Below are 144,179 nucleotides of genomic sequence, written 5' to 3'. Positions count from 1 at the left end.
CCCACGGGGGACCTAGGCGTAACGCTTGTTTATAAGCATTGTCTTGATATGAAAAGCCATGTTCCTTTATCCCATTGTCAAATGTGCGGTTTTGGAGAGGTGTACACTATTTTTTTAAGGTTGTTTTGATGATATGAAAGCAAATAACTATGCAAGACCTAGACCCTCAGGTTCTAGCCTGTTATTTAGAAGATGATTACTACTTGGATGTTGTAATCATTCCCTTCACAGAAATTTTCAAAAATTTAGTTAGTTTGAAAAATTTAACTTTCAACAGTTTGTTTCTCTTAACGAGACAAAGATATTTTGTGTGAATAAAATCGCTAAGCATGTGGTACTTTGTCTCTGTCGTGGTTGCATGGCTTTGACCTGAGGTGTACTTTCAATTGAAACTTAAATCTTTGTTTGTGTGTGCCAGCTGATTTTACCTGTGATATTTTACCCCAGGATCACCCAAACAAGTCAAAATTCGTGGTGAAACTAATGGTTGGGGAAAGGTGGGGAAACATTTCTTGAAGTTAAATGGATTTTATTTCCAAAATAAATATGGGGGATAAGGAAGGCCAGGACGATCAAAAAACGCTTCAGATCTGGCGGTGAAATGACTCAAGAAAAGGTGAAGGAGGAACACAAAATCTTGTCTTCTCTAATAATAAATGCTAGCGTTTGTGTGTTTCACCTCCATAACTCCAAAACCATGCAACCTAGCAGCCCAAAACTTTGTACGCATACGAAGGGAACTCCAAGGGAGTGCATGAATGAAAACTGGATTTTTGGGTAAATTTAAACACGACATGCATGGAGGTTTTATGACTGTACACCCCTTTTGAAGATAATTAACTCATCTCATCATGAAAAAACAAAAACAGGCTTATTCTTGGTCAGTCCACTCTCTCTCCTTGGGGTCTTAATCTGCCATTTGTCTCGGCTGATTCAAAAATGCCTTGGTGATTTTCCATGATGACCTCTCATGGACTAATTAAAGTATATAATCAAAATCTGTCTTCAGATTTGAGGATCGTAGCTGGTGTACTAAAAATCTGGAGTGAAATCTGAAAATTTTAAGAACGTACCGATTCTTATAACTTAGCGTATATCTTGCTTATCACAAAGCAAATGCTCCTTCCTTCATATTTACACAAGAAAATGGAAAATTGCCAAAGCATGAAATTTAACTTTCTACTGTTCTGACAATTCTATTGAGTGAAGGAATATAACATTAAGGAATGTGCCCAAAGTGTAACTTCATTGTGTGCAACAAAAATAATTAAGCAGGTGAAGGCCACTGCAGTGGGCATGGTGACCACTGCTCGGTTCTCCGTGGGGGCATCCCTGGAGTTGGGAAGGCAAAATAAATTAGAGGTTTAGAATGAGTAAAGCAACGGGACAAGTGAACTACAAGTTCAAGAGATAATTGAAAAATGTTTTCAGTGGCTACAAATAGATGAATCTCCACACCACAACAGGATGGCCCAGAGGTACGCACACTCACCCCAAGCAGTGCCGTGTATATTGAGAGTCTGACCAACTGAAATACTGGCGCCATGTTGCATACCTAACTTCGCGCGCTGGCACTGCGAGATGTATGTCAGCTGTGGCAATCCTGTAGTTCTGTGACGAGGGAATCGATGTTATTACTGTTTGGTCGCAGATTTAATGAGGAACAACTAATTCAAGTTAAAGTGACGTGTTGTTTGTTATTGGAATAATAAACTCTGCAAGCGGCGTCATTTATTCACACGAATTGTTTGCCTGTCGCGGCACACGATTTATTGTCAGCTGCATACAGCATACTGATAAATTTTATTTCTCTTGGCATGAAATTGTAATTTGATAAAATGGAGCTTGTATACTAGTTTTCATCTGTTATCTGGAAACGTAACATACAATCAGCATTCGGTGAGTTAGACTTGATATGCAACTTCTCAAGTTAAACGACAGAGCCCATCTGCTTAATGCTGTGATTGTTCTGGTTATCCCCACAATGCCTCCACTCTTCTTCCCGGTGCCATTCAGCCATTTTTGACTGTGATCGGGATCCACCTGGTTGAACTTTCGGTCTGATTCCTTCACTACAAAGTTTCCATTCTGGAATTCCTGAAGGACTTCTGGTGGAAGGTGGTTCATTTCTGTCAAGTAAACGCGGTTCCCCATCGAGCATAATGAGTGTGATCATACCTGAAGAAGAAAGGGAGCATCCTTCGGAAGGCATACATGTGCAGGTCCCATATACCATCACGTTGTGCTCTGATAAACATCAAGAGGATGCTCACCATATCCATATATCGCCACCAGCAATATTGCAACATATGCCACCATATATTGCACTTTTCAACTTCCTCTATTGCTTAATCCTATAGGCTGGGCTCATTTATTACTGTATTGGGCTAAATTATGGCGGCCATCTTGGAATTCAAGATGGCGCACAAACCAAACTTGTCGTAACTGAGGTAACATTATATCTGGAATCCTCAGCATCACAAACATGGGTATTGTCACAATTTTTAACCTCCTGTGATACATATAAGCCGAGCTATAGTGCAAAATATGGAAAAAATGGCGGCCATTTTGTTATTTTGGGAATTTGAGGGTCAAAACCCTGCAGAAAGAGGCAGGGGATCAGTCAAAGCGAAAGACAACACATTAAAGAAAGGTACCATCCATTTGTCACCGAAAGCAAATATGGATTTTTTTTATTTCAAAGTGCTGTGAGCAGGATATCTCAAAAATGTGTGGATGGATTTGGACGACATTTGGTGGACATGCTGGGTGTGTGACAGGGACGAGTCGATTAGATTTTGGTGCAGATCCGGATACAAGAATTTTAAAAGTGATTCTTCATTGTTGAGAGATGGGGACAAAATCGATACATGGCATGATATTTCACAAAGTTGTAGACGTATTTTGACAAAACTTGGTGGATAAATTGGTTAGGTGACAAGAACAAGCTGATTAGATTTTGGTTCAGGTCCTGATGCAGATCTGGCTGTCAGTCGGATACAAAACGTAAACTGTTCGGCCTTGCGGATGTATGCGTTCTACCGAGTGACATTCTCGTTATTACCTGCCTCATAATTTGTACATATGTAATACAGTATTTTCAAACTCCCTCGTTCACCCTCTTAGCCTCCACATTTATACATAATAAATGTATGGCCCCACAGGAGGTGGGTAGGGATAGAGACATAGTTTAGCATGATCTTTACCAAATGCAAAAATTATGTCCCAAGCACCCACAAATGACTTCCAGAATGGAAGTAGAGGCCTGGTCCAAGTCGGCAAGATGGACAGCCAAATGAAAGATCTCATCATGGTATGAATGCTGTCGATGTACTTTTGTGTGTCTTGTGGGGTCTTCTTACTCAAACATCCAAGTCTCTGGCTGAACAAAGCTGCAAAGATACCTGTGGAATGAAATGTTAAATAACCAAAGTTGTCTGCCCATCACAACAGGAAAACAAACTTCATTTGAACATTCATGATATGGTGTTGTACTACTGTAATGGAGGTAGAGTCTTCAGAATTCATTTTACAGGTGTGAACACCCATGAAGGTGAACCTAGACCTGATTACAAATGAACTTTTGGATGTTTTACAAATATGATGCAACATCCGTAGCCCACGTACCACCATATGGGTGTCACTGCAGTGATTCTAGCCAAAATATTCTGGGCCTGCAATACAATGAAGAAGAAGAAGGTATCAAAACTATGACTAAACAACAACAATTGCCCAAAGTGAAAAAATAGGGCTGTGCTATTACAGCATTACAACTCTATTCCACTCAAATTTTCTTCGACTGAGGGACTGTCATGTCACAGGTAAAAATGGTTTACAAATGCAAGTTGTTTATTTGGAAAAGTTGTGTTTGGAAATATTTTAAACCTCTGACATATGTTCCTTTGAATAACTAAGCAGCTGGGATGCATTGCAGCAAAACATCAAAATATAATCCTTGACTTTCGAAATAATGTAATCTGCCCCAGAATGCTGCGCACATGCACATAAATCCCGAACAATCGGGGTCAGCAGGGCAGCCGAACGTATATCCTGTGTGCGTGGCAAGGATTGTTACCTAAAATGGCTCATAAAGCTTCTAAAAGAAGTGAAAAATACTCGTAAACATACCAGTGAAAAGGGGGTGTGCCTCTTAACAACAAAAGAGTTGGAGAACCTGCTGTACTCGCCTAAAAAGGTAATCCCGATGCTGCATGGATCGGTGCAAAGCCCGAAGGTTCGTACACAAGTGAGTTCTACCCAAACCTTTGACCACCACTGCCAGTGAGTGGACTTTTAACCTTGCGAGATTGCCTCATGTGAACATGGCAGGCTTGGTGATATATTTAATGGAGTGTGCAATCGGAAAGACGATGCCATCATTGATCATTACATCACCAACATTCAGGGAGACTTCCCAGAGGGAGACACCAAATCTGGTCCGGTTGCTTTTTAACACCAATGGGAAAATCATATCTGGAGCTTGGCAATGCACAGGGTAAGTTTAAAATGATGATATTTACTATTCTGTCAAACTTTGACAAAAGGAAGCAAGTTACAAAACATGTTTGGCTGCTTACTTCCTTTTTTTTATTAGAAATCAGTTATGTGCTGGTACTTGCATTTGACATGGCAGTTAAAGCTAAAATAAGAATCGTATTAAACAATCTCTGTGCCAGTGCATGCCACTTGCCTCCGTGATGTGATTGGGCTACTTAACTCATTTTTCTCAGGTAGGTTATTTGCTTCCTTTTGTCGAAGTTGGGTCATATTACGGTAATCATGTTTTTAGTAGGTGGGGTGGGAGTGGGAGCCGTATGGGATGTGAGGGTCCTTATAAATACATATATTTTTTGTTTGGTTCCGGGGCCACACTATAAATTATAGAGAGCTTCGTAAGCGAACCTCAATGCCAATTGCATGTACATGTAAATCCATTCAAAATTTCACTTTCATTTCAAATTTCACAAAAAAAAAAATTCAAATTTTTCCCCATTCCCTTGGGAACAAAATTTCATGTTGTCATTTCAAATGTCCCTTCCATGATCCGCCATCTTGTCCCTTCCATGATCCGCCAACTTATCCCTTCCATGATCCGCCATCTTGCTCACGTGATCTTGCTTTGGTCTGGCGCGACCGATAAATTATGTTCACCGGGTGATTAGAATCAATATATATATATGTATATATATATATATATATATATATATATAAATGAATTCATTTATTCATTTATTGTTCATTGTTCGCTTTTTCATAAAAGCATCTTGCTCACGTGATCTTGCTTTGGTCTGGCGCGACCGATAAATTAATTATTTTCACCTGGTGATTAAAATTATTTTCACCTCGTGATTAAAATCAATAAACAAGTACACATACATTCAAAGTACACCGCCCCCATGCCAAATAATGAAATATCCTACAGCGCGGCATTGCCGGGGCGCCTCCGGCGCCCGGCAATACCGCAGTGCACCTCATAGAGGCTGCATTGGGAGGGAGAGGTGTTCGCTAATTGATTGATTAATTGTATAATTAAAATCAATAAAAGATTATCAGAAAATATTTCCTTCATCAATTGGCTAATAGCTTAACTAAACCACTAGTGCTTCATCCGAAGATGTATCTTTTAGAAATTTAATGAAACAAGTCATTAATAAAAAATTAAATAATTACTTGATTAATCAATAAATAATTAATCAATTAATCAATAAATAATTAATCGATTAAATGATTAATCAATAAATCAAAAATATCCTTGAAAGCCACATCACTTGGTCACTGTCATGTCCAAATATTAGCTTCCCAGCTCAAAAGGTTCCTGAGATATTGGCCAGATGAGAAAGAAAATAAATAAATGATTAATAATGAAAATAAATAAATAATAATCATTAAAAAATTAAATTATCAATCAATTCGGTCACAGAACACATAAACCACCACCATTTCATCAGAATCTGTAACTGATTTTTTTTTTTTTTTTTTTAGTAATTAATCGAATAATTAATCGATTAATTGATTAATTGATTAATCAATAAATCAAAAATATCCTTGATAGCCACATCAATTGGTCACTCATGTCCAAATATTAGCTTCCGAGCTCAAAAGGTGGCTGAGATATTGGCCAAATGAGAAAGAAAATAAATAAATGATTGATAATGGCAATAAATAAATAATTATCATAAAAAAATTAAATTATTAATCAATTCGGTCAGAGAACACATGAACCACCACCATTTCATCAGAATCTGTAAATTAAAAAAAAAAAAAATGTAGTCATTAATTGAATAATTAAATAATTAATTGATTAATTGATTAATTAATAAATCAAAAACAGCCTTTGCAGCCAAATCACCTGGTCATTGGCATGTCTAAATATCAGCTTCCTAACTCAAAAGGTGCCTGAGTTAATGGTCAGAAGAGAAAGGAAATTTGATTAATTAAATAAGTACTTTATTAAACGCTAATAATTAAATAACTCCTCAATTAATTGATTATTCAAAAAAACAAAAAATACAGTTTTTGACAAAGGACTTGCTCACTACTGTGCCGAAATTTCAGCTTCCTAGCTCAAATCCACTTTTTTGAGGTGAGTTTTGTCTTCTTTCCTGGAAGTCCTTGGTGTCCTTGCGTTTTATACCTATCCTGCCTCCCCCCAGGCCCTCTGCCTCCCACACATCTCCCGATGTCTCTGCCCTCAAATGTTGTGTTTGTGTGCTTCCTCCCCTTCTCTCCCCATCTTGTCGACCGCTCCCCTTTTTTGTTTGCTTGTTTGTTTGATTTGTTTGTTTGATAAATGTTAGCTCTTTCACGAGCCTCGACTCTGTATCCCAAAAAAAAAAAAAGGCTAACTGAGATATCGTCCGGACAAACAAACAAGAAAACAACCAAGAAAACAAACAACCAGAGTGAAAACTGAGTACTCTCTTTCAGCGTGCGTCACTGCCGAGCCCCCTTCGGTGCCCGGCAATGACGATTTGCAATGCCTGGAGATGGCATAGGAAAGGAGCGGTGTACAATTACAATACAGTACTGCACAGAACGGATTTTGAATTTGAAACCGCTCATCATTTATGCCAGCTACACCGACTTCTTTTTTCCACCAGCTACACCGGCTTCATTTAAGCCAGGTACATCGATTTCAGTACGTACCTGCCAGTCGGACCTACGTACCTGGTCAGGTAGACTAGAAGTCCAGACTATAGTCTGCATTCTGCAGTAGGTATGTCCTGCATTCTATCCCAATCTATCCATTCAATAAAATTAATTTTAATTTTAATTCGAAGCCCAAGATCAAACAACCTAGCCGAGCTAGGCCTTGGCCTACAGATGTTTGTGAGGGCTGCGTACTCGATCGACTGACCATTGTGGACGAAGCTCTCACTCTACGCAATGCGTATTCATATTACTATATTTTTGTACCTATTGGTGAAAGGAGAAGCATTTGTCTGTGTGTGTGATTGTGTTATATCCACTGCCGCCGCTCACTTGAACAAAAAGGAAGTTGTACAAACCAGACACTGCTCCTCCACGGATATATCCGTGAGTCCGATTTGCATTTAGGAACAGAACAATTCTCGTTAACCATCTTGAAATTGCCACTCTTTTGTCTAAATGCTGAAACTTATGGGATGGGTAAAAGACGATTTGAATCACTGATTTCGTGCGAGCAACATCAAGTTAAAAGTGCCCTTCGAGCAGAACTGAGTCACTGAAAACGCACACACAGCGCATGCGCAAAGGCTTCGTTGGCATCCATACGTCATTTCGAAAGTTACGTATCGTCAGTGTAAATTCTCGACATTTTTTACTCCAATTAAGCTTACGCCATCCAAAAGGGCTAGAAATCAACTACAGGGTGATTGAAAAGTAACTCCCTATTTTATAATATTTAGAAATTATTTATTTATTGTAATATTTATCTCACATTTTTAGTGTTTGTTACTTAATGTATGAGAATTTAATCTGTATTGGTTTTTGTTCAGATTATTTTTTGTTTGAAATTCGGAAGCCCTACAAACACTGTGTGGTCATTCCACACCACACCGTTACCTTGGGCCGATATTGCGTTTTTTCAGAAATAACACGAGGATCTTCTCCTGCCCAGTAATAGCAGTTGTGACGGTTCACAAACCCACCGATGTGAAATACCGCTTCATCAGACCAGAGGATATTTTTTAAGAGATCAGACCAATTTTCATACCAAGCCAGCATCACCTCCCCAAACTCCATGCGAATGTCGCAGTCTTCAGCAGAGAGTGCTTGACAGTAGTGCGGCTTCCAAGCATGCCATTTAAGCTCCTTTTTGAGCACAGTTCGTACTGTGTGAAAGGAGAGCCCACTTTCCCTTGCTGCTTGTCGAATTGACTTTCTTGGGCTATGTGTAAACATTTCTTGAACTGCTTGCACTGTCTCCGGGTCACTGGACTTGGAAGGGCGACCGCTTCTTCGAGTATCAGAAACAGATCCTGTAGCCATGAGTTTTGCATGACAATTCTTGATCGTCTTTGCCTCAACTTGAGCATGTGCTCCTTTAATGGTCCTCCACCATCTTTGCACTTGAACAACGGATTTCCAAACTTCGTAACGTGCCGCTAGCTGGGCACGCTCCTGCAGGGTAAGACGTCCAGCCATGTTTGTAGGGCTTCCGAATTTCAAACAAAAAATAATCTGAAAAAAAACCAACACAGATAAAATTCTCATACATTAAGGAACAAACTAAAAATTTGAGAAAAATATTCCAATAAATAAATAATTTCTAAATATTTTAAAATAGGGAGTTACTTTTCAATCACCCTGTAGATAAGGATAGCTTATCACTTTCCATTGTAAAGTTCGTTCTGGAGCTACTTGTTAATATTGTTGACGACATTCTGATTGGGCGAGAGTTGGTGCCCTGGTGTTGGGCAAGCGGCTAGGGTGAGGGCTTAGGATCCTAGGATCCTGGGTTCGAATCCCGGTCAATCGCTGAATTAACGCCAGGGGGTTGACTCAGCCTGTCATCCTTCCGAGGTCGGCAAATTGAGTACCAGTTCACTGGTAATTCCCTGGTTGTCGTAAAAAGGCGACAAAAAGGGTTGGCGTCAGGAAGGGCATCCGGACGTAAAGCATTGCTTCAAAAAGGGGACCAAAAAACAACAACAACCACGGTCCCCGAAAAAGGCCAACCCCCGCTTGCGGGGAAAAATGGCCTCTAAAGGTGGTTTTATTCTGATTGGGCGAGAGGAAGCGAAGCCAGTTGATCCTCTCGAGCAGGTCAGAAATCACGGGGTGAAGTTCTCGCTAATCACGATCATCGCTAATCACGGGGTGCCGTGCCTAAGTTCTTGTCGACCGGCACATGTCTCAGTAATAACATCTCAAATACATACAACATGTAATAATCGTATATCTGAAACGATCATGAAGCATATTAAGCTTTTACTTCCAGACAGAGCCTCCCGAAGCACAAATGTGAAGCGGATGGCACCAGATGGTACGAAGTAAACGACCCTTTCTTTGATCAATCACAAAATGGAGGATTTGCACCCTGACCTCCAGGCTCCAGGTCATATGATCTCGAAGAGCCAATAGAACGGCTCGACAAAGAACACCAACAAGTCAGTTATTTAAACTATCCACCAGTGGGCAGGACGTAAACAGTAAACCATCGTAGTGAATTGAAAATAAACACTTACCGTCGTGTTCTGCCGCACGGATGTCTGAAACTTGCACACGACCTCCACATTTTGGGAAAACCCGCAACCGCACTCCAGACTCCCCCCCCCCCTCCCCCCTGTCAATCATTTTCGTGTTTTCAATGAAATATTTAATTCAAGAAAGCATTTTAAAAACAACTTTGAATTGTACGCTCTTGGAAACGTCAACAGTTAATTAGGCGGTGTATTAATCCAGTGCGTGGTTGGAGAATTTTCACTCAATTGGTTTCTTCATGAAACCCATTTGACGAGTTAAAATAATTTATTCGTGAAGGTGTAAACTCAAAATAAATATTCGTGAAAAACCCGATGGACACGATGAATATTTCACCTTTATTTGTCACCGTGGGGGTTAAATATGCTCGATCAGGTTCGATCAATCGGGGTATGGGGTTATCGAGAGGTCTGGTGCACGTGCCTAAGGATCCGAACCCTCGCCTCTGGCCTGGGCTTGAGTCCCGCTTAGGGCGCAAGGGGCGAATTAGCATAAGAATAGTGGGGAGAACCAAAAGACATAGTAGCATTATTGGGGTCCGCATCTCAGCCAACTCCACCCACAATGTGCCCTGCAAAGCACAGCTCCACCGGCTATCCCATGGCTTGACCCCATTTTTTTCCGCTCAATCACTAATTAATAAATCTCCACGGCCGTTGACCACAGTTGTGACGCCACGTCCATGTTGTGTGCTCCCTTCCTGTCCCATCTCCAGGTGCTGCATGACGTCATCGCTGCGCACCCAAAGGGATTTCTCAGTTTTCACTCCGGTTTCTTTCTTTGTTGTTGTCTTGTTTGTCCGGGAGATATCTCATTCATCCCTTGAACGAAGCAGCTTGATACAAAACAACCTGTAAAAAGTGTTCACACAACCCTTTCGTACACGATGGAGCGGTGTATAAGCTTCATAAAGCGACATTTTCACAAAGTAATAATTGGTGTGGAATGCATGGTGCGAGTTTAAAGTTAGATAGAGGGTGTAGGTAAATTAAATGGATATTGAAACCTGTGGTGCTGATTGTGGTGTGGAATGTCGTGTTTTGTTATATGATTGTGTTATCTGATGTTGGAATTGTACATATATGGACACACCACAAATGTGCTTTCGAGTCTTCCCACCAGAGTTGATAGGGTTAGATCATCTCTCTATGATGAACGGAGCTCCAGGTCATAACGTCTGGCAACAAGCATGTCTTGGCTTTCATCAGGAACAGCCCGCTTCACAGCATTTTTGAAGGATGCTGCTGCAAGAATCCTGGTAGCGTCCTGAGCTGAGCTGAACAGTTCCCTTTGTTGACTTTCACATCATGCCGCATCAGGAGACGTTTGTTCGCTGATATGAACTGTCTGACGGTAGGGTTGTTATTACTACTAGTCCAGTCAATCTGTAATTTGACCTCAAACAAGTTTGCAAAAGAAATACTTTTTTGATAAACATGCTTCGTAGTATTGCCTTAATGATATATTGTGGCGGACACGATGGCTCGCTGGCGCAGTGATGTAATTCCGCGCACCAGTGGGTGTCGGCCACGCCCCAGGTGAGGCGTGGCCTCCAGATATACACGCGGGCTCGCAGCCCGGAACATGGCAGTGCTGATGAGTGAGCAACCAATAAAGAGCTCGACTTAACCCAAAGCGTTGTGGCCTACCTTTGTTTAACGTGTGTGCCCAGCACCACACTGGTGACCCCCACTGGTTCAGCCGTTGCTGTACCCCGAACGCGCCATGGCCATCAACGCTGTCGCGATCAAGCTCCCGGAGTTCTGGGAAGCGCAGGCCGACACCTGGTTTCTACAGGCCGAGGCCCAATTCCAGCTCCGGGGCGTCACGGCGGACGACACGAGGTACTTTTACGTGGTCGCTGCCCTTGGAACCGGCACGGCCGCCTGAGTCGTGTCCTTCCTCCGGCACCCACTGGACGAAGGCAAGTACGCGGCGCTCAAGCGACTTCTCCTTGACACGTTTGTCCTCACAGAGGCCGACCGCGCTGACCGTCTTTTGGACCTTCCCGTCCTCGGCGACACACGACCGTCCGCCCGCATGGATTACATGCTGTCCATGCTCGGCGATGGCCACGTGGATTTCCTTTTCTGTGCTCTCTTCCTCCGCCAGCTACCTGTACAGGTACGGCTCACGCTGGCCAGTTCGACCATTACGGAACCGCGCGCCCTGGCCAGGGAGGCGGACAAGTTTTTCGCGGCCCATGACGCACGGCCGGCATATAGCATGGCCGTCGTGGATCCCGGCGCCGCGCACGGCGCGAGTGGTTCGGATCACCACGTGGCATGGCGTTCGGATCCTCCCGAACATGGCGCAGGTTTGGCGGATCCGCGCGTGGCCGCCGCCACGCCCCGCCCACCACCGTCGTCACAACCACCACCGGGCCAGACCTGGTGCCACTTCCATACCAGGTTCGTCCACAAGGCCAGGTCCTGCCGCCCGCCTTGTACTTTTGGCAGGTCGGGAAACGGCCAGGCCGGCGCTCGCTTCCTGCCATGAGCGTCGGCTATACTGGCAGCCTTCTGTTCATAACAGACACCTCGGGTCGTCGCTTTCTGTGCGACACGGGAGCGCAGGTGAGCGTCCTCCCTGCCTCCGCGTCCGACAAGCAAGCTGGGGGCCAGGGCCCCGCTTTGCTTGCCGCCAATGGCACGCCCATGCGCACGTTCGGGAAGCGTCGTCTCTCGCTGCGGTTCGGGAGGCAGCGCTTTCAGTGGACGTTCGTTACCGCTAGTGTCCCCATGGGCCTACCCGGAGCGCACTTCCTCTGTGCGCATGGGCTGTTGGTGGACGTGAGGCACAGACGCCTTGTCCAAGCCGAAACCTTCAGCTCGCTTGCTTGCGCGCTGAGCAGTTCGTTGAGCAGCTCCCTGGGCGGCTCACCGAGCAGCTCGCCAAGCGGCTTGCTGAGCGGTTCGGTCCCAGCGAGGTTGGTCTGCACGCTTCCGGCAGCGGACGAGTTCACCCGCCTCCTCGCCAGTTTCCCGGCCCTCACGCGGCCCACCTTCTCGGCGGTGGCCGTCAAGCACGGGGTTGAGCATCACATCCCCACCGTCGGGCCACTGGTCTACGCCCGGGCACGCCGCCTCGACCCGGCGAAGCTCGCCATGGCGCAGGAGGAGTTCGCCACGCTGGAGTGACTGGGCATCGTCCGGCGCTCCAACAGCGCATGGGCATCGCCGCTGCACATTGTGCCCAAGCCCGGCGGCGGGTGGCGGCCGTGCGGAGACTACCGCCGCCTCAACGATGCTACCACCCCCGACCGCTACCCGGTCCCTCACATCCAGGACTTTTCCGCCCGGTTGGCGAAAATGTCCCTCTTCTCCAAGGTGGACCTCATCCGCGGATACCACCAGGTCCCCTTCAGGCCGGAGGACATACCGAAGACGGCCGTCATCACACCAATCGGCCTCTGAGTTTTTGCGGATGCCCTTCGGGTTGAAGAATGCGGCCCAGGCGTTCCAGCGGCTGATGGACAGCGTCTTGCGCGACTTGGACTTCGTGTATGTCTACCTGGACGACATCCTCGTTGCAAGCGCGTCCCGTGAGGAGCACCTCCGCCATCTCCGCATGCTCTTCGAACGCCTGGGCCGGCATAGCCTGATCATCAACCCCGCCAAGTGCCGGTTCGGCGTCACCGAAATCGACTTTTTGGGGCACCGGGTCACCAGGCACGGGGCCATACCCTTACCGGCCAAGGTGGAGGCGGTCAGGGGTTTTCCACGCCCCCGCACGATCAAGGGGCTCCAGGAGTTCCTGGGCATGGTGAACTTTTATCACCGTTTCCTGCCCCGCATCGCCCAGCTCCTGCGCCCCCTGCACGAGGCCCTCCGGGGGAAGCCGGGCAAAGGCGACGTTGCCTGGACCGAGCCGATGGATGCGGCGTTCGCGGGCGCGAATCTCGCCTTGGCTAACGCCACCATGCTCGCGCACCCGGCGCCCGATGCACCGATCGCCCTCACCACCGACGCGTCGGACTACGCGGTGGGCGCGGTGCACGAGCAATGGGTGAAGGGAGCTTGGCAGCCGCTGGCGTTTTTTAGCCGGCAGCTCTGCCCGCACGAACGGTGGTACAGTACCTTCGATCGCGAGCTGCTCGGGCTCCACCTGGCGGTCCGGCACTTCCGCCATCTGCTCGAGGGCCGCCCGTTCGCAGCCTTCGTCGACCACAAGCCCCTGGTTTTCACGATGGCCAAGGTCGCCGAGCCGTGGTCGGCCCGGCAGCAGCGTCACCTCTCGGCCGTGTCCGAGTATATGATGGACATCCGCCACGTCGCGGGGAAGGACAACCCAGTGGCGGATTGCCTTTCCCGGTCCGTCGCCCACGCGGTCCACCTCGGGATCGACTATGCCCGGATGGCGGCGGACCAGTCCGCCGACCCCGCCGTCCGGGCTTTTCGGACTGCCGTCACGGGCCTCCGCGTCACCGAGGTGCCGTTCGACGGCGCGGGCACGGCCCTCTTGTGCGACGTCTCCCTCGTCCGGCCTCGCCCCATCGTGCCCGCTGGGTTTTTGACGCCATCCACGGCCTGTCCCACCCGGGCACGAAGGCCTCCCAAAAGCTGGTCGCCGACAAGTTCGTCTGGCATGGCCTCCGGAAGGCCGTCCGCGATTGGGCCAGGACGTGCCTCGCGTGCCAGTGCGCGAAAGTCCACCGCCACACCCAGGCCCCGTTGGCCCCGTTTATTGTGCCCGAACGTCGGTTCGACCACGTTCACGTGGACTTGGTGGGACCTCTGCCCCCCTCACGGGGTTTCACCCACGTCCTCACCATGGTGGACCGCACCACCCGGTGGCCGGAGGCCATGCCTTTGGCAGCAGCGACGGCGGCGGACGTCGCGCATGCGTTCTTCGCCACTTGGGTTGCCCGGTTCGGCGCCCCCTCGGACATCTCGTCCGACCGCGGCCCCCAGTTCACCTCGGAGCTCTGGGGGGCGGTAGCGCGGGGGCTCGGCGTCCAGCTGCACCGCACCACGGCCTACCACCCCCAGGCCAACGGCCTGTGCGAGCGCTTCCATCGCGCCATGAAGGCCGCGCTCTGGACCAGCCTCCGCGACGGTGGCTGGGTCGACAGGCTCCCCTGGGTCCTGCTGGGCCTCAGGACGGCGCCCAAGGACGACCTGCGTGCATCCGCGGCGGAGTTGGTCTTCGGACAACTGCTGCGGGTACCGGGCAAGTTCCTCCCCGACTCCCGGTTCGGCGCATCCTCGTCCTGCAGGACGCCCTGCAGGAGACTGCCTGGAGGTTCGCCCCGGTGCCGACGGCGCACCATGGCTGCCCGCCAACGCACGTCGCCCCGGAGCTTCGCACGGCGGAGTACGTATTCATCCGCCACGACGCCCACCGGACACTGCTGCGGCCCCCGTACGACGGGCCCTTCCGCGTGCTGGAGACCGGGGCGAAGCATTTCACCCTGGACATCGGCGGTACTCCTGACCGCGTCTCCGTGGACCGCCTCAGGCCGGCCCACCTCGACTTGGACCACCCCCCGCAAGCGGCTCTGCCCCCGCGTCGGGGCCGCTCCCTGGCGGGCGGACCCCCAGCGCCGCCCAACCCCACCGTCACGCCACCCCCCTGCCCTGCACCCATCCCAGATGCCGCCAGCGGCATCCCAGATGGCATCCCGGCATCCCAGACGCCGCCAGCCGCCAGAGGGCGCTTCGGCCGGGTCATCCGGTTGCCCCGCAAACTGACTCTCCAGGTGCGTGGGAATTCTGGGGGGGGGGGGGGGTGGGGCGTGTGGCGCACACGATGGCTCGCTGGCGCAGTGACGTAATTCCGCGCACCAGTGGGGTCGGCCACGCCGTGGGGGACCCCACTCCCTCTCGTCGAAACTCAAGGTGGGGAACCCGATCGAAGCAAGGGTGGAAATCATTCCATTTATGATGACGAAACGTCTGATGCCCGACGTGGAGATCAGTTTCTGAGATTTGGGACATGGAATGTAGGGACAATGACAGGGAGATCAGGAGAAGTGGTGGAAGTATTGGTCAGAAGAAGAGTGGACATATGTTGTGTGCAGGAGACGAGATGGAAGGGAAGTGGTGTGAGAATGGTGAAGGGTAGGCAGGGACAGAAAATGATGATTGGAAAGCTCTTGGTGAACATCATCTCGGGATATGCTCCGCAGGTTGGTCGGAGTGATGGAGAAGGACAAGTTCTGGTGTGCTATAGAGAAGCTGATGGAAAATGTGAAAGATGAGGAAGTTGTTGTGGTAGGAGGAGACCTAAATGGACATGTGGGAAGGAGTATGGACGGTTTTGAGGGAGTTCATGGGGGTTACGGATATGGAGTGAGAAATGGAGAAGGTGAAAGGATTTTGGAGTTTGCTGATGGAGCTGATTTGTTGATTTGTAATACTCAGTTCCAGAAAGAGGATAATAAGCTTGTTACATACACGTCAGGTGGGTCGACGACAACCTTTGACTACCTGCTGGTGCGTAGGTGAGATAGGGGGCACCTCCGGGACACAAAGGTGATCCCGGGGGAGGAGGCTGTTTCACAGCACCACTTGGTTGTCTGCGACACAAGGGTGAAAGGTGCGAGGAGAGCTCGGTGGGTGAAGTACCAACCGAGAATGAAGGTGTGGAGGTTGAAAGAGGTGACAGTGAGGGAGGCATTAAAAGAGAGGCTGAGTATGGTGGAGGATGATGTGGTTGAGCTTGAAAGTGGTTGGATGTCAATGAAAATAGTCTGTTGGGAGCCGTTGGTGAGGTATGTGGATGGACAAAAGGACCACCGAGGCACTTGGAAACGTGGTGGTGGGATGATGAAGTTGGAAAGAAGATTGACGAGAAGAGGAAGAAGTTCAAGGAGTGGCAGAAGGCGAAGGGTATGGGGGCAGAAAAGGCAGAGCATGAAAGTTATAAGGCAGCCAAGAAGGCTGCAAAGAAAGAGGTAGCAAAGGCACAGGAGGCATGTAGGAAAATGTTCGGAGAACGCTTGGATTCGGAAGAGGGTCAGAGCGGTATTCAGGATTGCAAAGCAGATAGCGAAAGAGAGGTGTGATGTGATGGGGGTGAGTTGCTTAAAGGATGAAGTGGGACAAATCGTTGTGGACCCAGATGGAATTAAAGGAATATGGAAAAGATATATGGAAATACTGTTGAATGTAGAGAATGAATGGGATGGCAACATCGAGAGTAACCCAGTTTTAGGACCAGCAGAGAAGATAACTGAGAAGGAAGTTGAGGAAGCGATAAAAGCAATGAAGGGTAGAAAAGCGGGAGGGCCGACGGGAGTTGTGGGAGATATGTTGAAGGCAGTGGGAAATTGGGGTGTGAAGAGAATGACAGAGATCTGCAATCTGGTGGTGAAAGAAGGCCGCATTCCAGTGGATTGGGAACCGAGTACCCTCGTCCCTCGACACAAGGGGAAAGGTGACCCTCTGGACTGTGGCTCGTATCGAGCGATAAAGTTATTGGAGCATGGAATGAAGGTATTGGAAAGGGTGTTGGAGAGGATAAGGAAGAAAGTGAAGATTGACGAAATGCAGTTTGGATTTATGCCAGGAAGAGGAACGACAGACGCGCTTTTTATTGTGAGGCAGTTGCAGGAGAAGTATATGGAGAAGAGGAAGAAGTTGTTTCTTGGGTTTGTTGATCTGGAGAAAGCATTCGATAGGGTTCCACATGAAGTAGTGACATGGGCATTGAGGAAGTTATGAGTGGAGGAATGGTTGATCAGAGTAGTTATGGCAATGTACAAAAGAGCGTGCACAGCTGTTAGGACGAAGGACAGGAACAGTGGTGAGTTTGAGGTGAAGGTGGGAGTGCTTCACGGGTCGGTACTAAGTCCACTACTATTTGTAGCTGTGATGGAGGTGCTGGCTCAGAACGTAAAGGAGGGTTTACCATGGGAGTTGTTGTATGCAGATGATCTGGTGTTGATTGTAGAAAGTATGGATGGACTGAAGGAGAAGATGAACAAGTGGAAGGCATGTATGGATATGTATGGAAGGTATGGAGACAAAAGGTCTGAAGGTGAATATCGGAAAAACGAAGGTGATGGCAAGTGGTAAAGCATGTGGTGAGGTGGAAAGAACTGGGAAGTGGCCGTGTGCTGTGTGCAGGAAGGGTGTCGTAGTGAATTCCATCAATGTACAATGTGCGCTGAGTAGGTTCATCAAAAATGTAGTGGTTTGAGAGGGTCATTAACCAGTGTGGCAGCTACATTCAAGTGTAAGGTGTGCACAGAGGGAGCTGCAGATGGAGGAAATGTTGAGTTGGATCTTGGAGATGGCGTGAAACTGGAAGGTGTGAAAACATTTTGTTACCTTGGAGACATGCTGAATGGAGAAGGTGGATCAGACTCGGCAACGGTTGCTCGAATGAGATGTGCACGGAAGAAGTTTCGGGAACTGAGTGGCGTGCTGACGAGGAGGGGAGTGTCATTGAAGCTGAAGGGAAAGGTGTATGCTGCATGTGTGAGAAGTGTTATGATTTATGGGAGTGAGACATTGGTAATGAACGTAGAGCAGCAACGAAGGCTGGAAAGGGTGGAAATGCGAATGGTTCGGTGGATGTGTGGAGTATCGTTGAGAGAGAGGAAGACAAATGATGAATTGCGAAAGATGATGGGAATAGAGCCTGTGATGGATGCTGTGAAGAGAAACAGGTTGAGATGGTTTGGTCATGTGTTGAGGAAGGATGAAAGTGACTGGTTGAAAAGAGTGATGGAAATGAATGTAGAAGGAAGTAGAGGACGGGGCAGACCGAGAAAGACTTGGCTAAAGATGGTCGAAGAAGAAATGCGGGCAAGGGGGTTAACAAGGGGAGATGCAGAAAATAGGGCAAAATGGAGAACATTGTCATGGGGACCGCAAGGCTAACCCCCGCTCTTGCAGGGAAAATGGCCTTAAAATGCCTGTTGTTGTTGTATACATACTTCTTACTACATACTAACTTACATACTACATACATATCACTGCATACTTACTATCTGCATACTACATACTACCTTAATACTACATACTACCTTAATACTTACTACCTTCATACCACATACTACCTTAATACTTACTATCTACATACTTACTACCTTCATACGACATACTACCTTAATACTTACTATCTACATACTTACTACCTTCATACTACCTTCATACTACATACTACCTTAATACTTACTACTTTAATCCTTACTATCTACATACTTACTAACTTCATACTACATACTATGGTACCTTAATACTTACTACTTTAATACTTACTGTCGACATACTTACTACCTTCATACTACATACTTCGGTACCTTAATTCTTACTACTTTAATACTGACTATCTACATACTTACTACCTTAATACTACATACCACCTTAATACTTACTACCTACATACTTACTACCTTCATACTACATACTACCTTAATACTACATACTACCTTAATACTACATACCACCTTAATACTTACTACTTTAATACTTACTATCTACATACTTACTACCTTCATACTACATACTACCTTCAAACTACATATTACCTTCATACTATAAACTACCTTCATACTATATATTACCTTCATACTACATACTACCTTCTTACTACCTTAATACTTACTACTTTAATACTTACTATCTACATACTTACTACCTTCATACTACATGCTACCTTCATACTACATACTACCTTCATACTACCTTAATACTTACTACTTTAATACTTACTATCTACATACTTACTACCTTCATACTACATGCTACCTTCATACTACATGCTACCTTCATACTGCATGCTACCTTCATACCACATACACACAAAATATGTCAAAGTACGTTGAACATCTGATGAACAAACTGACTCGTTTCAAGTTTCGTGGGGCGGCGGGAGTGTTTCACCAACAAAGCCACAAGACTTCTTCTGGTGACTTCATTAGCTCGCATGGGAGCGATAGACGCATTGCGGGTCCAGGTTTTTTATATACGTCCGTGGAGCACGCAGGAAAGATCGGTCGGAGTAATTTGTCGCCATTGCTCAAGGTAATATGGCGGCGGGGTGGCATCGGCTCATCCGATTGAACGGCACGGGGCATGCTTTTTCCGGGATTGGCGCTGTTGTAGTTTTATTTTTCCTGTGAATGACCGCGTGCAGGATGTTTGCAAGCTACACGAGGTAATTATTTGATACCACGTTGAGTTATAAAGGTATTTTGCAAGAAAGTCATGACGTACGTCTCAACCGGATTTGTGCGTTGCTCTGGATTTGACTTGTGCAGGATGGCCATGGCGGCGTGCAGCCTGCGCGGATTGGCCGTTGCTTCGACGATTCGATACCGGTAAAGATTTCTTGATCTTCGTTTGCAGAACGCACAGGCTATTCTTCGTGTGGTAAAGAGATTCGCAATTCAAAAAACGAAGTAAAGATTATTACAGATGCTTGTGGATGACACCATATCGGTGATCCCCAACCTGACCCTGACTATAAACGTTCTGGTCGATCACAGATTGTATCACAAAGCTCTCTGATGGACGGAAAGCCGGGTGTCCCTTGTGCTGGCATAACTTGAGGGGAAGTTAAAAGATCCCAGGGTGTCTTTCGTGAAGAGCAGGCTCGTTACCGCCGACAAAGTCAGGCCTGTCCTGCCAGTTCGTGAAAGACTTTTCTTTAAAATGTCCCTTGGCCGATCCCACAAGTCGGTGAGAATAATAATTGGCGGGGTTCAAGGAGTCGTCGACGGTCGACGTGAAGCAGCTCGGTAATTAATTAAAGGGAGTGTGGCTTACACATGATCCATGAATTCCTGAGTAGGCTTCCTTGGCTGAGACCTTGTTTTGTGTGTGGGTATGGGGCAGGGGGGAGGAGGCTCCAACATATTGTACACGTAACCATAGTTACGTGTACAGTCTGAATTCAGCACTTCATGGATGCCAGGATGATTTGACAGCCAGTTATTTCACGGCCTTCCCTCGCAGCATACATAGGTCCGACAACGGGGGCAGGCTTGTAATTAGACCATGTTAATGAATCAAACAAAAGACCAAATGCAGCATTGGATACATCAGGAAGAACCCGAATAGGTAAAGAAAGAATCATCAGGAGGAACCTGGAAAGGATTCTGGTTTCGGCTTCTATTTATTCCTCGACCCTCAAACCCATCCTGGCACAACCAAGTGAGCCTTACAAAACCCATTTGCAAGAGTTCACTTCTGTGTTGACACATCGAGAAAGAAAGAGAGAAATTGAGAGTAAAAGAGATAAACTAGAACAGCACTCAGCAGAGAGTTTACCTCCGCCAGGTGAACAGTTTACGTTTTGTATCCTAGATTAGATCAGAAAGTCACAATACAGAATCACATTTAATCAAAATCATCCGTCCACAACTTTTTGAGATATCGTGATAAATATCGTTTTTTTGCCCTATCTCCCAATGGTGAATAATCACTTTTAAAATTATACTATCCGGATCTGGATATTCACCAAAATTGAATCGATTCTTCCTTGTCACACACACACACAACCTGTCAACCAAGTTTCGTCCAATTCCGTCCATAACTTTTTGAGATATCCTCCTATATATCGTTTTTTGGCCTTATCTCCCAATGATGAATATGAATATGATAGAGATGAATATGAGTAGGTGAAGAATCACTTTAAAAATTCTACTAGCCGAATCCGGATCCGGATCTTCACCAAAATATAATCTATTCTTCCTTGTAACAGACACAACCTGTCCAACAAGTTTCGTCCAAATCCGTCCATAACCTTTTGAGATATCCCGCTATATGTTGGTTTTAGCCCGATCTCTCAATGGTGAAGAATCACTTTAAAAATTTAAATAATTCTCATATCCGAATCCATATTCAGATCTTCACCAAAATCTAATCATTTCGTCCTTGTCACATCCACCACCTCTCTGCCAAATTTTGTCCGAATCCGTCCACAACTTTGAGATATATTGTTGACAGACAAACGGACAGACAGGGGTGAAAACATAACCTCCATCCATCTTTGGTGGCGGAGGTAATTAAGCACACAATCTATATGATAATAGCGTAAGGACTCGACTTTGTTATCCCTTTTACGCCGCACCCAGTGACCCGATGCCCACGGCACTAATGGATTTACGATCTACGAACCGCGCACTTTGTTTATCACGTACAGCCATACTCGAAAAATCTGAATTAGCCGACGTTGTGGCCCAAAAGCATCCGATTAACTGCCGATACGACGCCATCTTACGACGCCATCGTATTGGCGTCTGCTGGGCGAAGGCGAAGCAAGCCGTCCGCTGATTGGACAGGCGAAGGCGAAAGCAAGCCGTCCACTGAGTGGACAATCCAGAGCATGCATTTGTGCCGGTGTCGGCGATCGTTGTTCATATACGCACTCTTCATTCTCATCTTTCTTCCTAACTCTTACTCGGACAAGCAAATCCCCTATGCCATCCATAATGGTACACTCTATCCATACACCACATCCTCCCTTCCGTGGATGTTCCACGGGTTTCGGCTAGTATAAACTAATACAATTCACCACAAGTTACAGTGAACTAAAAATAATTAATTTTTGCTGAAAACGTCGTTCATATACATTACAAAATATATTTGTACTTTATTATGTAATAAAAATGGATCACATTCATATTACTCACTGAAACGTGTGAGATGACCCGGCGTTGTGGAAAGCATGTCGGAATACCATCCCAAAGACATCAGCTCTGCTCACCATTCGTTTCTCAACAAAAGGGTTTTCAATTTTCTCTCAAAAACCCATTGCTTGATTGACTTTTAAATCTAGCACAAGTAATAAGCACATGAGTCAAGGAGTAGACATTAAAATAAATGCAAGTACGGTATTATGAATTGTTCAATCGTGTGTACTGTGCGTGTGTTCAGGCACATGCACAACACGTCGGAAAACAAAGAAAGGGCCAGGAGAGCTGGCATTATGGCCTCGCCAAAGGCCTACAGCTTACCGGAATGGAAATCGCCAAGAAGGCTGAGAGGTCCCTGCTCCATCTCTCGCACTTCAGCAATATCGGTCGGGAGCGTATGAAGGAGAGCTGCTCCGGTTCCTACACTAGTTCTGGGTTCCGTACTGGTACCCATAGCGGTCCCAATATTGGCCCCAATACCGTTGGAAGTTTCAGACAGCTCCCTCGTTCCAGTCAGTAATCCGTTTCCAGCTGCAGTCCCAGCTCTTGTTCCGGCTCCACCAACAGTCCCAGGTTGTATTTTTGCTTTAGGGTTGCTGCATACTTTGTGCTTGGGTGATGTGGGTAGTGGCTATGGGTGTGGCAAGCCCCGCCAAGACCAAGTGGGGGAACTAAAGGTTTACCAGACTGGGAGGAACGAGGTCCCCCTGCTTGCTGTTTCTTTTTACCTTCTTCCATGTTTATTCATTGATTCAGGAATACCTAATTGTTGTAACGGCGTTTATTTGACCGCGTGATGAAGGAATGCTTCTCAAATGAATTTTCTTTTGTTCAGTGTTCCTGGTGCGAGCTCGACTGCAGAGTACGCAGGAGTTGCCTGTGCAACCCAAGTAAGAAATGTCGATTAATGTTCACTTCTCTGTGATGATGTCAACATAACTTTGAGGTCTTTGGATGGTTTTTCTTTGCTACTTCAGAGCTACATGTTTTCTCTTTCATTACCTCCGCCACCAAAGGTGGATGGGGGTTATGTTTTCACCCCTGTCTGTTTCTTCATCTGTGAACAAAATATCTCAAAAAGTTGTGGATGAATTCAAACGAAATTTGGCAGAGGTGTAGTGTATGTGATACGGACTAAATGATTAGATTTAGGTGAAGATGCGGATTCGGCTACTAGAATTTTAAAAGTGATTCTTCACCATTGGGAGACGGGGACAAAAACGATACGTAGCAAGATATCTCAAAAATGTATGGACGGATTCAGACGAAACTTAGTGGACAGGTTGTGTGTGCGACAAGGACTAATCGATTCGATTTTGGTGAAGATCTGCAAATGGATTCGGATATGATAATTATTTAATATGTAAGTGATTCTTCACCATTGAGAGATTGGGTGAAAAGCGATGTATAACATGATATTTTAAAACGTTATGGACGAGTTATGATTAAACTTGGTGGATGAGTTGGTTTGGTGACAAGAACAAGCCGATTTGATTTTGGTTCAGGTCAGAATCCAGATCCGACCTATCAGTGGATACAAAACAAACTGTTCAGCCTGGCGGACGTATGCGCTCTACCGAGTGCCGTTCTAGTTTATTTTATTTTTTGTACACCGCACCTCTCCGATGCCATCTCCAGGCGCTGCAAATCGTCATTGCCAGGCACCGAAGGGGGCTCGGCAATGACGCACGCTGAAAGGGAGTACTCAGTTTTCACTCTGGTTGTTTGTTTGTTTGTTGTACACCGCTCCTTTCCTATGCCATCTCCATGCATTGCAAAACGTCATTGCCGGGCACCGAAGGGGGCTCGGCTGTGACGCATGCTGAAAGGGAGTACTCAGTTTTCACTCTAGTTGTTTGTTTGTTGGACACCGCACCTTTCCTATGCCATCTCCAGGCATTGCAAAACGTCATTGCCAGGCACCGAAGGGGGCTCGGCTGTGACGCACGCTGAAAGGGAGTACTCAGTTTTCACTCTAGTTGTTTGTTTGTTGGACACCGCACCTTTCCTATGCCATCTCCAGGCATTGCAAAACGTCATTGCCAGGCACCGAAGGGGGCTCGGCTGTGACGCATGCTGAAAGGGAGTACTCAGTTTTCACTCTAGTTGTTTGTTTGTTGGACACCGCACCTTTCCTATGCCATCTCCAGGCATTGCAAAACGTCATTGCCAGGCACCGAAGGGGGCTCGGCTGTGACGCACGCTGAAAGGGAGTACTCAGTTTTCACTCTGGTTGTTTGTTTGTTTGTTTTCTTGGTTGTTTGTTTGTTTGTTTGTCCGGGCGATATCTCAGCCATCCTTTGAGCTAGGAAGCTGAAATTTCGGCACAATAGTGAACAAGTCCTTTGTCAAAAACCGTATTTTTTGTTTTTTGATTAATCAATTAATTGAGGAGTTATTTAATTATTAGCAATTAATTAAGTACTTATTTAATTAATCAAATTTCCTTTCTCTTCTGGGCATTATCTCTGGTACCTTTTGAGCGAGGAAGCTGATATTTGGACATGCTAATGACCAAGTGATTTTGCTGCAAAGGATATTTTTGATTTATTAATTAATTAATTAATTAAGTGATTAATTATTTAATTATTCGATTAATGACTAAAATTTTTTTGTTTAAGTTACAGATTCTGATGAAATGGTGGTGGTTTATGTATTCTATTAGCCAATTGATTAACTATTTAATTTTTTTATGATTATCATTTATTTATTTTCCTGTTGGTTCAGCGGTTAGGGTGCCAGCTTGGGATCCTGGGTTCGAGTCCCGCTCGATCGCTGAATTAACGCCAGGGGGGTTGATTCAGCCTGTCATCCTTCCGAGGTCGGCAAATTGAGTACCAGCTTGCTGGGATGAATGATCACGGTGTGTACCCTGATTTAGAATAGGTACACCGTATCCCTGCGCATCGTAAGAGCGTGACCAAGGGTTGGCGTCAGGAAGGGCATCCGGCCATAAAAAGCATTGCCTCAAAAAGGGAACCATGATTGTCATGGGGCCCGCAAGGCTAACCCCCGCTCTAGCGGGGAAAATGGCCTTAAAACGATCATTCATTCATTCTTCTCATCTGGGCAATATCTCAGGCACCTTTTGAGCTCGGAAGCTAATATTTGGACATGACAGTGACCAGGTGATGTGGCCATAAAATATATTTTTGATTTATTGATTAATCATTTCATTGATTAATTATTTATTGATTAATCAATTAATTTTTTTTTATTTTTAATTAATTACTTATTTAATTACATTTCTAAAAGATACATCTTCAGATGAAGCACTGGTGGTTTAGTTATGCTATTAGCCAATTGATTAAGAAAATATTTTGTGAAGATTTTTTATTGATTTTAATTATATAATTAATCAATCAATTATTGTACACCTCTCCCTCCCAATGCACTCTCTTTGAGCTGCACTGCGGTATTGCCGGGCGCCGGAGGCCCCGGCAATGCCGCGCTGTGGGATATTTAATTATTTGGCATGGGGGCGGTGTACTTTGAATATATCTTTACTTGTTTGTTTGCTTTCTTGCTTTCTTGTTTGTCCAGGCTATATCTCAGCCATCCTTTGAGCTAGGAAGCTGAAATTTTGGCACAATAGTGAGCAAGTACTTTGTCAAAAATGGTATTTTTTGTTTTTTGATTAATCGATTAATTGAGGAGTTATTTAATTATTAGCGATTAATTAAGTGTGTTGGGCTAGCGGCTAGCGGCTAGTGTTGGGCTGGCGGCTAGGGTGCCAGCTTAGGATCCTGGGTTCGAATCCCGGTCGATCGCTGAATTAACGCCAGGGGGATTGACTCAGCCTGTCATCCTTCCGAGGTCGGCTAATTGAGTACCAGTTCACTGGTAATACCCTGTTTGTCGTTAAAGGCGGCAAAAAGGGTTGGCGTCAGGAAGGGCATCCGGCCGTAAAACATTGCTTCAAAAAGGGGACCGAAAAACAACAACCACGGTTCCCGAAAAAGGCCAACCCCCGTCTTGCGGGGAAAAATGGCCTCTAAAGGTGGTTATTATTTATATATATATAATTAAGTACTTATTTAATTAATTAAATTTACTTTCTTATTTGGCCAATATTTCAGGTACCTTTTAAGTTGGGAAGCTGATATTTGGACATGCCAATTACCAGGTGATTTGGCTGCAAAGGCTATTTTAGATTTATTAATTAATCAATTAATCGATTAATTATTTAATTGTTTGATTAATGACTAAAAAAATTTTTGTTTTAATTTACAGATTCTGATGAAATGGTGGTGGTTTATGTGTTCTGTGACCGAATTGATTGATAATTACATTTTTTAATGATTATTATTTATTTATTTTCATTATTAATCATTTATTTATTTTCCTTCTCATTTGCCAATATCTCAGGCACCTTTTGAGCTAGGAAGCTAATATTTGGACATGACAGTGACCAAGTGATGTGGCTATCAAGGATATTTTTGATTTATTGATTAATCATTTAAACAATTAATTATTTATTGATTAATCAATTAATTATTTAATTTTTTATTAATGACTTATTTAATTAAATTTCTAAAAGATACATCTTCGGATGAAGCACCAGTGGTTTAGTTATACTATTAGCCAATTGATTAAGAAAATATTTTGTGATAATCTTTCATTGATTTTAATTATACAATTAATCAATCAATTATTGCACACCTCTCCCTCCCAATGCAGTCACATAGAGCTGCACTGCGGTATTGCCGGGCGCCGGAGGCCCCGGCAATGCCGCGCTGTGGGATATTTAATTATTTGGCATGGGGGCGGTGTACTTTGAATGTATCTGTACTTGTTTTCCTATTTTTTTTTCCCCTTCATAAATATATGCTTGTTTCCAGATATGCAGCCATTACTTCCTTGACACAGCCACCATGGAAAAAGGTCATATTACCAAATCCAGAGGAGGAAATTCTTCATCATAAAGGTAGAGTACGAACCTGTAGTATTGTCACAATAATGGCGTGGGGGTTAAAATGTTTTTTATGATAGATATTTATGTCCTTACATATGTGTTTATATTAGTGGTTTTTTATTTGTCTGAATAGGAATTGCCAGGAACGATCATGTAAAAAAAGCATTACTGCCATTTGCCCCACCCTCTCCCCCTCCCAATTCCTCTCTATTCATATATCCTTCCTGCGATTGGATGCTTTGGTCATCTGTTATGTTGACGGTGTTAATGCCCAATCAGATCATTGTGGTTAGTTGGACCTGTGTGCACAACGTTTCCTCGTGCTATTTGAACGTAGTCATTCACCCATCGATTGCTCGGTTGCCAGCAAGTCATGACTGCTCTGGACAGGATGTATGAGACACCTGTGCAAGACCTTTGAGAAGCAAGTGCCAATGAGATCATCATCTGATCATGTCATCCAATCACAGACGAGTAATGATGTCACAAAACCTCAATGTAATTATGCGGATGGTGTCGCCTGGAGAGTGTTGGAAGTCGGGCTCTGAGAGGGCTGGTCAGAAGCGTCTCCATACTCGGCAAGCCCCTCGGCTCCATGCATGAGGGTAGCCAAGGAGATGGGATAAAAGACTTGCTGAGACACAAGTAATGGTTTGTGCTTTCGGACCGCTGATACGCTAAATTCTACCATTACATTAATGATGATGATAAATCATTCAATTAGTAATTTAAATCACCTTCAAAACTGCTCGGTACACCATTGGGAAGGATGCAGACATGACACGTGAGTGACTGCCATCGGTTTCCTGACATTTTAAGTTCTCACGACTTTGTGCTGTGCCATGTGGCGCTCTGGTCATGCGACAATGTATGAGCAGGAAGGTATATGTAACATCTCGTTCAGCAGTCTAGGATTTAGAGTAAAAGGTAAAAATCATCTAGTAAAAGGGCTGTATCGGGTTTCAGAGCAATTGGTTGGTAAATAAGGGACGAGTCGGGATCCGCAGTTTCAGCTGTTTTCTTGCTGGATCCGCAGTTTCAATGTTCTGATCTCACCATAATCTAGGTGGTGGCTCAACAGTTAAGGCGGTACAATCTTAAGGCGATACAAAAGAAATGAGTTCAAGTCCCTGCCATTCCAAAACAGCATCAATTGGGTTGACTCAGCCTTGCGTTGTGCACGGGGCCATTGTCATGCTGAAACAGGAAAGGGCCTTCCCCAAACTGTTGCCACAAAGTTGGAAGCACACAATTGTCTAGAATGTCATTGTATGCTGTAGCGTTAAGATTTCCCTTCACTGGAACTAAGGGGCCGAGCCCGAACGATGAAAAACAGCCCCAGACCATTATTCCTCCTCCAACAATCTTTACAATTGGCACTATGCATCCGGGCAGGTAGCGTTCTCCTGGCATCCTCCAAACACAGATTCGTCCGTCGGACTGCAAGATGGTGAAGCGTGATTCATCACTCCAGATAACGCATTTCTACTGCTCCAGAGTCCAATGGCTGCGAGCTTTACACCACTCCAGCCGACGCTTGGCATTGCGCATGGTGATCTTAGGCTTGTGTGCGTCTGCTCGGCCATGGAAACCCATTTAATGAAGCTCCCGACGAACAGTTGTTGTGCTGACGTTGCTTCCAGAGGCAGTTTGGAACTCGGTAGTGAGTGTTGCAACCGAGGACAGATGATTTTTACGCGCTTCAGCACACGGCATGCCCGTTCTGTTAGCTTGTGTGGCCTATCACATCGCAGCTGAGCTGTTGCTGCTCCGAGACATTTCCACTTCACAATAACAGCACTTACAGTTGACCGGGGCAGCTGTAGCATGGTAGAAATTTGACGAACTGACTTGTTGCAAAGGTGGCATCCTATGACGGTGCCATGTTGAAAGTCACTGAGCTCTTCAGTATGGCCCATTCTACTGCAAATGTTTGTATATGTAGATTTCATGGCTATGTGCTTGATTATATATACCTGTCAACAATGGGTGGCTGAAACAGCCGAATCCACTAATTAGAAGGGGTGTCCGCATACTTTTGATCATGTAGTGTACTACTGAAAGTAGTTTTAATGCTATTGGAAGAAATGACAACATTTTGAGGGTTATGACTGAAAGCCTAAGCAACAGGGGTTCATATCGACCTGCATATGTATGTCGCCCTCCCGCTCTTGGTACTCTGAATCGTGTGGTGAAGCAGTTGCTTTAATAAAACTTGCCTTGTCCAACTGAAGACGACCTCAGATCATTCCACAAAGCTTGCAACAAGTGTGTATGCTCGAGAGAGAGGCAGAAACAACATCTGTCCAATCTCAAGAATGAGCTTTCTAAAACCTGATGGCGCCTTGTCACCCCATATTGCCTGCCCTTGTTTGTCCGTCTCCATATGTTTTCTCCCTCCATCCTGATGTTGGCGTTTCCCCTTTCTCATGTTGTTCCCTTTGTTATGTTGTGCCATGATTTCTTCTGTGTCATGGCTCTTTCCCGAGCTTAGACCATGTAGTAAAAATGTTTTTTTTTTTTTACCCCTATTCAAACAATGCCCCCACATTCATGGATTCGATATTTGCGGCATTCTCCAGGAATGTATACCCCGCAAGTGTCAGGGTCCGACTGTATATGTATATCTGAGTGACAGATGTCTGTCCGTTAGTCTGTTCGCGGTTTACACTGATTGGCTGCGTGAGGCTAGGTGCAATGTGAATGGCTCCTGACATTCCACCACACAGCCATTTATTGCAAAGTATTCCTCATAGACCAAGGATTGAATAATGTATCGTCGAGGCGTATTAAAAGCTGATATTCAAAATCTGATTCCATATTTGACAATTGTAACTAATGGCCGAAATAATAATTGTCAAAATCTAGACTGAAATTGGAATTTATTTTCGGAAAAAGCGATATATTTTTTTCTAACCCGATTAAATTCAGTAACCTGTTATTGGCTGCACTGCATGTGAGGTAAAATGGCTCCAAAAATACTTTTTCTCTCTTTTAAGGGTAATTATTGTGTGCCTGATTTTATTTTCCACCGTACAGGGACACCAGTAGTGATCTTTGTGGATTTGGGTTGTACTTATTGTGTCGACTTTTGTTGCTCCCGAGAATGTCATTGTCTGTTCTGTGTTCTTACTCTTCCACGAGCCTCGATGATGTTTGAAAAACGTAGGGGCGATACCCCTGGCGCTCACCTGGTAGAATAAACAGTATACTGCACTGACTAAAGGTATTTTAAACCAATTTCAATGGTTGCTGGAAGACAGGACAGCATGTAGAATCATACTAACATAATCTAAAGACTTTAAACAAACAAACAAAAAATATCTATTTTGGGGGCAACCACCCCCACCCCCTCCCCCAACCCCCTTTGACTTCGATTTTCATAGTGCCGTGAACAAACATTGGTACATCATGGGTGATGAAGGTTGTCGTCAAGTTTCATCGAAATAGTGTTTTTAGCTTCAGAAGAAAAAGCAACTTCCTATATTGGGGGGTCAAACGTGGATCCACTTTGACCCCTGGTAGACCCCCTTAAGCCACGATTTTCTTGATGTCGTGAACAAACTTTACTCCCCTCCCTCACCTGTTGGACCCTTGTCATTTATGGCTCATAATTGTCGACAGAAAATGGCCATCTCCACATAATTTTTTGGGAAATTCTGAAGCCACACTTACTACTTGGATGTTTTGTTTTATATTTTTTGTCTTTGGATAAGTATGTGAAGCAGAAATTTGAGGGTCACATTGTGTACTTTTGTTTCTATTAATAACTTTTTCACCTTGATGATTGGGGGATGATAGGGCACTTCTGGGGTTTTGCCACCTAAAAAGCATGTTCAGCCACAGCCTGAACCAACTCTTCTCTCTTGACTGGTAGCCGCTTGTCTTTGTGGCCCTGTCTCATTCCTCCAACGTCTCTCTCTTCCCCCAACCATCACCTTTTCCTATTCTAGTTTAACCAGGTACATTATGACCAAAACTGTAAAGAAATTTAACCAGGTAACCAGGTGCATTACATCCTTTTTTATTCCTTTTTTCAACTGTACAGATATGCCAGACTAGCACAATAATTGAGTTCCATTTTCTTGTTCTTGTTCGTGTTTTTTTTTTTTTTTGTATTTAACTCTCCATTGAATGTTTTTTTTCTGATAAAAATTGAGGGTTGTTTTGTTTAAATGTTCCATTCAATCTCATTAGGATGAATATTTTTGCTTATTTTCCCCTAATTGGTCCCCACTAGCATGTTTGTGTTTTTGCCTTTCTCTCTTCTTCCATTTCCACACTTAGAGGAGCAGCAGTTGTGAAGCAGTCCATGGCCATTCGGTGCCTTGATTTGTGGTGTTCCTCATGCGTCAACAATTGTATGCACTGGTCACACTATTTGACAGCTACTTAGCGTGGGTTTAAATCAGCAGACCTCTCAATGTAGGGGCCTCGTCGAGGGGGAGAAGGGTTTAACCCCCCTTAGTACGTCGACGGTCTCAAGATCCGCAACAAATTGGTTTTATTCACTTTATTCGAACAAAACAAATCAAATTATCTCAACAAAACAAACAAATAACTTTATTCTAACCATTAAAACGTTCATGTACGCTTTGCACTGGAGGATGATTTCTCCCCGGTATGTATTCGTCCATGTCTTCGTAATTCTGATGAACGAGTATATGTCTTGTTGCACACAGTACACTTGTGTGGTCTCTCCCCGGTGTGGATTCGTCCATGTTGTTGTAAATTTGACGATTGATTAAATGTCTTGTTACACACAGAACACTTATGTGGTCTCTCCCCGGTGTGGATTCGTCCATGTTGTTGTAAATTTGACGATTGATTAAATGTCTTGTTACACACAGAACACTTATATGGTTTCTCCCCGGTGTGGATTCGTAAATGTTCTTGTAAATGTGTTGATTGATGAAATGTCTTGTTGCACACAGTACACATGTATGGTCTCTCCCCGTTGTGTATTAGTTCATGCCTTTGTACACCTGAGGAAGTTGTAAACGCTTTGTTACACACAGAACACTTGTGTGGTCTCTCCCCGGTGTGGATTCGTCCATGTTGTTGTAAATTTGACGATTGATTAAATGTCTTGTTACACACAGAACACTTATATGGTTTCTCCCCGGTGTGGATTCGTCTATGGTTTTGTAAATGTGATGAACAAGTAAATGCTTTGTTACACACAGAACACTTGTATGGTTTCTCCCCGTTGTGTATTAGTTCATGCCTTTGTACACCTGAGGAAGTAGTAAACGCTTTGTTACACACAGAACACTTGTATGGTCTCTCCCCGGTATGGATTCGTAAATGTTCTTGTAAATGTGTTGATTGATGAAATGTCTTGTTGCACACAGTACACATGTATGGTCTCTCCCCGTTGTGTATTAGTTCATGCCTTTGTACACCTGAGGAAGTTGTAAACGCTTTGTTACACACAGAACACTTGTATGGTCTCTCCCCGGTGTGGATTCGTAAATGTTCTTGTAAACGTGATGATTGATTAAATGTCTTGTTACACACAGAACACTTGTAGGGTTTCTCCCCGGTGTGGATTCGTCCATGTTGTTGTAAATTTGATGAACTAGTAAATGAATAACCCGACTCGTCCCACAACGATTGAAATGGCAGACTTTGCAGCACCAAGTCAGCTCTGACTGGAGCTAAAAAGCTTTGGACTCTCACAATCGGCAAAACCAGAGGAGCCCAGGGCCTGGAAGTGGAAGCAGGATGAGGGGAGGTCGGGGAGTGGAGGAGGAGGTACGTGCTTGGAGCCTTCAAGTTCAACATAAAGTTTTTTTATGAAAAATAATGCAGATGTATAACAATCCACCAATGCAAGTTCAGAAATGAATGCAGATCCTTTACTTTGCGATACAAACGCAATTCCCGCCATTTCCACTCACGATCGAGGCCTCGAAAGTGACCGCCCTCTTCTTCCTCCTACAACTTCGTCTCACTTCTTTCACTCAAAATGCACGAAATTCTGCTGCATGAAATTATGTAGAGGCCTCGTCGGGGGGATATAAGGTAGATAAGGAAGGCGTTGTAACAGAAGAATCAAAATAAAAGTGGAAGAACATAAGGAAATGGGAGCTATTCTGGACCCACAGCCAAACCCGACAAACCATTGCAATACACCCCGAACGTTTATCGCCGCCTCAAACATGGAATTGCAGCTGGCGCTGTTTTTTTAAACAATTGATATTAAAATAAAACGTAGCCTAAAACCACCGGGATTTTATGCTGATTCCGAATCTGTGTCCAAAACTTTTCTCCGATGTGTAGTTCTTGAGTTTTAAGTGGACATCCAGACAGACACACACACATATACACACACAGACAGTCCTCCTTTATATATAGAGATTTAACTTGATCCAGACATTCCTCACACAGATCCACATATATGATGTTTAACTTAATCAAGACCTTCCCCACACAGATCCACATGTATGATATTTAACTTAATCCAGACCTTCCTCACACAGATCCACATTTATGATGTTTAACTTAATCCAGACCTTCCTCACACAGATCCACATATATGATATTTAACTTCATCCAGACCTTCCTCACACAGATCCACATATATGATATTTAACTTAATCCAGACCTTCCTCACACAGATCCACATATATGATATTTAACTTAATCCAGACCTTCCTCACGCAGATCCACCATATTGATCTTCAACTTAATCCAGACCTTCCTCACACAGATCCACATATATGATGTTTAACTTAATCCAGACCTTCCTCACACAGATCCACATATATGATATTTAACTTAATCCAGACCTTCCTCACACAGATCCACATATATGATATTTAACTTCATCCAGACCTTCCTCACACAGATCCACATATATGATGTTTAACTTGATCCAGACCTTCCTCACACAGATCCACATCTATGATGTTTAACTTAATCCAGACCTTCCTCACACAGATCCACCTATGTGATCTTTAACTTAATCCAGACCTTCCTCACACAGATCCACATATATGATGTTTAACTTAATCCAGACCTTCCTCACACAGATCCACCTATGTGATTTTTAACTTAATCCAGACCTTCCTCACACAGATCCACATCTATGATGATTAACTTAATCCAGACCTTCCTCACACAGATCCACATCTATGATGATTAACTTAATCCAGACCTTCCTCACACAGATTCACATATATGATATTTAACTTAATCCAGACCTTCCTCACACAGATCCACATATATGATATTTAACTTCATCCAGACCTTCCTCACACAGATCCACATATATGATATTTAACTTAATCCAGACCTTCCTCACGCAGATCCACCGTATTGATCTTGTGGGTGTATCTCGGCATAAGGAAGAACCGTATTGAAAATTGGGTCGCCACGTCAAAATCCAAGATGGCCGCCTCCATGTATGTCTGAACCTTGTGAGCGAAATATCATATCATCGCATGTTTTCTGCGTCTTCCACTTTGTCAACTCACATCACTTCCCCCACGGGGGACCTAGGCGTAACGCTTGTTTATAAGCATTGTCTTGATATGAAAAGCCATGTTCCTTTATCCCATTGTCAAATGTGCGGTTTTGGAGAGGTGTACACTATTTTTTTAAGGTTGTTTTGATGATATGAAAGCAAATAACTATGCAAGACCTAGACCCTCAGGTTCTAGCCTGTTATTTAGAAGATGATTACTACTTGGATGTTGTAATCATTCCCTTCACAGAAATTTTCAAAAATTTAGTTAGTTTGAAAAATTTAACTTTCAACAGTTTGTTTCTCTTAACGAGACAAAGATATTTTGTGTGAATAAAATCGCTAAGCATGTGGTACTTTGTCTCTGTCGTGGTTGCATGGCTTTGACCTGAGGTGTACTTTCAATTGAAACTTAAATCTTTGTTTGTGTGTGCCAGCTGATTTTACCTGTGATATTTTACCCCAGGATCACCCAAACAAGTCAAAATTCGTGGTGAAACACATGGTTGGGGAAAGGTGGGGAAACATTTCTTGAAGTTAAATGGATTTTATTTCCAAAATAAATATGGGGGATAAGGAAGGCCAGGACGATCAAAAAACGCTTCAGATCTGGCGGTGAAATGACTCAAGAAAAGGTGAAGGAGGAACACAAAATCTTGTCTTCTCTAATAATAAATGCTAGCGTTTGTGTGTTTCACCTCCATAACTCCAAAACCATGCAACCTAGCAGCCCAAAACTTTGTACGCATACGAAGGGAACTCCAAGGGAGTGCATGAATGAAAACTGGATTTTTGGGTAAATTTAAACACGACATGCATGGAGGTTTTATGACTGTACACCCCTTTTGAAGATAATTAACTCATCTCATCATGAAAAAACAAAAACAGGCTTATTCTTGGTCAGTCCACTCTCTCTCCTTGGGGTCTTAATCTGCCATTTGTCTCGGCTGATTCAAAAATGCCTTGGTGATTTTCCATGATGACCTCTCATGGACTAATTAAAGTATATAATCAAAATCTGTCTTCAGATTTGAGGATCGTAGCTGGTGTACTAAAAATCTGGAGTGAAATCTGAAAATTTTAAGAACGTACCGATTCTTATAACTTAGCGTATATCTTGCTTATCACAAAGCAAATGCTCCTTCCTTCATATTTACACAAGAAAATGGAAAATTGCCAAAGCATGAAATTTAACTTTCTACTGTTCTGACAATTCTATTGAGTGAAGGAATATAACATTAAGGAATGTGCCCAAAGTGTAACTTCATTGTGTGCAACAAAAATAATTAAGCAGGTGAAGGCCACTGCAGTGGGCATGGTGACCACTGCTCGGTTCTCCGTGGGGGCATCCCTGGAGTTGGGAAGGCAAAATAAATTAGAGGTTTAGAATGAGTAAAGCAACGGGACAAGTGAACTACAAGTTCAAGAGATAATTGAAAAATGTTTTCAGTGGCTACAAATAGATGAATCTCCACACCACAACAGGATGGCCCAGAGGTACGCACACTCACCCCAAGCAGTGCCGTGTATATTGAGAGTCTGACCAACTGAAATACTGGCGCCATGTTGCATACCTAACTTCGCGCGCTGGCACTGCGAGATGTATGTCAGCTGTGGCAATCCTGTAGTTCTGTGACGAGGGAATCGATGTTATTACTGTTTGGTCGCAGATTTAATGAGGAACAACTAATTCAAGTTAAAGTGACGTGTTGTTTGTTATTGGAATAATAAACTCTGCAAGCGGCGTCATTTATTCACACGAATTGTTTGCCTGTCGCGGCACACGATTTATTGTCAGCTGCATACAGCATACTGATAAATTTTATTTCTCTTGGCATGAAATTGTAATTTGATAAAATGGAGCTTGTATACTAGTTTTCATCTGTTATCTGGAAACGTAACATACAATCAGCATTCGGTGAGTTAGACTTGATATGCAACTTCTCAAGTTAAACGACAGAGCCCATCTGCTTAATGCTGTGATTGTTCTGGTTATCCCCACAATGCCTCCACTCTTCTTCCCGGTGCCATTCAGCCATTTTTGACTGTGATCGGGATCCACCTGGTTGAACTTTCGGTCTGATTCCTTCACTACAAAGTTTCCATTCTGGAATTCCTGAAGGACTTCTGGTGGAAGGCGGTTCATTTCTGTCAAGTAAACGCGGTTCCCCATCGAGCATAATGAGTGTGATCATACCTGAAGAAGAAAGGGAGCATCCTTCGGAAGGCATACATGTGCAGGTCCCATATACCATCACGTTGTGCTCTGATAAACATCAAGAGGATGCTCACCATATCCATATATCGCCACCAGCAATATTGCAACATATGCCACCATATATTGCACTTTTCAACTTCCTCTATTGCTTAATCCTATAGGCTGGGCTCATTTATTACTGTATTGGGCTAAATTATGGCGGCCATCTTGGAATTCAAGATGGCGCACAAACCAAACTTGTCGTAACTGAGGTAACATTATATCTGGAATCCTCAGCATCACAAACATGGGTATTGTCACAATTTTTAACCTCCTGTGATACATATAAGCCGAGCTATAGTGCAAAATATGGAAAAAATGGCGGCCATTTTGTTATTTTGGGAATTTGAGGGTCAAAACCCTGCAGAAAGAGGCAGGGGATCAGTCAAAGCGAAAGACAACACATTAAAAAAAGGTACCATCCATTTGTCACCGAAAGCAAATATGGATTTTTTTTTATTTCAAAGTGCTGTGAGCAGGATATCTCAAAAATGTGTGGATGGATTTGGACGACATTTGGTGGACATGCTGGGTGTGTGACAGGGACGAGTCGATTAGATTTTGGTGCAGATCCGGATACAATAATTTTAAAAGTGATTCTTCATTGTTGAGAGATGGGGACAAAATCGATACATGGCATGATATTTCACAAAGTTGTAGACGTATTTTGACAAAACTTGGTGGATAAATTGGTTAGGTGACAAGAACAAGCTGATTAGATTTTGGTTCAGGTCCTGATGCAGATCTGGCTGTCAGTCGGATACAAAACGTAAACTGTTCGGCCTTGTGGATGTATGCGTTCTACCGAGTGACATTCTCGTTATTACCTGCCTCATAATTTGTACATATGTAATACAGTATTTTCAAACTCCCTCGTTCACCCTCTTAGCCTCCACATTTATACATAATAAATGTATGGCCCCACAGGAGGTGGGTAGAGATAGAGACATAGTTTAGCATGAACTTTACCAAATGCAAAAATTATGTCCCAAGCACCCACAAATGACTTCCAGAATGGAAGTAGAGGCCTGGTCCAAGTCGGCAAGATGGACAGCCAAATGAAAGATCTCATCATGGTATGAATGCTGTCGATGTACTGTTGTGTGTCTTGTGGGGTCTTCTTACTCAAACATCCAAGTCTCTGGCTGAACAAAGCTGCAAAGATACCTGTGGAATGAAATGTTAAATAACCAAAGTTGTCTGCCCATCACAACAGGAAAAAAAACTTCATTTGAACATTCATGATATGGTGTTGTACTACTGTAATGGAGGTAGAGTCTTCAGAATTCATTTTACAGGTGTGAACACCCATGAAGGTGAACCTAGACCTGATTACAAATGAACTTTTGGATGTTTTACAAATATGATGCAACATCCGTAGCCCACGTACCACCATATGGGTGTCACTGCAGTGATTCTAGCCAAAATATTCTGGGCCTGCAATACAATGAAGAAGAAGAAGGTATCAAAACTATGACTAAACAACAACAATTGCCCAAAGTGAAAAAATAGGGCTGTGCTATTACAGCATTACAACTCTATTCCACTCAAATTTTCTTCGACTGAGGGACTGTCATGTCACAGGTAAAAATGGTTTACAAATGCAAGTTGTTTATTTGGAAAAGTTGTGTTTGGAAATATTTTAAACCTCTGACATATGTTCCTTTGAATAACTAAGCAGCTGGGATGCATTGCAGCAAAACATCAAAATATAATCCTTGACTTTCGAAATAATGTAATCTGCCCCAGAATGCTGAGCACATGCACATAAATCCCGAACAATCGGGGTCAGCAGGGCAGCCGAACGTATATCCTGTGTGCGTGGCAAGGATTGTTACCTAAAATGGCTCATAAAGCTTCTAAAAGAAGTGAAAAATACTCGTAAACATACCAGTGAAAAGGGGGTGTGCCTCTTAACAACAAAAGAGTTGGAGAACCTGCTGTACTCGCCTAAAAAGGTAATCCCGATGCTGCATGGATCGGTGCAAAGCCCGAAGGTTCGTACACAAGTGAGTTCTACCCAAACCTTTGACCACCACTGCCAGTGAGTGGACTTTTAACCTTGCGAGATTGCCTCATGTGAACATGGCAGGCTTGGTGATATATTTAATGGAGTGTGCAATCGGAAAGACGATGCCATCATTGATCATTACATCACCAACATTCAGGGAGACTTCCCAGAGGGAGACACCAAATCTGGTCCGGTTGCTTTTTAACACCAATGGGAAAATCATATCTGGAGCTTGGCAATGCACAGGGTAAGTTTAAAATGATGATATTTACTATTCTGTCAAACTTTGACAAAAGGAAGCAAGTTACAAAACATGTTTGGCTGCTTACTTCCTTTTTTTTATTAGAAATCAGTTATGTGCTGGTACTTGCATTTGACATGGCAGTTAAAGCTAAAATAAGAATCGTATTAAACAATCTCTGTGCCAGTGCATGCCACTTGCCTCCGTGATGTGATTGGGCTACTTAACTCATTTTTCTCAGGTAGGTTATTTGCTTCCTTTTGTCGAAGTTGGGTCATATTACGGTAATCATGTTTTTAGTAGGTGGGGTGGGAGTGGGAGCCGTATGGGATGTGAGGGTCCTTATAAATACATATATTTTTTGTTTGGTTCCGGGGCCACACTATAAATTATAGAGAGCTTCGTAAGCGAACCTCAATGCCAATTGCATGTACATGTAAATCCATTCAAAATTTCACTTTCATTTCAAATTTCACAAAAAAAAAAATTCAAATTTTTCCCCATTCCCTTGGGAACAAAATTTCATGTTGTCATTTCAAATGTCCCTTCCATGATCCGCCATCTTGTCCCTTCCATGATCCGCCAACTTATCCCTTCCATGATCCGCCATCTTGCTCACGTGATCTTGCTTTGGTCTGGCGCGACCGATAAATTATGTTCACCGGGTGATTAGAATCAATATATATATATGTATATATATATATATATATATATATATATAAATGAATTCATTTATTCATTTATTGTTCATTGTTCGCTTTTTCATAAAAGCATCTTGCTCACGTGATCTTGCTTTGGTCTGGCGCGACCGATAAATTAATTATTTTCACCTGGTGATTAAAATTATTTTCACCTCGTGATTAAAATCAATAAACAAGTACACATACATTCAAAGTACACCGCCCCCATGCCAAATAATGAAATATCCTACAGCGCGGCATTGCCGGGGCGCCTCCGGCGCCCGGCAATACCGCAGTGCACCTCATAGAGGCTGCATTGGGAGGGAGAGGTGTTCGCTAATTGATTGATTAATTGTATAATTAAAATCAATAAAAGATTATCAGAAAATATTTCCTTCATCAATTGGCTAATAGCTTAACTAAACCACTAGTGCTTCATCCGAAGATGTATCTTTTAGAAATTTAATGAAACAAGTCATTAATAAAAAATTAAATAATTACTTGATTAATCAATAAATAATTAATCAATTAATCAATAAATAATTAATCGATTAAATGATTAATCAATAAATCAAAAATATCCTTGAAAGCCACATCACTTGGTCACTGTCATGTCCAAATATTAGCTTCCCAGCTCAAAAGGTTCCTGAGATATTGGCCAGATGAGAAAGAAAATAAATAAATGATTAATAATGAAAATAAATAAATAATAATCATTAAAAAATTAAATTATCAATCAATTCGGTCACAGAACACATAAACCACCACCATTTCATCAGAATCTGTAACTGATTTTTTTTTTTTTTTTTTTAGTAATTAATCGAATAATTAATCGATTAATTGATTAATTGATTAATCAATAAATCAAAAATATCCTTGATAGCCACATCAATTGGTCACTCATGTCCAAATATTAGCTTCCGAGCTCAAAAGGTGGCTGAGATATTGGCCAAATGAGAAAGAAAATAAATAAATGATTGATAATGGCAATAAATAAATAATTATCATAAAAAAATTAAATTATTAATCAATTCGGTCAGAGAACACATGAACCACCACCATTTCATCAGAATCTGTAAATTTAAAAAAAAAAAAATGTAGTCATTAATTGAATAATTAAATAATTAATTGATTAATTGATTAATTAATAAATCAAAAACAGCCTTTGCAGCCAAATCACCTGGTCATTGGCATGTCTAAATATCAGCTTCCTAACTCAAAAGGTGCCTGAGTTAATGGTCAGAAGAGAAAGGAAATTTGATTAATTAAATAAGTACTTTATTAAACGCTAATAATTAAATAACTCCTCAATTAATTGATTATTCAAAAAAACAAAAAATACAGTTTTTGACAAAGGACTTGCTCACTACTGTGCCGAAATTTCAGCTTCCTAGCTCAAATCCACTTTTTTGAGGTGAGTTTTGTCTTCTTTCCTGGAAGTCCTTGGTGTCCTTGCATTTTATACCTATCCTGCCTCCCCCCAGGCCCTCTGCCTCCCACACATCTCCCGATGTCCCTGCCCTCAAATGTTGTGTTTGTGTGCTTCCTCCCCTTCTCTCCCCATCTTGTCGACCGCTCCCCTTTTTTGTTTGCTTGTTTGTTTGATTTGTTTGTTTGATAAATGTTAGCTCTTTCACGAGCCTCGACTCTGTATCCCAAAAAAAAAAAAAGGCTAACTGAGATATCGTCCGGACAAACAAACAAGAAAACAACCAAGAAAACAAACAACCAGAGTGAAAACTGAGTACTCTCTTTCAGCGTGCGTCACTGCCGAGCCCCCTTCGGTGCCCGGCAATGACGATTTGCAATGCCTGTAGATGGCATAGGAAAGGAGCGGTGTACAATTACAATACAGTACTGCACAGAACGGATTTTGAATTTGAAACCGCTCATCATTTATGCCAGCTACACCGACTTCTTTTTTCCACCAGCTACACCGGCTTCATTTAAGCCAGGTACATCGATTTCAGTACGTACCTGCCAGTCGGACCTACGTACCTGGTCAGGTAGACTAGAAGTCCAGACTATAGTCTGCATTCTGCAGTAGGTATGTCCTGCATTCTATCCCAATCTATCCATTCAATAAAATTAATTTTAATTTTAATTCGAAGCCCAAGATCAAACAACCTAGCCGAGCTAGGCCTTGGCCTACAGATGTTTGTGAGGGCTGCGTACTCGATCGACTGACCATTGTGGACGAAGCTCTCACTCTACGCAATGCGTATTCATATTACTATATTTTTGTACCTATTGGTGAAAGGAGAAGCATTTGTCTGTGTGTGTGATTGTGTTATATCCACTGCCGCCGCTCACTTGAACAAAAAGGAAGTTGTACAAACCAGACACTGCTCCTCCACGGATATATCCGTGAGTCCGATTTGCATTTAGGAACAGAACAATTCTCGTTAACCATCTTGAAATTGCCACTCTTTTGTCTAAATGCTGAAACTTATGGGATGGGTAAAAGACGATTTGAATCACTGATTTCGTGCGAGCAACATCAAGTTAAAAGTGCCCTTCGAGCAGAACTGAGTCACTGAAAACGCACACACAGCGCATGCGCAAAGGCTTCGTTGGCATCCATACGTCATTTCGAAAGTTACGTATCGTCAGTGTAAATTCTCGACATTTTTTACTCCAATTAAGCTTACGCCATCCAAAAGGGCTAGAAATCAACTAGATAAGGATAGCTTATCACTTTCCATTGTAAAGTTCGTTCTGGAGCTACTTGTTAATATTGTTGACGACATTCTGATTGGGCGAGAGTTGGTGCCCTGGTGTTGGGCAAGCGGCTAGGGTGAGGGCTTAGGATCCTAGGATCCTGGGTTCGAATCCCGGTCAATCGCTGAATTAACGCCAGGGGGTTGACTCAGCCTGTCATCCTTCCGAGGTCGGCAAATTGAGTACCAGTTCACTGGTAATTCCCTGGTTGTCGTAAAAAGGCGACAAAAAGGGTTGGCGTCAGGAAGGGCATCCGGCCGTAAAGCATTGCTTCAAAAAGGGGACCAAAAAACAACAACAACCACGGTCCCCGAAAAAGGCCAACCCCCGCTTGCGGGGAAAAATGGCCTCTAAAGGTGGTTTTATTCTGATTGGGCGAGAGGAAGCGAAGCCAGTTGATCCTCTCGAGCAGGTCAGAAATCACGGGGTGAAGTTCTCGCTAATCACGATCATCGCTAATCACGGGGTGCCGTGCCTAAGTTCTTGTCGACCGGCACATGTCTCAGTAATAACATCTCAAATACATACAACATGTAATAATCGTATATCTGAAACGATCATGAAGCATATTAAGCTTTTACTTCCAGACAGAGCCTCCCGAAGCACAAATGTGAAGCGGATGGCACCAGATGGTACGAAGTAAACGACCCTTTCTTTGATCAATCACAAAATGGAGGATTTGCACCCTGACCTCCAGGCTCCAGGTCATATGATCTCGAAGAGCCAATAGAACGGCTCGACAAAGAACACCAACAAGTCAGTTATTTAAACTATCCACCAGTGGGCAGGACGTAAACAGTAAACCATCGTAGTGAATTGAAAATAAACACTTACCGTCGTGTTCTGCCGCACGGATGTCTGAAACTTGCACACGACCTCCACATTTTGGGAAAACCCGCAAACGCACTCCAGACTCCCCCCCCCCCCCTCCCCCCTGTCAATCATTTTCGTGTTTTCAATGAAATATTTAATTCAAGAAAGCATTTTAAAAACAACTTTGAATTGTACGCTCTTGGAAACGTCAACAGTTAATTAGGCGGTGTATTAATCCAGTGCGTGGTTGGAGAATTTTCACTCAATTGGTTTCTTCATGAAACCCATTTGACGAGTTAAAATAATTTATTCGTGAAGGTGTAAACTCAAAATAAATATTCGTGAAAAACCCGATGGACACGATGAATATTTCACCTTTATTTGTCACCGTGGGGGTTAAATATGCTCGATCAGGTTCGATCAATCGGGGTATGGGGTTATCGAGAGGTCTGGTGCACGTGCCTAAGGATCCGAACCCTCGCCTCTGGCCTGGGCTTGAGTCCCGCTTAGGGCGCAAGGGGCGAATTAGCATAAGAATAGTGGGGAGAACCAAAAGACATAGTAGCATTATTGGGGTCCGCATCTCAGCCAACTCCACCCACAATGTGCCCTGCAAAGCACAGCTCCACCGGCTATCCCATGGCTTGACCCCATTTTTTTCCGCTCAATCACTAATTAATAAATCTCCACGGCCGTTGACCACAGTTGTGACGCCACGTCCATGTTGTGTGCTCCCTTCCTGTCCCATCTCCAGGTGCTGCATGACGTCATCGCTGCGCACCCAAAGGGATTTCTCAGTTTTCACTCCGGTTTCTTTCTTTGTTGTTGTCTTGTTTGTCCGGGAGATATCTCATTCATCCCTTGAACGAAGCAGCTTGATACAAAACAACCTGTAAAAAGTGTTCACACAACCCTTTCGTACACGATGGAGCGGTGTATAAGCTTCATAAAGCGACATTTTCACAAAGTAATAATTGGTGTGGAATGCATGGTGCGAGTTTAAAGTTAGATAGAGGGTGTAGGTAAATTAAATGGATATTGAAACCTGTGGTGCTGATTGTGGTGTGGAATGTCGTGTTTTGTTATATGATTGTGTTATCTGATGTTGGAATTGTACATATATGGACACACCACAAATGTGCTTTCGAGTCTTCCCACCAGAGTTGATAGGGTTAGATCATCTCTCTATGATTAACGGAGCTCCAGGTCATAACGTCTGGCAACAAGCATGTCTTGGCTTTCATCAGGAACAGCCCGCTTCACAGCATTTTTGAAGGATGCTGCTGCAAGAATCCTGGTAGCGTCCTGAGCTGAGCTGAACAGTTCCCTTTGTTGACTTTCACATCATGCCGCATCAGGAGACGTTTGTTCGCTGATATGAACTGTCTGACGGTAGGGTTGTTATTACTACTAGTCCAGTCAATCTGTAATTTGACCTCAAACAAGTTTGCAAAAGAAATACTTTTTTGATAAACATGCTTCGTAGTATTGCCTTAATGATATATTGTGGCGGACACGATGGCTCGCTGGCGCAGTGATGTAATTCCGCGCACCAGTGGGTGTCGGCCACGCCCCAGGTGAGGCGTGGCCTCCAGATATACACGCGGGCTCGCAGCCCGGAACATGGCAGTGCTGATGAGTGAGCAACCAATAAAGAGCTCGACTTAACCCAAAGCGTTGTGGCCTACCTTTGTTTAACGTGTGTGCCCAGCACCACACTGGTGACCCCCACTGGTTCAGCCGTTGCTGTACCCCGAACGCGCCATGGCCATCAACGCTGTCGCGATCAAGCTCCCGGAGTTCTGGGAAGCGCAGGCCGACACCTGGTTTCTACAGGCCGAGGCCCAATTCCAGCTCCGGGGCGTCACGGCGGACGACACGAGGTACTTTTACGTGGTCGCTGCCCTTGGAACCGGCACGGCCGCCTGAGTCGTGTCCTTCCTCCGGCACCCACTGGACGAAGGCAAGTACGCGGCGCTCAAGCGACTTCTCCTTGACACGTTTGTCCTCACAGAGGCCGACCGCGCTGACCGTCTTTTGGACCTTCCCGTCCTCGGCGACACACGACCGTCCGCCCGCATAGATTACATGCTGTCCATGCTCGGCGATGGCCACGCGGATTTCCTTTTCCGTGCTCTCTTCCTCCGCCAGCTACCTGTACAGGTACGGCTCACGCTGGCCAGTTCGACCATTACGGAACCGCGCGCCCTGGCCAGGGAGGCGGACAAGTTTTTCGCGGCCCATGACGCACGGCCGGCATATAGCATGGCCGTCGTGGATCCCGGCGCCGCGCACGGCGCGAGTGGTTCGGATCACCACGTGGCATGGCGTTCGGATCCTCCCGAACATGGCGCAGGTTTGGCGGATCCGCGCGTGGCCGCCGCCACGCCCCGCCCACCACCGTCGTCACAACCACCACCGGGCCAGACCTGGTGCCACTTCCATACCAGGTTCGGCCACAAGGCCAGGTCCTGCCGCCCGCCTTGTACTTTTGGCAGGTCGGGAAACGGCCAGGCCGGCGCTCGCTTCCTGCCATGAGCGTCGGCTATACTGGCAGCCTTCTGTTCATAACAGACACCTCGGGTCGTCGCTTTCTGTGCGACACGGGAGCGCAGGTGAGCGTCCTCCCTGCCTCCGCATCCGACAAGCAAGCTGGGGGCCAGGGCCCCGCTTTGCTTGCCGCCAATGGCACGCCCATGCGCACGTTCGGGAAGCGTCGTCTCTCGCTGCGGTTCGGGAGGCAGCGCTTTCAGTGGACGTTCGTTACCGCTAGTGTCCCCATGGGCCTACCCGGAGCGCACTTCCTCTGTGCGCATGGGCTGTTGGTGGACGTGAGGCACAGACGTCTTGTCCAAGCCGAAACCTTCAGCTCGCTTGCTTGCGCGCTGAGCAGTTCGTTGAGCAGCTCCCTGGGCGGCTCACCGAGCAGCTCGCCAAGCGGCTTGCTGAGCGGTTCGGTCCCAGCGAGGTTGGTCTGCACGCTTCCGGCAGCGGACGAGTTCACCCGCCTCCTCGCCAGTTTCCCGGCCCTCACGCGGCCCACCTTCTCGGCGGTGGCCGTCAAGCACGGGGTTGAGCATCACATCCCCACCGTCGGGCCACTGGTCTACGCCCGGGCACGCCGCCTCGACCCGGCGAAGCTCGCCATGGCGCAGGAGGAGTTCGCCACGCTGGAGTGACTGGGCATCGTCCGGCGCTCCAACAGCGCATGGGCATCGCCGCTGCACATTGTGCCCAAGCCCGGCGGCGGGTGGCGGCCATGCGGAGACTACCGCCGCCTCAACGATGCTACCACCCCCGACCGCTACCCGGTCCCTCACATCCAGGACTTTTCCGCCCGGTTGGCGAAAATGTCCCTCTTCTCCAAGGTGGACCTCATCCGCGGATACCACCAGGTCCCCTTCAGGCCGGAGGACATACCGAAGACGGCCGTCATCACACCAATCGGCCTCTGAGTTTTTGCGGATGCCCTTCGGGTTGAAGAATGCGGCCCAGGCGTTCCAGTGGCTGATGGACAGCGTCTTGCGCGACTTGGACTTCGTGTATGTCTACCTGGACGACATCCTCGTTGCAAGCGCGTCCCGTGAGGAGCACCTCCGCCATCTCCGCATGCTCTTCGAACGCCTGGGCCGGCATAGCCTGATCATCAACCCCGCCAAGTGCCGGTTCGGCGTCACCGAAATCGACTTTTTGGGGCACCGGGTCACCAGGCACGGGGCCATCCCCTTACCGGCCAAGGTGGAGGCGGTCAGGGGTTTTCCACGCCCCCGCACGATCAAGGGGCTCCAGGAGTTCCTGGGCATGGTGAACTTTTATCACCGTTTCCTGCCCCGCATCGCCCAGCTCCTGCGCCCCCTGCACGAGGCCCTCCGGGGGAAGCCGGGCAAAGGCGACGTTGCCTGGACCGAGCCGATGGATGCGGCGTTCGCGGGCGCGAAGCTCGCCTTGGCTAACGCCACCATGCTCGCGCACCCGGCGCCCGATGCACCGATCGCCCTCACCACCGACGCGTCGGACTACGCGGTGGGCGCGGTGCACGAGCAATGGGTGAAGGGAGCTTGGCAGCCGCTGGCGTTTTTTAGCCGGCAGCTCTGCCCGCACGAACGGTGGTACAGTACCTTCGATCGCGAGCTGCTCGGGCTCCACCTGGCGGTCCGGCACTTCCGCCATCTGCTCGAGGGCCGCCCGTTCGCAGCCTTCGTCGACCACAAGCCCCTGGTTTTCGCGATGGCGAAGGTCGCCGAGCCGTGGTCGGCCCGGCAGCAGCGTCACCTCTCGGCCGTGTCCGAGTATATGATGGACATCCGCCACGTCGCGGGGAAGGACAACCCAGTGGCGGATTGCCTTTCCCGGTCCGTCGCCCACGCGGTCCACCTCGGGATCGACTATGCCCGGATGGCGGCGGACCAGTCCGCCGACCCCGCCGTCCGGGCTTTTCGGACTGCCGTCACGGGCCTCCGCGTCACCGAGGTGCCGTTCGACGGCGCGGGCACGGCCCTCTTGTGCGACGTCTCCCTCGTCCGGCCTCGCCCCATCGTGCCCGCTGGCTGGCAGCGCCGGGTTTTTGACGCCATCCACGGCCTGTCCCACCCGGGCACGAAGGCCTCCCAAAAGCTGGTCGCCGACAAGTTCGTCTGGCATGGCCTCCGGAAGGCCGTCCGCGATTGGGCCAGGACGTGCCTCGCGTGCCAGTGCGCGAAAGTCCACCGCCACACCCAGGCCCCGTTGGCCCCGTTTATTGTGCCCGAACGTCGGTTCGACCACGTTCACGTGGACTTGGTGGGACCTCTGCCCCCCTCACGGGGTTTCACCCACGTCCTCACCATGGTGGACCGCACCACCCGGTGGCCGGAGGCCGTGCCTTTGGCAGCAGCGACGGCGGCGGACGTCGCGCATGCGTTCTTCGCCACTTGGGTTGCCCGGTTCGGCGCCCCCTCGGACATCTCGTCCGACCGCGGCCCCCAGTTCACCTCGGAGCTCTGGGGGGCGGTAGCGCGGGGGCTCGGCGTCCAGCTGCACCGCACCACGGCCTACCACCCCCAGGCCAACGGCCTGTGCGAGCGCTTCCATCGCGCCATGAAGGCCGCGCTCTGGACCAGCCTCCGCGACGGTGGCTGGGTCGACAGGCTCCCCTGGGTCCTGCTGGGCCTCAGGACGGCGCCCAAGGACGACCTGCGTGCATCCGCGGCGGAGTTGGTCTTCGGACAACTGCTGCGGGTGCCGGGCAAGTTCCTCCCCGACTCCCGGTTCGGCGCATCCTCGTCCTGCAGGACGCCCTGCAGGAGACTGCCTGGAGGTTCGCCCCGGTGCCGACGGCGCACCATGGCTGCCCGCCAACGCACGTCGCCCCGGAGCTTCGCACGGCGGAGTACGTATTCATCCGCCACGACGCCCACCGGACACTGCTGCGGCCCCCGTACGACGGGCCCTTCCGCGTGCTGGAGACCGGGGCGAAGCATTTCACCCTGGACATCGGCGGTACTCCTGACCGCGTCTCCGTGGACCGCCTCAGGCCGGCCCACCTCGACTTGGACCACCCCCCGCAAGCGGCTCTGCCCCCGCGTCGGGGCCGCCCAACCCCACCGTCACGCCACCCCCCTGCCCTGCACCCATCCCAGATGCCGCCAGCGGCATCCCAGATGGCATCCCGGCATCCCAGACGCCGCCAGCCGCCAGAGGGCGCTTCGGCCGGGTCATCCGGTTGCCCCGCAAACTGACTCTCCAGGTGCGTGGGAATTCTGGGGGGGGGGGGGGGGTGGGGCGTGTGGCGCACACGATGGCTCGCTGGCGCAGTGACGTAATTCCGCGCACCAGTGGGGTCGGCCACGCCGTGGGGGACCCCACTCCCTCTCGTCGAAACTCAAGGTGGGGAACCCGATCGAAGCAAGGGTGGAAATCATTCCATTTATGACGACGAAACGTCTGATGCCCGACGTGGAGATCAGTTTCTGAGATTTGGGACATGGAATGTAGGGACAATGACAGGGAGATCAGGAGAAGTGGTGGAAGTATTGGTCAGAAGAAGAGTGGACATATGTTGTGTGCAGGAGACGAGATGGAAGGGAAGTGGTGTGAGAATGGTGAAGGGTAGGCAGGGACAGAAAATGATGATTGGAAAGCTCTTGGTGAACATCATCTCGGGATATGCTCCGCAGGTTGGTCGGAGTGATGGAGAAGGACAAGTTCTGGTGTGCTATAGAGAAGCTGATGGAAAATGTGAAAGATGAGGAAGTTGTTGTGATAGGAGGAGACCTAAATGGACATGTGGGAAGGAGTATGGACGGTTTTGAGGGAGTTCATGGGGGTTACGGATATGGAGTGAGAAATGGAGAAGGTGAAAGGATTTTGGAGTTTGCTGATGGAGCTGATTTGTTGATTTGTAATACTCAGTTCCAGAAAGAGGATAATAAGCTTGTTACATACACGTCAGGTGGGTCGACGACAACCTTTGACTACCTGCTGGTGCGTAGGCGAGATAGGGGGCACCTCCGGGACACAAAGGTGATCCCGGGGGAGGAGGCTGTTTCACAGCACCACTTGGTTGTCTGCGACACAAGGGTGAAAGGTGCGAGGAGAGCTCGGTGGGTGAAGTACCAACCGAGAATGAAGGTGTGGAGGTTGAAAGAGGTGACAGTGAGGGAGGCATTAAAAGAGAGGCTGAGTATGGTGGAGGATGATGTGGTTGAGCTTGAAAGTGGTTGGATGTCAATGAAAATAGTCTGTTGGGAGCCGTTGGTGAGGTATGTGGATGGACAAAAGGACCACCGAGGCACTTGGAAACGTGGTGGTGGGATGATGAAGTTGGAAAGAAGATTGACGAGAAGAGGAAGAAGTTCAAGGAGTGGCAGAAGGCGAAGGGTATGGGGGCAGAAAAGGCAGAGCATGAAAGTTATAAGGCAGCCAAGAAGGCTGCAAAGAAAGAGGTAGCAAAGGCACAGGAGGCATGTAGGAAAATGTTCGGAGAACGCTTGGATTCGGAAGAGGGTCAGAGCGGTATTCAGGATTGCAAAGCAGATAGCGAAAGAGAGGTGTGATGTGATGGGGGTGAGTTGCTTAAAGGATGAAGTGGGACAAATCGTTGTGGACCCAGATGGAATTAAAGGAATATGGAAAAGATATATGGAAATACTGTTGAATGTAGAGAATGAATGGGATGGCAACATCGAGAGTAACCCAGTTTTAGGACCAGCAGAGAAGATAACTGAGAAGGAAGTTGAGGAAGCGATAAAAGCAATGAAGGGTAGAAAAGCGGGAGGGCCGACGGGAGTTGTGGGAGATATGTTGAAGGCAGTGGGAAATTGGGGTGTGAAGAGAATGACAGAGATCTGCAATCTGGTGGTGAAAGAAGGCCGCATTCCAGTGGATTGGGAACCGAGTACCCTCGTCCCTCGACACAAGGGGAAAGGTGACCCTCTGGACTGTGGCTCGTATCGAGCGATAAAGTTATTGGAGCATGGAATGAAGGTATTGGAAAGGGTGTTGGAGAGGATAAGGAAGAAAGTGAAGATTGACGAAATGCAGTTTGGATTTATGCCAGGAAGAGGAACGACAGACGCGCTTTTTATTGTGAGGCAGTTGCAGGAGAAGTATATGGAGAAGAGGAAGAAGTTGTTTCTTGGGTTTGTTGATCTGGAGAAAGCATTCGATAGGGTTCCACATGAAGTAGTGACATGGGCATTGAGGAAGTTATGAGTGGAGGAATGGTTGATCAGAGTAGTTATGGCAATGTACAAAAGAGCGTGCACAGCTGTTAGGACGAAGGACAGGAACAGTGGTGAGTTTGAGGTGAAGGTGGGAGTGCTTCACGGGTCGGTACTAAGTCCACTACTATTTGTAGCTGTGATGGAGGTGCTGGCTCAGAACGTAAAGGAGGGTTTACCATGGGAGTTGTTGTATGCAGATGATCTGGTGTTGATTGTAGAAAGTATGGATGGACTGAAGGAGAAGATGAACAAGTGGAAGGCATGTATGGATATGTATGGAAGGTATGGAGACAAAAGGTCTGAAGGTGAATATCGGAAAAACGAAGGTGATGGCAAGTGGTAAAGCATGTGGTGAGGTGGAAAGAACTGGGAAGTGGCCGTGTGCTGTGTGCAGGAAGGGTGTCGTAGTGAATTCCATCAATGTACAATGTGCGCTGAGTAGGTTCATCAAAAATGTAGTGGTTTGAGAGGGTCATTAACCAGTGTGGCAGCTACATTCAAGTGTAAGGTGTGCACAGAGGGAGCTGCAGATGGAGGAAATGTTGAGTTGGATCTTGGAGATGGCGTGAAACTGGAAGGTGTGAAAACATTTTGTTACCTTGGAGACATGCTGAATGGAGAAGGTGGATCAGACTCGGCAACGGTTGCTCGAATGAGATGTGCACGGAAGAAGTTTCGGGAACTGAGTGGCGTGCTGACGAGGAGGGGAGTGTCATTGAAGCTGAAGGGAAAGGTGTATGCTGCATGTGTGAGAAGTGTTATGATTTATGGGAGTGAGACATTGGTAATGAACGTAGAGCAGCAACGAAGGCTGGAAAGGGTGGAAATGCGAATGGTTCGGTGGATGTGTGGAGTATCGTTGAGAGAGAGGAAGACAAATGATGAATTGCGAAAGATGATGGGAATAGAGCCTGTGATGGATGCTGTGAAGAGAAACAGGTTGAGATGGTTTGGTCATGTGTTGAGGAAGGATGAAAGTGACTGGTTGAAAAGAGTGATGGAAATGAATGTAGAAGGAAGTAGAGGACGGGGCAGACCGAGAAAGACTTGGCTAAAGATGGTCGAAGAAGAAATGCGGGCAAGGGGGTTAACAAGGGGAGATGCAGAAAATAGGGCAAAATGGAGAACATTGTCATGGGGACCGCAAGGCTAACCCCCGCTCTTGCAGGGAAAATGGCCTTAAAATGCCTGTTGTTGTTGTATACATACTTCTTACTACATACTAACTTACATACTACATACATATCACTGCATACTTACTATCTGCATACTACATACTACCTTAATACTACATACTACCTTAATACTTACTACCTTCATACCACATACTACCTTAATACTTACTATCTACATACTTACTACCTTCATACTACCTTCATACTACATACTACCTTAATACTTACTATCTACATACTTACTACCTTCATACTACCTTCATACTACATACTACCTTAATACTTACTACTTTAATCCTTACTATCTACATACTTACTAACTTCATACTACATACTATGGTACCTTAATACTTACTACTTTAATACTTACTGTCGACATACTTACTACCTTCATACTACATACTTCGGTACCTTAATTCTTACTACTTTAATACTGACTATCTACATACTTACTACCTTAATACTACATACCACCTTAATACTTACTACCTACATACTTACTACCTTCATACTACATACTACCTTAATACTACATACTACCTTAATACTACATACCACCTTAATACTTACTACTTTAATACTTACTATCTACATACTTACTACCTTCATACTACATACTACCTTCAAACTACATATTACCTTCATACTATAAACTACCTTCATACTATATATTACCTTCATACTACATACTACCTTCTTACTACCTTAATACTTACTACTTTAATACTTACTATCTACATACTTACTACCTTCATACTACATGCTACCTTCATACTACATACTACCTTCATACTACCTTAATACTTACTACTTTAATACTTACTATCTACATACTTACTACCTTCATACTACATGCTACCTTCATACTACATGCTACCTTCATACTACATGCTACCTTCATACCACATACACACAAAATATGTCAAAGTACGTTGAACATCTGATGAACAAACTGACTCGTTTCAAGTTTCGTGGGGCAGCGGGAGTGTCACAGCAACAAAGCCACAAGACTTCTTCCGGTGACTTCATTAGCTCGCATGGGAGCGATAGACGCATTGCGGGTCCAGGTTTTTTATATACGTCCGTGGAGCACGCAGGAAAGATCGGTCAGAGTAATTTGTCGCCATTGCTCAAGGTAATATGGCGGCGGGGTGGCATCGGCTCATCCGATTGAACGGCACGGGGCATGCTTTTTCCGGGATTGGCGCTGTTGTAGTTTTATTTTTCCTGTGAATGACCGCGTGCAGGATGTTTGCAAGCTACACGAGGTAATTATTTGATACCACGTTGAGTTATAAAGGTATTTTGCAAGAAAGTCATGACGTACGTCTCAACCGGATTTGTGCGTTGCTCTGGATTTGACTTGTGCAGGATGGCCATGGCGGCGTGCAGCCTGCGCGGATTGGCCGTGCCGTTGCTTCGACGATTCGATACCGGTAAAGATTTCTTGATCTTCGTTTGCAGAACGCACAGGCTATTCTTCGTGTGGTAAAGAGATTCGCAATTCAAAAAACGAAGTAAAGATTATTACAGATGCTTGTGGATGACACCATATCGGTGATCCCCAACCTGACCCTGACTATAAACGTTCTGGTCGATCACAGATTGTATTGTATCACAAAGCTCTCTGATGGACGGAAAGCCGGGTGTCCCTTGTGCTGGCATAACTTGAGGGGAAGTTAAAAGATCCCAGGGTGTCTTTCGTGAAGAGCAGGCTCGTTACCGCCGACAAAGTCAGGCCTGTCCTGCCAGTTCGTGAAAGACTTTTCTTTAAAATGTCCCTTGGCCGATCCCACAAGTCGGTGAGAATAATAATTGGCGGGGTTCAAGGAGTCGTCGACGGTCGACGTGAAGCAGCTCGGTAATTAATTAAAGGGAGTGTGGCTTATACATGATCCATGAATTCCTGAGTAGGCTTCCTTGGCTGAGACCTTGTTTTGTGTGTGGGTATGGGGCAGGGGGGAGGAGGCTCCAACATATTGTACACGTAACCATAGTTACGTGTACAGTCTGAATTCAGCACTTCATGGATGCCAGGATGATTTGACAGCCATTTATTTCACGGCCTTCCCTCGCGGCATACATAGGTCCGACAACGGGGGCAGGCTTGTAATTAGACCATGTTAATGAATCAAACAAAAGACCAAATGCAGCATTGGATACATCAGGAAGAACCCGAATAGGTAAAGAAAGAATCATCAGGAGGAACCTGGAAAGGATTCTGGTTTCGGCTTCTATTTATTCCTCGACCCTCAAACCCATCCTGGCACAACCAAGTGAGCCTTACAAAACCCATTTGCAAGAGTTCACTTCTGTGTTGACACATCGAGAAAGAAAGAGAGAAATTGAGAGTAAAAGAGATAAACTAGAACAGCACTCAGTAGAGAGTTTACCTCCGCCAGGTGAACAGTTTACGTTTTGTATCCTAGATTAGATCAGAAAGTCACAATACAGAATCACATTTAATCAAAATCATCCGTCCACAACTTTTTGAGATATCGTGATAAATATCGTTTTTTTGCCCTATCTCCCAATGGTGAATAATCACTTTTAAAATTATACTATCCGGATCTGGATATTCACCAAAATTGAATCGATTCTTCCTTGTCACACACACACACAACCTGTCAACCAAGTTTCGTCCAATTCCGTCCATAACTTTTTGAGATATCCTCCTATATATCGTTTTTTGGCCTTATCTCCCAATGATGAATATGAATATGATAGAGATGAATATGAGTAGGTGAAGAATCACTTTAAAAATTCTACTAGCCGAATCCGGATCCGGATCTTCACCAAAATATAATCTATTCTTCCTTGTAACAGACACAACCTGTCCAACAAGTTTCGTCCAAATCCGTCCATAACCTTTTGAGATATCCCGCTATATGTTGGTTTTAGCCCGATCTCTCAATGGTGAAGAATCACTTTAAAAATTTAAATAATTCTCATATCCGAATCCATATTCAGATCTTCACCAAAATCTAATCATTTCGTCCTTGTCACATCCACCACCTCTCTGCCAAATTTTGTCCGAATCCGTCCACAACTTTGAGATATATTGTTGACAGACAAACGGACAGACAGGGGTGAAAACATAACCTCCATCCATCTTTGGTGGCGGAGGTAATTAAGCACACGATCTATATGATAATAGCGTAAGGACTCGACTTTGTTATCCCTTTTACGCCGCACCCAGTGACCCGATGCCCACGGCACTAATGGATTTACGATCTACGAACCGCGCACTTTGTTTATCACGTACAGCCATACTCGAAAAATCTGAATTAGCCGACGTTGTGGCCCAAAAGCATCCGATTAACTGCCGATACGACGCCATCTTACGACGCCATCGTATTGGCGTCTGCTGGGCGAAGGCGAAGCAAGCCGTCCGCTGATTGGACAGGCGAAGGCGAAAGCAAGCCGTCCACTGAGTGGACAATCCAGAGCATGCATTTGTGCCGGTGTCGGCGATCGTTGTTCATATACGCACTCTTCATTCTCATCTTTCTTCCTAACTCTTACTCGGACAAGCAAATCCCCTATGCCATCCATAATGGTACACTCTATCCATACACCACATCCTCCCTTCCGTGGATGTTCCACGGGTTTCGGCTAGTATAAACTAATACAATTCACCACAAGTTACAGTGAACTAAAAATAATTAATTTTTGCTGAAAACGTCGTTCATATACATTACAAAATATATTTGTACTTTATTATGTAATAAAAATGGATCACATTCATATTACTCACTGAAACGTGTGAGATGACCCGGCGTTGTGGAAAGCATGTCGGAATACCATCCCAAAGACATCAGCTCTGCTCACCATTCGTTTCTCAACAAAAGGGTTTTCAATTTTCTCTCAAAAACCCATTGCTTGATTGACTTTTAAATCTAGCACAAGTAATAAGCACATGAGTCAAGGAGTAGACATTAAAATAAATGCAAGTACGGTATTATGAATTGTTCAATCGTGTGTACTGTGCGTGTGTTCATGCACATGCACAACACGTCGGAAAACAAAGAAAGGGCCAGGAGAGCTGGCATTATGGCCTCGCCAAAGGCCTACAGCTTACCGGAATGGAAATCGCCAAGAAGGCTGAGAGGTCCCTGCTCCATCTCTCGCACTTCAGCAATATCGGTCGGGAGCGTATGAAGGAGAGCTGCTCCGGTTCCTACACTAGTTCTGGGTTCCGTACTGGTACCCATAGCGGTCCCAATATTGGCCCCAATACCGTTGGAAGTTTCAGACAGCTCCCTCGTTCCAGTCAGTAATCCGTTTCCAGCTGCAGTCCCAGCTCTTGTTCCGGCTCCACCAACAGTCCCAGGTTGTATTTTTGCTTTAGGGTTGCTGCATACTTTGTGCTTGGGTGATGTGGGTAGTGGCTATGGGTGTGGCAAGCCCCGCCAAGACCAAGTGGGGGAACTAAAGGTTTACCAGACTGGGAGGAACGAGGTCCCCCTGCTTGCTGTTTCTTTTTACCTTCTTCCATGTTTATTCATTGATTCAGGAATACCTAATTGTTGTAACGGCGTTTATTTGACCGCGTGATGAAGGAATGCTTCTCAAATGAATTTTCTTTTGTTCAGTGTTCCTGGTGCGAGCTCGACTGCAGAGTACGCAGGAGTTGCCTGTGCAACCCAAGTAAGAAATGTCGATTAATGTTCACTTCTCTGTGATGATGTCAACATAACTTTGAGGTCTTTGGATGGTTTTTCTTTGCTACTTCAGAGCTACATGTTTTCTCTTTCATTACCTCCGCCACCAAAGGTGGATGGGGGTTATGTTTTCACCCCTGTCTGTTTCTTCATCTGTGAACAAAATATCTCAAAAAGTTGTGGATGAATTCAAACGAAATTTGGCAGAGGTGTAGTGTATGTGATACGGACTAAATGATTAGATTTAGGTGAAGATGCGGATTCGGCTACTAGAATTTTAAAAGTGATTCTTCACCATTGGGAGACGGGGACAAAAACGATACGTAGCAGGATATCTCAAAAATGTATGGACGGATTCAGACGAAACTTGGTGGACAGGTTGTGTGTGCGACAAGGACTAATCGATTCGATTTTGGTGAAGATCTGCAAATGGATTCGGATATGATAATTATTTAATATGTAAGTGATTCTTCACCATTGAGAGATTGGGTGAAAAGCGATGTATAACATGATATTTTAAAACGTTATGGACGAGTTATGATTAAACTTGGTGGATGAGTTGGTTTGGTGACGAGAACAAGCCGATTTGATTTTGGTTCAGGTCAGAATCCAGATCCGACCTATCAGTGGATACAAAACAAACTGTTCAGCCTGGCGGACGTATGCGCTCTACCGAGTGCCGTTCTAGTTTATTTTATTTTTTGTACACCGCACCTCTCCGATGCCATCTCCAGGCGCTGCAAATCGTCATTGCCAGGCACCGAAGGGGGCTCGGCAATGACGCACGCTGAAAGGGAGTACTCAGTTTTCACTCTGGTTGTTTGTTTGTTTGTTGTACACCGCTCCTTTCCTATGCCATCTCCATGCATTGCAAAACGTCATTGCCGGGCACCGAAGGGGGCTCGGCTGTGACGCATGCTGAAAGGGAGTACTCAGTTTTCACTCTAGTTGTTTGTTTGTTGGACACCGCACCTTTCCTATGCCATCTCCAGGCATTGCAAAACGTCATTGCCAGGCACCGAAGGGGGCTCGGCTGTGACGCACGCTGAAAGGGAGTACTCAGTTTTCACTCTGGTTGTTTGTTTGTTTGTTTTCTTGGTTGTTTGTTTGTTTGTTTGTCCGGGCGATATCTCAGCCATCCTTTGAGCTAGGAAGCTGAAATTTCGGCACAATAGTGAGCAAGTCCTTTGTCAAAAACCGTATTTTTTGTTTTTTGATTAATCAATTAATTGAGGAGTTATTTAATTATTAGCAATTAATTAAGTACTTATTTAATTAATCAAATTTCCTTTCTCTTCTGGGCATTATCTCTGGTACCTTTTGAGCGAGGAAGCTGATATTTGGACATGCTAATGACCAAGTGATTTTGCTGCAAAGGATATTTTTGATTTATTAATTAATTAATTAATTAAGTGATTAATTATTTAATTATTCGATTAATGACTAAATTTTTTTTGTTTAAGTTACAGATTCTGATGAAATGGTGGTGGTTTATGTATTCTATTAGCCAATTGATTAACTATTTAATTTTTTTATGATTATTATTTATTTATTTTCCTGTTGGTTCAGCGGTTAGGGTGCCAGCTTAGGATCCTGGGTTCGAGTCCCGCTCGATCGCTGAAATAACGCCAGGGGGGTTGATTCAGCCTGTCATCCTTCCGAGGTCGGCAAATTGAGTACCAGCTTGCTGGGATGAATGATCACGGTGTGTACCCTGATTTAGAATAGGTACACCGTATCCCTGCGCATCGTAAGAGCGTGACCAAGGGTTGGCGTCAGGAAGGGCATCCGGCCATAAAAAGCATTGCCTCAAAAAGGGAACCATGATTGTCATGGGGCCCGCATGGCTAACCCCCGCTCTAGCGGGGAAAATGGCCTTAAAACGATCATTCATTCATTCTTCTCATCTGGGCAATATCTCAGGCACCTTTTGAGCTCGGAAGCTAATATTTGGACATGACAGTGACCAGGTGATGTGGCCATAAAATATATTTTTGATTTATTGATTAATCATTTCATTGATTAATTATTTATTGATTAATCAATTAATTTTTTTTTATTTTTAATTAATTACTTATTTAATTACATTTCTAAAAGATACATCTTCAGATGAAGCACTGGTGGTTTAGTTATGCTATTAGCCAATTGATTAAGAAAATATTTTGTGAAGATTTTTTATTGATTTTAATTATATAATTAATCAATCAATTATTGTACACCTCTCCCTCCCAATGCACTCTCTTTGAGCTGCACTGCGGTATTGCCGGGCGCCGGAGGCCCCGGCAATGCCGCGCTGTGGGATATTTAATTATTTGGCATGGGGGCGGTGTACTTTGAATATATCTTTACTTGTTTGTTTGCTTTCTTGCTTTCTTGTTTGTCCAGGCTATATCTCAGCCATCCTTTGAGCTAGGAAGCTGAAATTTTGGCACAATAGTGAGCAAGTACTTTGTCAAAAATGGTATTTTTTGTTTTTTGATTAATCGATTAATTGAGGAGTTATTTAATTATTAGCGATTAATTAAGTGTGTTGGGCTAGCGGCTAGCGGCTAGTGTTGGGCTGGCGGCTAGGGTGCCAGCTTAGGATCCTGGGTTCGAATCCCGGTCGATCGCTGAATTAACGCCAGGGGGATTGACTCAGCCTGTCATCCTTCCGAGGTCGGCTAATTGAGTACCAGTTCACTGGTAATACCCTGTTTGTCGTTAAAGGCGGCAAAAAGGGTTGGCGTCAGGAAGGGCATCCGGCCGTAAAACATTGCTTCAAAAAGGGGACCGAAAAACAACAACAACCACGGTTCCCGAAAAAGGCCAACCCCCGTCTTGCGGGGAAAAATGGCTAAAGGTGGTTATTATTTATATATATATAATTAAGTACTTATTTAATTAATTAAATTTACTTTCTTATTTGGCCAATATTTCAGGTACCTTTTAAGTTGGGAAGCTGATATTTGGACATGCCAATTACCAGGTGATTTGGCTGCAAAGGCTATTTTAGATTTATTAATTAATCAATTAATCGATTAATTATTTAATTGTTTGATTAATGACTAAAAATTTTTTTGTTTTAATTTACAGATTCTGATGAAATGGTGGTGGTTTATGTGTTCTGTGACCGAATTGATTGATAATTACATTTTTTAATGATTATTATTTATTTATTTTCATTATTAATCATTTATTTATTTATTTATTTATTTATTTATTTTTTTATTTTTTTTATTTTTATTTTTTATTTATTTTTTTATTTTGTATACAAGATCGAGGCTCGTGAAAGAGCGAACATTAATCACACAGAAAGACAAACCGACACATAAAACATATAACATCGGGAGCGGTAGACAAGATGGGGAGAGAGGGGGAAGGACACAAACACAACATTTGAGTGCAGGGACCGAGAGACATGGAGACATCGAGAGATCTGAGAGAGGGCGAGGGCTTTGGGGGGGGGGGGGCATGGGAAGGGGGCGGTGGGAGAGGTATAAAACATATGGACACTGCCAGGACTTCCAGGAAAGAAGTTGGAATTTCAAACAAGGTGGATCTGGGGTGAATTAGCGGGGGTAGAAAAGATCAAGGTTTTGGATGGGGGAAGATAAGAGATGGTGGTGAACAGCTGTTTTAAAGACCTGCAGGGAGGAGTGGGATTGAAGGGAGTGAGGGAGTTTGTTCCAGAGGCGGGAGAAAAGAGGAATGAAAGAGTGAAGGTGAGCAGAGAGCCGAGATTTCGGCAGTTTAACCATCAGAGGGTTGCTGGCAGATCTTGTGCGACCTGTAGGAATATTTGGGGGACAGAGCACAGAGAGAGCTGGGGGTGCAAGGCCGGAGAGGAGTCGGTAGAAGACAGAAAGACCACCTACCTGCCTGCGGTGAGTGAGTGAAAGGCCCTCAGAGATAGCTTCATCGCGGGAGATTCCAATAATTCTGAAAGCTTTGGTTTCAACAGCGTGAAGCCGAGCTAGGTGTGAGGCAGGAGCACCGGCCCATAGGGGAGAACAGTATTCCATTGAGCTGCGGATGAAAGCCTTGTATGTGGTGAGGAGCTCAGGTGTGCCGAGGAAGGACTTCGCACGACGGAGGATGCCCAGTCGGCGACTGGCTTTGGAGGCCAGCTTGGAAATGTGGTTTTCCCAAGAAAGATCATGGCAGATAGTGAGACCCAAAATCTTGAGCGACAGAACTTCTTGGAGAGGATTGTTGAGAAAGTAGATGGGAGGGTTGTCCAGTCGATCTTTTCGGAGAGACATAGTAAGAGTGTGAGATTTGTCAGGATTGAAAGACATGTTCCACTTGTTTGACCAGTCTGTGATTTTGTCCAGGTCTTCAGAGAGTGAGGAGGCAGCAAACTGCCGATCTGAGGGAAGAGGAATGGAGCGGCAGAGAGTGGAGTCATCAGCAAAGAGATAGAGAGGATTTTCGAGAGAGTCAGAGAGATCATTGATGAAGACCAGAAAAAGCACGGGGCCCAGAACACTGCCTTGGGGAACTCCAGCCTGAACAGGAAGAGGAGATGAGAGAAACCCATTCAGGGCCACACGTTGACGACGACTAGAGAGGAAGTCCGCCAGCCATGCGTGGAGATTTCCATGGATACCAAAGGAGGAGAGTTTGGTGAGAAGAGCGGGGTGCCAGACCGTGTCGAAGGCACGTGATATGTCGAGGGAGACAGCTCTAATTTCCTGTTTGGCATTGAGGACCTCCATCCATTGTTGAGACAGCAGAAGCAGCATGTCCAGAGTAGAGTGACCTGGTCTGAAACCAAATTGATGATCAGAGATCAAGCCATTGGAGAAGAGGAAATATTTCATATCCGAAGCAATGATGGATTCCATGACTTTGCTGATAATTGGGAGAAGGCTGATTGGTCTGTAGTTGCTAGGATCTGTTTTTGCACCTTTTTTGTGCAAAGCGGTGATGTTGGCTGATTTCCAAGCAGATGGCAGTTGACCTTGAGCAAAAGAGAGGGTGAAGAGAACAGAGAGAGGGTGAGATAGAGCAGCAGAGCAGGATTTTAGGACCCGTGGGCTGATGCCGTCGGGTCCAGTTGCAGAATCAGAGTCGAGGGTTGACAGAAACTTTTCCACCTTGTCAGGAGGAAAGGACACGGAGTCCAGGAGCAGCAGGGTACGACTGGGTATGGTGGGTACAGAGAGGGATGGGTTTGGGACACAAGATTTAGAGGCAAACACAGAGTTGAGGCATTCAGCTTTTTCACGTGCGGAGTCAGCTGTGTAGCCGTTTGAGGTAAGGGAGGGGATGGAGGGGGAACAAACACCAGAAACGGATTTGACCAGACGCCACCAGGATTTGGAAGAGGGAGACAGATAAGAGAGTTCGGTCTTGAGAACGGAGAGATATTGTTTCCTGGCTCTCCTGAGGGTGGACACACACTTGTTTCGGGCTTTGTGAAAGGAAATGAGATTTCCTTCCGTTGGATTTGCTTTCCAGGAGACGAAGGCAAGTTGTTTCTGGGCAACAGCCTCACCACAAGATTCCGTGTACCATGGACGGGAGGAAGGGTATGACAACTGAAGACGAGATGGGATAAATCTGTGCATGAGAGAGAGCAATTTACTTTGGAAGAATTCCCAGGATGAGTTGATGTCAGAGGTGGTAGAGATGGGAGACCAGTCCAGATGATTGATGGCTGCTTGAAGACCGTGCCAGTTGGCCTGAGTGAAATGCCAGACTCGTCGACGCTGAGCAGGCTCCCTGAGGATGGTCAGAGAGATGTCCACTTTAACAAGGACATGATCAGATGATCCGATCGGAGCAGAAGAAGAGCAGCAGACATTTTCAGGGAAGTTAGTCATAACCAAGTCCAGAAGAGAAGATGTTCCGTTGACTGAGATCCGGGTCGGGAAATTGACAGATTGTGTCAGTCCCAGTGAGTCGCAGAAGTCCTTTGCTGAAGAGCCATGGCTGGTGAGAGAGGTACCCACACCCAGCCAACTGGCATGGTGACAATTGAAATCACCACATATGAGGAAGAGAGAGTTGGGATGAGTAGATAGAAGTTGGTCCATATCATCAGACAGCGAGATGTAGATGGAGTCATCACTGTTTGGTGGACGGTACAAAACACATATGAACAAGAGGTGGGAGCGAAGGGGAAGCCGTAGCCAGAGGTATTCCTGGGGGTGAGGTGGAGAGAGTGCAGTGCAGGGCGAGTGAGGAAGAGAGTTTTTGATAAAGATAGCAACCCCGCCTCCAGGACGAGGCTCAGGTCTATCATACCGGAGGAGGGAGTAGCCCGGGAGAGATACTATGGAATCAGAGACATCATAAAGGAGGAAAGTTTCTGTTAAGCAGATCACGTCTGGTTTGACAGAAGCAACCTGTATGGAGAGATCAGTTAAGTTTGAACGAAGGCCCCGGATGTTTGAGGTCCATACCGTTAATGAAGAGGAAGGGGGAGCATCAGATACAGAACAGGGGGGAGGAGGGGTAGGGTAAGATGTGGAAGAGGTGGAAGAGATAGGGAGAGCTGTTGAAGGTGTGTCAGAGATTTCAGAATAGCTCGGAGAAAGGGAAGGATGGGGCGGACAAAAGGTTTGATGGTGATTGGGTGAGCCACAATGAGGTGTTATTTGAGGAGGGGGAAGAGCGAGGCAGAAGGTTGGGGGAGATGGAGGTGAGAGTTTGAAGGGGGAAGAAGCGGGGAGGACGCTTTGAGGAGGGGGAGTGAGAGGGGGGAAATTGAGAAGCAATGAGGGTGGGGAGATTTGAAGGGGAGGGGTGAGGGGGGAGTTTGGGAGGGAAGGGACAAGGGGAGGGATTTGAAAGGGATGGGATATGGGGGAGATTTGGAGGGGAGGGGTGAGGCAGGAGTCTAGGAGGGGAGGGGCGAGGGGGCGTCTTGGCGGGGAGGGGTGAGGGGGTAGTTTAGGAGGGAGGGGGAAAGGGGGGAGATTTGAAAGGGATGGGTGATGGGGAAGATTTGGAGGGGAGGGGTGATGGGGAAGATTTGGAGGGGAGGGGTTATGGGGAAGATCTGGAGGGGAGGGGTGAGATTGGATTTTTGAAAGTGTACGATTTATGGGAAACGAACATTTATTGCAAAATGAGTTTCTTGTGACCTTCGAGTTAAAAATACGTTTAAGGACGCTGGATGGAGGATGGAGTGCAGGAGAGTTTAGGGAATGTAGAAAAAAGGCACTATAGGAGATGGATATTTTTTTTGGGATGAATTGATTTGGTGAGCAAGTCGAAAGCAGCCTTTTAAAGAAGAAGAAGAAAAGGTGTTATAAAATATGACGGAATACATAACTTGAGGGGAAAGTGTAAACATTGAAGGTTAATGAGTGAAAACTATCTGGGGGAAATGGGGGAGAAACACGTGGTCGAAGAACGAACGAACGAATAAGAATGAATAAACGAATGAGAACAGAGAAGGAAATGATTTTTTTTTTTTTTTTTTTTTTTTTTTTTTTTGAGTTGAGATTTACACAAGGAAGTAGGCTATGGGTGAAAAGCCTGGGAATACAGAGAACGAAAGTTATTGGATCACAAACGACGGACCGCTGAGAGAAAAACAAAGCCTCAAGGTTGTACAGTGCACACTGTACAAGGCCTCAAGACACGACACGGCAAACAGACGATCAATTTATGAAAGATAAACACCGAGAAACAACCAAAGTTGCACACAATAACTTCACACACCGAAAGATAAATACAGTTTCGACAAAATACAATTGTGAACAGACTTAACTTCGAAAAATGTGGAGACCGTGTGGAGCTTCGAAAATCCCTCCCACCGTCTTCTCATTTTCCTTCTCATTTGCCAATATCTCAGGCACCTTTTGAGCTAGGAAGCTAATATTTGGACATGACAGTGACCAAGTGATGTGGCTATCAAGGATATTTTTGATTTATTGATTAATCATTTAAACAATTAATTATTTATTGATTAATCAATTAATTATTTAATTTTTTATTAATGACTTATTTAATTAAATTTCTAAAAGATACATCTTCGGATGAAGCACCAGTGGTTTAGTTATACTATTAGCCAATTGATTAAGAAAATATTTTGTGATAATCTTTTATTGATTTTAATTATACAATTAATCAATCAATTATTGCACACCTCTCCCTCCCAATGCAGTCTCATAGAGCTGCGCTGCGGTATTGCCGGGCGCCGGAGGCCCCGGCAATGCCGCGCTGTGGGATATTTAATTATTTGGCATGGGGGCGGTGTACTTTGAATGTATCTGTACTTGTTTTCCTATTTTTTTTTTCCCTTCATAAATATATGCTTGTTTCCAGATATGCAGCCATTACTTCCTTGACACAGCCACCATGGAAAAAGGTCATATTACCAAATCCAGAGGAGGAAATTCTTCATCATAAAGGTAGAGTACGAACCTGTAGTATTGTCACAATAATGGCGTGGGGGTTAAAATGTTTTTTATGATAGATATTTATGTCCTTACATATGTGTTTATATTAGTGGTTTTTTATTTGTCTGAATAGGAATTGCCAGGAACGATCATGTAAAAAAAGCATTACTGCCATTTGCCCCACCCTCTCCCCCTCCCAATTCCTCTCTATTCATATATCCTTCCTGCGATTGGATGCTTTGGTCATCTGTTATGTTGACGGTGTTAATGCCCAATCAGATCATTGTGGTTAGTTGGACCTGTGTGCACAACGTTTCCTCGTGCTATTTGAACGTAGTCATTCACCCATCGATTGCTCGGTTGCCAGCAAGTCATGACTGCTCTGGACAGGATGTATGAGACACCTGTGCAAGACCTTTGAGAAGCAAGTGCCAATGAGATCATCATCTGATCATGTCATCCAATCACAGACGAGTAATGATGTCACAAAACCTCAATGTAATTATGCGGATGGTGTCGCCTGGAGAGTGTTGGAAGTCGGGCTCTGAGAGAGCTGGTCAGAAGCGTCTCCATACTCGGCAAGCCCCTCGTCTCCATGCATGAGGGTAGCCAAGGAGATGGGATAAAAGACTTGCTGAGACACAAGTAATGGTTTGTGCTTTCGGACCGCTGATACGCTAAATTCTACCATTACATTAATGATGATGATAATCATTCAATTAGTAATTTAAATCACCTTCAAAACTGCTCGGTACACCATTGGGAAGGATGCAGACATGACACGTGAGTGACTGCCATCGGTTTCCTGACATTTTAAGTTCTCACGACTTTGTGCTGTGCCATGTGGCGCTCTGGTCATGCGACAATGTATGAGCAGGAAGGTATATGTAACATCTCGTTCAGCAGTCTAGGATTTAGAGTAAAAGGTAAAAATCATCTAGTAAAAGGGCTGTATCGGGTTTCAGAGCAATTGGTTGGTAAATAAGGGACGAGTCGGGATCCGCAGTTTCAGCTGTTTTCTTGCTGGATCCGCAGTTTCAATGTTCTGATCTCACCATAATCTAGGTGGTGGCTCAACAGTTAAGGCGGTACAATCTTAAGGCGATACAAAAGAAATGAGTCCAAGTCCCTGCCATTCCAAAACAGCATCAATTGGGTTGACTCAGCCTTGCGTTGTGCACGGGGCCATTGTCATGCTGAAACAGGAAAGGGCCTTCCCCAAACTGTTGCCACAAAGTTGGAAGCACACAATTGTCTAGAATGTCATTGTATGCTGTAGCGTTAAGATTTCCCTTCACTGGAACTAAGGGGCCGAGCCCGAACGATGAAAAACAGCCCCAGACCATTATTCCTCCTCCAACAATCTTTACAATTGGCACTATGCATCCGGGCAGGTAGCGTTCTCCTGGCATCCTCCAAACACAGATTCGTCCGTCGGACTGCAAGATGGTGAAGCGTGATTCATCACTCCAGATAACGCATTTCTACTGCTCCAGAGTCCAATGGCTGCGAGCTTTACACCACTCCAGCCGACGCTTGGCATTGCGCATGGTGATCTTAGGCTTGTGTGCGTCTGCTCGGCCATGGAAACCCATTTAATGAAGCTCCCGACGAACAGTTGTTGTGCTGACGTTGCTTCCAGAGGCAGTTTGGAACTCGGTAGTGAGTGTTGCAACCGAGGACAGATGATTTTTACGCGCTTCAGCACACGGCATGCCCGTTCTGTTAGCTTGTGTGGCCTATCACATCGCAGCTGAGCTGTTGCTGCTCCGAGACATTTCCACTTCACAATAACAGCACTTACAGTTGACCGGGGCAGCTGTAGCATGGTAGAAATTTGACGAACTGACTTGTTGCAAAGGTGGCATCCTATGACGGTGCCATGTTGAAAGTCACTGAGCTCTTCAGTATGGCCCATTCTACTGCAAATGTTTGTATATGTAGATTTCATGGCTATGTGCTTGATTATATATACCTGTCAACAATGGGTGGCTGAAACAGCCGAATCCACTAATTAGAAGGGGTGTCCGCATACTTTTGATCATGTAGTGTACTACTGAAAGTAGTTTTAATGCTATTGGAAGAAATGACAACATTTTGAGGGTTATGACTGAAAGCCTAAGCAACAGGGGTTCATATCGACCTGCATATGTATGTCGCCCTCCCGCTCTTGGTACTCTGAATCGTGTGGTGAAGCAGTTGCTTTAATAAAACTTGCCTTGTCCAACTGAAGACGACCTCAGATCATTCCACAAAGCTTGCAACAAGTGTGTATGCTCGAGAGAGAGGCAGAAACAACATCTGTCCAATCTCAAGAATGAGCTTTCTAAAACCTGATGGCGCCTTGTCACCCCATATTGCCTGCCCTTGTTTGTCCGTCTCCATATGTTTTCTCCCTCCATCCTGATGTTGGCGTTTCCCCTTTCTCATGTTGTTCCCTTTGTTATGTTGTGCCATGATTTCTTCTGTGTCATGGCTCTTTCCCGAGCTTAGACCATGTAGTAAAAATGTTTTTGTTTTTTTACCCCTATTCAAACAATGCCCCCACATTCATGGATTCGATATTTGCGGCATTCTCCAGGAATGTATACCCCGCAAATGTCAGGGTCCGACTGTATATGTATATCTGAGTGACAGATGTCTGTCCGTTAGTCTGTTCGCGGTTTACACTGATTGGCTGCGTGAGGCTAGGTGCAATGTGAATGGCTCCTGACATTCCACCACACAGCCATTTATTGCAAAGTATTCCTCATAGACCAAGGATTGAATAATGTATCGTCGAGGCGTATTAAAAGCTGATATTCAAAATCTGATTCCATATTTGACAATTGTAACTAATGGCCGAAATAATAATTGTCAAAATCTAGACTGAAATTGGAATTTATTTTCGGAAAAAGCGATATATTTTTTTCTAACCCGATTAAATTCAGTAACCTGTTATTGGCTGCACTGCATGTGAGGTAAAATGGCTCCAAAAATACTTTTTCTCTCTTTTAAGGGTAATTATTGTGTGCCTGATTTTATTTTCCACCGTACAGGGACACCAGTAGTGATCTTTGTGGATTTGGGTTGTACTTATTGTGTCGACTTTTGTTGCTCCCGAGAATGTCATTGTCTGTTCTGTGTTCTTACTCTTCCACGAGCCTCGATGATGTTTGAAAAACGTAGGGGCGATACCCCTGGCGCTCAGTTGACATTGTCGTCAAGTTGTCGTCAAGTTTCATCGAAATAGTGTTTTTAGCTTCAGAAGAAAAAGCAACTTCCTATATTGGGGGGTCAAATGTGGATCCACTTTGACCCCTGGTAGACCCCCTTAAGCCACGATTTTCTTGATGTCGTGAACAAACTTTACTCCCCTCCCTCACCTGTTGGACCCTTGTCATTTATGGCTCATAATTGTCGACAGAAAATGGCCATCTCCACATAATTTTTTGGGAAATTCTGAAGCCACACTTACTACTTGGATGTTTTGTTTTATATTTTTTGTCTTTGGATAAGTATGTGAAGCAGAAATTTGAGGGTCACATTGTGTACTTTTGTTTCTATTAATAACTTTTTCACCTTGATGATTGGGGGATGATAGGGCACTTCTGGGGTTTTGCCACCTAAAAAGCATGTTCAGCCACAGCCTGAACCAACTCTTCTCTCTTGACTGGTAGCCGCTTGTCTTTGTGGCCCTGTCTCATTCCTCCAACGTCTCTCTCTTCCCCCAACCATCACCTTTTCCTATTCTAGTTTAACCAGGTACATTATGACCAAAACTGTAAAGAAATTTAACCAGGTAACCAGGTGCATTACATCCTTTTTTATTCCTTTTTTCAACTGTACAGATATGCCAGACTAGCACAATAATTGAGTTCCATTTTCTTGTTCTTGTTCGTGTTTTTTTTTTTTTTTTGTATTTAACTCTCCATTGAATGTTTTTTTTCTGATAAAAATTGAGGGTTGTTTTGTTTAAATGTTCCATTCAATCTCATTAGGATGAATATTTTTGCTTATTTTCCCCTAATTGGTCCCCACTAGCATGTTTGTGTTTTTGCCTTTCTCTCTTCTTCCATTTCCACACTTAGAGGAGCAGCAGTTGTGAAGCAGTCCATGGCCATTCGGTGCCTTGATTTGTGGTGTTCCTCATGCGTCAACAATTGTATGCACTGGTCACACTATTTGACAGCTACTTAGCGTGGGTTTAAATCAGCAGACCTCTCAATGTAGGGGCCTCGTCGAGGGGGAGAAGGGTTTAACCCCCCTTAGTACGTCGACGGTCTCAAGATCCGCAACAAATTGGTTTTATTCACTTTATTCGAACAAAACAAATCAAATTATCTCAACAAAACAAACAAATAACTTTATTCTAACCATTAAAACGTTCATGTACGCTTTGCACTGGAGGATGATTTCTCCCCGGTATGTATTCGTCCATGTCTTCGTAATTCTGATGAACGAGTATATGTCTTGTTGCACACAGTACACTTGTATGGTCTCTCCCCGGTGTGTATTCGTCCATGGTGTCGTAAGTGTGACAATTGATAAAATGTCTTGTTGCACACAGTACACTTGTGTGGTCTCTCCCCGGTGTGGATTCGTCCATGTTGTTGTAAATTTGACGATTGATTAAATGTCTTGTTACACACAGAACACTTATATGGTTTCTCCCCGGTGTGGATTCGTCTATGGTTTTGTAAATGTGATGAACAAGTAAATGCTTTGTTACACACAGAACACTTGTATGGTTTCTCCCCGTTGTGTATTAGTTCATGCCTTTGTACACCTGAGGAAGTAGTAAACGCTTTGTTACACACAGAACACTTGTATGGTCTCTCCCCGGTGTGGATTCGTAAATGTTCTTGTAAATGTGTTGATTGATGAAATGTCTTGTTGCACACAGTACACATGTATGGTCTCTCCCCGTTGTGTATTAGTTCATGCCTTTGTACACCTGAGGAAGTTGTAAACGCTTTGTTACACACAGAACACTTGTGTGGTCTCTCCCCGGTGTGGATTCGTCCATGTTGTTGTAAATTTGACGATTGATTAAATGTCTTGTTACACACAGAACACTTGTATGGTTTCTCCCCGGTGTGGATTCGTCTATGGTTTTGTAAATGTGATGAACAAGTAAATGCTTTGTTACACACAGAACACTTGTATGGTTTCTCCCCGTTGTGTATTAGTTCATGCCTTTGTGCACCTGAGGAAGTTGTAAACGCTTTGTTACACACAGAACACTTGTATGGTCTCTCCCCGGTGTGGATTCGTAAATGTTCTTGTAAACGTGATGATTGATTAAATGTCTTGTTACACACAGAACACTTGTAGGGTTTCTCCCCGGTGTGGATTCGTCCATGTTGTTGTAAATTTGATGAACTAGTAAATGAATAACCCGACTCGTCCCACAACGATTGAAATGGCAGACTTTGCAGCACCAAGTCAGCTCTGACTGGAGCTAAAAAGCTTTGGACTCTCACAATCGGCAAAACCAGAGGAGCCCAGGGCCTGGAAGTGGAAGCAGGATGAGGGGAAGTCGGGGAGTGGAGGAGGAGGTACGTGCTTGGAGCCTTCAAGTTCAACATAAAGTTTTTTTATGAAAAATAATGCAGATGTATAACAATCCACCAATGCAAGTTCAGAAATGAATGCAGATCCTTTACTTTGCGATACAAACGCAATTCCCACCATTTCCACTCACGATCGAGGCCTCGAAAGTGACCGCCCTCTTCTTCCTCCTACAACTTCATCTAACTTCTTTCACTCAAAATGCACGAAATTCTGCCGCATGAAATTATGTAGAGGCCTCGTCGGGCGGATATAAGGTAGATAAGGAAGGCGTTGTAACAGAAGAATCAAAATAAAAGTGGAAGAACATAAGGAAATGGGAGCTATTCTGGACCCACAGCCAAACCCGACAAACCATTGCAATACACCCCGAACGTTAGCGCCGCCTCAAACATGGAATTGCAGCTGGCGCTGTTTTTTTAAACAATTGATATTAAAATAAAACGTAGCCTAAAACCACCGGGATTTTATGCTGATTCCGAATCTGTGTCCAAAACTTTTCTCCGATGTGTAGTTCTTGAGTTTTAAGCGGACATCCAGACAGACACACACACATATACACACACAGACAGTCCTCCTTTATATATAGAGATTTAACTTGATCCAGACATTCCTCACACAGATCCACATATATGATGTTTAACTTAATCCAGACCTTCCCCACACAGATCCACATGTATGATATTTAACTTAATCCAGACCTTCCTCACACAGATCCACATTTATGATGTTTAACTTAATCCAGACCTTCCTCACACAGATCCACATATATGATATTTAACTTCATCCAGACCTTCCTCACACAGATCCACATATATGATATTTAACTTAATCCAGACCTTCCTCACACAGATCCACATATATGATATTTAACTTAATCCAGACCTTCCTCACGCAGATCCACCATATTGATCTTCAACTTAATCCAGACCTTCCTCACACAGATCCACATATATGATGTTTAACTTAATCCAGACCTTCCTCACACAGATCCACATTTATGATATTTAACTTAATCCAGACCTTCCTCACACAGATCCACATATATGATGTTTAACTTGATCCAGACCTTCCTCACACAGATCCACATCTATGATGTTTAACTTAATCCAGACCTTCCTCACACAGATCCACCTATGTGATCTTTAACTTAATCCAGACCTTCCTCACACAGATCCACATATATGATGTTTAACTTAATCCAGACCTTCCTCACACAGATCCACCTATGTGATCTTTAACTTAATCCAGACCTTCCTCACACAGATCCACATCTATGATGATTAACTTAATCCAGACCTTCCTCACACAGATTCACATATATGATATTTAACTTAATCCAGACCTTCCTCACACAGATCCACATATATGATATTTAACTTCATCCAGACCTTCCTCACACAGATCCACATATATGATATTTAACTTAATCCAGACCTTCCTCACACAGATCCACATATATGATATTTAACTTAATCCAGACCTTCCTCACGCAGATCCACCGTATTGATCTTGTGGGTGTATCTCGGCATAAGGAAGAACCGTATTGAAAATTGGGTCGCCACGTCAAAATCCAAGATGGCCGCCTCCATGTATGTCTGAACCTTGTGAGCGAAATATCATATCATCGCATGTTTTCTGCGTCTTCCACTTTGTCAACTCACATCACTTCCCCCACGGGGGACCTAGGCGTAACGCTTGTTTATAAGCATTGTCTTGATATGAAAAGCCATGTTCCTTTATCCCATTGTCAAATGTGCGGTTTTGGAGAGGTGTACACTATTTTTTTAAGGTTGTTTTGATGATATGAAAGCAAATAACTATGCAAGACCTAGACCCTCAGGTTCTAGCCTGTTATTTAGAAGATGATTACTACTTGGATGTTGTAATCATTCCCTTCACAGAAATTTTCAAAAATTTAGTTAGTTTGAAAAATTTAACTTTCAACAGTTTGTTTCTCTTAACGAGACAAAGATATTTTGTGTGAATAAAATCGCTAAGCATGTGGTACTTTGTCTCTGTCGTGGTTGCATGGCTTTGACCTGAGGTGTACTTTCAATTGAAACTTAAATCTTTGTTTGTGTGTGCCAGCTGATTTTACCTGTGATATTTTACCCCAGGATCACCCAAACAAGTCAAAATTCGTGGTGAAACACATGGTTGGGGAAAGGTGGGGAAACATTTCTTGAAGTTAAATGGATTTTATTTCCAAAATAAATATGGGGGATAAGGAAGGCCAGGACGATCAAAAAACGCTTCAGATCTGGCGGTCAAATGACTCAAGAAAAGGTGAAGGAGGAACACAAAATCTTGTCTTCTCTAATAATAAATGCTAGCGTTTGTGTGTTTCACCTCCATAACTCCAAAACCATGCAACCTAGCAGCCCAAAACTTTGTACGCATACGAAGGGAACTCCAAGGGAGTGCATGAATGAAAACTGGATTTTTGGGTAAATTTAAACACGACATGCATGGAGGTTTTATGACTGTACACCCCTTTTGAAGATAATTAACTCATCTCATCATGAAAAAACAAAAACAGGCTTATTCTTGGTCAGTCCACTCTCTCTCCTTGGGGTCTTAATCTGCCATTTGTCTCGGCTGATTCAAAAATGCCTTGGTGATTTTCCATGATGACCTCTCATGGACTAATTAAAGTATATAATCAAAATCTGTCTTCAGATTTGAGGATCGTAGCTGGTGTACTAAAAATCTGGAGTGAAATCTGAAAATTTTAAGAACGTACCGATTCTTATAACTTAGCGTATATCTTGCTTATCACAAAGCAAATGCTCCTTCCTTCTCCATATTTACACAAGAAAATGGAAAATTGCCAAAGCATGAAATTTAACTTTCTACTGTTCTGACAATTCTATTGAGTGAAGGAATATAACATTAAGGAATGTGCCCAAAGTGTAACTTCATTGTGTGCAACAAAAATAATTAAGCAGGTGAAGGCCACTGCAGTGGGCATGGTGACCACTGCTCGGTTCTCCGTGGGGGCATCCCTGGAGTTGGGAAGGCAAAATAAATTAGAGGTTTAGAATGAGTAAAGCAACGGGACAAGTGAACTACAAGTTCAAGAGATAATTGAAAAATGTTTTCAGTGGCTACAAATAGATGAATCTCCACACCACAACAGGATGGCCCAGAGGTACGCACACTCACCCCAAGCAGTGCCGTGTATATTGAGAGTCTGACCAACTGAAATACTGGCGCCATGTTGCATACCTAACTTCGCGCGCTGGCACTGCGAGATGTATGTCAGCTGTGGCAATCCTGTAGTTCTGTGACGAGGGAATCGATGTTATTACTGTTTGGTCGCAGATTTAATGAGGAACAACTAATTCAAGTTAAAGTGACGTGTTGTTTGTTATTGGAATAATAAACTCTGCAAGCGGCGTCATTTATTCACACGAATTGTTTGCCTGTCGCGGCACACGATTTATTGTCAGCTGCATACAGCATACTGATAAATTTTATTTCTCTTGGCATGAAATTGTAATTTGATAAAATGGAGCTTGTATACTAGTTTTCATCTGTTATCTGGAAACGTAACATACAATCAGCATTCGGTGAGTTAGACTTGATATGCAACTTCTCAAGTTAAACGACAGAGCCCATCTGCTTAATGCTGTGATTGTTCTGGTTATCCCCACAATGCCTCCACTCTTCTTCCCGGTGCCATTCAGCCATTTTTGACTGTGATCGGGATCCACCTGGTTGAACTTTCGGTCTGATTCCTTCACTACAAAGTTTCCATTCTGGAATTCCTGAAGGACTTCTGGTGGAAGGCGGTTCATTTCTGTCAAGTAAACGCGGTTCCCCATCGAGCATAATGAGTGTGATCATACCTGAAGAAGAAAGGGAGCATCCTTCGGAAGGCATACATGTGCAGGTCCCATATACCATCACGTTGTGCTCTGATAAACATCAAGAGGATGCTCACCATATCCATATATCGCCACCAGCAATATTGCAACATATGCCACCATATATTGCACTTTTCAACTTCCTCTATTGCTTAATCCTATAGGCTGGGCTCATTTATTACTGTATTGGGCTAAATTATGGCGGCCATCTTGGAATTCAAGATGGCGCACAAACCAAACTTGTCGTAACTGAGGTAACATTATATCTGGAATCCTCAGCATCACAAACATGGGTATTGTCACAATTTTTAACCTCCTGTGATACATATAAGCCGAGCTATAGTGCAAAATATGGAAAAAATGGCGGCCATTTTGTTATTTTGGGAATTTGAGGGTCAAAACCCTGCAGAAAGAGGCAGGGGATCAGTCAAAGCGAAAGACAACACATTTAAAAAAGGTACCATCCATTTGTCACCGAAAGCAAATATGGATTTTTTTTAATTTCAAAGTGCTGTGAGCAGGATATCTCAAAAATGTGTGGATGGATTTGGACGACATTTGGTGGACATGCTGGGTGTGTGACAGGGACGAGTCGATTAGATTTTGGTGCAGATCCGGATACAAGAATTTTAAAAGTGATTCTTCATTGTTGAGAGATGGGGACAAAATCGATACATGGCATGATATTTCACAAAGTTGTAGACGTATTTTGACAAAACTTGGTGGATAAATTGGTTAGGTGACAAGAACAAGCTGATTAGATTTTGGTTCAGGTCCTGATGCAGATCTGGCTGTCAGTCGGATACAAAACGTAAACTGTTCGGCCTTGCGGATGTATGCGTTCTACCGAGTGACATTCTCGTTATTACCTGCCTCATAATTTGTACATATGTAATACAGTATTTTCAAACTCCCTCGTTCACCCTCTTAGCCTCCACATTTATACATAATAAATGTATGGCCCCACAGGAGGTGGGTAGAGATAGAGACATAGTTTAGCATGATCTTTACCAAATGCAAAAATTATGTCCCAAGCACCCACAAATGACTTCCAGAATGGAAGTAGAGGCCTGGTCCAAGTCGGCAAGATGGACAGCCAAATGAAAGATCTCATCATGGTATGAATGCTGTCGATGTACTGTTGTGTGTCTTGTGGGGTCTTCTTACTCAAACATCCAAGTCTCTGGCTGAACAAAGCTGCAAAGATACCTGTGGAATGAAATGTTAAATAACCAAAGTTGTCTGCCCATCACAACAGAAAAAAAACTTCATTTGAACATTCATGATATGGTGTTGTACTACTGTAATGGAGGTAGAGTCTTCAGAATTCATTTTACAGGTGTGAACACCCATGAAGGTGAACCTAGACCTGATTACAAATGAACTTTTGGATGTTTTACAAATATGATGCAACATCCGTAGCCCACGTACCACCATATGGGTGTCACTGCAGTGATTCTAGCCAAAATATTCTGGGCCTGCAATACAATGAAGAAGAAGAAGGTATCAAAACTATGACTAAACAACAACAATTGCCCAAAGTGAAAAAATAGGGCTGTGCTATTACAGCATTACAACTCTATTCCACTCAAATTTTCTTCGACTGAGGGACTGTCATGTCACAGGTAAAAATGGTTTACAAATGCAAGTTGTTTATTTGGAAAAGTTGTGTTTGGAAATATTTTAAACCTCTGACATATGTTCCTTTGAATAACTAAGCAGCTGGGATGCATTGCAGCAAAACATCAAAATATAATCCTTGACTTTCGAAATAATGTAATCTGCCCCAGAATGCTGAGCACATGCACATAAATCCCGAACAATCGGGGTCAGCAGGGCAGCCGAACGTATATCCTGTGTGCGTGGCAAGGATTGTTACCTAAAATGGCTCATAAAGCTTCTAAAAGAAGTGAAAAATACTCGTAAACATACCAGTGAAAAGGGGGTGTGCCTCTTAACAACAAAAGAGTTGGAGAACCTGCTGTACTCGCCTAAAAAGGTAATCCCGATGCTGCATGGATCGGTGCAAAGCCCGAAGGTTCGTACACAAGTGAGTTCTACCCAAACCTTTGACCACCACTGCCAGTGAGTGGACTTTTAACCTTGCGAGATTGCCTCATGTGAACATGGCAGGCTTGGTGATATATTTAATGGAGTGTGCAATCGGAAAGACGATGCCATCATTGATCATTACATCACCAACATTCAGGGAGACTTCCCAGAGGGAGACACCAAATCTGGTCCGGTTGCTTTTTAACACCAATGGGAAAATCATATCTGGAGCTTGGCAATGCACAGGGTAAGTTTAAAATGATGATATTTACTATTCTGTCAAACTTTGACAAAAGGAAGCAAGTTACAAAACATGTTTGGCTGCTTACTTCCTTTTTTTTATTAGAAATCAGTTATGTGCTGGTACTTGCATTTGACATGGCAGTTAAAGCTAAAATAAGAATCGTATTAAACAATCTCTGTGCCAGTGCATGCCACTTGCCTCCGTGATGTGATTGGGCTACTTAACTCATTTTTCTCAGGTAGGTTATTTGCTTCCTTTTGTCGAAGTTGGGTCATATTACGGTAATCATGTTTTTAGTAGGTGGATGGTGGGGTGGGAGTGGGAGCCGTATGGGATGTGAGGGTCCTTATAAATACATATATTTTTTGTTTGCTTCCGGGGCCACACTATAAATTATAGAGAGCTTCGTAAGCGAACCTCAATGCCAATTGCATGTACATGTAAATCCATTCAAAATTTCACTTTCATTTCAAATTTCACAAAAAAAAAAATTCAAATTTTTCCCCATTCCCTTGGGAACAAAATTTCATGTTGTCATTTCAAATGTCCCTTCCATGATCCGCCATCTTGTCCCTTCCATGATCCGCCAACTTATCCCTTCCATGATCCGCCATCTTGCTCACGTGATCTTGCTTTGGTCTGGCGCGACCGATAAATTATGTTCACCGGGTGATTAGAATCAATATATATATATGTATATATATATATATATATATATAAATGAATTCATTTATTCATTTATTGTTCATTGTTCGCTTTTTCATAAAAGCATCTTGCTCACGTGATCTTGCTTTGGTCTGGCGCGACCGATAAATTAATTATTTTCACCTGGTGATTAAAATTATTTTCACCTCGTGATTAAAATCAATAAACAAGTACACATACATTCAAAGTACACCGCCCCCATGCCAAATAATGAAATATCCTACAGCGCGGCATTGCCGGGGCGCCTCCGGCGCCCGGCAATACCGCAGTGCACCTCATAGAGGCTGCATTGGGAGGGAGAGGTGTTCGCTAATTGATTGATTAATTGTATAATTAAAATCAATAAAAGATTATCAGAAAATATTTCCTTCATCAATTGGCTAATAGCTTAACTAAACCACTAGTGCTTCATCCGAAGATGTATCTTTTAGAAATTTAATGAAACAAGTCATTAATAAAAAATTAAATAATTACTTGATTAATCAATAAATAATTAATCAATTAATCAATAAATAATTAATCGATTAAATGATTAATCAATAAATCAAAAATATCCTTGAAAGCCACATCACTTGGTCACTGTCATGTCCAAATATTAGCTTCCCAGCTCAAAAGGTTCCTGAGATATTGGCCAGATGAGAAAGAAAATAAATAAATGATTAATAATGAAAATAAATAAATAATAATCATTAAAAAATTAAATTATCAATCAATTCGGTCACAGAACACATAAACCACCACCATTTCATCAGAATCTGTAACTGAATTTTTTTAATTTATTTTTAGTAATTAATCGAATAATTAAATAATTAATTGATTAATTGATTAATTAATAAATCAAAAACAGCCTTTGCAGCCAAATCACCTGGTCATTGGCATGTCTAAATATCAGCTTCCTAACTCAAAAGGTGCCTGAGTTAATGGTCAGAAGAGAAAGGAAATTTGATTAATTAAATAAGTACTTTATTAAACGCTAATAATTAAATAACTCCTCAATTAATTGATTATTCAAAAAAACAAAAAATACAGTTTTTGACAAAGGACTTGCTCACTACTGTGCCGAAATTTCAGCTTCCTAGCTCAAATCCACTTTTTTGAGGTGAGTTTTGTCTTCTTTCCTGGATGTCCTTGGTGTCCTTGCGTTTTATACCTATCCTGCCTCCCCCCAGGCCCTCTGCCTCCCACACATCTCCCGATGTCCCTGCCCTCAAATGTTGTGTTTGTGTGCTTCCTCCCCTTCTCTCCCCATCTTGTCGACCGCTCCCCTTTTTTGTTTGCTTGTTTGTTTGATTTGTTTGTTTGATAAATGTTAGCTCTTTCACGAGCCTCGACTCTGTATCCCAAAAAAAAAAAAAGGCTAACTGAGATATCGTCCGGACAAACAAACAAGAAAACAACCAAGAAAACAAACAACCAGAGTGAAAACTGAGTACTCTCTTTCAGCGTGCGTCACTGCCGAGCCCCCTTCGGTGCCCGGCAATGACGATTTGCAATGCCTGGAGATGGCATAGGAAAGGAGCGGTGTACAATTACAATACAGTACTGTACAGAACGGATTTTGAATTTGAAACCGCTCATCATTTATGCCAGCTACACCGACTTCTTTTTCCCACCAGCTACACCGGCTTCATTTAAGCCAGGTACATCGATTTCAGTACGTACCTGCCAGTCGGACCTACGTACCTGGTCAGGTAGACTAGAAGTCCAGACTATAGTCTGCATTCTGCAGTAGGTATGTCCTGCATTCTATCCCAATCTATCCATTCAATAAAATTAATTTTAATTTTAATTCGAAGCCCAAGATCAAACAACCTAGCCGAGCTAGGCCTTGGCCTACAGATGTTTGTGAGGGCTGCGTACTCGATCGACTGACCATTGTGGACGAAGCTCTCACTCTACGCAATGCGTATTCATATTACTATATTTTTGTACCTATTGGTGAAAGGAGAAGCATTTGTCTGTGTGTGTGATTGTGTTATATCCACTGCCGCCGCTCACTTGTCCAAAAAGGAAGTTGTACAAACCAGACACTGCTCCTCCACGGATATATCCGTGAGTCCGATTTGCATTTAGGAACAGAACAATTCTCGTTAACCATCTTGAAATTGCCACTCTTTTGTCTAAATGCTGAAACTTATGGGATGGGTAAAAGACGATTTGAATCACTGATTTCGTGCGAGCAACATCAAGTTAAAAGTGCCCTTCGAGCAGAACTGAGTCACTGAAAACGCACACACAGCGCATGCGCAAAGGCTTCGTTGGCATCCATACGTCATTTCGAAAGTTACGTATCGTCAGTGTAAATTCTCGACATTTTTTACTCCAATTAAGCTTACGCCATCCAAAAGGGCTAGAAATCAACTAGATAAGGATAGCTTATCACTTTCCATTGTAAAGTTCGTTCTGGAGCTACTTGTTAATATTGTTGACGACATTCTGATTGGGTGAGAGTTGGTGCCCTGGTGTTGGGCAAGCGGCTAGGGTGAGGGCTTAGGATCCTAGGATCCTGGGTTCGAATCCCGGTCAATCGCTGAATTAACGCCAGGGGGTTGACTCAGCCTGTCATCCTTCCGAGGTCGGCAAATTGAGTACCAGTTCACTGGTAATTCCCTGGTTGTCGTAAAAAGGCGACAAAAAGGGTTGGCGTCAGGAAGGGCATCCGGCCGTAAAGCATTGCTTCAAAAAGGGGACCAAAAAACAACAACAACCACGGTCCCCGAAAAAGGCCAACCCCCGCTTGCGGGGAAAAATGGCCTCTAAAGGTGGTTTTATTCTGATTGGGCGAGAGGAAGCGAAGCCAGTTGATCCTCTCGAGCAGGTCAGAAATCACGGGGTGAAGTTCTCGCTAATCACGATCATCGCTAATCGCTAATCACGGGGTGCCGTGCCTAAGTTCTTGTCGACCGGCACATGTCTCAGTAATAACATCTCAAATACATACAACATGTAATAATCGTATATCTGAAACGATCATGAAGCATATTAAGCTTTTACTTCCAGACAGAGCCTCCCGAAGCACAAATGTGAAGCGGATGGCACCAGATGGTACGAAGTAAACGACCCTTTCTTTGATCAATCACAAAATGGAGGATTTGCACCCTGACCTCCAGGCTCCAGGTCATATGATCTCGAAGAGCCAATAGAACGGCTCGACAAAGAACACCAACAAGTCAGTTATTTAAACTATCCACCAGTGGGCAGGACGTAAACAGTAAACCATCGTAGTGAATTGAAAATAAACACTTACCGTCGTGTTCTGCCGCACGGATGTCTGAAACTTGCACACGACCTCCACATTTTGGGAAAACCCGCAAACGCACTCCAGACTCCCCCCCCCCCTCCCCCCTGTCAATCATTTTCGTGTTTTCAATGAAATATTTAATTCAAGAAAGCATTTTAAAAACAACTTTGAATTGTACGCTCTTGGAAACGTCAACAGTTAATTAGGCGGTGTATTAATCCAGTGTGTGGTTGGAGAATTTTCACTCAATTGGTTTCTTCATGAAACCCATTTGACGAGTTAAAATAATTTATTCGTGAAGGTGTAAACTCAAAATAAATATTCGTGAAAAACCCGATGGACACGATGAATATTTCACCTTTATTTGTCACCGTGGGGGTTAAATATGCTCGATCAGGTTCGATCAATCGGGGTATGGGGTTATCGAGAGGTCTGGTGCACGTGCCTAAGGATCCGAACCCTCGCCTCTGGCCTGGGCTTGAGTCCCGCTTAGGGCGCAAGGGGCGAATTAGCATAAGAATAGTGGGGAGAACCAAAAGACATAGTAGCATTATTGGGGTCCGCATCTCAGCCAACTCCACCCACAATGTGCCCTGCAAAGCACAGCTCCACCGGCTATCCCATGGCTTGACCCCATTTTTTTCCGCTCAATCACTAATTAATAAATCTCCACGGCCGTTGACCACAGTTGTGACGCCACGTCCATGTTGTGTGCTCCCTTCCTGTCCCATCTCCAGGTGCTGCATGACGTCATCGCTGCGCACCCAAAGGGATTTCTCAGTTTTCACTCCGGTTTCTTTCTTTGTTGTTGTCTTGTTTGTCCGGGAGATATCTCATTCATCCCTTGAACGAAGCAGCTTGATACAAAACTACCTGTAAAAAGTGTTCACACAACCCTTTCGTACACGATGGAGCGGTGTATAAGCTTCATAAACTTCATAAAGTTCGGATCCTCCCGAACATGGCGCAGGTTTGGCGGATCCGCGCGTGGCCGCCGCCACGCCCCGCCCACCACCGTCGTCACAACCACCACCGGGCCAGACCTGGTGCCACTTCCATACCAGGTTCGGCCACAAGGCCAGGTCCTGCCGCCCGCCTTGTACTTTTGGCAGGTCGGGAAACGGCCAGGCCGGCGCTCGCTTCCTGCCATGAGCGTCGGCTATACTGGCAGCCTTCTGTTCATAACAGACACCTCGGGTCGTCGCTTTCTGTGCGACACGGGAGCGCAGGTGAGCGTCCTCCCTGCCTCCGCGTCCGACAAGCAAGCTGGGGGCCAGGGCCCCGCTTTGCTTGCCGCCAATGGCACGCCCATGCGCACGTTCGGGAAGCGTTGTCTCTCGCTGCGGTTCGGGAGGCAGCGCTTTCAGTGGACGTTCGTTACCGCTAGTGTCCCCATGGGCCTACCCGGAGCGCACTTCCTCTGTGCGCATGGGCTGTTGGTGGACGTGAGGCACAGACGCCTTGTCCAAGCCGAAACCTTCAGCTCGCTTGCTTGCGCGCTGAGCAGTTCGTTGAGCAGCTCCCTGGGCGGCTCACCGAGCAGCTCGCCAAGCGGCTTGCTGAGCGGTTCGGTCCCAGCGAGGTTGGTCTGCACGCTTCCGGCAGCGGACGAGTTCACCCGCCTCCTCGCCAGTTTCCCGGCCCTCACGCGGCCCACCTTCTCGGCGGTGGCCGTCAAGCACGGGGTTGAGCATCACATCCCCACCGTCGGGCCACTGGTCTACGCCCGGGCACGCCGCCTCGACCCGGCGAAGCTCGCCATGGCGCAGGAGGAGTTCGCCACGCTGGAGTGACTGGGCATCGTCCGGCGCTCCAACAGCGCATGGGCATCGCCGCTGCACATTGTGCCCAAGCCCGGCGGCGGGTGGCGGCCGTGCGGAGACTACCGCCGCCTCAACGATGCTACCACCCCCGACCGCTACCCGGTCCCTCACATCCAGGACTTTTCCGCCCGGTTGGCGAAAATGTCCCTCTTCTCCAAGGTGGACCTCATCCGCGGATACCACCAGGTCCCCTTCAGGCCGGAGGACATACCGAAGACGGCCGTCATCACACCAATCGGCCTCTGAGTTTTTGCGGATGCCCTTCGGGTTGAAGAATGCGGCCCAGGTGTTCCAGCGGCTGATGGACAGCGTCTTGCGTGACTTGGACTTCGTGTATGTCTACCTGGACGACATCCTCGTTGCAAGCGCGTCCCGTGAGGAGCACCTCCGCCATCTCCGCATGCTCTTCGAACGCCTGGGCCGGCATGGCCTGATCATCAACCCCGCCAAGTGCCGGTTCGGCGTCACCGAAATCGACTTTTTGGGGCACCGGGTCACCAGGCACGGGGCCATCCCCTTACCGGCCAAGGTGGAGGCAGTCAGGGGTTTTCCACGCCCCCGCACGATCAAGGGGCTCCAGGAGTTCCTGGGCATGGTGACCTTTTATCACCGTTTCCTGCCCCGCATCGCCCAGCTCCTGCGCCCCCTGCACGAGGCCCTCCGGGGGAAGCCGGGCAAAGGCGACGTTGCCTGGACCGAGCCGATGGACGCGGCGTTCGCGGGCGCGAAGCTCGCCTTGGCTAACGCCACCATGCTCGCGCACCCGGCGCCCGATGCACCGATCGCCCTCACCACCGACGCGTCAGACTACGCGGTGGGCGCGGTGCACGAGCAATGGGTGAAGGGAGCTTGGCAGCCGCTGGCGTTTTTTAGCCGGCAGCTCTGCCCGCACGAACGGTGGTACAGTACCTTCGATCGCGAGTTGCTCGGGCTCCACCTGGCGGTCCGGCACTTCCGCCATCTGCTCGAGGGCCGCCCGTTCGCAGCCTTCGTCGACCACAAGCCCCTGGTTTTCGCGATGGCCAAGGTCGCCGAGCCGTGGTCGGCCCGGCAGCAGCGTCACCTCTCGGCCGTGTCCGAGTATATGACGGACATCCGGCACGTCGCGGGGAAGGACAACCCAGTGGCGGATTGCCTTTCCCGGTCCGTCGCCCACGCGGTCCACCTCGGGATCGACTATGCCCGGATGGCGGCGGACCAGTCCGCCGACCCCGCCGTCCGGGCTTTTCGGACCGCCGTCACGGGCCTCCGCGTCACCGAGGTGCCGTTCGACGGCGCGGGCACGGCCCTCTTGTGCGACGTCTCCCTCGTCCGGCCTCGCCCCATCGTGCCCGCTGGCTGGCAGCGCCGGGTTTTTGACGCCATCCACGGCCTGTCCCACCCGGGCACGAAGGCCTCCCAAAAGCTGGTCGCCGACAAGTTCGTCTGGCATGGCCTCCGGAAGGCCGTCCGCGATTGGGCCAGGACGTGCCTCGCGTGCCAGTGCGCGAAAGTCCACCGCCACACCCAGGCCCCGTTGGCCCCGTTTATTGTGCCCGAACGTCGGTTCGACCACGTTCACGTGGACTTGGTGGGACCTCTGCCCCCCTCACGGGGTTTCACCCACGTCCTCACCATGGTGGACCGCACCACCCGGTGGCAGGAGGCCGTGCCTTTGGCAGCAGCGACGGCGGCGGACGTCGCGCATGCGTTCTTCGCCACTTGGGTTGCCCGGTTCGGCGCCCCCTCGGACATCTCGTCCGACCGCGGCCCCCAGTTCACCTCGGAGCTCTGGGGGGCGGTAGCGCGGGGGCTCGGCGTCCAGCTGCACCGCACCACGGCCTACCACCCCCAGGCCAACGGCCTGTGCGAGCGCTTCCATCGCGCCATGAAGGCCGCGCTCTGGACCAGCCTCCGCGACGGTGGCTGGGTCGACAGGCTCCCCTGGGTCCTGCTGGGCCTCAGGACGGCGCCCAAGGACGACCTGCGTGCATCCGCGGCGGAGTTGGTCTTCGGACAACTGCTGCGGGTGCCGGGCAAGTTCCTCCCCGACTCCCGGTTCGGCGCATCCTCGTCCTGCAGGACGCCCTGCAGGAGACTGCCTGGAGGTTCGCCCCGGTGCCGACGGCGCACCATGGCTGCCCGCCAACGCACGTCGCCCCGGAGCTTCGCACGGCGGAGTACGTATTCATCCGCCACGACGCCCACCGGACACCGCTGCGGCCCCCGTACGACGGGCCCTTCCGCGTGCTGGAGACCAGGGCGAAGCATTTCACCCTGGACATCGGCGGTACTCCTGACCGCGTCTCCGTGGACCGCCTCAGGCCGGCCCACCTCGACTTGGACCACCCCCCGCAAGCGGCTCTGCCCCCGCGTCGGGGCCGCCCCCCGGCGGGCGGACCCCCAGCGCCGCCCAACCCCACCGTCACGCCACCCCCCTGCCCTGCACCCATCCCAGATGCCGCCAGCGGCATCCCAGATGGCATCCCGGCATCCCAGACGCCGCCAGCCGCCATAGGGCGCTTCGGCCGGGTCATCCGGTTGCCCCGCAAACTGACTCTCCAGGTGCGTGGGAATTCTGGGGGGGGGGGGGGCGTGTGGCGCACACGATGGCTCGCTGGCGCAGTGACGTAATTCCGCGCACCAGTGGGGTCGGCCACGCCGTGGGGGACCCCACTCCCTCTCGTCAAAACTCAAGGTGGGGAACCCGATCGAAGCAAGGGTGGAAATCATTCCATTTATGACGACGAAACGTCTGATGCCCGACGTGGAGATCAGTTTCTGAGATTTGGGATATGGAATGTAGGGACAATGACAGGGAGATCAGGAGAAGTGGTGGAAGTATTGGTCAGAAGAAGAGTGGACATATTGTCGCGTGACTACCCTTGGTGAACACCGTAGGGTAACACGGATGACCGATTGCGAGACTTTACACTCCCGAGGCGAAAACTCAATGGCGGATTCAAGCTCAACACAAAGTTAAACGCGCGGGAGGCCAGACGCAACGAGCTCCACAGCCTTATCTATTAAAATGAAACACCCAGGAAACTGCGTTCAAATATGTACAGAAAATAATATAAGGATTTATTATTGAAAAGTAATAACAGTGAAAAAAACACGCGCCGGTAATACTAATAACTAAATCGGGACGTCCCCACACGACGGATATCAAACACAAAACGAGGGAGATTAATTACGAAAAGAACACGTCACGTCGTTCAAAATGTACGCGGATTCGGGCTTATCTGGTCTTTCGTCGTCTTTGTGGCTGCCGTCCAACACCGCTCCTTTCGGCCCGATCGCACACCTCGCTCCAAGTTCCACGGCCCTCTGCGTCCGCCTCCAAGCGCCACCAGGCCTCGTCGGTCCAACGGCCCACACACACCACGAGCTCCTTTGCTCCAACGGTCCACCGCAGGGCTGCACGAAGCAACCAAAACCAAGTGCCAACTGCCAACTGCAACGAGCTGTGGTCACGAATGTTCAACGAACCGTGTCCTGTGCCAACTGCCACGAACTCTGGTACGGAACTGTAACAACGAACTCTGCGACTCAACTCTCTCAACTCTGGACTCCACTCGAACTTCCGACTTGATCGCTCATCGACGTGTGTGTCCGTGTCTGTTGAAATGGCGTCCGACCGTCGCCTATATTGGTGGCCGATGACGTCACATTGGCGCACTCCTCAGCCAATCAAAGCCTCCCAACTCGCCCAGGTCACGCCCTCTGCGGCATGCGACTCCTGACATCTCCCGTCCGTGACCCCGCGGTCCTGGTGTAACACGTGCCAGCGAGGTTGGTAGGCCTTTGAGGTGCGCAGGCGAGGTTTGTAGGCCTTGGAGGTGTAAACGGTGGCGGTGTATTGTGGCGGTGTTCTTGGCCTGGTGGTGCCCATTTATTACGAAGTCAATGTCAGGGAAAGGGAATTATTTAATGTTGCACTAAGGACCTAACTAATGTTTATGTGGTTTGCAGTGCCATAAAGGACAAAGGTTTGATTACTAGGTGATACTCACAGGGGCGTTACCTTTAATCCCTCACTATTTAACACTCGAATCTCCAGGTAGATCCACACTCATACATCTTACCCCGACAACCGCCTGAACATCAATAACTTATTACATGTAGAGTCCCTGTCACGACAGCCGAATACCTACCTATTCAGATCTACCTAGCTCTAGATGTTGCATTACCAAATTCATAACACAGCCCCCCCCCTGGAACCGTAGCTCCTGCAAGGTTCACCGCAGGGCTACCATTCCAGCCTTAACACTTACTGTCACACACTTAATTAACCTATGAAATAAATCAGGAAGGGCTGTGGGAAGTGAGTCGGACTACCTACCTACACTTCCTTAACATGCTGAACCCCTTAACCATCATGCAAGTATGTACATCTTCTTCGTTGTTCCTGTGGAGGGAGGAAACAACAACACACAACACTAACTTAACCACAAAACTTAACCATCTTTCCAAAACTCAAAACTCTAACCTTTGTACATACCCCGGTCTACAGACCGCGTCCCCCGGTGGATGCCACAAGACTCAACCTTACCTGCGGGGCCATCCCCAATGCATCCCCCTAAATTTCCTCGGGCCCTGTCCAGATGTTACAGGTGAGTGACACGGCTCGGTGGATTTCGCCCACATTCATGCTACACAGACCCCTTAACCACTCATTCTCATTCCATAGGTCATCAAGGCATTGCAAAAATCAACAAAGCACTTATTCCCAATACACCCCCTGCAGGACCATGGCATTGATGTCATTCACGTGTGTGTGCATTCCTCAACTAGGCAGCGGGGAGGTACCGCACAAAAAGATGGTGGGGGCGCATCAGGCTGTGGTGCCCGCAGTCCCAAAAACAAGTCAACCGACTTACAAGTTCATTGCCCCCCCCCCCCCTTTACCTCTTGGCCCCGTGACAGCCCAACAGCCCCTTTCCGCCGTTACCTCGCCGGTGAGGGTCTCCACACACACCAGGCTCCTTTGCCTCCTGCTTTCGCGCAGCAACACGGGTCACCGGGGGACTTCCTCACCCCGCGGCGCCCAACCAGACCCTCCACCGACGAGCTCCAATTTCCAGTTACCACCGGCTGCCAGGGGTAATTGCCGCAGAGGGGGGCCCGCAGGCATCGCTCCTCAGAGCTTGCTCTGTACCTGCGGACACACACACCTTCCCCACCCATGGTCCCCAAAACACACTTCCTCCCCCGCTGCCATTCAATTCTCCACACAACTCAGCACAATTCAGTACAATTCATAGATGGTGTAAAAGGTGTTACAAGGCTTGCCATGGCCTGCCAATGTGAAATCCCATTCACAGTTCGAATCATTAAATCCTTACACCTTTCCATTAGCACATTTCCAAAAAGCACAATTTATCGCCCCTCATTATCTCCAATAATCATCACTCACTCTCCAGGTTCCACTCTCACGACCACATCAAAACACCTAACCACAATACAAAAACATACGCCACCCACAAGACACTGTGGCTCCCATTCCATCCCCTCACCGGCCATGTCATCACTCTCACCCGCCTCCCAACTCCAAATTACATGTCCCCAATTTCCCAAAGCAAATCCTGAAGCCTGGGACAGTACTCCTCAAAACACTCACCTCAAGTGCAGGTAGTTGCAGGTTGGTCAGGTTCAAAGTGCAATCCACCCATACAATTCCCCAAATTTCACATTGGGCCTACCAAATCCTTCCAAATTTCTCTTTTGTCCCCACTACACTGGCAGGTATGTGGATCCACATCCAACGGTGATCATCACTACACAACTACCTATGGCCACGACAGCTCTGCACCTCTACCGTGCAAGGGTCACCGGGACAAGGTGAGCAGTCAAAACGCCAACATGGCCCATGAGTGTCCATAAGGGTGCGACCCACCATCCATCCTTCAGCCCCCCTGCGAGGAACACAGCTGCAGCAGCCCCAGCTGGCCAATGTGGTGAGCACTTGCTGCTACAACACACACTACCGCACACACAACCTCGGCCCTGGGGGGCACGGTCGCAGTGCGTGGCATCCCTACAGCCACGTCCCCTGCACCTCCCCATCATCCCCCAGTCCGACTACAGAACTGCAGCCCCCCCCAGTGCTCACCCACACTTGACCACACCAAGGTCCAGTCAACAGCCATGCTCCACCAGGAGACCCACCCAGAAGACATGGTCCACACACCTCGGACACGCACGGCACCACGTTGACCCTCAGGCTACACAACTACATCCCCATCATCCCGCGTCCCAAATATCAGCACAGTTGCCCCCGCAACCAGTTGAAAGCTGTGTCTTGCTACCCTATTAATTTAATCACAGCCTCCAACACTTTGGTCTACACACCTGGATCAATAATGGCGTCACTATACAGTGTCCACCATGGCATTTCACAATCCACCCTTAAATTTGCATCTAACCCACAGATTACCCATGCCAACCATTTGTCACATTTCACTCACCTCACCAAAGAAGGATGCTTTGCCATACACATGCCAGCCGAGCATGGCCCATATGCTCGGCTCGTCGTTACACATCTCCCGATTCACATCCCCATGGCTCTCTTCCCAACCCGAGAGTCCATAAATCACAACGGAGCATCTGTGGAAGGTCGCTCACACCATCACGTTCCACAGATGCCCCAATGGTTGTCCGGCAGGCTATCTCCATCCCTGTCCATTCGGTTTGACCCGCGTCCATAGACCAACCACCATGCCAGGTCACCACATGCTGGTTGTCCCAGAGTCCCTGGAGGAGAGTGCCAGGCCGCATGCCCGGGTGGTCACCACATCAGTCCCAAGTTGGCCGTCCGCAGTGCCACCACCAAAGCGCGACCCACAACACCTCCCCCTAGTGGTCCTCAATATTTGCCATCCCAGGCTTGAGAAACCACCTCGGACCTCCCTGGAGGTCTTAACCCCCACCAGGGTCCGGTGACCCTGCCGGCCCGAGCCACCAGCTCGGACGGCGCCCCGACGGACAAGGGACGCCACACTCCACCAGACCCCCCGTGGGACCCAGGTCGTACCTCGACACCCAAGGCTGGACCCCACGTCCAAATCTCGCCATCACAGCCCCCCAGCTGGCTGGCATACCCAAATTTTGAAAGGGGCAACTTTTGCCCGAGGCCATCACCCATGACCTCTCCATATCCAGATCCCGCAGCCCGGGGACCAATCCAAACCATGGCTGCTCCAAATCAATTTCCCATTGTAATTTTATTTTACAAATTTTCATTCCCACTGCCATTCCGCAGCTGCAGGGAACAACCTCTACCACCGGTTGTTCTGCCCCTCCCTGCAGTTGATCCAAATTCCCTACAGGGACCAAATCTCCAGAAGCTCTATCTCCCGATCCTCCAAGATCCAAATCCAGCCCGGAGCCAACACACTCCCCCAACTGGTTGTCCAATTTTGGAGCCTCTGTTTCCACATAGCAGTGTACAGTGAGCGTCCCCTCGGTCATTCCAACCACCTCCTCGGACCAACTCACCTCATGTCCCAGGCTCCTTTGGGCCTGAACAAGCTCTACCTCCATGGGACTGTCACAGGTCTCCAGCCGCTGGATCAAATCATCCTCATTATTACAAATCATTCCTGGCCCCGCCAGGCTTTGATCAATATCCCCAATAAATACCTGGTCCGGCTCCATTGCACGGACCCCCAAAAACTCTACCCCCTCTTGCTCCGCACCACCGCCCTGGTGCTGCACAATTCCAAATTCATCCCCCGGTTGGGGTGTTGTGACATCCACACGGTCCCGATAAACAACCAGGCCAGAATGTGGGAAACATTCCCCATTACAACTCTCACATTCCAAATTTCCTTCCCCGCTCACCTGTGGACACTCCACGTTTACCTGCAGGCCTTCCCCATCTACCTGTACACATTCCCCATCCACCTGTGGACATTCCCCGTCCACCTCTGCACCTGCAGTCTCCCCATTTACTTCAATTGCCATTCCCTGTGCAATTCCCAATTTTGCCATTCCCGGTGCAATTCCCTGCTCGTGAGCAACATGCACATCTGCATGGGCCGTACTCTCTCCTGTTCCCAATCTAGCTTCCCCCCGTTCCGATTCAATTTTTGCCACCTTTGGCTTCTCCTGTGCCCCCATTTGAGTTTCTACTTTACCCTCAAATTTCCCCAGTCTGTCCGTAATTTGGTTTTGCACTCTCCCTTCTATGCCATCAATTCGTTCCCCCAGCTGCTGTGCCATTTCCCCAATTTTTCCTTCCAATTGTTCATTCCTTTCCTTTATTTCATTCCCTTGTTCATTCATTTGTTCATTCATCACCTCCATTTTCCCCTCCAATCCATCGATTTTGCTGTCCATCCCTTCGATTTGTTCTTTCAATCTCTCCTTTAATCCTTCAATTTTATCACTCTGGGCATTCAGTTCCCCTTTTAACCCATCAATTTTATTTCCCATTCCTTCAATGTGTCCCTCCAATCGATCACTCATTCCCTTCATTCCTTCCCTCCATTCCTTCCCCTGCGACTCCATTTTATTTTCCAACCCACTTTTCATTTCTCCCATATCCTTACTCATTCCCTTCATTCCTTCCCTCCATTCCTTCCCCTGCGACTCCATTTTATGAAGCAATTGACCCAACATCTGGTCGGTTGTCGGGGCCGTTCCTACTGCTCCCGACTCCCCGGTGGGGGAGGGGGATAAGTTGGTGCTCGGGACGGGGGAGGTTCCAAGGCTCACCTCGACATCTAATTCCCCTATTTCCGGCTCACTCCCAACGCTGACGGAGGCCTCGCTGCGTACTTCCATCTCGTCGACCTCCGACATCCGCTTTTCGGAAGGTCGTTCCCCGCGCGCGTATTTATTTTAATAATTCCTGAAACAATTTAAATTTGACGAAGACGCGATATCGCGCTCCGTTTGCCCAATTGATTATCAAATTTCTCCGCCTCAACTATAAAAATTTTGCGTTCGAACGTCGGGCGCAATGTACGCCCGACCGTGTCGATGTCGCCCCGCGGACAAAAAAATTTGTCCGACCGTGTCGATGTCTCGCCGCGGACAAAAAAATTTGTCCGACGGGTTCAAATCCCACTCCTGACACCACTTGTCGCGTGACTACCCTTGGTGAACACCGTAGGGTAACACGGATGACCGATTGCGAGACTTTACACTCCCGAGGCGAAAACTCAATGGCGGATTCAAGCTCAACACAAAGTTAAACGCGCGGGAGGCCAGACGCAACGAGCTCCACAGCCTTATCTATTAAAATGAAACACCCAGGAAACTGCGTTCAAATATGTACAGAAAATAATATAAGGATTTATTATTGAAAAGTAATAACAGTGAAAAAAACACGCGCCGGTAATACTAATAACTAAATCGGGACGTCCCCACACGACGGATATCAAACACAAAACGAGGGAGATTAATTACGAAAAGAACACGTCACGTCGTTCAAAATGTACGCGGATTCGGGCTTATCTGGTCTTTCGTCGTCTTTGTGGCTGCCGTCCAACACCGCTCCTTTCGGCCCGATCGCACACCTCGCTCCAAGTTCCACGGCCCTCTGCGTCCGCCTCCAAGCGCCACCAGGCCTCGTCGGTCCAACGGCCCACACACACCACGAGCTCCTTTGCTCCAACGGTCCACCGCAGGGCTGCACGAAGCAACCAAAACCAAGTGCCAACTGCCAACTGCAACGAGCTGTGGTCACGAATGTTCAACGAACCGTGTCCTGTGCCAACTGCCACGAACTCTGGTACGGAACTGTAACAACGAACTCTGCGACTCAACTCTCTCAACTCTGGACTCCACTCGAACTTCCGACTTGATCGCTCATCGACGTGTGTGTCCGTGTCTGTTGAAATGGCGTCCGACCGTCGCCTATATTGGTGGCCGATGACGTCACATTGGCGCACTCCTCAGCCAATCAAAGCCTCCCAACTCGCCCAGGTCACGCCCTCTGCGGCATGCGACTCCTGACATCTCCCGTCCGTGACCCCGCGGTCCTGGTGTAACACGTGCCAGCGAGGTTGGTAGGCCTTTGAGGTGCGCAGGCGAGGTTTGTAGGCCTTGGAGGTGTAAACGGTGGCGGTGTATTGTGGCGGTGTTCTTGGCCTGGTGGTGCCCATTTATTACGAAGTCAATGTCAGGGAAAGGGAATTATTTAATGTTGCACTAAGGACCTAACTAATGTTTATGTGGTTTGCAGTGCCATAAAGGACAAAGGTTTGATTACTAGGTGATACTCACAGGGGCGTTACCTTTAATCCCTCACTATTTAACACTCGAATCTCCAGGTAGATCCACACTCATACATCTTACCCCGACAACCGCCTGAACATCAATAACTTATTACATGTAGAGTCCCTGTCACGACAGCCGAATACCTACCTATTCAGATCTACCTAGCTCTAGATGTTGCATTACCAAATTCATAACACAGCCCCCCCCCTGGAACCGTAGCTCCTGCAAGGTTCACCGCAGGGCTACCATTCCAGCCTTAACACTTACTGTCACACACTTAATTAACCTATGAAATAAATCAGGAAGGGCTGTGGGAAGTGAGTCGGACTACCTACCTACACTTCCTTAACATGCTGAACCCCTTAACCATCATGCAAGTATGTACATCTTCTTCGTTGTTCCTGTGGAGGGAGGAAACAACAACACACAACACTAACTTAACCACAAAACTTAACCATCTTTCCAAAACTCAAAACTCTAACCTTTGTACATACCCCGGTCTACAGACCGCGTCCCCCGGTGGATGCCACAAGACTCAACCTTACCTGCGGGGCCATCCCCAATGCATCCCCCTAAATTTCCTCGGGCCCTGTCCAGATGTTACAGGTGAGTGACACGGCTCGGTGGATTTCGCCCACATTCATGCTACACAGACCCCTTAACCACTCATTCTCATTCCATAGGTCATCAAGGCATTGCAAAAATCAACAAAGCACTTATTCCCAATACACCCCCTGCAGGACCATGGCATTGATGTCATTCACGTGTGTGTGCATTCCTCAACTAGGCAGCGGGGAGGTACCGCACAAAAAGATGGTGGGGGCGCATCAGGCTGTGGTGCCCGCAGTCCCAAAAACAAGTCAACCGACTTACAAGTTCATTGCCCCCCCCCCCCTTTACCTCTTGGCCCCGTGACAGCCCAACAGCCCCTTTCCGCCGTTACCTCGCCGGTGAGGGTCTCCACACACACCAGGCTCCTTTGCCTCCTGCTTTCGCGCAGCAACACGGGTCACCGGGGGACTTCCTCACCCCGCGGCGCCCAACCAGACCCTCCACCGACGAGCTCCAATTTCCAGTTACCACCGGCTGCCAGGGGTAATTGCCGCAGAGGGGGGCCCGCAGGCATCGCTCCTCAGAGCTTGCTCTGTACCTGCGGACACACACACCTTCCCCACCCATGGTCCCCAAAACACACTTCCTCCCCCGCTGCCATTCAATTCTCCACACAACTCAGCACAATTCAGTACAATTCATAGATGGTGTAAAAGGTGTTACAAGGCTTGCCATGGCCTGCCAATGTGAAATCCCATTCACAGTTCGAATCATTAAATCCTTACACCTTTCCATTAGCACATTTCCAAAAAGCACAATTTATCGCCCCTCATTATCTCCAATAATCATCACTCACTCTCCAGGTTCCACTCTCACGACCACATCAAAACACCTAACCACAATACAAAAACATACGCCACCCACAAGACACTGTGGCTCCCATTCCATCCCCTCACCGGCCATGTCATCACTCTCACCCGCCTCCCAACTCCAAATTACATGTCCCCAATTTCCCAAAGCAAATCCTGAAGCCTGGGACAGTACTCCTCAAAACACTCACCTCAAGTGCAGGTAGTTGCAGGTTGGTCAGGTTCAAAGTGCAATCCACCCATACAATTCCCCAAATTTCACATTGGGCCTACCAAATCCTTCCAAATTTCTCTTTTGTCCCCACTACACTGGCAGGTATGTGGATCCACATCCAACGGTGATCATCACTACACAACTACCTATGGCCACGACAGCTCTGCACCTCTACCGTGCAAGGGTCACCGGGACAAGGTGAGCAGTCAAAACGCCAACATGGCCCATGAGTGTCCATAAGGGTGCGACCCACCATCCATCCTTCAGCCCCCCTGCGAGGAACACAGCTGCAGCAGCCCCAGCTGGCCAATGTGGTGAGCACTTGCTGCTACAACACACACTACCGCACACACAACCTCGGCCCTGGGGGGCACGGTCGCAGTGCGTGGCATCCCTACAGCCACGTCCCCTGCACCTCCCCATCATCCCCCAGTCCGACTACAGAACTGCAGCCCCCCCCAGTGCTCACCCACACTTGACCACACCAAGGTCCAGTCAACAGCCATGCTCCACCAGGAGACCCACCCAGAAGACATGGTCCACACACCTCGGACACGCACGGCACCACGTTGACCCTCAGGCTACACAACTACATCCCCATCATCCCGCGTCCCAAATATCAGCACAGTTGCCCCCGCAACCAGTTGAAAGCTGTGTCTTGCTACCCTATTAATTTAATCACAGCCTCCAACACTTTGGTCTACACACCTGGATCAATAATGGCGTCACTATACAGTGTCCACCATGGCATTTCACAATCCACCCTTAAATTTGCATCTAACCCACAGATTACCCATGCCAACCATTTGTCACATTTCACTCACCTCACCAAAGAAGGATGCTTTGCCATACACATGCCAGCCGAGCATGGCCCATATGCTCGGCTCGTCGTTACACATCTCCCGATTCACATCCCCATGGCTCTCTTCCCAACCCGAGAGTCCATAAATCACAACGGAGCATCTGTGGAAGGTCGCTCACACCATCACGTTCCACAGATGCCCCAATGGTTGTCCGGCAGGCTATCTCCATCCCTGTCCATTCGGTTTGACCCGCGTCCATAGACCAACCACCATGCCAGGTCACCACATGCTGGTTGTCCCAGAGTCCCTGGAGGAGAGTGCCAGGCCGCATGCCCGGGTGGTCACCACATCAGTCCCAAGTTGGCCGTCCGCAGTGCCACCACCAAAGCGCGACCCACAACACCTCCCCCTAGTGGTCCTCAATATTTGCCATCCCAGGCTTGAGAAACCACCTCGGACCTCCCTGGAGGTCTTAACCCCCACCAGGGTCCGGTGACCCTGCCGGCCCGAGCCACCAGCTCGGACGGCGCCCCGACGGACAAGGGACGCCACACTCCACCAGACCCCCCGTGGGACCCAGGTCGTACCTCGACACCCAAGGCTGGACCCCACGTCCAAATCTCGCCATCACAGCCCCCCAGCTGGCTGGCATACCCAAATTTTGAAAGGGGCAACTTTTGCCCGAGGCCATCACCCATGACCTCTCCATATCCAGATCCCGCAGCCCGGGGACCAATCCAAACCATGGCTGCTCCAAATCAATTTCCCATTGTAATTTTATTTTACAAATTTTCATTCCCACTGCCATTCCGCAGCTGCAGGGAACAACCTCTACCACCGGTTGTTCTGCCCCTCCCTGCAGTTGATCCAAATTCCCTACAGGGACCAAATCTCCAGAAGCTCTATCTCCCGATCCTCCAAGATCCAAATCCAGCCCGGAGCCAACACACTCCCCCAACTGGTTGTCCAATTTTGGAGCCTCTGTTTCCACATAGCAGTGTACAGTGAGCGTCCCCTCGGTCATTCCAACCACCTCCTCGGACCAACTCACCTCATGTCCCAGGCTCCTTTGGGCCTGAACAAGCTCTACCTCCATGGGACTGTCACAGGTCTCCAGCCGCTGGATCAAATCATCCTCATTATTACAAATCATTCCTGGCCCCGCCAGGCTTTGATCAATATCCCCAATAAATACCTGGTCCGGCTCCATTGCACGGACCCCCAAAAACTCTACCCCCTCTTGCTCCGCACCACCGCCCTGGTGCTGCACAATTCCAAATTCATCCCCCGGTTGGGGTGTTGTGACATCCACACGGTCCCGATAAACAACCAGGCCAGAATGTGGGAAACATTCCCCATTACAACTCTCACATTCCAAATTTCCTTCCCCGCTCACCTGTGGACACTCCACGTTTACCTGCAGGCCTTCCCCATCTACCTGTACACATTCCCCATCCACCTGTGGACATTCCCCGTCCACCTCTGCACCTGCAGTCTCCCCATTTACTTCAATTGCCATTCCCTGTGCAATTCCCAATTTTGCCATTCCCGGTGCAATTCCCTGCTCGTGAGCAACATGCACATCTGCATGGGCCGTACTCTCTCCTGTTCCCAATCTAGCTTCCCCCCGTTCCGATTCAATTTTTGCCACCTTTGGCTTCTCCTGTGCCCCCATTTGAGTTTCTACTTTACCCTCAAATTTCCCCAGTCTGTCCGTAATTTGGTTTTGCACTCTCCCTTCTATGCCATCAATTCGTTCCCCCAGCTGCTGTGCCATTTCCCCAATTTTTCCTTCCAATTGTTCATTCCTTTCCTTTATTTCATTCCCTTGTTCATTCATTTGTTCATTCATCACCTCCATTTTCCCCTCCAATCCATCGATTTTGCTGTCCATCCCTTCGATTTGTTCTTTCAATCTCTCCTTTAATCCTTCAATTTTATCACTCTGGGCATTCAGTTCCCCTTTTAACCCATCAATTTTATTTCCCATTCCTTCAATGTGTCCCTCCAATCGATCACTCATTCCCTTCATTCCTTCCCTCCATTCCTTCCCCTGCGACTCCATTTTATTTTCCAACCCACTTTTCATTTCTCCCATATCCTTACTCATTCCCTTCATTCCTTCCCTCCATTCCTTCCCCTGCGACTCCATTTTATGAAGCAATTGACCCAACATCTGGTCGGTTGTCGGGGCCGTTCCTACTGCTCCCGACTCCCCGGTGGGGGAGGGGGATAAGTTGGTGCTCGGGACGGGGGAGGTTCCAAGGCTCACCTCGACATCTAATTCCCCTATTTCCGGCTCACTCCCAACGCTGACGGAGGCCTCGCTGCGTACTTCCATCTCGTCGACCTCCGACATCCGCTTTTCGGAAGGTCGTTCCCCGCGCGCGTATTTATTTTAATAATTCCTGAAACAATTTAAATTTGACGAAGACGCGATATCGCGCTCCGTTTGCCCAATTGATTATCAAATTTCTCCGCCTCAACTATAAAAATTTTGCGTTCGAACGTCGGGCGCAATGTACGCCCGACCGTGTCGATGTCGCCCCGCGGACAAAAAAATTTGTCCGACCGTGTCGATGTCTCGCCGCGGACAAAAAAATTTGTCCGACGGGTTCAAATCCCACTCCTGACACCACTTGTCGCGTGACTACCCTTGGTGAACACCGTAGGGTAACACGGATGACCGATTGCGAGACTTTACACTCCCGAGGCGAAAACTCAATGGCGGATTCAAGCTCAACACAAAGTTAAACGCGCGGGAGGCCAGACGCAACGAGCTCCACAGCCTTATCTATTAAAATGAAACACCCAGGAAACTGCGTTCAAATATGTACAGAAAATAATATAAGGATTTATTATTGAAAAGTAATAACAGTGAAAAAAACACGCGCCGGTAATACTAATAACTAAATCGGGACGTCCCCACACGACGGATATCAAACACAAAACGAGGGAGATTAATTACGAAAAGAACACGTCACGTCGTTCAAAATGTACGCGGATTCGGGCTTATCTGGTCTTTCGTCGTCTTTGTGGCTGCCGTCCAACACCGCTCCTTTCGGCCCGATCGCACACCTCGCTCCAAGTTCCACGGCCCTCTGCGTCCGCCTCCAAGCGCCACCAGGCCTCGTCGGTCCAACGGCCCACACACACCACGAGCTCCTTTGCTCCAACGGTCCACCGCAGGGCTGCACGAAGCAACCAAAACCAAGTGCCAACTGCCAACTGCAACGAGCTGTGGTCACGAATGTTCAACGAACCGTGTCCTGTGCCAACTGCCACGAACTCTGGTACGGAACTGTAACAACGAACTCTGCGACTCAACTCTCTCAACTCTGGACTCCACTCGAACTTCCGACTTGATCGCTCATCGACGTGTGTGTCCGTGTCTGTTGAAATGGCGTCCGACCGTCGCCTATATTGGTGGCCGATGACGTCACATTGGCGCACTCCTCAGCCAATCAAAGCCTCCCAACTCGCCCAGGTCACGCCCTCTGCGGCATGCGACTCCTGACATCTCCCGTCCGTGACCCCGCGGTCCTGGTGTAACACGTGCCAGCGAGGTTGGTAGGCCTTTGAGGTGCGCAGGCGAGGTTTGTAGGCCTTGGAGGTGTAAACGGTGGCGGTGTATTGTGGCGGTGTTCTTGGCCTGGTGGTGCCCATTTATTACGAAGTCAATGTCAGGGAAAGGGAATTATTTAATGTTGCACTAAGGACCTAACTAATGTTTATGTGGTTTGCAGTGCCATAAAGGACAAAGGTTTGATTACTAGGTGATACTCACAGGGGCGTTACCTTTAATCCCTCACTATTTAACACTCGAATCTCCAGGTAGATCCACACTCATACATCTTACCCCGACAACCGCCTGAACATCAATAACTTATTACATGTAGAGTCCCTGTCACGACAGCCGAATACCTACCTATTCAGATCTACCTAGCTCTAGATGTTGCATTACCAAATTCATAACAATATGTTGTGTGTAGGAGACGAGATGGAAGGGAAGTGGTGTGAGAATGGTGAAGGGTAGGCAGGGACAGAAATACAAGTTTGTGTGGCAAGGGTGCCCAGAGGCAATGGTGTTGGTGTCATGTTTTCTGAGGAGTTTGCAGACAGTGTGATGAGTGTGACTAGAGTGAGTGAAAGGTTGATGATGGTGAAAATGATGATTGGAAAGCTCTTGGTGAACATCATCTCGGGATATGCTCCGCAGGTTGGTCGGAGTGATGGAGAAGGACAAGTTCTGGTGTGCTATAGAGAAGCTGATGGAAAATGTGAAAGATGAGGAAGTTGTTGTGGTAGGAGGAGACCTAAATGGACATGTGGGAAGGAGTATGGACGGTTTTGAGGGAGTTCATGGGGGTTACGGATATGGAGTGAGAAATGGAGAAGGTGAAAGGATTTTGGAGTTTGCTGATGGAGCTGATTTGTTGATTTGTAATACTCAGTTCCAGAAAGAGGATAATAAGCTTGTTACATACACGTCAGGTGGGTCGACGACAACCTTTGACTACCTGCTGGTGCGTAGGCGAGATAGGGGGCACCTCCGGGACACAAAGGTGATCCCGGGGGAGGAGGCTGTTTCACAGCACCACTTGGTTGTCTGCGACACAAGGGTGAAAGGTGCGAGGAGAGCTCGGTGGGTGAAGTACCAACCGAGAATGAAGGTGTGGAGGTTGAAAGAGGTGACAGTGAGGGAGGCATTAAAAGAGAGGCTGAGTATGGTGGAGGATGATGTGGTTGAGCTTGAAAGTGGTTGGATGTCAATGCAAATAATCTGTTGGGAGCCGTTGGTGAGGTATGTGGATGGACAAAAGGACCACCGAGGCACTTGGAAACGTGGTGGTGGGATGATGAAGTTGGAAAGAAGATTGACGAGAAGAGGAAGAAGTTCAAGGAGTGGCAGAAGGCGAAGGGTATTGGGGCAGAAAAGGCAGAGCATGAAAGTTATAAGGCAGCCAAGAAGGCTGCAAAGAAAGAGGTAGCAAAGGCACAGGAGGCATGTAGGAAAATGTTCGGAGAACGCTTGGATTCGGAAGAGGGTCAGAGCGGTATTCAGGATTGCAAAGCAGATAGCGAAAGAGAGGTGTGATGTGATGGGGGTGAGTTGCTTCAAGGATGAAGTGGGACAAATCGTTGTGGACCCAGATGGAATTAAAGGAATATGGAAAAGATATATGGAAATACTGTTGAATGTAGAGAATGAATGGGATGGCAACATCGAGAGTAACCCAGTTTTAGGACCAGCAGAGAAGATAACTGAGAAGGAAGTTGAGGAAGCGATAAAAGCAATGAAGGGTAGAAAAGCGGGAGGGCCGACGGGAGTTGTGGGAGATATGTTGAAGGCAGCGGGAAATTGGGGTGTGAAGAGAATGACAGAGATCTGTAATCTGGTGGTGAAAGAAGGCCGCATTCCAGTGGATTGGGAACCGAGTACCCTCGTCCCTCGACACAAGGGGAAAGGTGACCCTCTGGACTGTGGCTCGTATCGAGCGATAAAGTTATTGGAGCATGGAATGAAGGTATTGGAAAGGGTGTTGGAGAGGATAAGGAAGAAAGTGAAGATTGACGAAATGCAGTTTGGATTTATGCCAGGAAGAGGAACGACAGACGCGCTTTTTATTGTGAGGCAGTTGCAGGAGAAGTATATGGAGAAGAGGAAGAAGTTGTTTCTTGGGTTTGTTGATCTGGAGAAAGCATTCGATAGGGTTCCACATGAAGTAGTGACATGGGCATTGAGGAAGTTATGAGTGGAGGAATGGTTGATCAGAGTAGTTATGGCAATGTACAAAAGAGCGTGCACAGCTGTTAGGACGAAGGACAGGAACAGTGGTGAGTTTGAGGTGAAGGTGGGAGTGCTTCACGGGTCGGTACTAAGTCCACTACTATTTGTAGCTGTGATGGAGGTGCTGGCTCAGAACGTAAAGGAGGGTTTACCATGGGAGTTGTTGTATGCAGATGATCTGGTGTTGATTGTAGAAAGTATGGATGGACTGAAGGAGAAGATGAACAAGTGGAAGGCATGTATGGAGACAAAAGGTCTGAAGGTGAATATCGGAAAAACGAAGGTGATGGCAAGTGGTAAAGCATGTGGTGAGGTGGAAAGAACTGGGAAGTGGCCGTGTGCTGTGTGCAGGAAGGGTGTCGTAGTGAATTCCATCAATGTACAATGTGCGCTGAGTAGGTTCATCAAAAATGTAGTGGTTTGAGAGGGTCATTAACCAGTGTGGCAGCTACATTCAAGTGTAAGGTGTGCACAGAGGGAGCTGCAGATGGAGGAAATGTTGAGTTGGATCTTGGAGATGGCGTGAAACTGGAAGGTGTGAAAACATTTTGTTACCTTGGAGACATGCTGAATGGAGAAGGTGGATCAGACTCGGCAACGGTTGCTCGAATGAGATGTGCACGGAAGAAGTTTCGGGAACTGAGTGGCGTGCTGACGAGGAGGGGAGTGTCATTGAAGCTGAAGGGAAAGGTGTATGCTGCATGTGTGAGAAGTGTTATGATTTATGGGAGTGAGACATTGGTAATGAACGTAGAGCAGCAACGAAGGCTGGAAAGGGTGGAAATGCGAATGGTTCGGTGGATGTGTGGAGTATCGTTGAGAGAGAGGAAGACAAATGATGAATTGCGAAAGATGATGGGAATAGAGCCTGTGATGGATGCTGTGAAGAGAAACAGGTTGAGATGGTTTGGTCATGTGTTGAGGAAGGATGAAAGTGACTGGTTGAAAAGAGTGATGGAAATGAATGTAGAAGGAAGTAGAGGACGGGGCAGACCGAGAAAGACTTGGCTAAAGATGGTCGAAGAAGAAATGCGGGCAAGGGGGTTAACAAGGGGAGATGCAGAAAATAGGGCAAAATGGAGAACATTGTCATGGGGACCGCAAGGCTAACCCCCGCTCTTGCAGGGAAAATGGCCTTAAAATGCCTGTTGTTGTTGTATACATACTTCTTACATTCTTACTACATACTAACTTACATACTACATACATATCACTGCATACTTACTATCTGCATACTACATACTACCTTAATACTACATACTACCTTAATACTTACTACCTTCATACCACATACTACCTTAATACTTACTATCTACATACTTACTACCTTCATACTACCTTCATACTACATACTACCTTAATACTTACTATCTACATACTTACTACCTTCATACTACCTTCATACTACATACTACCTTAATACTTACTACTTTAATCCTTACTATCTACATACTTACTAACTTCATACTACATACTATGGTACCTTAATACTTACTACTTTAATACTTACTATCTACATACTTACTACCTTCATACTACATACTACCTTAATACTTACTACTTTAATACTTACTATCTACATACTTACTACCTTCATACTACATACTTCGGTACCTTAATTCTTACTACTTTAATAGACTATCTACATACTTACTACCTTAATACTACCTTAATACTACATACCACCTTAATACTTACTACTGTAGCGGCTGCCGCTGGGTTTTCACAATCGCCTTGCACCTATCAAGGACGCGGAGCGATCACCATGCCGGGCTCGTCCAGGACGCCCGGGCAGGCCCGCGCTCAACTTGCCAGGCCTCGGTCGGGACGCCCGGGCATGCCCGGGCAGGCTCGCCCTCAACTTGCCAGGCCGCAGCCAGGACGCTGGGCCACGCCCCCTGGCGCCGGGCCTGGGCAAACCCCCTGGGTTAATCGATATATATTGCTGCCCGATAAACGGGTTTTCAGAGTGCCTGAGTGTTTGATTTCATTAAAGCAACTCGGATGAATTCTAGCTTTTTGTCGCGTCCATTCTTCCGATCGACGTGGGAGCCCCAGCTCCTTCATTGGTGACCTATCGACATGGACACGGCAGTCGCCCTTAAACTGCCTACCTTCTGGGAGGCTCACGCGGCGGTTTGGTTCGCGCAGGCGGAGTCCCTGTTCGCCCTGCGAGGCATCACGGCCGACGACACCCGCTTCCACCATGTGGTAGCTGCGCTCGGGTCGGCTACCGCGGCCCGCGCCCTGAGCCTCCTCGAAAGCCCGCCAGCCGCTGACAAATACGGCGCGATTAAGAAGCTGCTCCTCGATGCTTTCGCCCTCCCATCGGCGGAACGCGCACGGCGCCTGCTCGAACTGCCTGAGCTCGGCGACACGCGCCCTTCCGAGCGAATGGACTACATGCTTTCACTGCTCGGCGAGCACTCTCCGGCATTCCTGTTCCGGGAGCTGTTCCTCCGTCAGCTGCCTAACCCGGTACGCCTCGCCCTGGCAAGCACGACGATCACAGATCCCCGGGCCCTTGCCAGAGAAGCCGACAAGATCTCCGCCGCAGGACAGCGCATCGCAGCGGCGACATGGGACCCACCGCCGTCCGACGCAACACCCATGGCACCCGAGCACCCGGCACGGTCGACGGCCGACCTGCCGACGCAATTGGCGGCCGCTCTACCGAGCCGACCACCTCCAGCACGACGACCGAGGCCTCCACCTGACCAAGCGTGGTGTTACTATCATGCCAGGTTCGGACAGAAGGCCCGGACATGCCGACCCCCGTGCACCTTCGGCAGGCCGGGAAACGGCCGGGCCGGCGTTCATTACCAGCCATGAGCGCCGGCCACACGGGCAACTTACTGTTCATCACGGATAAAGCGTCCGGACGGCGCTTCCTGTGCGACACCGGCGCCCAACTGAGCGTCATACCCGCCTCTGACCAGGACAGGCAATCTGCGGTTTGCGGCCCCTCCTTGGTTGCGGCCAACGGATCGACTATCCGCACCTTCGGCCCGCGCAACGTCACCCTCTGCTTCGGCGGCCAACGCTTTGCTTGGACGTTTGTAACCGCCAACGTGCCCGTGGCTCTGCTCGGCGCCGACTTCCTCTGCACACACGGACTGCTGGTGGACGTCCAACGGCGTCGTTTAATCAACGCTGAAACCTTCAGCTCCCTGGTATGCACATTGAGCAGCTCCGCGCCGACCGAGCTAGCATGCACCGTCCCGGCGGCGAACGAGTTTGCTCGCCTGCTCACGGAGTTCCCGGCCCTCACGCGGCCGACGTTTTCGGCCGTCGCAGTACGGCATGGGATCGAGCACCACATACCAACCACGGGCCCGCCGGTCTACGCCAGGGCCCGCCGCCTCGACCCAGCCAAGCTCGCCGTAGCGAAGGCCGAATTCGACGCGTTGGAGCACCTCAGCATCGTGCGGCGCTCCGATAGCGCGTGGGCCTCGCCACTGCACATCGTGCCAAAGCCGGGGGGTGGATGGCGCCCGTGTGGCGACTACCGCCGTCTCAATGACGCTACCACCCCCGACAGGTACCCGATCCCGCATAACCAAGACTTCTCCGCCCGTCTGGCGGGACGGGTCATTTTTTCGAAAATTGATCTCATACGGGGATATCACCAGGTACCTGTCAGGGCGGCCGACGTCCCTAAAACGGCAGTCATCACGCCGTTCGGCTTATTCGAATTCTTGCGGATGCCGTTTGGTCTCAAGAACGCGGCTCAGGCGTTCCAGCGCTTGATGGACGGCGTGCTGCGTGACCTGCCGTTCCTTTTCGTTTACCTGGACGACATCCTCGTCGCCAGCACGTCCCGGGCCGAGCACCTCCTCCACCTCCGAACACTGTTCGGGCGCCTCAGCGAGCACGGCCTCATCGTCAACCCGGCCAAATGCCACTTCGGCACGACGGCCGTTGATTTTTTGGGCCACCACATCACCAAGAACGGGGCCGTGCCGCTGCCAACCAAGGTCGAGGCCATCACCACGTTCCCGCGTCCCCGCACCATAAAGGCCCTGCAGGAATTCCTGGGAATGGTGAATTTTTATCACCGCTTCGTGCCCCGCGCTGCTCAACTCATGCGGCCCCTCTACGAAGCCCTCCGGGGCAAGCCGGCCAAGCACGACATCGCCTGGTCCGCAGCAATGGATGCGGCCTTCCAACGCTCAAAGCGGGCCCTCGCCGACGCAACACTGCTCGCTCACCCGGTGCTCAACGCTCCCATCGCCCTCACCACGGATGCCACCGACTACGCGGTGGGCGCCGTACATGAGCAATGGGTGAACGGGGTTTGGCAGCCACTCGCTTTTTTCAGCCGGCAGCTCCGGCCGAATGAGCTCAAATACAGCACGTTTGACCGGGAGCTCCTCGGTCTACACCTGGCCGTCCGCCATTTCCGCCACCTCCTGGAGGGCCGACCTTTCACGGCGTTCGTCGACCACAAGCCGTTGGTTTACGCCATGGCCAAGGTCACGGAGCCATGGTCGGCCCGCCAACAGCGCCACCTCTCCGCCGTGTCGGAGTTTACCACGGACATCCGGCACGTCGCCGGCAAAAACAACGCCGTGGCCGACTGTCTTTCCCGGGCCAGCGCGAACGCGGTCCACCTGGGCGTGGATTTTGCGCTTATGGCGGCGGACCAAACCACCGACACCACGGTGCAAGCCCTCCGGGCGGCGGACACGGGCCTCCGCCTGGCCGACATCCCCTGCGCGGACACTGTCCTGCTCTGCGACGTCTCCCAAGGCCAGCCTCGCCCCATCGTGCCCGTCACCTGGCGACGCCGCATCTTCGCCTCCCTCCACGGCCTTTCCCACCCGGGCCGGAAAGCTTCCCAGAAGCTGGTGTCGGCGCGTTTCATCTGGCACGGCCTTCGTCGGGACGTCCGCGATTGGACCAGCACCTGCACGGCCTGCCAACGGGCCAAGGTCCACCGACACACCCAGGCCCCGCTGGCACCTTTCACCGTGCCCGAACGACGTTTCGACCACGTCAACGTGGATCTGGTGGGCCCCCTCCCCCTGTCACGGGGGTTCACACACCTGCTCACCATGGTGGACAGGACCACCAGGTGGCCGGAGGCCGTTCCCCTCGTCTCCACCACCACCGCCGACGTGGCGCAGGCTTTCATCGCCACCTGGGTCGCCCGCTTCGGCGCACCGGCGGACATCTCGTCAGACCGCGGACCACAGTTCACCTCCGAGCTGTGGGGCGCGGTCGCCCGCAACCTGGGGGTCAAGCTCCACCGTACTACGGCCTACCACCCCCAAGCAAACGGGTTGTGCGAGCGATTCCACCGCTCCATGAAGGCCGCGCTCATGGCCGGCCTTCAAGACGGCGGTTGGGCCGACCGGCTGCCGTGGGTCCTTTTGGGCCTTCGCACGGCCCCCAAGGAGGACCTCCAGGCATCCACCGCCGAGCTTGTCTATGGCCAGGTGCTACGCGTCCCGGGCGAATTCGTGCCCGACGCTACCAGTCCCTGGTCCGCAGCTCACCAGCGCTCGGACCTCCAGGAGGCCGCCCGACGGTTTGCCCCCGTGCCAACATCCCACCACGGTGACCCCCAGTCCTACGTCCCCCCAGCACTCCGCACAGCGGAGTATGTTTTTGTGCGTCACGACGCACATCGGTGGCCACTCCAGCCGCCGTACGACGGGCCCTTCCGGGTGCTGCGACGGGACGACAAGTCGTTCGTCATCGACATCGGCGGCAGGTCGGACCGGATTGCAGTGGACCGCCTCAAGCCGGCGCACGTGGACGTCGACCACCCACCACGGGTGGCCCTTCCGCCGCGGCGAGGCCGCCCCCCGTCCACGGTGCCCCCCACTCGTCCGCCCACCACCTCACCGGACCCCCTCCCACGACCCGCCAGGGGTCGCTTCGGCCGGGTCATCAGGACCCCCCTCAAATTGACCCTGCCGGTGCAAGTCGATTCTGGGGGGACGTGTGTAGCGGCTGCCGCTGGGTTTTCACAATCGCCTTGCACCTATCAAGGACGCGGAGCGATCACCATGCCGGGCTCGTCCAGGACGCCCGGGCAGGCCCGCGCTCAACTTGCCAGGCCTCGGTCGGGACGCCCGGGCATGCCCGGGCATGCCCGGGCAGGCTCGCCCTCAACTTGCCAGGCCGCAGCCAGGACGCTGGGCCACGCCCCCTGGCGCCGGGCCTGGGCAAATCCCCTGGGTTAATCGATATATATTGCTGCCCGATAAACGGGTTTTCAGAGTGCCTGAGTGTTCGATTTCATTAAAGCAACTCGGATGAATTCTAGCTTTTTGTCGCGTCCATTCTTCCGATCGACGTGGGAGCCCCAGCTCCTTCACTACCTACATACTTACTACCTTCATACTACATACTACCTTAATACTACATACCACCTTAATACTACATACTACCATCATACTACATACTACCTTAATACTTACTATCTACATACTTACTTACTACCTTCATACTACATACTACCTTAATACTACATACTACCTTAATACTACATACCACCTTAATACTTACTACTTTAATACTTACTATCTACATACTTACTACCTTCATACTACATACTACCTTCAAACTACATATTACCTTCATACTATAAACTACCTTCATACTATATATTACCTTCATACTACATACTACCTTCTTACTACCTTAATACTTACTATCTACATACTTACTACCTTCATACTACATGCTACCTTCATACTACATACTACCTTCATACTACCTTAATACTGTCGCGTGACTACCCTTGGTGAACACCGTAGGGTAACACGGATGACCGATTGCGAGACTTTACACTCCCGAGGCGAAAACTCAATGGCGGATTCAAGCTCAACACAAAGTTAAACGCGCGGGAGGCCAGACGCAACGAGCTCCACAGCCTTATCTATTAAAATGAAACACCCAGGAAACTGCGTTCAAATATGTACAGAAAATAATATAAGGATTTATTATTGAAAAGTAATAACAGTGAAAAAAACACGCGCCGGTAATACTAATAACTAAATCGGGACGTCCCCACACGACTGATATCAAACACAAAACGAGGGAGATTAATTACGAAAAGAACACGTCACGTCGTTCAAAATGTACGCGGATTCGGGCTTATCTGGTCTTTCGTCGTCTTTGTGGCTGCCGTCCAACACCGCTCCTTTCGGCCCGATCGCACACCTCGCTCCAAGTTCCACGGCCCTCTGCGTCCGCCTCCAAGCGCCACCAGGCCTCGTCGGTCCAACGGCCCACACACACCACGAGCTCCTTTGCTCCAACGGTCCACCGCAGGGCTGCACGAAGCAACCAAAACCAAGTGCCAACTGCCAACTGCAACGAGCTGTGGTCACGAATGTTCAACGAACCGTGTCCTGTGCCAACTCCGACGAACTGTGCAACGAACCGTGTCCTGTGCCAACTGCCACGAACTCTGGTACGGAACTGTAACAACGAACTCTGCGACTCAACTCTCTCAACTCTGGACTCCACTCGAACTCAACTTCCGACTTGATCGCTCATCGACGTGTGTGTCCGTGTCTCTTGAAATGGCGTCCGACCGTCGCCTATATTGGTGGCCGATGACGTCACATTGGCGCACTCCTCAGCCAATCAAAGCCTCCCAACTCGCCCAGGTCACGCCCTCTGCGGCATGCGACTCCTGACATCTCCCGTCCGTGACCCCGCGGTCCTGGCATAACACGTGCCGGCCAGGTTTGTAGGCCTTTTTGAGGTGTACACGGTGGCGGCCAATTATGGCGGTGTTTTTGACCTGGTTTCCTGCCAATTTAATACGAAGTCCTTGTCAGGGAAAGGGGATTATTTAATGTTGCGCTAAGGACCTAACTAATGTTTATGTGGTTTGCAGTGCCATAATGGACAAAGGTTTGACTACTAGGTGAGACTCACAGGGGCGTTACCTTTAATCCCTCACTATTTAACACTCGAACCTCCAGGTAGGTCCACAACCATACATCTTACCCCGACAAACGCCTAGACATCGATAACTTATTACATGTAGAGTCCCTGTCACGACAGCCGAATACCTACCTATTCAGATCTACCTAGCTCTAGATGTTGCATTACCAAATTCATAACAATACTTACTACTTTAATACTTACTATCTACATACTTACTACCTTCATACTACATGCTACCTTCATACTACATGCTACCTTCATACTACATGCTACCTTCATACCACATACACACAAAATATGTCAAAGTACGTTGAACATCTGATGAACAAACTGACTCGTTTCAAGTTTCGTGGGGCGGCGGGAGTGTCACAGCAACAAAGCCACAAGACTTCTTCCGGTGAATTCATTAGCTCGCATGGGAGCGATAGACGCATTGCGGGTCCAGGTTTTTTATATACGTCCGTGGAGCACGCAGGAAAGATCGGTCGGAGTAATTTGTCGCCATTGCTCAAGGTAATATGGCGGCGGGGTGGCATCGGCTCATCCGATTGAACGGCACGGGGCATGCTTTTTCCGGGATTGGCGCTGTTGTAGTTTTATTTTTCCTGTGAATGACCGCGTGCAGGATGTTTGCAAGCTACACGAGGTAATTATTTGATACCACGTTGAGTTATAAAGGTATTTTGCAAGAAAGTCATGACGTACGTCTCAACCGGATTTGTGCGTTGCTCTGGATTTGACTTGTGCAGGATGGCCATGGCGGCGTGCAGCCTGCGCGGATTGGCCGTGCCGTTGCTTCGACGATTCGATACCGGTAAGGATTTCTTGATCTTCGTTTGCAGAACGCACAGGCTATTCTTCGTGTGGTAAAGAGATTCGCAATTCAAAAAACGAAGTAAAGATTATTACAGATGCTTGTGGATGACACCATATCGGTGATCCCCAACCTGACCCTGACTATAAACGTTCTGGTCGATCACAGATTGTATCACAAAGCTCTCTGATGGACGGAAAGCCGGGTGTCCCTTGTGCTGGCATAACTTGAGGGGAAGTTAAAAGATCCCAGGGTGTCTTTCGTGAAGAGCAGGCTCGTTACCGCCGACAAAGTCAGGCCTGTCCTGCCAGTTCGTGAAAGACTTTTCTTTAAAATGTCCCTTGGCCGATCCCACAAGTAGGTGAGAATAATAATTGGCGGGGCTCAAGGAGTTGTCGACGGTCGACGTGAAGCAGCTCGGTAATTAATTAAAGGGAGTGTGGCTTACACATGATCCATGAATTCCTGAGTAGGCTTCCTTGGCTGAGACCTTGTTTTGTGTGTGGGTATGGGGCAGGGGGGAGGAGGCTCCAACATATTGTACACGTAACCATAGTTACGTGTACAGTCTGAATTCAGCACTTCATGGATGCCAGGATGATTTGACAGCCATTTATTTCACGGCCTTCCCTCGCGGCATACATAGGTCCGACAACGGGGGCAGGCTTGTAATTAGACCATGTTAATGAATCAAACAAAAGACCAAATGCAGCATTGGATACATCAGGAAGAACCCGAATAGGTAAAGAAAGAATCATCAGGAGGAACCTGGAAAGGATTCTGGTTTCGGCTTCTATTTATTCCTCGACCCTCAAACCCATCCTGGCACAACCAAGTGAGCCTTACAAAACCCATTTGCAAGAGTTCACTTCTGTGTTGACACATCGAGAAAGAAAGAGAGAAATTGAGAGTAAAAGAGATAAACTAGAACAGCACTCAGTAGAGAGTTTACCTCCGCCAGGTGAACAGTTTACGTTTTGTATCCTAGATTAGATCAGAAAGTCACAATACAGAATCACATTTAATCAAAATCATCCGTCCACAACTTTTTGAGATATCGTGATAAATATCGTTTTTTTGCCCTATCTCCCAATTAGTGGGGGGGCCAATGTTTTCCCGTTGAATTCAAATGTTAATTTGTGGACACTGGTTGGGTTGTCTTTAGGGATGATAGAAGTTGTAGAAAAAATATGTCTCCATTTTTTTCAAGTTCTTTATAGCGGCCATTTTGGATTATCAAAATGGCGTTTGTTGAAAACCGAAATTGTCATTATCTTGGCTTCTAAATGACCTAGAGTGTTAATTTTGGTGTCCAAATGTACATATTTGCGGATACTTAATCCAATAAACACACATTTATACACCTACATATGATCAAAAGGGTTCTTATGGCAGCCATCTTGGATTTTCACGCACTTATGCCAACACATATATATATTTTTTTCCATCATTTTCACTTCTAAATCACATAAAGGCTGGACTTTAGTGTTCAAATGTACACTTATAATGTCTTTGTGCAATATTTTTAGTTGGCAGTGTTCATTGTTACATTGATACTCAGCTCTGGTGCTGTCAGAAAGAACCTTTCGCGGGCACTGGCATTCTGGGTAATGCCCACAATACCCCCTGTCACCTTCATGATCCTGTTGATGTGCTCCAGTGCATGGTCCACACCTACAGCACAGAAGGGGATTTCATTCTTATGGACACTGAAGTTCCCATCCATGAACTCTTGGTAGATCCCTGGATCTGTCATCTTCAGGGCCTTCATCTCTGCAAGGTACCGGGGAGTCAGCCTGGCATATTTCTGTTTGTCATGTGCAAAGAAGTATATGCACATCTCATCCAGTGAAGACAGGTGAAGCTCAAATTGTCCATCACGGGTGGCACGGATGAATGTGTATATCAGCATTATCATCCGCATGTAGCGTCGCACAAACTTGAACAGTGGACTCTTGGCTTCTTTCCTCTCATCAAACTTTGCCATGGCCTCCAGGACTTCGTTTGACTCGAGGACAGCTAGCATGTTGTTCTGCGCGCTTGTCATCTCCTCTCGGTTGTGTAGATGACAGCTCTGGGCAACCTGTTGTGCTGACTGGGTACATGGGCCCCTCAGATGGGGATGCTCTTGGAAGAATTCGTCCACATAGAGGTCGAAGAGGGCTTGGACAGTGGTGATGTGGGCCTCCAAAGCCCTCTTCATGTGCTTGGCTTCCAGTATTTGTCTGGTCGTTGTTGGGCCATAGATATCAGCCTCAGACCAAGCCTCGTCAAGACCACTGTCCTCTATGGCATTCCCAGCAGCCCTCAGTGCAGCCATCACAGTGTGCATCTCCCCTAGTCGCAGTACCCACTTGCCTTTGCAGTCATCTCTGGTCATCTCCAGCTGTTTGGCTCGCTCATACAGGGCCATGTCTAAGGTGATCACTGTCTTCCTATCGGGACCCATGACCATGCAGTTGATTTGCTGTGTCTGTTTCAAGACTGTTATCAGTGTTTGCCATTCATGGGCTGGTGCTGCTACCAATGGCAGGGCGTTGACCTCTGTCAGAGGCTTCGAAGAGGAGAGCAGTGAGTTGTAGGCTGTCCAAGTTGGGATATCGTGATGCTTGATCCTACTGCCAGGTGGTTGTTTTGGATCGTGGACGAGTGACCCAACAGGGTCAGCATGCTGGGGTTCTGCAGCTTGCAGCTGGTCATCTGGTGGGATGATGTCGTCTTGTACGTCCTCAGCTTCAGCTGTTCGCATGATTGTGCGTGAAAGTAGCCACACTGTGTCCGTCGCAGAGTACGGCTTGGTGACATCTGGGTTTGACCGTGTCTTGAAGCTATACGTGGTACCTGTGGCAGATTGTTTGTTTGGTGCTTGGCAAGGAACAAAGTCTGGAGCAGTCAGAACCTTGAGTGAGCGGTGTCTGGCCTTTCGGTCATGTAGTGTCAGTGTTCTATGTTCATCTGTGGAGGGTGCATGTTCCCGTCGTTGGTAGAGTGCCCAGGCTGTAGCATGGAGTGTCCGCTTCCCATCAGGTGTGTCTTCATTGAAGTCACTGTTGTCCACTGCAAAGAAGACAAACGTCCCTATGCGCATGGTTCTTGGAAAGTATACACCCTGTTCTGTCGTAGACTCTATGACTGAGTTGGCCAGCTGTGTCTCCAACCGCAAGATCCGACTATAATCAACAGACAGACCGAACCCATGCAGGAAATCCAGAAGCTTCTTGTTTCTGGTGGACTGATGGACTACAATGGCAACGGCAAGCTGCTGTGGCCATTCTAAGCGATGGCGGAATGGTGCATCTGGCTCTTTGGGCTTGTACGTGACTTGGCGTTTTGACTTGTAGCCATACATGATGTTCTGACTGATGGTTATAACATCTCGATGAATAGTGGCTGAGCGCATAGTCTCTGGCTCAATGCTCGTGGCTGGTCCTTCCAGTAGCCAGCGGAGGAAAGCATAGAGTACTTTGGGTACATGCTTTTCAGCATCATCAGTGTTCATTTCTCCTTCAAATTGCCATGGGTGCTTGTTCTGACAAGCAATGGCACTGCGGAGAACAGAGGCACTCTCAAACAGTTGTTCGATGTTTTTTTCATTTGTCTTCGTCATTGCATCTTCGACAGCTGCATCACGCACGGCAGTGGAGAATACACAGTCTGACTCGTTTCGACGTTTTGGTTTCATGAAGTGAACGTCATCAATGTGAGAGTTGATTTTCTCCTTCATGCCTTGGGTAGTAGGTGATGGGACATTGTGCACACCATTATTGTCAAGAATCCTGGAGTAAACCGACTTCAGGTCAGACATGTTGAGAATTTCACCAGCTTGGAGTAGAGAGCGAACAAGGCTGACAAACTCAATGTCTGCGGCTATTTTGATAACATTAGTTTCTTGCAGTATGTGTTCTTTGTCATCACTTGATGTCCCACTCTTGGGAGCACGTTGGACATTCTGCACCCAGCATGGGAGATGATACTTGACGTCGATCGCATGAGCATCATGTGCACTGATGGCAGCACTCAGCTGAACTTTCCACTTGTGGTTGCTGCCTTCTTCAACAGCTTTCTTCAGCTGTTTACCTGCGTTGAACGTGCATACAACATGTACACTTTCCTTAGTGACCTCTTGACAGAAGAAACAAAGGTCTCTGTTGAATGGAGTTGATGATGAACGTGTGAAGCGAAGAGTCTCGTCTTGCGTAGAACCTGAGGTACTTGCAGCGGCAGGTGCAGAAGAAGGACGTCCACACCTCTTATGAAGATGCTGGGTGTCGCCATGTTCGCAGGCTTTCTGGTGGCGAAATCTAGCACGCTCCAGGTGAGCAGTGTTGCATGTAGATCCATAACATGCCCGGTGCCACTTTGCTTTATTGTTCCTCAAGTCAGTGGCAGTGAAACAGCTTAATCGTTCGCTGATCTGTTTGAAGTCGGCATCACCATATCGTGCCCTCTCCTGGATGAACTGGAGAAACTTTGCATATGAGCCCAGTGCTGGCTCAGTCACTAGTGCACCTTGGGGATCCTGGCACTGAATGCAAAGTGTGAAATCAGTTTCTTTCTTGGTTTTCTTGCTTTTTGGCTCCATCATAGCTCAGGGTCACGAATCTGGAACATACAAATAACAAATAACAATTAAGATAGATGTGCATTAAGTTAGATTTTGGACACTGGTTCGGCTGTGCCATAAAAACCTATTTTTATCCCTTGTAGGTTATTAAAGAAGGTTTCATTCAATTCTCTATCCCCAAAAATGTACAACTGGACACCAGAATCGAAACTCTAGGTCATTTAGAAGCCAAGATAATGGAATTTTACGTTTTCGACATCCGCCATTTTGAAAATCCAAAATGGCCGCCATAAAGAACTTGAAACAATTGGAGACATATTTTTTCTAGAACTTATATCATCCCTAAAGACAGCCCAACCAGTGTCCAAAAATTAACAAGCAATTTCACCGGGCATTTCAATCTGCTACATTGGCCCCCCCACTAAATGGTGAATAAGCACTTTTAAAATTATACTATCCGGATCTGGATATTCACCAAAATTGAATCGATTCTTCCTTGTCACACACACACACAACCTGTCAACCAAGTTTCGTCCAATTCCGTCCATAACTTTTTGAGATATCCTCCTATATATCGTTTTTTGGCCTTATCTCCCAATGATGAATATGAATATGATAGAGATGAATATGAGTAGGTGAAGAATCACTTTAAAAATTCTACTAGCCGAATCCGGATCCGGATCTTCACCAAAATATAATCTATTCTTCCTTGTAACAGACACAACCTGTCCAACAAGTTTCGTCCAAATCCGTCCATAACCTTTTGAGATATCCCGCTATATGTTGGTTTTAGCCCGATCTCTCAATGGTGAAGAATCACTTAAAAAATTTAAATAATTCTCATATCCGAATCCATATTCAGATCTTCACCAAAATCTAATCATTTCGTCCTTGTCACATCCACCACCTCTCTGCCAAATTTTGTCCGAATCCGTCCACAACTTTGAGATATATTGTTGACAGACAAACGGACAGACAGGGGTGAAAACATAACCTCCATCCATCTTTGGTGGCGGAGGTAATTAAGCACACGATCTATATGATAATAGCGTAAGGACTCGACTTTGTTATCCCTTTTACGCCGCACCCAGTGACCCGATGCCCACGGCAGTAATGGATTTACGATCTACGAACCGCGCACTTTGTTTATCACGTACAGCCATACTCGAAAAATCTGAATTAGCCGACGTTGTGGCCCAAAAGCATCCGATTAACTGCCGATACGACGCCATCTTACGACGCCATCGTATTGGCGTCTGCTGGGCGAAGGCGAAGCAAGCCGTCCGCTGATTGGACAGGCGAAGGCGAAAGCAAGCCGTCCACTGAGTGGACAATCCAGAGCATGCATTTGTGCCGGTGTCGGCGATCGTTGTTCATATACGCACTCTTCATTCTCATCTTTCTTCCTAACTCTTACTCGGACAAGCAAATCCCCTATGCCATCCATAATGGTACACTCTATCCATACACCACATCCTCCCTTCCGTGGATGTTCCACGGGTTTCGGCTAGTATAAACTAATACAATTCACCACAAGTTACAGTGAACTAAAAATAATTAATTTTTGCTGAAAACGTCGTTCATATACATTACAAAATATATTTGTACTTTATTATGTAATAAAAATGGATCACATTCATATTACTCACTGAAACGTGTGAGATGACCCGGCGTTGTGGAAAGCATGTCGGAATACCATCCCAAAGACATCAGCTCTGCTCACCATTCGTTTCTCAACAAAAGGGTTTTCAATTTTCTCTCAAAAACCCATTGCTTGATTGACTTTTAAATCTAGCACAAGTAATAAGCACATGAGTCAAGGAGTAGACATTAAAATAAATGCAAGTACGGTATTATGAATTGTTCAATCGTGTGTACTGTGCGTGTGTTCATGCACATGCACAACACGTCGGAAAACAAAGAAAGGGCCAGGAGAGCTGGCATTATGGCCTCGCCAAAGGCCTACAGCTTACCGGAATGGAAATCGCCAAGAAGGCTGAGAGGTCCCTGCTCCATCTCTCGCACTTCAGCAATATCGGTCGGGAGCGTATGAAGGAGAGCTGCTCCGGTTCCTACACTAGTTCTGGGTTCCGTACTGGTACCCATAGCGGTCCCAATATTGGCCCCAATACCGTTGGAAGTTTCAGACAGCTCCCTCGTTCCAGTCAGTAATCCGTTTCCAGCTGCAGTCCCAGCTCTTGTTCCGGCTCCACCAACAGTCCCAGGTTGTATTTTTGCTTTAGGGTTGCTGCATACTTTGTGCTTGGGTGATGTGGGTAGTGGCTATGGGTGTGGCAAGCCCCGCCAAGACCAAGTGGGGGAACTAAAGGTTTACCAGACTGGGAGGAACGAGGTCCCCCTGCTTGCTGTTTCTTTTTACCTTCTTCCATGTTTATTCATTGATTCAGGAATACCCAATTGTTGTAACGGCGTTTATTTGACCGCGTGATGAAGGAATGCTTCTCAAATGAATTTTCTTTTGTTCAGTGTTCCTGGTGCGAGCTCGACTGCAGAGTACGCAGGAGTTGCCTGTGCAACCCAAGTAAGAAATGTCGATTAATGTTCACTTCTCTGTGATGATGTCAACATAACTTTGAGGTCTTTGGATGGTTTTTCTTTGCTACTTCAGAGCTACATGTTTTCTCTTTCATTACCTCCGCCACCAAAGGTGGATGGGGGTTATGTTTTCACCCCTGTCTGTTTCTTCATCTGTGAACAAAATATCTCAAAAAGTTGTGGATGAATTCAAACGAAATTTGGCAGAGGTGTAGTGTATGTGATACGGACTAAATGATTAGATTTAGGTGAAGATGCGGATTCGGCTACTAGAATTTTAAAAGTGATTCTTCACCATTGGGAGACGGGGACAAAAACGATACGTAGCAGGATATCTCAAAAATGTATGGACGGATTCAGACGAAACTTGGTGGACAGGTTGTGTGTGCGACAAGGACTAATCGATTCGATTTTGGTGAAGATCTGCAAATGGATTCGGATATGATAATTATTTAATATGTAAGTGATTCTTCACCATTGAGAGATTGGGTGAAAAGCGATGTATAACATGATATTTTAAAACGTTATGGACGAGTTATGATTAAACTTGGTGGATGAGTTGGTTTGGTGACGAGAACAAGCCGATTTGATTTTGGTTCAGGTCAGAATCCAGATCCGACCTATCAGTGGATACAAAACAAACTGTTCAGCCTGGCGGACGTATGCGCTCTACCGAGTGCCGTTCTAGTTTATTTTATTTTTTGTACACCGCACCTCTCCGATGCCATCTCCAGGCGCTGCAAATCGTCATTGCCAGGCACCGAAGGGGGCTCGGCAATGACGCACGCTGAAAGGGAGTACTCAGTTTTCACTCTGGTTGTTTGTTTGTTTGTTGTACACCGCTCCTTTCCTATGCCATCTCCATGCATTGCAAAACGTCATTGCCGGGCACCGAAGGGGGCTCGGCTGTGACGCATGCTGAAAGGGAGTACTCAGTTTTCACTCTAGTTGTTTGTTTGTTGGACACCGCACCTTTCCTATGCCATCTCCAGGCATTGCAAAACGTCATTGCCAGGCACCGAAGGGGGCTCGGCTGTGACGCACGCTGAAAGGGAGTACTCAGTTTTCACTCTGGTTGTTTGTTTGTTTGTTGTACACCGCTCCTTTCCTATGCCATCTCCATGCATTGCAAAACGTCATTGCCGGGAACCGAAGGGGGCTCGGCTGTGACGCATGCTGAAAGGGAGTACTCAGTTTTCACTCTAGTTGTTTGTTTGTTGGACACCGCACCTTTCCTATGCCATCTCCAGGCATTGCAAAACGTCATTGCCAGGCACCGAAGGGGGCTCGGCTGTGACGCACGCTGAAAGGGAGTACTCAGTTTTCACTCTGGTTGTTTGTTTGTTTGTTTTCTTGGTTGTTTGTTTGTTTGTTTGTCCGGGCGATATCTCAGCCATCCTTTGAGCTAGGAAGCTGAAATTTCGGCACAATAGTGAGCAAGTCCTTTGTCAAAAACCGTATTTTTTGTTTTTTGATTAATCAATTAATTGAGGAGTTATTTAATTATTAGCAATTAATTAAGTACTTATTTAATTAATCAAATTTCCTTTCTCTTCTGGGCATTATCTCTGGTACCTTTTGAGCGAGGAAGCTGATATTTGGACATGCTAATGACCAAGTGATTTTGCTGCAAAGGATATTTTTGATTTATTAATTAATTAATTAATTAAGTGATTAATTATTTAATTATTCGATTAATGACTAAATTTTTTTTGTTTAAGTTACAGATTCTGATGAAATGGTGGTGGTTTATGTATTCTATTAGCCAATTGATTAACTATTTAATTTTTTTATGATTATTATTTATTTATTTTCCTGTTGGTTCAGCGGTTAGGGTGCCAGCTTGGGATCCTAGGATCCTGGGTTCGAGTCCCGCTCGATCGCTGAATTAACGCCAGGGGGGTTGATTCAGCCTGTCATCCTTCCGAGGTCGGCAAATTGAGTACCAGCTTGCTGGGATGAATGATCACGGTGTGTACCCTGATTTAGAATAGGTACACCGTATCCCTGCGCATCGTAAGAGCGTGACCAAGGGTTGGCGTCAGGAAGGGCATCCGGCCATAAAAAGCATTGCCTCAAAAAGGGAACCATGATTGTCATGGGGCCCGCAAGGCTAACCCCCGCTCTAGCGGGGAAAATGGCCTTAAAACGATCATTCATTCATTCTTCTCATCTGGGCAATATCTCAGGCACCTTTTGAGCTCGGAAGCTAATATTTGGACATGACAGTGACCAGGTGATGTGGCCATAAAATATATTTTTGATTTATTGATTAATCATTTCATTGATTAATTATTTATTGATTAATCAATTAATTTTTTTAAATTTTTAATTAATTACTTATTTAATTACATTTCTAAAAGATACATCTTCAGATGAAGCACTGGTGGTTTAGTTATGCTATTAGCCAATTGATTAAGAAAATATTTTGTGAAGATTTTTTATTGATTTTAATTATATAATTAATCAATCAATTATTGTACACCTCTCCCTCCCAATGCACTCTCTTTGAGCTGCACTGCGGTATTGCCGGGCGCCGGAGGCCCCGGCAATGCCGCGCTGTGGGATATTTAATTATTTGGCATGGGGGCGGTGTACTTTGAATATATCTTTACTTGTTTGTTTGCTTTCTTGCTTTCTTGTTTGTCCAGGCTATATCTCAGCCATCCTTTGAGCTAGGAAGCTGAAATTTTGGCACAATAGTGAGCAAGTACTTTGTCAAAAATGGTATTTTTTGTTTTTTGATTAATCGATTAATTGAGGAGTTATTTAATTATTAGCGATTAATTAAGTGTGTTGGGCTAGCGGCTAGTGGCTAGTGTTGGGCTGGCGGCTAGGGTGCCAGCTTAGGATCCTGGGTTCGAATCCCGGTCGATCGCTGAATTAACGCCAGGGGGATTGACTCAGCCTGTCATCCTTCCAAGGTCAGCTAATTGAGTACCAGTTCACTGGTAATACCCTGTTTGTCGTTAAAGGCGGCAAAAAGGGTTGGCGTCAGGAAGGGCATCCGGCCGTAAAACATTGCTTCAAAAAGGGGACCGAAAAACAACAACAACCACGGTTCCCGAAAAAGGCCAACCCCCGTCTTGCGGGGAAAAATGGCCTCTAAAGGTGGTTATTATTTATATATATATAATTAAGTACTTATTTAATTAATTAAATTTACTTTCTTATTTGGCCAATATTTCAGGTACCTTTTAAGTTGGGAAGCTGATATTTGGACATGCCAATTACCAGGTGATTTGGCTGCAAAGGCTATTTTAGATTTATTAATTAATCAATTAATTATTTAATTGTTTGATTAATGACTAAAATTTTTTTTGTTTTAATTTACAGATTCTGATGAAATGGTGGTGGTTTATGTGTTCTGTGACCGAATTGATTGATAATTACATTTTTTAATGATTATTATTTATTTATTTTCATTATTAATCATTTATTTATTTTCCTTCTCATTTGCCAATATCTCAGGCACCTTTTGAGCTAGGAAGCTAATATTTGGACATGACAGTGACCAAGTGATGTGGCTATCAAGGATATTTTTGATTTATTGATTAATCATTTAAACAATTAATTATTTATTGATTAATCAATTAATTATTTAATTTTTTATTAATGACTTATTTAATTAAATTTCTAAAAGATACATCTTCGGATGAAGCACCAGTGGTTTAGTTATACTATTAGCCAATTGATTAAGAAAATATTTTGTGATAATCTTTTATTGATTTTAATTATACAATTAATCAATCAATTATTGCACACCTCTCCCTCCCAATGCAGTCTCATAGAGCTGCACTGCGGTATTGCCGGGCGCCGGAGGCCCCGGCAATGCCGCGCTGTGGGATATTTAATTATTTGGCATGGGGGCGGTGTACTTTGAATGTATCTGTACTTGTTTTCCTATTTTTTTTTTTCCCTTCATAAATATATGCTTGTTTCCAGATATGCAGCCATTACTTCCTTGACACAGCCACCATGGAAAAAGGTCATATTACCAAATCCAGAGGAGGAAATTCTTCATCATAAAGGTAGAGTACGAACCTGTAGTATTGTCACAATAATGGCGTGGGGGTTAAAATGTTTTTTATGATAGATATTTATGTCCTTACATATGTGTTTATATTAGTGGTTTTTTATTTGTCTGAATAGGAATTGCCAGGAACGATCATGTAAAAAAAGCATTACTGCCATTTGCCCCACCCTCTCCCCCTCCCAATTCCTCTCTATTCATATATCCTTCCTGCGATTGGATGCTTTGGTCATCTGTTATGTTGACGGTGTTAATGCCCAATCAGATCATTGTGGTTAGTTGGACCTGTGTGCACAACGTTTCCTCGTGCTATTTGAACGTAGTCATTCACCCATCGATTGCTCGGTTGCCAGCAAGTCATGACTGCTCTGGACAGGATGTATGAGACACCTGTGCAAGACCTTTGAGAAGCAAGTGCCAATGAGATCATCATCTGATCATGTCATCCAATCACAGACGAGTAATGATGTCACAAAACCTCAATGTAATTATGCGGATGGTGTCGCCTGGAGAGTGTTGGAAGTCGGGCTCTGAGAGGGCTGGTCAGAAGCGTCTCCATACTCGGCAAGCCCCTCGTCTCCATGCATGAGGGTAGCCAAGGAGATGGGATAAAAGACTTGCTGAGACACAAGTAATGGTTTGTGCTTTCGGACCGCTGATACGCTAAATTCTACCATTACATTAATGATGATGATAATCATTCAATTAGTAATTTAAATCACCTTCAAAACTGCTCGGTACACCATTGGGAAGGATGCAGACATGACACGTGAGTGACTGCCATCGGTTTCCTGACATTTTAAGTTCTCACGACTTTGTGCTGTGCCATGTGGCGCTCTGGTCATGCGACAATGTATGAGCAGGAAGGTATATGTAACATCTCGTTCAGCAGTCTAGGATTTAGAGTAAAAGGTAAAAATCATCTAGTAAAAGGGCTGTATCGGGTTTCAGAGCAATTGGTTGGTAAATAAGGGACGAGTCGGGATCCGCAGTTTCAGCTGTTTTCTTGCTGGATCCGCAGTTTCAATGTTCTGATCTCACCATAATCTAGGTGGTGGCTCAACAGTTAAGGCGGTACAATCTTAAGGCGATACAAAAGAAATGAGTTCAAGTCCCTGCCATTCCAAAACAGCATCAATTGGGTTGACTCAGCCTTGCGTTGTGCACGGGGCCATTGTCATGCTGAAACAGGAAAGGGCCTTCCCCAAACTGTTGCCACAAAGTTGGAAGCACACAATTGTCTAGAATGTCATTGTATGCTGTAGCGTTAAGATTTCCCTTCACTGGAACTAAGGGGCCGAGCCCGAACGATGAAAAACAGCCCCAGACCATTATTCCTCCTCCAACAATCTTTACAATTGGCACTATGCATCCGGGCAGGTAGCGTTCTCCTGGCATCCTCCAAACACAGATTCGTCCGTCGGACTGAAGATGGTGAAGCGTGATTCATCACTCCAGATAACGCATTTCTACTGCTCCAGAGTCCAATGGCTGCGAGCTTTACACCACTCCAGCCGACGCTTGGCATTGCGCATGGTGATCTTAGGCTTGTGTGCGTCTGCTCGGCCATGGAAACCCATTTAATGAAGCTCCTGACGAACAGTTGTTGTGCTGACGTTGCTTCCAGAGGCAGTTTGGAACTCGGTAGTGAGTGTTGCAACCGAGGACAGATGATTTTTACGCGCTTCAGCACACGGCATGCCCGTTCTGTTAGCTTGTGTGGCCTATCACATCGCAGCTGAGCTGTTGCTGCTCCGAGACATTTCCACTTCACAATAACAGCACTTACAGTTGACCGGGGCAGCTGTAGCATGGTAGAAATTTGACGAACTGACTTGTTGCAAAGGTGGCATCCTATGACGGTGCCATGTTGAAAGTCACTGAGCTCTTCAGTATGGCCCATTCTACTGCAAATGTTTGTATATGTAGATTTCATGGCTATGTGCTTGATTATATATACCTGTCAACAATGGGTGGCTGAAACAGCCGAATCCACTAATTAGAAGGGGTGTCCGCATACTTTTGATCATGTAGTGTACTACTGAAAGTAGTTTTAATGCTATTGGAAGAAATGACAACATTTTGAGGGTTATGACTGAAAGCCTAAGCAACAGGGGTTCATATCGACCTGCATATGTATGTCGCCCTCCCGCTCTTGGTACTCTGAATCGTGTGGTGAAGCAGTTGCTTTAATAAAACTTGCCTTGTCCAACTGAAGACGACCTCAGATCATTCCACAAAGCTTGCAACAAGTGTGTATGCTCGAGAGAGAGGCAGAAACAACATCTGTCCAATCTCAAGAATGAGCTTTCTAAAACCTGATGGCGCCTTGTCACCCCATATTGCCTGCCCTTGTTTGTCCGTCTCCATATGTTTTCTCCCTCCATCCTGATGTTGGCGTTTCCCCTTTCTCATGTTGTTCCCTTTGTTATGTTGTGCCATGATTTCTTCTGTGTCATGGCTCTTTCCCGAGCTTAGACCATGTAGTAAAAATGTTTTTTTTTTTTTACCCCTATTCAAACAATGCCCCCACATTCATGGATTCGATATTTGCGGCATTCTCCAGGAATGTATACCCCGCAAGTGTCAGGGTCCGACTGTATATGTATATCTGAGTGACAGATGTCTGTCCGTTAGTCTGTTCGCGGTTTACACTGATTGGCTGCGTGAGGCTAGGTGCAATGTGAATGGCTCCTGACATTCCACCACACAGCCATTTATTGCAAAGTATTCCTCATAGACCAAGGATTGAATAATGTATCGTCGAGGCGTATTAAAAGCTGATATTCAAAATCTGATTCCATATTTGACAATTGTAACTAATGGCCGAAATAATAATTGTCAAAATCTAGACTGAAATTGGAATTTATTTTCGGAAAAAGCGATATATTTTTTTCTAACCCGATTAAATTCAGTAACCTGTTATTGGCTGCACTGCATGTGAGGTAAAATGGCTCCAAAAATACTTTTTCTCTCTTTTAAGGGTAATTATTGTGTGCCTGATTTTATTTTCCACCGTACAGGGACACCAGTAGTGATCTTTGTGGATTTGGGTTCTACTTATTGTGTCGACTTTTGTTGCTCCCGAGAATGTCATTGTCTGTTCTGTGTTCTTACTCTTCCACGAGCCTCGATGATGTTTGAAAAACGTAGGGGCGATACCCCTGGCGCTCACCTGGTAGAATAAACAGTATACTGCACTGACTAAAGGTATTTTAAACCAATTTCAATGGTTGCTGGAAGACAGGACAGCATGTAGAATCATACTAACATAATCTAAAGACTTTAAACAAACAAACAAAAAATATCTATTTTGGGGGCAACCACCCCCACCCCCTCCCCCAACCCCCTTTGACTTCGATTTTCATAGTGCCGTGAACAAACATTGGTACATCATGGGTGATGAAGGTTGTCGTCAAGTTTCATCGAAATAGTGTTTTTAGCTTCAGAAGAAAAAGCAACTTCCTATATTGGGGGGTCAAACGTGGATCCACTTTGACCCCTGGTAGACCCCCTTAAGCCACGATTTTCTTGATGTCGTGAACAAACTTTACTCCCCTCCCTCACCTGTTGGACCCTTGTCATTTATGGCTCATAATTGTCGACAGAAAATGGCCATCTCCACATAATTTTTTGGGAAATTCTGAAGCCACACTTACTACTTGGATGTTTTGTTTTATATTTTTTGTCTTTGGATAAGTATGTGAAGCAGAAATTTGAGGGTCACATTGTGTACTTTTGTTTCTATTAATAACTTTTTCACCTTGATGATTGGGGGATGATAGGGCACTTCTGGGGTTTTGCCACCTAAAAAGCATGTTCAGCCACAGCCTGAACCAACTCTTCTCTCTTGACTGGTAGCCGCTTGTCTTTGTGGCCCTGTCTCATTCCTCCAACGTCTCTCTCTTCCCCCAACCATCACCTTTTCCTATTCTAGTTTAACCAGGTACATTATGACCAAAACTGTAAAGAAATTTAACCAGGTAACCAGGTGCATTACATCCTTTTTTATTCCTTTTTTCAACTGTACAGATATGCCAGACTAGCACAATAATTGAGTTCCATTTTCTTGTTCTTGTTCGTGTTTTTTTTTTTTTTTTGTATTTAACTCTCCATTGAATGTTTTTTTTCTGATAAAAATTGAGGGTTGTTTTGTTTAAATGTTCCATTCAATCTCATTAGGATGAATATTTTTGCTTATTTTCCCCTAATTGGTCCCCACTAGCATGTTTGTGTTTTTGCCTTTCTCTCTTCTTCCATTTCCACACTTAGAGGAGCAGCAGTTGTGAAGCAGTCCATGGCCATTCGGTGCCTTGATTTGTGGTGTTCCTCATGCGTCAACAATTGTATGCACTGGTCACACTATTTGACAGCTACTTAGCGTGGGTTTAAATCAGCAGACCTCTCAATGTAGGGGCCTCGTCGAGGGGGAGAAGGGTTTAACCCCCCTTAGTACGTCGACGGTCTCAAGATCCGCAACAAATTGGTTTTATTCACTTTATTCGAACAAAACAAATCAAATTATCTCAACAAAACAAACAAATAACTTTATTCTAACCATTAAAACGTTCATGTACGCCTTGCTCTGGAGGATGATTTCTCCCCGGTATGTATTCGTCCATGTCTTCGTAATTCTGATGAACGAGTATATGTCTTGTTGCACACAGTACACTTGTATGGTCTCTCCCCGGTGTGTATTCGTCCATGGTGTCGTAAGTGTGACAATTGATAAAATGTCTTGTTGCACACAGTACACTTGTGTGGTCTCTCCCCGGTGTGGATTCGTCCATGTTGTTGTAAATTTGACGATTGATTAAATGTCTTGTTACACACAGAACACTTATATGGTTTCTCCCCGGTGTGGATTCGTCTATGGTTTTGTAAATGTGATGAACAAGTAAATGCTTTGTTACACACAGAACACTTTTATGGTTTCTCCCCGTTATGTATTAGTTCATGCCTTTGTACACCTGAGGAAGTAGTAAACGCTTTGTTACACACAGAACACTTGTATGGTCTCTCCCCGGTGTGGATTCGTAAATGTTCTTGTAAATGTGTTGATTGATGAAATGTCTTGTTGCACACAGTACACATGTATGGTCTCTCCCCGTTGTGTATTAGTTCATGCCTTTGTACACCTGAGGAAGTTGTAAACGCTTTGTTACACACAGAACACTTGTATGGTCTCTCCCCGGTGTGGATTCGTAAATGTTCTTGTAAACGTGATGATTGATTAAATGTCTTGTTACACACAGAACACTTGTAGGGTTTCTCCCCGGTGTGGATTCGTCCATGTTGTTGTAAATTTGATGAACTAGTAAATGAATAACCCGACTCGTCCCACAACGATTGAAATGGCAGACTTTGCAGCACCAAGTCAGCTCTGACTGGAGCTAAAAAGCTTTGGACTGAGACAATCGGCAAAACCAGAGGAGCCCAGGGCCTGGAAGTGGAAGCAGGATGAGGGGAGGTCGGGGAGTGGAGGAGGAGGTACGTGCTTGGAGCCTTCAAGTTCAACATAAAGTTTTTTTATGAAAAATAATGCAGATGTATAACAATCCACCAATGCAAGTTCAGAAATGAATGCAGATCCTTTACTTTGCGATACAAACGCAATTCCCGCCATTTCCACTCACGATCGAGGCCTCGAAAGTGACCGCCCTCTTCTTCCTCCTACAACTTAGTCTCACTTCTTTCACTCAAAATGCACGAAATTCTGCCGCATGAAATTATGTAGAGGCCTCGTCGGGGGGATATAAGGTAGATAAGGAAGGCGTTGTAACAGAAGAATCAAAATAAAAGTGGAAGAACATAAGGAAATGGGAGCTATTCTGGACCCACAGCCAAACCCGACAAACCATTGCAATACACCCCGGACGTTTATCGCCGCCTCAAACATGGAATTGCAGCTGGCGCTGTTTTTTTAAACAATTGATATTAAAATAAAACGTAGCCTAAAACCACCGGGATTTTATGCTGATTCCGAATCTGTGTCCAAAACTTTTCTCCGATGTGTAGTTCTTGAGTTTTAAGCGGACATCCAGACAGACACACACACATATACACACACAGACAGTCCTCCTTTATATATAGAGATTTAACTTGATCCAGACATTCCTCACACAGATCCACATATATGATGTTTAACTTAATCCAGACCTTCCCCACACAGATCCACATGTATGATATTTAACTTAATCCAGACCTTCCTCACACAGATCCACATTTATGATGTTTAACTTAATCCAGACCTTCCTCACACAGATCCACATATATGATATTTAACTTCATCCAGACCTTCCTCACACAGATCCACATATATGATATTTAACTTAATCCAGACCTTCCTCACACAGATCCACATATATGATATTTAACTTAATCCAGACCTTCCTCACGCAGATCCACCATATTGATCTTCAACTTAATCCAGACCTTCCTCACACAGATCCACATATATGATGTTTAACTTAATCCAGACCTTCCTCACACAGATCCACATATATGATATTTAACTTAATCCAGACCTTCCTCACACAGATCCACATATATGATATTTAACTTCATCCAGACCTTCCTCACACAGATCCACATATATGATGTTTAACTTGATCCAGACCTTCCTCACACAGATCCACATCTATGATGTTTAACTTAATCCAGACCTTCCTCACACAGATCCACCTATGTGATCTTTAACTTAATCCAGACCTTCCTCACACAGATCCACATATATGATGTTTAACTTAATCCAGACCTTCCTCACACAGATCCACCTATGTGATCTTTAACTTAATCCAGACCTTCCTCACACAGATCCACATCTATGATGATTAACTTAATCCAGACCTTCCTCACACAGATTCACATATATGATATTTAACTTAATCCAGACCTTCCTCACACAGATCCACATATATGATATTTAACTTCATCCAGACCTTCCTCACACAGATCCACATATATGATATTTAACTTAATCCAGACCTTCTTCACACAGATCCACATATATGATATTTAACTTAATCCAGACCTTCCTCACGCAGATCCACCGTATTGATCTTGTGGGTGTATCTCGGCATAAGGAAGAACCGTATTGAAAATTGGGTCGCCACGTCAAAATCCAAGATGGCCGCCTCCATGTATGTCTGAACCTTGTGAGCGAAATATCATATCGCATGTTTTCTGCGTCTTCCACTTTGTCAACTCACATCACTTCCCCCACGGGGGACCTAGGCGTAACGCTTGTTTATAAGCATTGTCTTGATATGAAAAGCCATGTTCCTTTATCCCATTGTCAAATGTGCGGTTTTGGAGAGGTGTACACTATTTTTTTAAGGTTGTTTTGATGATATGAAAGCAAATAACTATGCAAGACCTAGACCCTCAGGTTCTAGCCTGTTATTTAGAAGATGATTACTACTTGGATGTTGTAATCATTCCCTTCACAGAAATTTTCAAAAATTTAGTTAGTTTGAAAAATTTAACTTTCAACAGTTTGTTTCTCTTAACGAGACAAAGATATTTTGTGTGAATAAAATCGCTAAGCATGTGGTACTTTGTCTCTGTCGTGGTTGCATGGCTTTGACCTGAGGTGTACTTTCAATTGAAACTTAAATCTTTGTTTGTGTGTGCCAGCTGATTTTACCTGTGATATTTTACCCCAGGATCACCCAAACAAGTCAAAATTCGTGGTGAAACTAATGGTTGGGGAAAGGTGGGGAAACATTTCTTGAAGTTAAATGGATTTTATTTCCAAAATAAATATGGGGGATAAGGAAGGCCAGGACGATCAAAAAACGCTTCAGATCTGGCGGTGAAATGACTCAAGAAAAGGTGAAGGAGGAACACAAAATCTTGTCTTCTCTAATAATAAATGCTAGCGTTTGTGTGTTTCACCTCCATAACTCCAAAACCATGCAACCTAGCAGCCCAAAACTTTGTACGCATACGAAGGGAACTCCAAGGGAGTGCATGAATGAAAACTGGATTTTTGGGTAAATTTAAACACGACATGCATGGAGGTTTTATGACTGTACACCCCTTTTGAAGATAATTAACTCATCTCATCATGAAAAAACAAAAACAGGCTTATTCTTGGTCAGTCCACTCTCTCTCCTTGGGGTCTTAATCTGCCATTTGTCTCGGCTGATTCAAAAATGCCTTGGTGATTTTCCATGATGACCTCTCATGGACTAATTAAAGTATATAATCAAAATCTGTCTTCAGATTTGAGGATCGTAGCTGGTGTACTAAAAATCTGGAGTGAAATCTGAAAATTTTAAGAACGTACCGATTCTTATAACTTAGCGTATATCTTGCTTATCACAAAGCAAATGCTCCTTCCTTCTCCATATTTACACAAGAAAATGGAAAATTGCCAAAGCATGAAATTTAACTTTCTACTGTTCTGACAATTCTATTGAGTGAAGGAATATAACATTAAGGAATGTGCCCAAAGTGTAACTTCATTGTGTGCAACAAAAATAATTAAGCAGGTGAAGGCCACTGCAGTGGGCATGGTGACCACTGCTCGGTTCTCCGTGGGGGCATCCCTGGAGTTGGGAAGGCAAAATAAATTAGAGGTTTAGAATGAGTAAAGCAACGGGACAAGTGAACTACAAGTTCAAGAGATAATTGAAAAATGTTTTCAGTGGCTACAAATAGATGAATCTCCACACCACAACAGGATGGCCCAGAGGTACGCACACTCACCCCAAGCAGTGCCGTGTATATTGAGAGTCTGACCAACTGAAATACTGGCGCCATGTTGCATACCTAACTTCGCGCGCTGGCACTGCGAGATGTATGTCAGCTGTGGCAATCCTGTAGTTCTGTGACGAGGGAATCGATGTTATTACTGTTTGGTCGCAGATTTAATGAGGAACAACTAATTCAAGTTAAAGTGACGTGTTGTTTGTTATTGGAATAATAAACTCTGCAAGCGGCGTCATTTATTCACACGAATTGTTTGCCTGTCGCGGCACACGATTTATTGTCAGCTGCATACAGCATACTGATAAATTTTATTTCTCTTGGCATGAAATTGTAATTTGATAAAATGGAGCTTGTATACTAGTTTTCATCTGTTATCTGGAAACGTAACATACAATCAGCATTCGGTGAGTTAGACTTGATATGCAACTTCTCAAGTTAAACGACAGAGCCCATCTGCTTAATGCTGTGATTGTTCTGGTTATCCCCACAATGCCTCCACTCTTCTTCCCGGTGCCATTCAGCCATTTTTGACTGTGATCGGGATCCACCTGGTTGAACTTTCGGTCTGATTCCTTCACTACAAAGTTTCCATTCTGGAATTCCTGAAGGACTTCTGGTGGAAGGCGGTTCATTTCTGTCAAGTAAACGCGGTTCCCCATCGAGCATAATGAGTGTGATCATACCTGAAGAAGAAAGGGAGCATCCTTCGGAAGGCATACATGTGCAGGTCCCATATACCATCACGTTGTGCTCTGATAAACATCAAGAGGATGCTCACCATATCCATATATCGCCACCAGCAATATTGCAACATATGCCACCATATATTGCACTTTTCAACTTCCTCTATTGCTTAATCCTATAGGCTGGGCTCATTTATTACTGTATTGGGCTAAATTATGGCGGCCATCTTGGAATTCAAGATGGCGCACAAACCAAACTTGCCGTAACTGAGGTAACATTATATCTGGAATCCTCAGCATCACAAACATGGGTATTGTCACAATTTTTAACCTCCTGTGATACATATAAGCCGAGCTATAGTGCAAAATATGGAAAAAATGGCGGCCATTTTGTTATTTTGGGAATTTGAGGGTCAAAACCCTGCAGAAAGAGGCAGGGGATCAGTCAAAGCGAAAGACAACACATTAAAAAAAGGTACCATCCATTTGTCACCGAAAGCAAATATGGATTTTTTTTTATTTCAAAGTGCTGTGAGCAGGATATCTCAAAAATGTGTGGATGGATTTGGACGACATTTGGTGGACATGCTGGGTGTGTGACAGGGACGAGTCGATTAGATTTTGGTGCAGATCCGGATACAAGAATTTTAAAAGTGATTCTTCATTGTTGAGAGATGGGGACAAAATCGATACATGGCATGATATTTCACAAAGTTGTAGACGTATTTTGACAAAACTTGGTGGATAAATTGGTTAGGTGACAAGAACAAGCTGATTAGATTTTGGTTCAGGTCCTGATGCAGATCTGGCTGTCAGTCGGATACAAAACGTAAACTGTTCGGCCTTGCGGATGTATGCGTTCTACCGAGTGACATTCTCGTTATTACCTGCCTCATAATTTGTACATATATAATACAGTATTTTCAAACTCCCTCGTTCACCCTCTTAGCCTCCACATTTATACATAATAAATGTATGGCCCCACAGGAGGTGGGTAGGGATAGAGACATAGTTTAGCATGATCTTTACCAAATGCAAAAATTATGTCCCAAGCACCCACAAATGACTTCCAGAATGGAAGTAGAGGCCTGGTCCAAGTCGGCAAGATGGACAGCCAAATGAAAGATCTCATCATGGTATGAATGCTGTCGATGTACTGTTGTGTGTCTTGTGGGGTCTTCTTACTCAAACATCCAAGTCTCTGGCTGAACAAAGCTGCAAAGATACCTGTGGAATGAAATGTTAAATAACCAAAGTTGTCTGCCCATCACAACAGGAAAAAAAACTTCATTTGAACATTCATGATATGGTGTTGTACTACTGTAATGGAGGTAGAGTCTTCAGAATTCATTTTACAGGTGTGAACACCCATGAAGGTGAACCTAGACCTGATTACAAATGAACTTTTGGATGTTTTACAAATATGATGCAACATCCGTAGCCCACGTACCACCATATGGGTGTCACTGCAGTGATTCTAGCCAAAATATTCTGGGCCTGCAATACAATGAAGAAGAAGAAGGTATCAAAACTATGACTAAACAACAACAATTGCCCAAAGTGAAAAAATAGGGCTGTGCTATTACAGCATTACAACTCTATTCCACTCAAATTTTCTTCGACTGAGGGACTGTCATGTCACAGGTAAAAATGGTTTACAAATGCAAGTTGTTTATTTGGAAAAGTTGTGTTTGGAAATATTTTAAACCTCTGACATATGTTCCTTTGAATAACTAAGCAGCTGGGATGCATTGCAGCAAAACATCAAAATATAATCCTTGACTTTCGAAATAATGTAATCTGCCCCAGAATGCTGAGCACATGCACATAAATCCCGAACAATCGGGGTCAGCAGGGCAGCCGAACGTATATCCTGTGTGCGTGGCAAGGATTGTTACCTAAAATGGCTCATAAAGCTTCTAAAAGAAGTGAAAAATACTCGTAAACATACCAGTGAAAAGGGGGTGTGCCTCTTAACAACAAAAGAGTTGGAGAACCTGCTGTACTCGCCTAAAAAGGTAATCCCGATGCTGCATGGATCGGTGCAAAGCCCGAAGGTTCGTACACAAGTGAGTTCTACCCAAACCTTTGACCACCACTGCCAGTGAGTGGACTTTTAACCTTGCGAGATTGCCTCATGTGAACATGGCAGGCTTGGTGATATATTTAATGGAGTGTGCAATCGGAAAGACGATGCCATCATTGATCATTACATCACCAACATTCAGGGAGACTTCCCAGAGGGAGACACCAAATCTGGTCCGGTTGCTTTTTAACACCAATGGGAAAATCATATCTGGAGCTTGGCAATGCACAGGGTAAGTTTAAAATGATGATATTTACTATTCTGTCAAACTTTGACAAAAGGAAGCAAGTTACAAAACATGTTTGGCTGCTTACTTCCTTTTTTTTATTAGAAATCAGTTATGTGCTGGTACTTGCATTTGACATGGCAGTTAAAGCTAAAATAAGAATCGTATTAAACAATCTCTGTGCCAGTGCATGCCACTTGCCTCCGTGATGTGATTGGGCTACTTAACTCATTTTTCTCAGGTAGGTTATTTGCTTCCTTTTGTCGAAGTTGGGTCATATTACGGTAATCATGTTTTTAGTAGGTGGATGGTGGGGTGGGAGTGGGAGCCGTATGGGATGTGAGGGTCCTTATAAATACATATATTTTTTGTTTGGTTCCGGGGCCACACTATAAATTATAGAGAGCTTCGTAAGCGAACCTCAATGCCAATTGCATGTACATGTAAATCCATTCAAAATTTCACTTTCATTTCAAATTTCACAAAAAAAAAAATTCAAATTTTTCCCCATTCCCTTGGGAACAAAATTTCATGTTGTCATTTCAAATGTCCCTTCCATGATCCGCCATCTTGTCCCTTCCATGATCCGCCAACTTATCCCTTCCATGATCCGCCATCTTGCTCACGTGATTTTGCTTTGGTCTGGCGCGACCGATAAATTATGTTCACCGGGTGATTAGAATCAATATATATATATATGTATATATATATATATATATATAAATGAATTCATTTATTCATTTATTGTTCATTGTTCGCTTTTTCATAAAAGCATCTTGCTCACGTGATCTTGCTTTGGTCTGGCGCGACCGATAAATTAATTATTTTCACCTGGTGATTAAAATTATTTTCACCTCATGATTAAAATCAATAAACAAGTACACATACATTCAAAGTACACCGCCCCCATGCCAAATAATGAAATATCCTACAGCGCGGCATTGCCGGGGCGCCTCCGGCGCCCGGCAATACCGCAGTGCACCTCATAGAGGCTGCATTGGGAGGGAGAGGTGTTCGCTAATTGATTGATTAATTGTATAATTAAAATCAATAAAAGATTATCAGAAAATATTTCCTTCATCAATTGGCTAATAGCTTAACTAAACCACTAGTGCTTCATCCGAAGATGTATCTTTTAGAAATTTAATGAAACAAGTCATTAATAAAAAATTAAATAATTACTTGATTAATCAATAAATAATTAATCAATTAATCAATAAATAATTAATCGATTAAATGATTAATCAATAAATCAAAAATATCCTTGAAAGCCACATCACTTGGTCACTGTCATGTCCAAATATTAGCTTCCCAGCTCAAAAGGTTCCTGAGATATTGGCCAGATGAGAAAGAAAATAAATAAATGATTAATAATGAAAATAAATAAATAATAATCATTAAAAAATTAAATTATCAATCAATTCGGTCACAGAACACATAAACCACCACCATTTCATCAGAATCTGTAACTGAATTTTTTTTATTTTTTTTTAGTAATTAATCGAATAATTAATCGATTAATTGATTAATTGATTAATCAATAAATCAAAAATATCCTTGATAGCCACATCAATTGGTCACTCATGTCCAAATATTAGCTTCCGAGCTCAAAAGGTGGCTGAGATATTGGCCAAATGAGAAAGAAAATAAATAAATGATTGATAATGGCAATAAATAAATAATTATCATAAAAAAATTAAATTATTAATCAATTCGGTCAGAGAACACATGAACCACCACCATTTCATCAGAATCTGTAAATAAAAAAATAAAAAAAAGTAGTCATTAATTGAATAATTAAATAATTAATTGATTAATTAATAAATCAAAAACAGCCTTTGCAGCCAAATCACCTGGTCATTGGCATGTCTAAATATCAGCTTCCTAACTCAAAAGGTGCCTGAGTTAATGGTCAGAAGAGAAAGGAAATTTGATTAATTAAATAAGTACTTTATTAAACGCTAATAATTAAATAACTCCTCAATTAATTGATTATTCAAAAAAACAAAAAATACAGTTTTTGACAAAGGACTTGCTCACTATTGTGCCGAAATTTCAGCTTCCTAGCTCAAATCCACTTTTTTGAGGTGAGTTTTGTCTTCTTTCCTGGAAGTCCTTGGTGTCCTTGCGTTTTATACCTATCCTGCCTCCCCCCAGGCCCTCTGCCTCCCACACATCTCCCGATGTCCCTGCCCTCAAATGTTGTGTTTGTGTGCTTCCTCCCCTTCTCTCCCCATCTTGTCGACCGCTCCCCTTTTTTGTTTGCTTGTTTGTTTGATTTGTTTGTTTGATAAATGTTAGCTCTTTCACGAGCCTCGACTCTGTATCCCAAAAAAAAAAAAAGGCTAACTGAGATATCGTCCGGACAAACAAACAAGAAAACAACCAAGAAAACAAACAACCAGAGTGAAAACTGAGTACTCTCTTTCAGCGTGCGTCACTGCCGAGCCCCCTTCGGTGCCCGGCAATGACGATTTGCAATGCCTGGAGATGGCATAGGAAAGGAGCGGTGTACAATTACAATACAGTACTGCACAGAACGGATTTTGAATTTGAAACCACTCATCATTTATGCCAGCTACACCGACTTCTTTTTTCCACCAGCTACACCGGCTTCATTTAAGCCAGGTACATCGATTTCAGTACGTACCTGCCAGTCGGACCTACGTACCTGGTCAGGTAGACTAGAAGTCCAGACTATAGTCTGCATTCTGCAGTAGGTATGTCCTGCATTCTATCCCAATCTATCCATTCAATAAAATTAATTTTAATTTTAATTCGAAGCCCAAGATCAAACAACCTAGCCGAGCTAGGCCTTGGCCTACAGATGTTTGCGAGGGCTGCGTACTCGATCGACTGACCATTGTGGACGAAGCTCTCACTCTACGCAATGCGTATTCATATTACTATATTTTTGTACCTATTGGTGAAAGGAGAAGCATTTGTCTGTGTGTGTGATTGTGTTATATCCACTGAAGCCGCTCACTTGTCCAAAAAGGAAGTTGTACAAACCAGACACTGCTCCTCCACGGATATATCCGTGAGTCCGATTTGCATTTAGGAACAGAACAATTCTCGTTAACCATCTTGAAATTGCCACTCTTTTGTCTAAATGCTGAAACTTATGGGATGGGTAAAAGACGATTTGAATCACTGATTTCGTGCGAGCAACATCAAGTTAAAAGTGCCCTTCGAGCAGAACTGAGTCACTGAAAACGCACACACAGCGCATGCGCAAAGGCTTCATTGGCATCCATACGTCATTTCGAAAGTTACGTATCGTCAGTGTAAATTCTCGACATTTTTTACTCCAATTAAGCTTACGCCATCCAAAAGGGCTAGAAATCAACTAGATAAGGATAGCTTATCACTTTCCATTGTAAAGTTCGTTCTGGAGCTACTTGTTAATATTGTTGACGACATTCTGATTGGGCGAGAGTTGGTGCCCTGGTGTTGGGCAAGCGGCTAGGGTGAGGGCTTAGGATCCTAGGATCCTGGGTTCGAATCCCGGTCAATCGCTGAATTAACGCCAGGGGGTTGACTCAGCCTGTCATCCTTCCGAGGTCGGCAAATTGAGTACCAGTTCACTGGTAATTCCCTGGTTGTGGTAAAAAGGCGACAAAAAGGGTTGGCGTCAGGAAGGGCATCCGGCCGTAAAGCATTGCTTCAAAAAGGGGACCAAAAAACAACAACAACCACGGTCCCCGAAAAAGGCCAACCCCCGTCTTGCGGGGAAAAATGGCCTCTAAAGGTGGTTTTATTCTGATTGGGCGAGAGGAAGCGAAGCCAGTTGATCCTCTCGAGCAGGTCAGAAATCACGGGGTGAAGTTCTCGCTAATCACGATCATCGCTAATCGCTAATCACGGGGTGCCGTGCCTAAGTTCTTGTCGACCGGCACATGTCTCAGTAATAACATCTCAAATACATACAACATGTAATAATCGTATATCTGAAACGATCATGAAGCATATTAAGCTTTTACTTCCAGACAGAGCCTCCCGAAGCACAAATGTGAAGCGGATGGCACCAGATGGTACGAAGTAAACGACCCTTTCTTTGATCAATCACAAAATGGAGGATTTGCACCCTGACCTCCAGGCTCCAGGTCATATGATCTCGAAGAGCCAATAGAACGGCTCGACAAAGAACACCAACAAGTCAGTTATTTAAACTATCCACCAGTGGGCAGGACGTAAACAGTAAACCATCGTAGTGAATTGAAAATAAACACTTACCGTCGTGTTCTGCCGCACGGATGTCTGAAACTTGCACACGACCTCCACATTTTGGGAAAACCCGCAAACGCACTCCAGACTCCCCCCCCCCCCCCCCTCCCCCCTGTCAATCATTTTCGTGTTTTCAATGAAATATTTAATTCAAGAAAGCATTTTAAAAACAACTTTGAATTGTACGCTCTTGGAAACGTCAACAGTTAATTAGGCGGTGTATTAATCCAGTGCGTGGTTGGAGAATTTTCACTCAATTGGTTTCTTCATGAAACCCATTTGACGAGTTAAAATAATTTATTCGTGAAGGTGTAAACTCAAAATAAATATTCGTGAAAAACCCGATGGACACGATGAATATTTCACCTTTATTTGTCACCGTGGGGGTTAAATATGCTCGATCAGGTTCGATCAATCGGGGTATGGGGTTATCGAGAGGTCTGGTGCACGTGCCTAAGGATCCGAACCCTCGCCTCTGGCCTGGGCTTGAGTCCCGCTTAGGGCGCAAGGGGCGAATTAGCATAAGAATAGTGGGGAGAACCAAAAGACATAGTAGCATTATTGGGGTCCGCATCTCAGCCAACTCCACCCACAATGTGCCCTGCAAAGCACAGCTCCACCGGCTATCCCATGGCTTGACCCCATTTTTTTCCGCTCAATCACTAATTAATAAATGTCCACGGCCGTTGACCACAGTTGTGACGCCACGTCCATGTTGTGTGCTCCCTTCCTGTCCCATCTCCAGGTGCTGCATGACGTCATCGCTGCGCACCCAAAGGGATTTCTCAGTTTTCACTCCGGTTTCTTTCTTTGTTGTTGTCTTGTTTGTCCGGGAGATATCTCATTCATCCCTTGAACGAAGCAGCTTGATACAAAACTACCTGTAAAAAGTGTTCACACAACCCTTTCGTACACGATGGAGCGGTGTATAAGCTTCATAAAGCGACATTTTCACAAAGTAATAATTGGTGTGGAATGCATGGTGCGAGTTTAAAGTTAGATAGAGGGTGTAGGTAAATTAAATGGATATTGAAACCTGTGGTGTTGTTTGTGGTGTGGAATGTCGTGTTTTGTTATATGATTGTGTTATCTGATGTTGGAATTGTACATACTAGGGCATGCCCGTACTATATCTATATCTAAAATTATATCCCCCCCTCTATTTGCATGAAATGGTTTGGTTCATGAAATGTTTTGGTCCATTCGCAACGCCAAAGCTAACGGCGAACGCTTTACATGAAATGGTTTGGTGCATGAAATGTTTTGGTTCATTCGCAACGCCAAAGCGAACGGCGAACGGCTTGCGAGTACAGTGACAATCCCCCCGGGGTTTTAATTAGTTTTAAAACATCGTTTAACGCCAACATAGCGCCAACATAGTTTGCCGACGGGAAATAAATGAATACGCTCTCAAATGTGCCATCCGAGGCAGAGTGTGTCCGCCACGTTCGGCACACGCGATAGCTCGCTGCTCTCTGATTGGTTGAATCGTTTTTTGGACATAGCTCGGTAAGTAATTGTCCGATTAATATGAAACCTTGAAAAGGCACATCCTCGGGTCCCCAGCAATATACCTGGCAAGTTTAAAGTATATCGGACCCGTGGTTGTCGAGAAACAGCGGTCACAGACAAACGTACAAACAAACAAACACACAGAGATTACTGGAATTATAGATAGATATGGACACACCACAAATGTGCTTTCGAGTCTTCCCACCAGAGTTGATAGGGTTAGATCATCTCTCTATGATGAACGGAGCTCCAGGTCATAACGTCTGGCAACAAGCATGTCTTGGCTTTCATCAGGAACAGCCCGCTTCACAGCATTTTTGAAGGATGCTGCTGCAAGAATCCTGGTAGCGTCCTGAGCTGAGCTGAACAGTTCCCTTTGTTGACTTTCACATCATGCCGCATCAGGAGACGTTTGTTCGCTGATATGAACTGTCTGACGGTAGGGTTATTACTACTAGTCCAGTCAATCTGTAATTTGACCTCAAACAAGTTTGCAAAAGAAATACTTTTTTGATAAACATGCTTCGTAGTATTGCCTTAATGATATATTGTGGCGGACACGATGGCTCGCTGGCGCAGTGATGTAATTCCGCGCACCAGTGGGTGTCGGCCACGCCCCAGGTGAGGCGTGGCCTCCAGATATATACGCGGGCTCGCAGCCCGGAACATGGCAGTGCTGATGAGTGAGCAACCAATAAAGAGCTCGACTTAACCCAAAGCGTTGTGGCCTACCTTTGTTTAACGTGTGTGCCCAGCACCACACTGGTGACCCCCACTGGTTCAGCCGTTGCTGTACCCCGAACGCGCCATGGCCATCAACGCTGTCGCGATCAAGCTCCCGGAGTTCTGGGAAGCGCAGGCCGACACCTGGTTTCTACAGGCCGAGGCCCAATTCCAGCTCCGGGGCGTCACGGCGGACGACACGAGGTACTTTTACGTGGTCGCTGCCCTTGGAACCGGCACGGCCGCCTGAGTCGTGTCCTTCCTCCGGCACCCACTGGACGAAGGCAAGTACGCGGCGCTCAAGCGACTTCTCCTCGACACGTTTGGCCTCACAGAGGCCGACCGCGCTGACCGTCTTTTGGACCTTCCCGTCCTCGGCGACACACGACCGTCCGCCCGCATGGATTACATGCTGTCCATGCTCGGCGATGGCCACGCGGATTTCCTTTTCCGTGCTCTCTTCCTCCGCCAGCTACCTGTACAGGTACGGCTCACGCTGGCCAGTTCAACCATTACGGAACCGCGCGCCCTGGCCAGGGAGGCGGACAAGTTTTTCGCGGCCCATGACGCACGGCCGGCATATAGCATGGCCGTTGTGGATCCCGGCGCCGCGCACGGCGCGAGTGGTTCGGATCACCACGTGGCATGGCGTTCGGATCCTCCCGAACATGGCGCAGGTTTGGCGGATCCGCGCGTGGCCGCCGCCACGCCCCGCCCACCACCGTCGTCACAACCACCACCGGGCCAGACCTGGTGCCACTTCCATACCAGGTTCGGCCACAAGGCCAGGTCCTGCCGCCCGCCTTGTACTTTTGGCAGGTCGGGAAACGGCCAGGCCGGCGCTCGCTTCCTGCCATGAGCGTCGGCTATACTGGCAGCCTTCTGTTCATAACAGACACCTCGGGTCGTCGCTTTCTGTGCGACACGGGAGCGCAGGTGAGCGTCCTCCCTGCCTCCGCGTCCGACAAGCAAGCTGGGGGCCAGGGCCCCGCTTTGCTTGCCGCCAATGGCACGCCCATGCGCACGTTCGGGAAGCGTCGTCTCTCGCTGCGGTTCGGGAGGCAGCGCTTTCAGTGGACGTTCGTTACCGCTAGTGTCCCCATGGGCCTACCCGGAGCGCACTTCCTCTGTGCGCATGGGCTGTTGGTGGACGTGAGGCACAGACGCCTTGTCCAAGCCAAAACCTTCAGCTCGCTTGCTTGCGCGCTGAGCAGTTCGTTGAGCAGCTCCCTGGGCGGCTCACCGAGCAGCTCGCCAAGCGGCTTGCTGAGCGGTTCGGTCCCAGCGAGGTTGGTCTGCACGCTTCCGGCAGCGGACGAGTTCACCCGCCTCCTCGCCAGTTTCCCGGCCCTCACGCGGCCCACCTTCTCGGCGGTGGCCGTCAAGCACGGGGTTGAGCATCACATCCCCACCGTCGGGCCACTGGTCTACGCCCGGGCACGCCGCCTCGACCCGGCGAAGCTCGCCATGGCGCAGGAGGAGTTCGCCACGCTGGAGTGACTGGGCATCGTCCGGCGCTCCAACAGCGCATGGGCATCGCCGCTGCACATTGTGCCCAAGCCCGGCGGCGGGTGGTGGCCGTGCGGAGACTACCGCCGCCTCAACGATGCTACCACCCCCGACTGCTACCCGGTCCCTCACATCCAGGACTTTTCCGCCCGGTTGGCGAAAATGTCCCTCTTCTCCAAGGTGGACCTCATCCGCGGATACCACCAGGTCCCCTTCAGGCCGGAGGACATACCGAAGACGGCCATCATCACACCAATCGGCCTCTGAGTTTTTGCGGATGCCCTTCGGGTTGAAGAATGCGGCCCAGGCGTTCCAGCGGCTGATGGACAGCGTCTTGCGCGACTTGGACTTCGTGTATGTCTACCTGGACGACATCCTCGTTGCAAGCGCGTCCCGTGAGGAGCACCTCCGCCATCTCCGCATGCTCTTCGAACGCCTGGGCCGGCATGGCCTGATCATCAACCCCGCCAAGTGCCGGTTCGGCGTCACCGAAATCGACTTTTTGGGGCACCGGGTCACCAGGCACGGGGCCATCCCCTTACCGGCCAAGGTGGAGGCGGTCAGGGGTTTTCCACGCCCCCGCACGATCAAGGGGCTCCAGGAGTTCCTGGGCATGGTGAACTTTTATCACCGTTTCCTGCCCCGCATCGCCCAGCTCCTGCGCCCCCTGCACGAGGCCCTCCGGGGGAAGCCGGGCAAAGGCGACGTTGCCTGGACCGAGCCGATGGACGCGGCGTTCGCGGGCGCGAAGCTCGCCTTGGCTAACGCCACCATGCTCGCGCACCCGGCGCCCGATGCACCGATCGCCCTCACCACCGACGCGTCGGACTACGCGGTGGGCGCGGTGCACGAGCAATGGGTGAAGGGAGCTTGGCAGCCGCTGGCGTTTTTTAGCCGGCAGCTCTGCCCGCACGAACAGTGGTACAGTACCTTCGATCGCGAGCTGCTCGGGCTCCACCTGGCGGTCCGGCACTTCCGCCATCTGCTCGAGGGCCGCCCGTTCGCAGCCTTCGTCGACCACAAGCCCCTGGTTTTCGCGATGGCCAAGGTCGCCGAGCCGTGGTCGGCCCGGCAGCAGCGTCACCTCTCGGCCGTGTCCGAGTATATGACGGACATCCGGCACGTCGCGGGGAAGGACAACCTAGTGGCGGATTGCCTTTCCCGGTCCGTCGCCCACGCGGTCCACCTCGGGATCGACTATGCCCGGATGGCGGCGGACCAGTCCGCCTACCCCGCCGTCCGGGCTTTTCGGACTGCCGTCACAGGCCTCCGCGTCACCGAGGTGCCGTTCGACGGCGCGGGCACGGCCCTCTTGTGCGACGTCTCCCTCGTCCGGCCTCGCCCCATCGTGCCCGCTGGCTGGCAGCGCCGGGTTTTTGACGCCATCCACGGCCTGTCCCACCCGGGCACGAAGGCCTCCCAAAAGCTGGTCGCCGACAAGTTCGTCTTGCATGGCTTCCGGAAGGCCGTCCGCGATTGGGCCAGGACGTGCCTCGCGTGCCAGTGCGCGAAAGTCCACCGCCACACCCAGGCCCCGTTGGCCCCGTTTATTGTGCCCGAACGTCGGTTCGACCACGTTCACGTGGACTTGGTGGGACCTCTGCCCCCCTCACGGGGTTTCACCCACGTCCTCACCATGGTGGACCGCACCACCCGGTGGCCGGAGGCCGTGCCTTTGGCAGCAGCGACGGCGGCGGACGTCGCGCATGCGTTCTTCGCCACTTGGGTTGCCCGGTTCGGCGCCCCCTCGGACATCTCGTCCGACCGCGGCCCCCAGTTCACCTCGGAGCTCTGGGGGGCGGTAGCGCGGGGGCTCGGCGTCCAGCTGCACCGCACCACGGCCTACCACCCCCAGGCCAACGGCCTGTGCGAGCGCTTCCATCGCGCCATGAAGGCCACGCTCTGGACCAGCCTCCGCGACGGTGGCTGGGTCGACAGGCTCCCCTGGGTCCTGCTGGGCCTCAGGACGGCGCCCAAGGACGACCTGCGTGCATCCGCGGCGGAGTTGGTCTTCGGACAACTGCTGCGGGTGCCGGGCAAGTTCCTCCCCGACTCCCGGTTCGGCGCATCCTCGTCCTGCAGGACGCCCTGCAGGAGACTGCCTGGAGGTTCGCCCCGGTGCCGACGGCGCACCATGGCTGCCCGCCAACGCACGTCGCCCCGGAGCTTCGCACGGCGGAGTACGTATTCATCCGCCACGACGCCCACCGGACACTGCTGCGGCCCCCGTACGACGGGCCCTTCCGCGTGCTGGAGACCGGGGCGAAGCATTTCACCCTGGACATCGGCGGTACTCCTGACCGCGTCTCCGTGGACCGCCTCAGGCCGCCCAACCCCACCGTCACGCCACCCCCCTGCCCTGCACCCATCCCAGATGCCGCCAGCGGCATCCCAGATGGCATCCCGGCATCCCAGACGCCGCCAGCCGCCAGAGGGCGCTTCGGCCGGGTCATCCGGTTGCCCCGCAAACTGACTCTCCAGGTGCGTGGGAATTCTGGGGGGTGGGGGGGGGGTGGGGTGGGGCGTGTGGCGCACACGATGGCTCGCTGGCGCAGTGACGTAATTCCGCGCACCAGTGGGGTCGGCCACGCCGTGGGGGACCCCACTCCCTCTCGTCAAAACTCAAGGTGGGGAACCCGATCGAAGCAAGGGTGGAAATCATTCCATTTATGACGACGAAACGTCTGATGCCCGACGTGGAGATCAGTTTCTGAGATTTGGGACATGGAATGTAGGGGCAATGACAGGGAGATCAGGAGAAGTGGTGGAAGTATTGGTCAGAAGAAGAGTGGACATATGTTGTGTGCAGGAGACGAGATGGAAGGGAAGTGGTGTGAGAATGGTGAAGGGTAGGCAGGGACAGAAATACAAGTTTGTGTGGCAAGGGTGCCCAGAGGGCGTCAATGGTGTTGGTGTCATGTTTTCTGAGGAGTTTGCAGACAGTGTGGTGAGTGTGACTAGAGTGAGTGAAAGGTTGATGATGGTGAAAATGATGATTGGAAAGCTCTTGGTGAACATCATCTCGGGATATGCTCCGCAGGTTGGTCGGAGTGATGGAGAAGGACAAGTTCTGGTGTGCTATAGAGAAGCTGATGGAAAATGTGAAAGATGAGGAAGTTGTTGTGGTAGGAGGAGACCTAAATGGACATGTGGGAAGGAGCATGGACGGTTTTGAGGGAGTTCATGGGGGTTACGGATATGGAGTGAGAAATGGAGAAGGTGAAAGGATTTTGGAGTTTGCTGATGGAGCTGATTTGTTGATTTGTAATACTCAGTTCCAGAAAGAGGATAATAAGCTTGTTACATACACGTCAGGTGGGTCGACGACAACCTTTGACTACCTGCTGGTGCGTAGGCAAGATAGGGGGCACCTCCGGGACACAAAGGTGATCCCGGGGGAGGAGGCTGTTTCACAGC

General features: G+C 46.8%; 3 protein-coding genes, 5 long non-coding RNA genes and 1 pseudogene across 11 annotated transcripts; 2 read left to right on the top strand and 7 right to left on the bottom strand.

Annotated features, from left to right (window-relative positions):
* Positions 1–10,011: 10,011 nt before the first annotated feature.
* On the bottom strand, positions 10,012–19,791 carry LOC137429417 (uncharacterized). The gene is made up of 2 exons (XR_013621611.1): positions 19,487–19,791; positions 10,012–10,538 (listed from the first exon to the last, which is right to left on the bottom strand). It is a non-coding gene; the product is annotated as an uncharacterized LOC137429417 (long non-coding RNA).
* Positions 19,792–31,778: 11,987 nt separating this feature from the next.
* On the bottom strand, positions 31,779–33,341 carry LOC137411787 (uncharacterized). The gene has a single exon (XM_078769054.1). It carries the CDS (start codon positions 32,979–32,981, stop codon positions 31,779–31,781), a length of 1,203 nt encoding a protein of 400 aa, XP_078625180.1. The 5' UTR covers positions 32,982–33,341.
* A 3,434-nt stretch (positions 33,342–36,775) lies between these two features.
* Positions 36,776–53,403, bottom strand: LOC137429425 (uncharacterized). Of its 2 annotated transcripts, none has more exons than XR_013621608.1 (3): positions 38,313–39,802; positions 37,923–38,089; positions 36,776–36,862 (listed from the first exon to the last, which is right to left on the bottom strand). It is a non-coding gene; the product is annotated as an uncharacterized LOC137429425 (long non-coding RNA). The 2 variants fall into 2 exon arrangements; XR_010984890.2 differs by lacking the exon at positions 36,776–36,862 and adding an exon at positions 53,224–53,403 and having other exon boundaries at positions 37,348–38,089; positions 38,313–38,359.
* LOC144889132 (uncharacterized) lies at positions 53,396–69,648 on the top strand. The gene is made up of 5 exons (XR_013621606.1): positions 53,396–53,534; positions 53,638–53,702; positions 56,862–56,916; positions 65,196–65,281; positions 69,340–69,648. It is a non-coding gene; the product is annotated as an uncharacterized LOC144889132 (long non-coding RNA).
* Positions 69,637–70,839, bottom strand: LOC137429564 (uncharacterized). Its single transcript, XM_068119611.2, has one exon. The coding sequence runs from the start codon at positions 70,837–70,839 to the stop codon at positions 69,637–69,639; it is 1,203 nt and encodes a 400-aa protein (XP_067975712.2).
* Positions 70,840–75,141: 4,302 nt separating this feature from the next.
* LOC144889133 (uncharacterized) lies at positions 75,142–109,626 on the bottom strand. Of its 2 annotated transcripts, none has more exons than XR_013621609.1 (3): positions 109,447–109,626; positions 76,126–76,172; positions 75,142–75,903 (listed from the first exon to the last, which is right to left on the bottom strand). It is a non-coding gene; the product is annotated as an uncharacterized LOC144889133 (long non-coding RNA). The 2 variants fall into 2 exon arrangements; XR_013621610.1 differs by lacking the exon at positions 109,447–109,626 and adding an exon at positions 102,896–103,138.
* LOC144889131 (uncharacterized) lies at positions 109,414–128,635 on the top strand. Of its 2 annotated transcripts, none has more exons than XM_078769055.1 (5): positions 109,414–109,624; positions 109,861–109,925; positions 116,977–117,031; positions 120,991–121,076; positions 125,351–128,635. In XM_078769055.1, exons 1-5 carry the CDS (start codon positions 109,527–109,529, stop codon positions 125,365–125,367), a joined length of 321 nt encoding a protein of 106 aa, XP_078625181.1. In that variant the 5' UTR covers positions 109,414–109,526; the 3' UTR covers positions 125,368–128,635. The 2 variants fall into 2 exon arrangements, with proteins under 2 accessions (XP_078625181.1, XP_078625182.1); XM_078769056.1 differs by having other exon boundaries at positions 109,624–109,757.
* On the bottom strand, positions 125,648–127,489 carry LOC144889130 (uncharacterized; annotated as a pseudogene).
* Positions 128,636–130,944: 2,309 nt separating the features above from the next.
* LOC137429411 (uncharacterized) lies at positions 130,945–133,312 on the bottom strand. Its single transcript, XR_013621607.1, has 2 exons — positions 131,930–133,312; positions 130,945–131,706 (listed from the first exon to the last, which is right to left on the bottom strand). It is a non-coding gene; the product is annotated as an uncharacterized LOC137429411 (long non-coding RNA).
* Between the last annotated feature and the right edge of the window lie 10,867 nt (positions 133,313–144,179).

The sequence above is a fragment of the Myxine glutinosa genome, unplaced genomic scaffold (genome assembly GCF_964187855.1).
Source record: "Myxine glutinosa unplaced genomic scaffold, kmMyxGlut1.1 SCAFFOLD_1026, whole genome shotgun sequence".
In the NCBI taxonomy this organism is placed as follows: domain Eukaryota; kingdom Metazoa; phylum Chordata; class Myxini; order Myxiniformes; family Myxinidae; genus Myxine; species Myxine glutinosa.
Note: the sequence above shows the minus strand (reverse complement) of the source record. Positions and strands in the feature narration are given on the sequence as shown.

Coding starts and splice junctions, on each gene's coding strand:
- LOC137411787 (XM_078769054.1), bottom strand. CDS start 32,981: ATGTTGAACTTGAAGGCTCCAAGCACGTACCTCCTCCTCCACTCCCCG.
- LOC137429564 (XM_068119611.2), bottom strand. CDS start 70,839: ATGTTGAACTTGAAGGCTCCAAGCACGTACCTCCTCCTCCACTCCCCG.
- LOC144889131 (XM_078769055.1), top strand. CDS start 109,527: ATGGGAGCGATAGACGCATTGCGGGTCCAGGTTTTTTATATACGTCCG. Junction 109,625..109,860: donor ATTTGTCGCCATTGCTCAAG/GTAATATGGCGG, acceptor TGACTTGTGCAG/GATGGCCATGGCGGCGTGCA. Junction 109,926..116,976: donor GCTTCGACGATTCGATACCG/GTAAGGATTTCT, acceptor TCTTTTGTTCAG/TGTTCCTGGTGCGAGCTCGA.